Source organism: Urocampus carinirostris, chromosome 11, assembly GCF_059441175.1.
Source record: "Urocampus carinirostris isolate Australia breed hairy pipefish chromosome 11, RoL_Ucar_1.0, whole genome shotgun sequence".
Taxonomy (NCBI): Eukaryota; Metazoa; Chordata; class Actinopteri; order Syngnathiformes; family Syngnathidae; genus Urocampus; species Urocampus carinirostris.
The window spans coordinates 3,357,012-3,501,190 of record NC_142359.1 but is presented as its reverse complement, the minus strand read 5'-3'; the positions used below and the strand labels follow the sequence as shown (position 1 = coordinate 3,501,190).

The 144,179-nt window shown below is 42.0% G+C and overlaps 3 protein-coding genes and 1 pseudogene across 3 annotated transcripts in view; 2 read left to right on the top strand and 2 right to left on the bottom strand.

The window, feature by feature from the left end:
- Positions 1-7,584: 7,584 nt before the first annotated feature.
- On the bottom strand, positions 7,585-14,557 carry gpr185b (G protein-coupled receptor 185 b). The gene is made up of 2 exons (XM_088348355.1): positions 14,462-14,557; positions 7,585-13,525 (listed from the first exon to the last, which is right to left on the bottom strand). The coding sequence occupies exon 2, from the start codon at positions 13,521-13,523 to the stop codon at positions 12,477-12,479; it is 1,047 nt and encodes a 348-aa protein (XP_088204481.1). The 5' UTR covers positions 13,524-13,525; positions 14,462-14,557; the 3' UTR covers positions 7,585-12,476.
- Positions 14,558-25,389: 10,832 nt separating this feature from the next.
- On the top strand, positions 25,390-122,134 carry LOC148356212 (diacylglycerol kinase delta). Its single transcript, XM_088348369.1, is given in 30 exon segments — positions 25,390-25,581; positions 29,891-30,032; positions 30,321-30,425; positions 70,066-70,176; positions 71,746-71,826; positions 72,907-73,011; positions 76,469-76,601; positions 78,405-78,511; positions 79,990-80,115; positions 81,532-81,634; positions 81,711-81,870; positions 81,936-82,044; positions 84,995-85,134; positions 86,718-86,805; positions 88,786-88,877; positions 88,952-89,051; positions 94,916-95,216; positions 95,276-95,380; positions 101,069-101,153; positions 101,223-101,330; positions 104,314-104,410; positions 104,488-104,595; positions 104,677-104,790; positions 104,862-104,996; positions 105,064-105,227; positions 108,503-108,608; positions 112,980-113,069; positions 116,041-116,154; positions 116,230-116,338; positions 117,971-122,134. Coding segments are annotated over 29 exon segments (3,333 nt in total). The 5' UTR covers positions 25,390-25,581; positions 29,891-29,948; the 3' UTR covers positions 118,024-122,134.
- Positions 99,482-99,599, top strand: LOC148356213 (U2 spliceosomal RNA; annotated as a pseudogene).
- A 6,200-nt stretch (positions 122,135-128,334) lies between the features above and the next one.
- The window catches only part of aldh1l2 (aldehyde dehydrogenase 1 family, member L2), a 54,865-nt gene continuing 39,020 nt past the window's right edge, over positions 128,335-144,179 (bottom strand). The window contains exons 15-23 of the mRNA XM_088347075.1: positions 143,493-143,598; positions 140,061-140,148; positions 139,907-140,000; positions 138,222-138,321; positions 137,062-137,160; positions 134,363-134,528; positions 131,717-131,822; positions 130,700-130,899; positions 128,335-130,632 (exon numbers count right to left, since the gene is read on the bottom strand). Coding sequence (XP_088203201.1) covers positions 130,577-130,632; positions 130,700-130,899; positions 131,717-131,822; positions 134,363-134,528; positions 137,062-137,160; positions 138,222-138,321; positions 139,907-140,000; positions 140,061-140,148; positions 143,493-143,598 — 1,015 coding nt within the window. The 3' untranslated portion in view covers positions 128,335-130,576. The remainder of the gene's footprint in view (positions 130,633-130,699; positions 130,900-131,716; positions 131,823-134,362; positions 134,529-137,061; positions 137,161-138,221; positions 138,322-139,906; positions 140,001-140,060; positions 140,149-143,492; positions 143,599-144,179) is intronic.

Genomic DNA, 144,179 nt, shown 5'->3' with positions numbered 1-144,179 from the left:
CAGATGATTCAGTCCAACTGATTACCCCCTTAACATTCCCAAAGCTTGCAAAGACGCAAATAAGTGTCGTAGACACGTGCGGATGCGGTGTCCGTGCGATGTCACTCAAATGCATCGTTTCGAATATCATTCGGAAGGTTAAAGTCTTGGGATTAAAGAAATGCCAACCATTCCTTAGTTTCTATTTTCTTTTTCGCTCGCAACTTTACTGTGCATATGACAATAAACACTTGTCAATTGAGTTGAATTCACTCAACTCATCACAGCAACATCAAGATCGTTCTAAAACAAGATACCGGGAAAATATAAAGCCGCATAGCTCACCTAAGTTCTCTTGCAGCCATCACGTTCAATAATGATACGCAATTATGGTCTTCTTACAACCATGAGTGTCGTAAATCCAGGAGAGTAAAATGTTTACAAATACAGACTAACATGTTTCTTTATGACATAGTTTAGCAAGCTTGCTAAGCTTGCTACGCCATTGCTAAACTCGGCCAATTGCAGGGTTTGTTTTGGCCATCTAGCCAATCCGAGGCTCCGAATAACTTCAGCCAATAGCGATCGATTTAACGGATGATTGACACATCTTTTTCGGCCAATTGCAGGGTTTGTTTTGGCCCTCTAGCCAATCCGAGGCTCCGAATAACTTCAGCCAAAAGCGATCGATGTAACGGATGATTGACACATCTTTTTCGGCCAATTGCAGGGTTTGTTTTGGCGCTCTAGCCCATCCGAGGCTCCAAATAACCTCAGCCAATAGCGATCGATTTGACTGATGATTGACACATCTTTTTCGGCCAATTGCAGGGTTTGTTTCGGCCATCTAGCCAATCCGAGGCTCCGAATAACTTCAGCCAATAGCGATCGATTTAACGGATGATTGACACATCTTTTTCGGCCAATTGCAGGGTTTGTTTTGGCCCTCTAGCCTATCCGAGGCTCCGAATAACTATAGCCAATAGCGATCGATTCAAATGATGATTGACACATTGGTTAGCCAATGAAACGCCGGTATGTAAATCCCAGCATACACCGCGGACGACTCCACGTTCGGGGGAAAATCGAGTCGGCGGCTGTTGCGTAAGTTGCGAGATTGTGATTAAATATTGAGCCATATATAAGGCGCACTGTATTATAAGGCGCATGGTCAGCTTTTGAAAAAAATTAAGACTTTTAGGTGCGCCTTATATTGCGGAAAATACGGATCTTAAATGCAATAGTTGTACGCACTACTTTTCCTTTTCACCTGTAGCAACTTTGCTGCTTGCACTGACTTTCTTCGGAGGCATAATTAGGGGATAAAACACCCGTACGCCGCTCAGCATGGCACCCTAGCGTACGCACTCACGCATTACCGGCGTTCGAACTCCGATTTTTTGACCGAACAGCGAAGCAAGAATTTCTGGAAATTTTGGGTCGGACTCCGATTTGTTGGAACTGAGAGGCGTTCGAAAACCCAGGTTCCACTGTATTTGGCAACATCACTTAGCTCTGTTTTCTTCAACTACGCTGTGAACCCGCTTTGATTTACCGTAGTATCATTTCATTCTTTTTTTTCGGCCGAACTTAAAACATTGTGATTGAAAAACAGACAAATCAGCCACATATAGGCTTCTTTTAAACTGCAAATGTGATAATAGATTGCTGTTCGTAAATGATGACGCACAGTACATGAAAACGGCTAAATATATATATCATTTGTGAATTGAATGGACTGTTGAGTGATTCTATTGGAGCTAAATAGTTTGCTGTTTTCTGGTTTTCCGGGCTCGAGATGAAGTCTGGGAGAGTCTAAGATGATTTCGGTTGATTAAAAGGAATTTGCTGTAAAAAAAAAAAACATGCATGCTACTATAAACAATAAAGGTTGAACTGGATGTCCTAATTCTGCGTATTGTTTTTTTCCCTTCATTTTTATTAAATGGTCCTGAAAAGTACAATGCCAAGTTGTTGTCTCGCTGCTTGGCGGATGAAGCTGTTTGTGAACCAAGTAGAGCGGGGGTGGATGTCAGGAGACCAGAACAGACCAGGAAACCCCGGAGCATTCGTTTCAGTTCTTTATTTAAGGAAGCGTTCAGGGCTTGCGGGAGACGTGATGGACGTCAGACGTCAGCACAGGAGCCGGAGAGATAGCTTCGGATCGAGTGGCCAATCGGAGTGCGGAAGTCAGGCAGGTCGAGTTTACCGGGGCTGGAGAGGAGATCGAAGCGTGGGACGGAAACAGGTCGGATCGGAGGCAGGCAGGAACAGGTAAGCAGAGTTCTGATGAACGGGAAATCAGGAGAGTCACACAGAGTTACAAATGTACACTCTGACGAGGAGGTCTGGGCGCAGCGCGCTTAAGAGCGGAGTGCCAGCCAATCAGAAGGCGCCCACATGATTGCTCCAGGTGATCAGATTTAGTAATCATGACAGTGGAGGCTACTGTATCTCTGTCCAGAGGGAAGGAGGCTGAATAGACAGTGTGCAGGGTGGGTTGCGAGTGAGGCGGGTGGTATAAATGTCTTGCAGTGAGGAGAGAGATACCCCAATTATCCCCTGACAGGACTGCATGTCAACTTGCACCCACCTGCTGATTGCATTATTATTTTACCTAATCTAATCATCCCTCGCCAGTGCTGCAAAATCGGCAAATTAAACAGCACATTTTCCCTTCAGAAATATTATATGTTACTGAGCAGCCATTGTTTTTCAGTTTACCAGAGTGCGTGCATTTACCAACTCACCCAACAGATGGCGACAGTGGGAGGGAGATTTAACGTCGCAATCAGGGTTGGGTAGGGTTACTTTAACTGGATTACTTTTCAATGACTTTTGGATGACTCAAATAACAAATATGCTAATAAAAGAGAAAATAAACTAAATATGAATAAAAGGATGACTCACAACACGTGGTAAGCTTTCTCTCCTGGCTTTGATCTCTTTGATCTCCGGCAAAACGAACATCAAATGCCACAGAAACAAAATGAAAATCAGTCCAAACAGCTTGCCAACATCATTTTTGCCGTTCCTCGTATTCCGTTACTCCCCAAGCCTGCACAAAATTGAGTCATTTCATTCCTATTTAGTTTCTTTTGTCTTTTATTAGCATATTTGGTGTTGGAGTAATCCAAAAGTCATTGAAAGTAATCCAGTCAAAGTAACCCTACCCAACCCTGACCACAATTCAGTCTTCAAGCTTGAAGCTAAAAACTGAAAATACTCTGGAACCAAATTTGAACATTTTACATCATCTTTTCAACAAAAAAACTGGAAAGTAGGAGTTGAAAAAATATTTAATCTCTCGGCTCCGTCGACAGACTCTAATGTTACCTGATGGCTTCTGAATGATCCAATGTTGACTGAAAGATTTTAGATATTTGACAATAAAGGATTTTATACGATTGAATACAAGTTACATTTATTGAGTGCAATGAAGATTTTCACCGAGTAGGCTCTAGTTCAATGACAGGCAGGGTTGGGTAGGGTTACTTTAACTGGATTACTTTCAATGACTTTTGGATGACTCCAAACACAAATATGCTAATAAAAGACAAAAGAAACTAAATAGAAATAAAATAATGACTCACAACACGTGGTAAGCTTTCTCACCTGGTTTTGATCTCTTTGATCTCCGGCAAAACGAACATAAAATGCGACAGAAACAAAATGAAAATCAATCCAAACAGCTTTTTGCTGTTCCATGTATTCCGTTACTCCCCAAGCCTGCACAAAATGGAGTCACTTTATTCATATTTAGTTTATTTTGTCTTTTATTAGCATATTTGCTATTGGAGTAATCCAAAAGTCATTGAAAGTAATCCAGTTAAAGTAACCCTACCCAACCCTGGTCGCAATGTAATTGCTAATTCCCCTGAAACCACACAATGGGGCCACTCGAAATTCCGCCAAACTGGTGAATAAAAGTAACACAACGAATGAACAATCACAATCTTGACTTTTTTTTAATTCATTTTTTTGAACACTTCATTTTTTTTTACATCAGATGTTTCATTTACGATAATAAAATAAACATTTCTCTTTAAGGTTACATTCCACAAACAAGTGCAACATGTGTCCCTCATATAAAGTGCTTTATTTTTTTTTTCATCCTGATGCTCTGAACACATTCACTCACGCAGCAAACATGGATCGCTAAAATAAAATATGTCAATGAAGGCAATACTCGGTTCAAATATTAGCTCTGTTGTGGTTTTTTTTTTTTGATTGATCGAGTATCTGAGAATTGCAATAATGTCCTTGTCCCGGTTGCTTCCGAACACCAATATGTGAATACGGGACACCCCGAATAAACCATAGTGAGCACAGCCTCAATTGCATTCTTATCTACAGTGGGACCTCGGTTATCGCGGTTAATGGGGAGCAAAAGAACCAGCAAAAAGTGAAAATCTGCCAAGTAGCGGCGCACCTTAAAAACAAAAAAAATATATTATTTTTTTTGATATTTTTTTTGTAATTAGTCATTTTTAGACCCGGTTAATAGGGACCAAAACCACCCGCAAAAAGTGAAAATCTGCGAAGTAGCCACGCCCCTTCCAAAAAAAAAAAACCTTTGCAGTACACCCCCCCTGTATACAGTACAATACAGTACACCATATGGAATACAGTTAGAGAGAGAGATTCTTGTTAAATAATCAAACAATAAAACGAAATTGAACTTACCTCTTACAACAAGTACTTTAAACCTCGGATTAGGTTTGCATCCAGGCTGATTTTTTTCGCCCTACAATCGTGGATTCAAATAACCGGTGCATTTTCCATCGGCACCGTGGTCTTATTCTGGGTGTTTACAACCCTTTTGGCATCTTTCGTGAAAGATATTGCAGCAGTTTTGCGGATGTTCTTCTCTTCCTTCTTTATGTACCGTACCGTGCATCATTCAGGCCATATTGTCGGGCTACGCTCGCGTAGCTATTTCCTGCTTTCAACTCGTCCAATAAACTCACTTTTTCGTTAATTGTTAACATCTTTCGCTTTTTCTTCGGTTCGCTAGATGCACCAAGGGATAAAGAGCGTTTGGGAGGCATCACAAAGGGCTTCAAAAAAGGTTTAGACTTAAAAATTCACCACGAGAAAAAAAAGCTAACTAACTCCGAGCTATGGCGAAAAATGATCGGCATTTATATAGCGCTTTTCAAGTCAATGACTTCCCAAAGCTCTTTACAATGTGCTCCACATTTCCCAATAGCGGCCTTGCAGCCATGTAAGGCGCTAACCTGCTTATTGGGGGTATTAGGGGTTCAGTGTCTTACCCAAGGACACTTCGACATGTAGAACGGACGAGCCGGGATTCGAACTGGGATCCCTTGATCCCAAGACGAGCGCTCTACCTCCTGAGCTACTGAGAAGCGTACAGTACTGTATACGGGGTAAGCGTGGTCTACTGTAGCGAATGGGCCAATGGGGAGTCGAGTATTCAGCGAGTGCTGGCCAATGAGCTTGCGTTTATGGCCGTGACGCTTAGCGTAGACGTGCATTTATTTGTGTTTTAAAAATATTGTAAAATGATGCAATTACTCATTCTAATTGAATATTTTGTTTGCAAATTTTGTCAAATAATGTCATTTCTAATTTTAATGTCATATTTTTCATTATTATCTCATCTCATCAGCTGCACCGCTTATCCTCAGTAGGATCGCGGGGGTGCTGGAGCCCATCCCAGCAATCATCGGGCAGTGGGCAGGGGACACCCTGAACTGGTTGCCAGCCAATCGCAGGGCACACAGGGACAGACAACTCGCTCATTCGCACCTAGGGACAATTTGGACCGGCCAATTCACCTGAAATGCATGTTTTTGGAACGTGGGAGGAAACCAGAGTGCCCGGAGGAAACCCACGCAAGCACGGGGAGAACATACAAACTCCTCACAGGAAGTCTGGAGCTGGATTTGAACCCACGCAGGAGGTTCCCATGACATGAACTGTGCCGCACAAGCGCTAACCACTGCGCCGCCGTGCTGCCCCTTCATTGATATTATTTTTTTTATTTTTATTTTTTTTTTAACTATTACAGTCCGCGAAGCTCTGAAGCCGCGAAGCTCTGAAGCCGCGAAGCTCTGAAACCGCGAAGCTCTGAAGCCCCGAACCTAGAAGCGCGAAGTAGCGAGGTCCCACTGTATCCGTTTTTTTGTGAGGCGTAACCAACTTGCCTCCTCCAGGAAAGGGATGGGAACAGGCGTTGTGCGGAAAAGATGCTTTCAGAAATAGATGGGAAGACCAGTTACGATTCAAAGGGACCTTGTCTAAATATCCTACAGTGAACATCAATATAGCTGTGCGTGACAAACTCCTTACTTCCCGAAAAGTGCAAGAAACACCGAGAGACATGTTTGGTCTTACCGAAAAGTACAAATAAGAAAAAGACACCAGCAATATGGACTCTATGGCCTTTTTTTCCTGACACATCATTTGTCCCACTATGAAGAAAACCGAAACAGGATCAACAAAGTACCCAACGCGTCCCTCAGTTTTTGTAACGCAAACAATACAAAAATAGACTTTTCTGAACAGCGTTGCATAAGAAAATAAACACACATAGTCATTGAGATCGGAGCCAACTTGTTGTCCCGTTGTCTGTGTTTACAGCGATATTTTGGGATGCGGATGATTCATTCCGTTTGGCCGTGTGAGTTTAGTTGTTCTACTCCCACCCAGAAGTCATTTTCAGAGTTGGGTAGGGTTACTTGAACTTGATTACCGTATTTTCCGCACTATAAGTTGCACCTAAAAGCCTTTATTTTTTTCAAAAGCTGACCATGCGCCTTATAATACAGTGCGCCTTATTTATGGATCAATATTAAGTCGCAAAGTCTTCCAACTAACTTGCAGCCGCCGACTTGATTTTCCCCCGAACGCCAAGTAGTCCGCGGTGTATGCTGGGATTTATTTACCGGCGTTTCATTGGCTAACCAATGTGTCAATCATCATTTGAACCGATCGCTATTGGCTAAAGTTATTCGGAGGTCAAGGGGCGGATCCTTTGTATCATTTACAGGCTGGCATTGGCTTAAACGGCAAAACAAAGCCTGCAATTGGCCGAAAAAGATGAATGCGTATAGAACGTGGCTGACGACATACAGAAAGCATTTTTTTACTATTTTGTATTTGTAAATATTTTATTCTCCTGGATTTACTAAACTCACGGATATAAGAGGACCACGGCTGCACATTATGATGAACACAGCGACTTCGGTGAGCAACTCCGGCTATATATATTATCCCTGTATCTTGTTTCAGACTGAACTCGATGTTTCTGTGATAAGCGGTGCAGATAATGGATGGAATGGAGTGTCTATTTTTAAATTCAACTCAATTCCAAGTGTTTATTGTCATATGCACAGTAAAGTTGTGAGCGAAAAAGAAAATAGAAACTAAGGAATGGTTGGCATTTCTTGAATCCCAAGACTTTAACCTTCCGAATGATGGAACGATGCATTTGAGTGACATCGTACGGACACTGTTTCCGTACATGTCTGAGACACTTATTTGCTTCTTTGCAAGCTTTCGGAATGTTAAGGAGGTAATACGTTTGACTGAACTATCTGACTGTTTTGTTGACGTTCCCATTGTAGCGCCTTATAATCCGGTGCGCCTTATCTATGGAAGATATAGGACCAAAAACTATTTTTTCGGGGTGCGCCCTATAACCTGGTGCGCCCTATAGTGCGGAAAATACGGTACTTTCAATTACTTTTGGATTACTCCAATACCAAATATGCTAATAAGAGACAAATAAATTAAATATGAATAAAATGATGACTCACAATACGTGGTAAGATTTCTCTCCTGGCTTTGATCTCTTTGATCAAAACGAACATAAAATGCGACAGAAACAAAATGAAAATAAATCCAAACAGCTTGCCAACATCATTTTTGCCGTTCCATGTGTTCCGTTACGCCCCAAGCCTGCACAAAATTGAGTCATTTTATTCATATTTAGTTTCCGTTTCACCGGATGCTAACGTTAGCATAGCGCTAAATCTCCTGCCCGCTGCTTTCAATAAACAGCAGCTTGCACACCCCAACGGAGCTTTATCGTCGACGGCGACTTTAATCGGGCATGTACTCCCAAATCCATTCAATTGTGGACTGAGCAATTCGGAAAAACACTGGACTATGTGTAATGTGTAATGTAGGATCAAACATCAAACATTCCGGTTGTATCCAGCAACTCTGTTTGACCCTCACCCCCCTCATCAACCCCCAGGAGGAAAACAAAGCCTACTTACAACAAAGTCAGTTAGTTCTTTGTTCCTTTATCTCTTTGTTTCCTTATCCTCACTGAAAATGTGGAACTGGAGTCGTCCAATTCCGTTGTCACAGCATATCCCATGTTGTAACAATGACAATAAAGGCATATTCTATTCTATTTCTATTCTATTCTTTTGTCTTTTATTAGCATGTTTGGTATTGGAGTAATCCAAAAGTCATCGAAAGTAATCCAGTTAAAGTAACCCTACCCAACCCTGGTTATTTTTAACACGCTAGTTATTATTCATACATAGCGAGAATAATGAATTCTAATGCAAACATACTCGGGAAATGACGTCTTCGGTCAGGTGTGAGTTGGAATTGCTACGGTGATCTCCTGAAAAGTCTGGGTCTAAGGGGATCTTCTTTATCCTCACCGAAGATTTCATTCTTCACTGCGCTTTCACTTGTACAGTTACACTGAACAATATGCCAGAAGCTTCCACACCTTTACAAAAACTGGTTAAAAAGATGCACAAAAGAGATGCCTGTATAGTGGAAAACTAAAGAGTTGGGGAGAAAAATTAAGATGACTTTTCTGGCACTGAACAGAAATCACACTGGATTGGCTAAACATGACCCAATTTTCCAAAGTTTATATAAGACCTGACCAATGTTCCCTCTAATTTTCCACGGGTGTGAGCGTTCACACAAAGTTGGTCAGCAACGCTTGAAACAACAGTGAGCAACGGCAATCCCAAGTGTGGCAACTAAATCATTATCGAACATGTCCAAAACTTGACATCAAGTTACATTTTGCTGAGTTTCCGGCAATGCAAAATTATTTTTCTCTTTTGAATGAATTGACTCATGTACGACTGCAAAGGTTGTACGGCCTACAAACGTCGTTTGTTTTTACAATTCTTTCACAAGATATCCATTTTTTTTTTTCTGATATATTTTGTTGCATAATACTAACATTTTTGCAGGCTTATTTAGTCGGTTGCAGGATATAAAACTGTACTTAATCACATGTTTTGGTGGAACTAAAATGTTGGCAACAAGATTCACTTGATATCATCGGAAATTATTTGAATGCAACACAAACTTTTTTTTCTTTTTCCGTGTTTTTTTCTACTTTTTTTTAAATTTGTTTAAAAAAAATTAATTATTTTTATTTTTTCCGAGCTGTTACTTTTTTCTTTTTTTCTCTTCCTTTTGTTTCTTTTTTTCTCAGCTTTTCACTAATTTTTCATTTTGTAATTTTTTTTTTCCTATTCCCCCTTCCTTTAAGTCTTTTTGTGCATAATTTTACATAGTATTTGGTCTTATAAGGATGAAAGAAGGCAAAACAACCTGAAGAGCCGTTTAAGACCCGAAAGAGCCGGTTCCTTTTAGTGAGCCGAGCCGAAGAAGCCGGTTCTCGAAAAACTCTACTGACTTTACTCAACTATGGTCTACTTGGACCTTGACTTCATAATACCGCATTTAGAACACAGTGTCAGTGGAACCCGAGTATTTTTACCTTCATGCACTGTAACTTTGACTTAATTCGCTTCTTATTTAGCAATTTCGAGCCTTAATTTTTGTGAGCTGGCTAGATTTTCTTGTGCGCTGAGAATGTGCGGGCAGTGCGCGATTGCGCAGCTTAGAGGGAACATTGGACCTGACCAAATTAAGCCTAAAATCAAGAAGATGTCAAATGCTGGGTGGGTCTTCAATGTAAGCACTAGAAACCTGGTTTTGCTATTGAATCTGATCATCAAAGGAGCATCGTTTTTCTCTTCTATATGAGTGTTGTTAACTTAAAGTGCCAGTGACGTTTGTAAGGTCTCTCATTATGAAGACCGATTGCAAAAGATTTCTAATCTGAAATAATCTTGGATCTCAAATAATCTTAAATTTAGTGCCGTTGTCCATGGGAAGGGACCATGAACATTTTCAATGTGATCTTAAGATGTTGAGTTTGTCATACTTCCATAATTAACTCACCAGTAAGTGGTAAAATGGACTGAATTTATATGGCCAGCTAAATTTGGCAGCTGTCTCCAGTAAAGATAAGTGGTTATTCAGGCTTATTTACCCAGTAAGGTTTAGTCCGTCACAGTGCCTGCAGCCTGTCACACTTAATAGCATCTCTGCTAAGTAAGTCCCATTTGCTATCTTCTTCTGTACTCTAGTTTTGAAAGTAAATTAAGTGAGTCAACCCTCAAAGTGTGCCCTAATTACTAGAATCAGTGGGATAACAAGTCTCTTGCATTTGTTAGCATCGCCAGTTAGTCAAGTTACATATTTGCTAGGATAGCAAATAGTCTTTTTAGTAAGCTAAGTCTGTTGTATTTGTTACAATCAATGTGTGGCCTAATTACTAGAATTGGTGGGATGACTAGTCTCTTGTATTTGTTAGCATCGTCAGTTAGCCAAGTCACATATTTGCTAAGATAGCAAATAGTCTTCTTAGTAAGCTAAGTCTGTTGTATTTGCTAAAATCAATGTGTGCCCTAATTACTAGAATCGGTGGGATAACAAGTCTCTTGTATTTGTTAGCATCGCCAGTTAGTCAAGTTACATATTTGCTAGGATAGCAAATAGTCTTTTTAGTAAGCTAAGTCTGTTGTATTTGTTACAATCAATGTGTGGCCTAATTACTAGAATTGGTGGGATGACTAGTCTCTTGTATTTGTTAGCATCGTCAGTTAGCCAAGTCACATATTTGCTAAGATAGCAAATAGTCTTCTTAGTAAGCTAAGTCTGTTGTATTTGCTAAAATCAATGTGTGCCCTAATTACTAGAATCGGTGGGATAACAAGTCTCTTGTATTTGTTAGCATCGCCAGTTAGTCAAGTTACATATTTGCTAGGATAGCAAATAGTCTTTTTAGTAAGCTAAGTCTGTTGTTTTTGTTACAATCAATGTGTGGCCTAATTACTAGAATCGGTGGGATAACAAGTCCCTTGTATTTGTTAGCATCGTCAGTTAGCCAAGTCACATATTTTCTAGGAGAGCAAGTAGTATTTTTAGTAAGCTAAGTCTGTTGTATTTGCTAAAATCAATGTGTGCCCTAATTACCGGTACTAGAATCGGTGGGATAACAAGTCTCTAGCATTTGTTAGCATCGCAATTTAGCCAAGTCACATATTTGCTAAGATAGCAAATAGTCTTCTTAGTAAGCTAAGTCTGTTGTATTTGCTAAAATCAATGTGTGCCCTTATTACTAGAATCGGTGGGATAACAAGTCCCTTGTATTTGTTAGCATCGTCAGTTAACCAAGTCACATATTTTCTAGGATAGCAAATAGTCTTCTTAGTAAGTTAAGTCTGTCCTTATGTAGTTTTCGGATCAGGGGATGTTGTTATGCTAGTCTCTGCAGACCCTTGTGGCTTTTTGTGATGAAGGACTATACAAATAAGCATGACTTGACGTGTTACTATTTCCAAATATTCAAGTTTGTCGTAATCACTTGAAGTTGAGTAAGTGAAGTTTGCCATATTTGCTGGCATCTTTAGAAAGTCCCTCAAAAGTGATCGCATCTTTTGAAATGGTAAATGGACGAAACATATCGAATTAACAATCGAATTCCATTCAAATAGGTCTTTCATACTTGCTAGCATGTCCAGTGCGAAATGTGTCATATTTCCAGGCATCTCCACTTAAGAAAATATGTCATAATTGCTAACATGTTAAGTAAACTAAGTTTGTCTCTGGCTTTGAATGGTCTCATTATCATTATGGAACAATGAAAGTGTGCAATTAACCAAAGCCTGGCTGCAAGATTATCGTTCTGGCAACCGTGTGTAAAGTGATAAGTGAAAGTTTTTGTTCCGTCTATCATTCTTTCGTGCCACTTTTAGGCATTCGAGTGAAAAACGGTAAGTCATCTCGGATCAAATTTGTCTGGTTCGTTATCCGATTATTGCAAAGGTTCGACGAGACTTACCCACCCTATGTCTTTTTACACAAATCGTCCTAATAAAAGGCGATACCGGCGAAATAACTTGTGAACATCTCGTTATTTCCTCAAAATTGGCTGTTGACAAAAGGAGGTTTGGAGTCATCCTTGAGACTTTCTGAAGGAGAAGAGCTCCTTGTGCCCGTTCCTGGTCCTCACTGGCTGTGACGCTGTCCTTGGTACTGAAGTCAACATGCTTCACGTCACACTATTGCTCTCTCTCGTGGACTTTTCCTTTGGATTTCACGCTTGTTGCTTTCTACCGTAAAAAGTACAAATGTGCTCAAAAGACGGAACTTAATGGAGCTCTCCGATGCAGCCTCTCCACCGTGTTCTAGACGTCACTGGAAGCCCGCGGTCTGAGAGAGAGGTTGGCCGGTACACAGCCACAGCAGGCCAACCACAGTGACTTCTGGATGTCTGGGTTCCGGAAGGCATAAATGAGCGGGTTGATGACGGAGCAGCAGGTGGCCGGCAGCGCCGTGGCATAGGTGTAGATAGTTGGGTAGCTGGAGTCAGCCACGATTGAGTACATGGCGAAGGGCAGCCAGCACGCCCCGAAGGCACACAAAATGGCCGACAGCGTGGAGACGCCTTTGGTGGTGGAAATGGCCACAAACTGGTGCTGCACGGCGATCTGCTGCGCGTGGCGGAACGCGATCTTGCAGATCTGCAGGTAGAGCTGCATCATGAGGCCGAAGATCAGCAGAAACGCCACGGCCAGCGCCACCGCGTTGCTTTTGGTGACCGGCCGGCAGACGCTGCACGCCGACTCGTCCCGCAGGCAGTTCCAGCCGAGCGCAGGCAGCAGTCCCAGAGTCACGCACGACAACCAGATGAAAAGCACCATCACGTAGGTGAAGGTCATGGTCCGCTCGGTGTGGTAGGTCAACGCGTTGTACAGTGACAAGTAACGGTCCACAGTGATGGCCAGGATGTTGAGGATGGAAGCTGAGAAGGCCGAGACCAGCAGCCCCGCTGACAGGAGCCCTGCCGGCTCCGGCGGTCCATCCGCCAGATAGGTAAAGACGAAGTTCAGGATCAGGCCCAGGCCGGCCAGGAGGTCGGCGGCCGCGAGCGAGCCGATCAGGATGAATGTGGGCGCCCTCAGCGTAGGCGTGTAGAAGAGCACGGCGATGACCAGCGCATTCTCGCAGGAGATGAGTGTTCCCGTCACGCACAGCACCACGTCCCACGGGCTCACCTCCAGGACCGACGGCCCAAACTCGGGACTCATCTGCACCGCCGGCTCCACTGAATAGTTAGACGGCTCCTCCGAGAGTCCCCAAGACCATGTCGATGAAGACGTGGACGAGTCCACCGTGTCCAGCGGGGAGGAGGAGTTGAGGCCACCCATGGCTGCCTCCAACGACAGAGTCATGACTAGTGGAGAAGAAAAACAGAAATGGACAGACGCTATTAAAGCTCACACTGGGATCAGCACGTGGAGGGAAACGGTGAAAAACACAGCCAGGCACAGCCTCTCATGGGGTAACCCTAACCCATCTCATCTCATCAGCTACACCGCTTATCCTCAGTAGGGTCGCGGGGGTGCTGGAGCCCATCCCGGCAATCATCGGGCAGTGGGCAGGGGACACCTTGAACTGGTTGCCAGCCCATCGCAGGGCACACGGGGACAGACAACTCACTCGCTCATTCACACCTAGGGACAATTTGGACCGACCAATTCACCTGATATGCATGTCTTTGGAATGTGGGAGGAAACCCACGCAAGCACGGGGAGAACATACAAACTCCTCACAGGAACCCTAACCCGTTCATTAAAATGAACACACCCATGCATCGAATTATATAAGTCACATACCGAAAAAGGCTTAAATCCGACGGTTGCTCATCCTGAGGAAAAAGTCCCGGGCATTATCGAACAAATTCTATTTTTAGAGCGCTGCTAAAATTGGTGCATGACGTTCTAGGGCAGCGATGCCGGAGCTACGCGCATATGAATTTGATAGATTCCACATCATCATCATCGTCCGGAGGTGCCAATGAAGACTCGGATGACGATGTGATGAAGGGAAGAACAACAGAGAGCAATCCAGCTAATTTTAGCTCATTCAACCCAGAAGTATCTGGAGCTCCATTCACAAAAAAGGGAAGAGGAAAAAAATGGCAACACAGCCCCGCCTGCTTCTCCTCCCACTCCGTGTGATTCTGAGAAGGTCACCACGGCTGACAAAGACCACCCCTTTCCTCCTCACCGACCCCGTGAGCTGCGGGAGCACATCACTGCAGTAAAAATACATGTAAAATAAGCTACCTCCAGCGATGGACTTCATGCAAAGAGCAAGAAGAAATCACCTGTCAATCTGCAGCAGAGCGTGAGCGGGAGCACGATGGAGGGGAACGGGGAAGGGGGGCGAGTCACGCTGAAGTGAGAGGAAACGGGGAAGAAAACGACCTGCCCGCTTTCTTGCTGGCTTGCTCTCCAGGAGAGCGGCGATGTCCTTTCCCTCCTTCTTCTCCTGGTTCTCCACCTGCACCACCTTTTCTTCTTCTAAGGCTGCTCCCTCCTTTTTCTAGCATCACGCGCCCGCACGGGCGTTGGGCTCGCACTTTTCGGCGGCTGCCGTCTTCACGTCGCATGCGGTTCCTCCCTCCCCCACACGCGTGACGTCACCAACGTCTCCTACCGAGCCACCGGCGTCATCTTGAATCACGCTAGGCGGGTGGAGGAAAAGCACGATTTTTATGTTAAGGAGGTTCATGATTTAGAAGGTCCCTGGGAAATTCCCCGTCCGAGAATTGTCCCCGCCATCAAACATTGCATCATCGGGCCTGATGACCTGTCTTAAAGGTTACAGGCACCAAATCTAACTTGGATGCAGGGATATTTTCCAAACCTCATCTCATTATCTCATTAGCTGCACCGCTTATCTACAGTAGAGTCGCGGGGGTGCTGGAGCCCATCCCAGCCATCATCGGGCAGTGGGCAGGGGACACCCTCAACTGGTTGCCAGGGACAGACAATTCGCCTGTTCATTCAAACCTAGGGACAATTTGGACCGGCCAATCCTGGAATGCATGTCTTTCGAATGTGGGAGGAAACCGGAGTGCCTGGAGGAAACCCACGCAAGCACGGGGAGAACATACAAACTCCGCACAGAAGGTCCGGTAGCTGGATTTGAACCCACACAGGAGGTTCCCAAGACCTTAGAACTGTGCCGCACACGCGCTAACCACTGCGCCGCCGTGCTGCCCCCTTTTCCAAACCTCATCTCATTATCTTATTAGCTGCACCGCTTATCTACAGTAGGGTCGCGGGGGTACTGGAGCCCATCCCAGCAATCATCGGGCAGTGGGCATGGGACACCCTGAACTGGTTGCAAGCCAATCGCAGGGCACACAGGGACAGACAACTCGCTCGCTCATTCACACCTAGGGACAATTCAGATTGGCCAATTAACCTGGCATACATGTTTTTGGAAAGTGGGAGGAAACCGGAGTGCCCCGAGGAAACCCACGCAAGCACGGGGTGAACACGCAAACTCCACACCGGAGGTTCGATCTCATTACCTCAGAACTGTGCCGCACACGCGCTAACCACTTCGCCGCCGTGCTACCCCTAGTTCCATTATTTATGTGAAATATTCTTACCCTAGTGCAGTGATTACCACATTCACCTAACAAGCGAAGGGTCCCTGGTTCGAGAGATATATTGGCCTGGAGAGGGATGGGCGCCACCAGGCTGTACTTGCCCGAGACACACCACAGGAAATGGTGCCCCTATGGTTAAGGCGTCCAAACCAAACCACTCTTATCAGGACTGTAAAGTGCTTCATGTTATTCTGATGAGTTGATTAAACCTTTGTACTCGAGATACTTTTGCAAGATGTTGTGTCGTTTTTTAGATAGTTAGATAGATGGATAGATAAAGATATAGTAGCATAGATAGATAGATAGATAGATAGATAGATAGATAGATAGATAGATAGATAGATAGATAGATAGATAGATAGATAGATAGATAGATAGATAGATAGATAGATAGATAGATAGATAGATAGATAGATAGATAGATAGATAGATAATAAAGACATAGATAGATAGATAGTGAGAGAGAGAGAGAGGTAAAGCGAGGGAGATAGATAGATGGATAGATAGATGGATAGATAGATAGATAGATAGATAGATAGATAGATAGATAGATAGATAGATAGATAGATAGATAGATAGATAGATAGATAGATAGATGTCTAGATGTCTAGATAGATAGATAGATAGATAGATAGATAGATAGATAGATAGATAGATAGATAGATAGATAGATAGATAGATAGATAGATAGATAGATAGATAGATAGATAGATAGATAGATAAAGATATAGTAGCATAGATAGATGGATAATAAAGAGATAGATAGATAGATAGATAGATAGATAATAAAGACATAGATAGATAGATAGTGAGAGAGAGAGAGAGGTAAAGCGAGGGAGATAGATAGATGGATAGATAGATAGATAGTGAGAGAGAGAGAGAGGTAAAGCGAGGGAGATAGATAGATAGATAGATAGATAGATAGATAGATAGATAGATAGATAGATGTCTAGATGTCTAGATAGATAGATAGATAGATAGATAGATAGATAGATAAAGATATAGTAGCATAGATAGATAGATAATAAAGAGATAGATAGATAGATAGATAATAAAGACATAGATAGATAGATAGTGAGAGAGAGAGAGAGGTAAAGCGAGGGAGATAGATAGATGGATAGATAGATAGATAGTGAGAGAGAGAGAGAGAGGTAAAGCGAGGGAGATGGATAGATGGATAGATAGATAGATAGTGAGAGAGAGAGAGGTAAAGCGAGGGAGATAGATAGATAGATAGATAGATAGATAGATAGATAGATAGATAGATAGATAGATAGATAGATAGATAGATAGATAGATAGATAGATAGATGGATAAAGATATAGTAGCATAGATAGATAGATAGATAGATAGATAGATAGATAGATAGATAGATAGATAGATAGATAGATAGATAGATAGATAGATAGATAGATAGATAGATAGATAGATAGATAGATAGATAGATAGATAGATAGATAGATAGATGTATAGATAGATAGATAGATGTCTAGATAGATAGATAGATAGATACTTTATTTATCCCCGTAGAGAAATTCCCACTTGAAGCAGTATCCTTGTGTTGAAAAATAAAATGATAAAATAAAAGATATAGAATAGAAAAATACCCAATATAACGTTTGCTATAGAGTATTTAAATACTGCTACGGAAAATACACACCGTATTAAGAATAGGGTAATATGCAAATGTGGGGATGGGGTTTATTATGGACTTTTACTCCCCTGGGTGGAGTTAAAGAGCCTCATGGCATGAGGAAGAAATTATTTCCTCAGTCTGTCTGTGGACCAAGTTTCAATACGGAACATTGCTGAGACGTCAAGGTTGTCTGATGAGATAAGGGTGGAAGACCATTGCTGGTAAAGTACTGATATGAAAGGATGCAGCATGTAAATACTTCACTTAAATATGTGGATAAACATAAGCGCGTTTATAACAACTAAATGAGTAATATTATTATTAAAATAATGCTGTGATGATTAAATAATAAACTTAATATATATGGAAAACTCGACAACATACTCAGTGGCCCATTTTAATAATCTAACACCTTCAAAATACTTATTTTTTTTAAATAAATGATCAAGTTTTATCCTGTTGTAATTGGATCTATTAATCCTAGGATTCCTAATGCAGAAGTTTCCATTTGGTTGGAAATCATTTGAATGCAACACAAACTTTTTTCCGTGTTTTTTTTCTAGTTTTTTTTGAATTCCTTTAAAAAAAATCTCATTGTGTTTATTTTTACCAAGCTGTTACTTTTTTCTTTTTGTTCTCTATTTACTTTTTTCCTACATTTCTTTCTTTCCTTTTTTTCTGGCTTTTTTCTAAATTTTTCCTTCTTTTTTTCTCTTCCTTTCGTTTCTTTTTTCCTCAGGTTTTCACTACTTATTCATGTTGGTATTTTTTTCTTTTTTGTTCAATTCCCCCCTTCCTTTAAGTCATTTTGTGCATAATTTTACATAATATTTGGTCATGTTGGGATGAAAGAAGCAAAAACAACCCGAAGAGCCGTTTAAGACCCGAAAGAGCCGGTTCTTTTTAGTGAGAAGAGCCAAAGTAGCCGGTTCTCGACAAACTCTACTAACTTTACTCAACTTCGTTCTACTTCGACTCGACTTCCAAATACCGCATTTAGGACACAGCATCAAGGGAACCCGTGTATTTTTACCCTCAACACTTTGACTTAAGTCGCTTCTTAATTATTAATTTTGAGCCCTGATTTTTGTGAGCTGGCTAGATTTTCTTGCGAGCTGAGAATGTGCTTAGAGGGAACACTGCTTAGAAGCCCAAGTCACTTCGCCGGAATCCAGTAACCAAACACTCCATTATAAGACTGCTGCTTGCTTCATTTTCTATCTTACTCACAGTATTTTCCATATCACATGACGAGAAAGCCAGTCGTTGCCATGGAGGCTCCTGAGGTCCTCAATGGAAGTTGGTGTTGAAGATGCAGATGCTATGATTTGTGTCCATTTGTCCAGTCTTTCCTGCAGTTTTTCTTATTTTCTAGAATCTCAAAGAGGATTTTTTTGTGTTTATACCTCTTCTAAACACGACATACGTTGTATAAGCTAAGGCTCTCACCTGTTGGCTCCATCAATCTCCTGTTGTCATGGTAACCCGTATCCTGACCAGCCCGGCCCACAGCAGCGTCTTTGTTTCCCCGTTGTTGTTATTGACTCGTCCTCTCGGATTCCAAGTTCTGGATTCCAAGTGCTGAAGTGTTGATTGTCTTACTAGGAACCGGGACTCTTCCCTTCCCTCCATTTTCTCACGCACTTGTGGCTAAAATAGTCTGAAGGGGGCGACATGTCTTCCTCATTAGGGCAATCAACTTGTCCTTCTGACCAAAAAGGAGAAGTTGTGACTCCATTCTGTCATGATTGACCCGATTCAGAGAACCTGCGTCTGCTTCATTGGCGCCAACAGCCCGGACAGCTGATTGGTTGATGCACTCTTGTTAAACCCCCGGCTTCCAAGAGGAAGCCGTCAGATCGTTATGCCAACTGTTGCTTCCTGCTCAGTAAGCCCTTACATCCTACTGTTCCTGAGCCTTCACACAAAGTCGGTGAGCAACGCTTGAAACAACAGTGAGCAACGGCAATCCCAAGTGTGGCAACTAAATCATTATCAAACATGTCCAAAACTTGACATCAAGTTACATTTTGCTGAGTTTCCGGCAATGCAAAAAAAACATTTTCTCTTTTGAATGAATGGACTCATGTACGATTGCAAAGGTTGTACAAACGTCATTTGTTTTTAGAACAATTTTTTCACAAGATTCCCATTTCTTTTTTTTCCTGGTATCTTTTGTTGCATAATACTAACATTTTTGGGGTGTTATTTAGTCGGTTGCACGATACACAACTGTATTTAGTCAATTTTTTTTGTGGAAGTACAATGTTGGCAACAAAATTGACTTAGTATAATTGGAAATTGAACGCAACACAAACATTTTCTTCTTTTTCCCTGTTGTTTTTCTTCTTTTTTTTTTATTTCTTTAAAAAAGATCTCATTGTGTTTATTTTTTCCTAACTGTTACTTTTTTTGTTCTCTATTTACTTTTTTTTACTTTATTTCTTTTTTTCTGGCTTTTTCTGAATTTTTCCTTCTTTTTTTTCAGTTTGTTTCTTTTTTTTCTCAGCTTTTCACTACTTTTTCATTTTGCTATTTTTTCTTTTTTGTTCTATTACCTTTTCCTTTAAGTCATTTTGACGTAATTTTACATAATATTTGGTCATATAGGGATGAAAGAAGCAAAAACAACCCGAAGAGCCGTTTAGGACCCGAAGGAGCCGATTCCTTTTAGTGAGCCGAGCCGAAGAAGCCGGTTCTCGAAAAACTCTACTGACTTTACTCAACTTCGTTTTACTTCGACCTTGACTTCAGAATACTGCATCTAGAACACAACGTCAGGGGAACCCGTGTATTTTGACCTTCATGCCCTGTAACTTTGACTTAATTCCCTTCTTAATTAGCAATTTCGAACCCTGATTTTTGTGAGCTGGCTGTTATTTCAGATTAGATGATGATGTCTTTGCCGTCCCTCTGTTCTGTCCAGCTCTGCACCAAAAGAAGAAACCTCCGGAATACTCTCGGAAAATCATCACCTCCTCGCTGCTTGCGTCATCTTTCTGTTGTCAAGGGCAACCATAGGATGGAGTACAATGCAGTCATACTGTCACCTGAGCACAATGTTGGGAGTAACTGGAACGCAGTTACTTTTTCCGGTAACGAGTACTGTAATGCGTTATTAATTTACATTTTGATATTCAAGTCAGGTTAAATGACATTTATTCGTGACGCCTTTAATCACAAGATGTCTCAAAGGACTTCATAGGTTACAGTCAAGGAACAGAACAGGATCAGGACCCAAACGCGTGACGTTTCTCACACAAGCCTTCTATTTTACGGGAAATGGGGAGTCATGCACTTTAGACAACGGTCTGGCGTGGAAAGACAGGAAGTCAGAGACCTAAGAGATCGATTCCAATCGTCCGAGTGGATATCGGACAGATGGGGTCGATGGGGACGGGACGGACAGGATTGATAATAAAACAGGATATCGAAAATAAACAAGACAAACTAGACCGAAGGAAAACTGGAGAGAATAATAAACCGGACAAAAACAGACGGGAACGAAACTGGACACCGATATTAAACAGGACAAAAATAGACGGGAACGAAACTGGAAACCGATATTGAACAGGACAAAAATAAACGGGAACAATACCGGACAGGAAATGCCAACAGGAAACAGGACCGAGTTTAAAACCCACGTCTTGCGGGGCCAAGGTTCATTGACGGACTGACAAACGAAGAGTGAGAGCACTGAGCTTAAAAAGACGGAAAGACAATCTGTCAATGATCCGCAGCTGGCGCCGCACGGGCGGGGCCAATTGGGCGCCATGGCAACCGTGACAGGTTACAATGACACCAACGTCGTCTAGCCTTTGACAGTTCCTCTTTCGCTCACAAAGTAACACGTGACCCTCAAACCGCCAGAAAAAATATAGAACTAAAATACAGAGTTTGAACGAGTTGCGTAATTTCTCCCCACTGATATTCGGATATTCTCCCTACTTTAAGTACTCATATCCAAGCCTTAATAACAACAAAAGAATATAGTACAGAAATCCGGGGTTCAGTTTATATGCGCATATTTGGTTGCGTGTCACCAGTAGCGAATGGTAAGGCAGCGTTTTGGGAGGGGGCGTGGCTTATACAGGAACAATGACATCAGCGAGGCAAACATGAGCACGGAATTGATTGTAAAAGAATACTTATTTCTGTTTTTTTAATTCGTAAAATGATTGATGTAACACACCATGCCTGGAGCAAAAGAAATGGAGAAGAAGATCTTCGAATGGATTGAGGACAAAAGATGGATGGAGTGTCTCTGTCAGGACCAAAACGGAAACAGGACCCAATTGCGTGACGTTTACCACAAGTTTTATTGAAAGCTCTCGGATTTGGACAGTGATCCGAACACAGAAGTGGATCTTCCGCAGCGAGCGATGGCAGCGTCAGGGATGGAAAAACTGGTCGGTAGCCGGGACTGGGAGAGCAGAGCGTGGTCGGGGTCGGAAACGAGTCGTAAGCCAGGACGTGAGAGTAGACGTAGTCGGGGACAAATAGAGGTCGTAAGCCAGGACGGGAGAGCAGACGTGGTCAGGATCAAAACAGGTCGTAGCCGCAGACAGACGGGAGCAAAAACAGGACAGGTGGGAGTCAGGGTCGAAAAACGCTTGCCTAATATACACTGAGGTTCCCAGACGGACTGACAACAGGGGACTGACCGGACTGAGTTCAAATAGTCTGTATTTTTTCTCTCTTTCTCTTTCTTAATGGCTCTTTTTTTCCTTGTATTTGTTCTCTCTTTCTCTTGTTTCTTTCTCTGTCTCTATTTTCTTTTTTCTCTTCTCTCTTTTTCTCTTTCTTTCTTTTTCATCTCTTTGATTGGCAAGTCGGGCCCCCATGAGAGTGGTTTTTACCATGTGGCCCTTGAGCTAAAATAACTTTGACGCCTCTGCTTTAATCGGTATTATCATAATCCAGCACACCAGACAACAAACAACAGTCATTGAGACTGCTTCCAATCATCCACACCAAATTTCCATTAAGTGCCCTGTATAAAATAACCGCACAGACAGCTCCCTTCGTCGGGTCATCATCAATATCATTATCTCCCTGTGTTAGCTGAAACTTCTACGTTGGGGTTCTTTTTTGTGTCAGGTTCTGACAGTTTTGTTTTCTTATTGACCATTTGTTTGTTACTTTATTCCTGACGGACATCATGCTTTTTTTTAGCACCCTAGTATCTGCTCAAGCTTCCCCAATTTGGGTCCACCTGAAATTGTTGAAAGGTATATTACCAATAATAATGGAACATTATTAAAGAAAAATATATACAATTTAAAATATATATTATTCTACTTAATTATAATAGGGTATAATGTTTCACTCTACAATCAACTTTTGACTATTTTAATATTTAACAATTTTAAAGTCAAAAAAGGGGGACCGGCTCCTGATTGGCGGGGAGCCGGCTCCCGTCATTCAGTGTCGGCTCATTCAGCAGTTCCGTTCGCAAACGGCACATCACGACGCTTTTATACATAGCCGCTAGAGGGCGTCTGTACTTGTTGAGGGCATGCAGATCAAATTGAATCGGAAGTCCCACTGAGATAACTGTGTTTGGCCCTAGTGATGGGATTTCCGGCTGTTTTGGGAGAATAGGCTCTTTTGGCTCAGTCAACTCAAAAGATTCGGCTCCTCCCAAACGGCTCCTCAGGTTGTTTTTGTTGCTTTTATCCATATATCACCAATTTTCGTGTAAGCGGTGCATTAAATTACTCTTAAAAAGGCAAAAAAATAAAGCGAAAGAGAGAAACAAATTGAAAAAGAAACAGAAGTAAAATGTAAAAGTGGAAAAGGAGAAAAAAGGAATAATGAGTAAAAAGCGAGGGGTGGGGGGGAGAAAAATAATTTAAAAAATGAAAAACGAGAGGGAAAAAAAAGAGAGTATCTGTTATTTTACTAACCAATAAAAGTGTTTATTTTTTATGCTTAAAGCAACTTTAGAGTCAAGCAACTCAGAATCTCTGATATCATTGACTTTTCAATGCAGCACAAATAAACATTCATCCATGAAAAGCACAGTAACATGAATTACAATTATTTCGGATTTATAAAAAAAATATGAAATGTAAATCCATTTTAACCTTTGTAATATCAGTATTGTTCTAAGCGGCCGGTCTACGTCGAGCGGGGTGACACTTTACATCGACGATAACGGCAACCAGATGATTAAGATGCTGCATCTGAGACATAACAGGAGGTTTCACGTGGGGGAGCAGACCCCTACCCCAAAACCGGCCTGGGAGGAATGGGCGCAGCCAGGGTGTGATTTCCCAATAACCCCGGCGGTTAAGTCAAGTCAACAACACATGAGGGGAAAATTCATATTGACCAATCACAGGAGAAAAAACCTTTCGAAGGGGACCGGCTCCTTCTTGGTAGGGAGCCGGATTCCTGTCGTTCACTTCTAAGAGTCGGCTCTAGAGTCTTGTCGTTCTCAAACGACACAACACGATTGAGATGCAATATTTTCATCGTGGCATGTTTAACACGGATGTGAGACTTGGATACAATTTTACACGATATCATTTCGGGGAAAGCGCTTCTCTCGTGGACATTTTTGTAATAAGTGGCTCACAATCGCTTTGCGTTAACGCGCTCGACAGTTTAACCTCAAAACCGCAACAAGTCTGTGGTTTTCTATTCCGTTCTAGCGATGAGGAATTCCGGCTCTTTTTAGAGAAGCGGCTCTTTCTGCTCGGCTCACTAAAAAGTGTTTTGTGATTCTTATCAAAAATTGTGAATCACGTTGCACTAAACACAACAATAGCCTCTGTTTTTAATAGTTTGATTATACTGTGAACTTTGACTTCATTCAACCACTGATCGTGTTCATATTAAGCAAATGACATAGGTGACACTCAAAATGACCAGGAGGGCGAGAAAGAGAAAACAAGAGAGACAGAGAAAGAGGGAAAGAGAAAAAAGAGGAGAGAGCAAGGGAGAGAAAGAGGAAAAGAGCGATCAAAAGAGATAGTGGACAAAAGAGAAGGAGGAAAAGGGGGGGCGAACAAGAAAGAGAGAAAAAGAGAGAGAACCAAAGAGAGAGAGAGAGAGAGTAAGAGAAAGAAAGGGAGAGAAAGAGAGAAAAACAAAGAGAGGGAGAGAGAAAGAGTAACAGAAAACCAGAAAGTGAGAGACTAATAAGAAAGAAAGAAAAATGGGGAAAGGGAAAGAGTCACTGAAAGAGAGAATGTAAGAAAGAGAAAGACAAAGACAAAGGGAAAGAGAAAGAGAAAGATTGAGAAAAAGTGAAAGAAAAAGAGTGAGTGAAAGGTAGATAAGAGAGAGCGAGAAAGAGAAAAAAGCAAAGGAGAAGGAGAAACAAAAAGATTACGAAAAAGTAGGAAGGGAAAGAGAAGGAGAGAAAGAGAAAGTGAGAGAGAAAAAGTGGGAGATGGAGGAAGTGTTAGATAAAGCAAGAAAGAGGGAGAATTCAGAAGGCAAAAAGAAAGAGAGATGGGGAAAAAGATAATTAGAAAGAGAGAGGGGGAGAGAGAGAGAGAGAGAGTTAAAGTAAAAGATAGAGACAGAAAGGTTGATAAAAGAGAGATAAAAGCGAAAGCTATAGAGAGGGCGAGAGTGAAGAATGGAGAGAGAAAGAGGGAGAGAGAGAGAAAGAGAATCAGAGAAAATGAGAGAATGAATTAGAGAGAGAGAGAAAGAGAAATGGAGATAGAGAGAGAGCCATATTAAGAAAGAGAAAGAAAGAGATAGAGATAGAGAAAGGGGGAGAGAGAAATAAAGAAAGCAAGACAGAAAAATAAACAAATATACAGAGAGAGAAAAGAAAATATGAAGAAGGAAAGAAAGGGAGCAAGAGAGCCAACTCTCGTCGCTCAACCCCAAGAGCCCTCCCACAACGCCGTTTCGTTCTCGAACCTCCCATCCCTGCTCTCTCGCTCCTCTTCCACCTCCGCCCTGCAGCCTCGCTCTCTCTCTCTCTCTCTCTCGTCGTCCTCTATACGTTTCTCCCTTTTTCTCTCTCCCCCTCTCCCTCTCTCTTCCTCCCTCTCTCTCTCACTCTCGTCACCCCCCCCTTCACCCTCCTTTCCTTCCCGATCCGGACTGGTTTTGGGGCTGCGGAGCACAGCGCCAGACCAAGCGGAGGAGGGAGGAGGAGCGGGCCGGGCGGTGACACCTCGGAACCGGCCACCGAGCGCGCTCCGCGGTCCGGCGGAAGGTAAATCAAACGCTTCTTTTCCCCCTCCTTTTTCTCGAAGCGAACGCTCCCGTTCGACTTACGAATTCCTCATCCGTCGTCGGCAATCGAACGCAGTTCTTGGTTGTGCAGGGCGGGATGGGGAAGGGAGCCCTCGCCCGGACCTGCCAGGCGAGCGACATTGCAACCAGCGTCATTTTCCTCCCTCCATCATCATCGTCATCATCATCGATAGCGAATGCACATGTTGACATCTTAAAGGACCAGTGAATCACCAAAAGGAGGAACTTGGCGACACTAGTCAGTAAGGTTTGTGTGCGTGGATGTGTTAGCCAGGGTTACCTACCCGTACACTAACTGGTTACCTGTTAAAAAAAGGAATCGGTTGCAGTAAACCGATGACTTTCCGATACTCCGATCCCAAAAGCTAATAAAAGATCAAATGGAAAAAGTTAACCGGGGTCTTCATCTTTTTTCAAGCAAAGAATGACTTTTTGCTACTTTTTAGCGCAAATAACACCTCGTTTGATTTGCATTTCTAGTATAACGACTTTTCTTATTCTACTTGCTATGTAATTACTGTGTTATTACAGAATTAATTATTGTAAGTGGGAAGAATCAAAGAAAGAAAGAAGGAAGGAAGGAGGGAAGGAAGGGAGGAAGGAAGGAAGGAAGGAAAGAAGGAAGGAAGGAAGAAAGGGGGCGTGTTGGAAGAAGGGAGGAAGGAAGGAGGGATGGAGGCAGTGAAGGATGGGAGGAAGAAAGAAAGAAAGAAAGAAAGAAAGAAAGAAAGCAAGAAAGCAAGAAAGCAAGAAAGCAAGAAGGCAAGAAAGCACGAAAGCAAGAAAGCAAGAAAGCAAGAAAGCACGAAAGCAAGAAAGCAAGCAAGACAGAAAGAAAGAAAGAAAGAAAGAAAGAAAGAAAGCAAGAAAGCAAGAAAGCAAGAAAGCAAGAAAGAAAGAAAGAAAGAAAAAAGAAAGAAAGAAAGAAAAAAAGAAAGAAAGAAAGCAAACAAGCAAGAAAGAAAGAAAGAAAGAAAGAAAGAAAAGGAAAAAACCAAAGAAAGAAAGAAAAAAAAGAAAAGGAAAAAAAGAAAGAAAGAAAGATAAAGAGAAAGTCAAGTCAAGTCATGTTTATCTGTATAGCCCTTAACCACAAAGAGTCTCAAAGGGCTGCACAGAAAGAAAGAAAGAAAGAAAGAAAGAAAGAAAGAAAGAAAGAAAGAAAGAAAGAAAGAAAGAAAGAAAGAGAAAGAAAGAAAGAAAGAAAGAATGAACAAAAGAGCAAGGCTGGGAGGGTGGAAGGAAGAATGAAAGAAAGAAAAAAAAGAAAGAAAGAAAGAAAGAAAGAAAGAAAAAAGAGGGAGGTAGGGAGGTTGGATGGAAGAAAGGAAGGTAGGAAGGAAGGAAGGAAGGAGAGATGGACGGGAGTGAGGAAAGGAGAGAGGGAAGGAAAGAGGGAAGGAGAGAGGTAGGAAGAAGGGGAGGGGAGGTTTGTGTGCGTGGATGTGTTAGCCAGGGTTACTTACCCATACAGTAACTGGTTACCGGTAAAAAAAAGGAATCGGTTGCAGTAAACCGTTGACTTTCGATGACTTTCCGATACTCCGATACCAAAAGCTAATAAAAGATCGAATGTTTTTCAAGCTAAGAATGACTTTTTGCTACTTGTTAGCGCAAATGGCACCTCGTTTGATTTGCATTTCAAGTGTAACGACTTTTCTTATTCTACCTAAAATGTTATTACCGGGTTATTACCGAATTAATTATCGTAAGTAGGAAGAAACAAAGGAAGAAAGAAGGAAGGAAGGGAGAAAGGCAGGGAGTGTGGGAAGAAGGGGGGAAGGAAGGAGGGATGGAGGCGGGGAAGGATGGGAGGAAGGAAGAAAGAAAGAAAGAAAAAAAAGAAAGCAAGCAAGAAAGAAAGAAAGAGAGAAACAAAGGAAGAAAGGAAGAAAGCTAGCAAGCAAGAAAGAAAGAAAGAAAGAAAGAAAGCAAACAAGCAAGCAAGAATGAAAGAAAGAAATCAAGAAAGAAAAAAAGAAAGAAAAGGAAAAAAAAGGAAAGAAAGAAAGAAAGAAAGAAAGAAATCAAGCAAGAAAGAAAGAAATCAAACAAACAAGCAAGCAAGCAGGAAAGAAACAAAGAAAGAAAGAAAGAAGGAAGGAAGGGAGAAAGGCAAGGAGTGTGGGAAGAAGGGAGGAAGGAAGGAGGGATGGAGGCAGGGAAGGATGGGAGGAAGGAAGAAAGAAAGAAAGAAAAAAAAGAAAGCAAGCAAGAAAGAAAGAAAGAGAGAAACAAAGGAAGAAAGGAAGAAAGCAAGCAAGCAAGAAAGAGAGAAAGAAAGAAAGAAAGAAAGCAAACAAGCAAGCAAGAATGAAAGAAAGAAATCAAGAAAGAAAAAAAGAAAGAAAAGGAAAAAAAGGAAAGAAAGAAAGAAAGAAAGAAAGAAAGAAAGAAAGAAAGCAAGCAAGAAAGAAAGAAAGAAAGAAAGATAAAAAGAAAGAAACAAAGAAAGAAAGAAAATTAGGAAAAAAGAAAGAAAGAAAGAAAGAAAGAAAGAGAAAGTCAAGTCAAGTCATGTTTATTTGTATAACCCTTAATCACAAAGAGTCTCAAAGGGCTGCACAGAAAAAAAGAAAGGATGAACAAAAGAGCAAGGCAGGGAGGGTGGAAGGAAAAAAGAAAGAAACAAAAAAGAAAGGAAGAAAGAAAAAAGAGGGAGGTAGGGAGGCTGGAAGGAAGAAAGGAAGGTGGGAGGGGAGGAAGGTAGGAAGGAAGGAAGGAGAGATGGACGGGAGTGGGGGAAGGAGAGAGGTAGGAAGAAGGGGAGGGGAGGGAAGGGAGTGAGGGAGGAAGGAAGAAAGAAATAAAGAAAGAAAAGAAGGAAGAGAGAAAGAAAGAAAGAAAGAAAGAAAGAAAGAAAGAAAGAACGAGAAAGACAATGAAAAAAGAAAGAAGCCAGCAAAAGAGAGATACATAGAGAAAGAGAGGGAGTAAGAGAAAAAAATCGAGTGATATAAACAAAAACAGAGAAATAGAGAGAAGAAGAAAGAGAAAAAGCAATAAAGCTACGATACATTTGAGAAAGCGCTTGACTTTCTCAACACCAAATGGACATATTTCAAACGGCAACTCACTTTTCTCTTGTGCTTCTCTCGGTGTTATATCACAGGCCGTATTCAAACCCCATTGGCGGTCCTGATCCGGCCCGCAGGCCGCATCCTTGACACCTGTGCTCTAATGTTACTGATTGAAAAGACATTCGACACAATTTGTCTATCACCACGTTAAGTTTATGTAACTATGCAAAGTAATCCTTATTTCGACTGAAAGTAACTGTAACAGAATACAAGGATATGCAACTGATGCTGGATGTGTCAGGACCAGAACGGAGACAGGACCCACTTGCGTTATGTTTCTTTTAGTTTTATTGGAGGATAGGAAAGGGTTGCGCCCATGATCCGGGGATCGCTGGAGGCGGGAAGCAGGTCGCTCTGAAAGCGAAAGTGGGAACGGGAAAAAAAACGCGTCAGTAGCCAGGACAGCAGAGCAAAAACGTGGTCAGGATGAAAAGAAAAACGGGTCGAAGCCGGGGGACAGACAAGAGCAAAACAGGTGGGAGTCAGGGTCAAACAAAGCTTGCCTAGAGTAAGCTGAGGTTTGCAGACGGACTGACAACAGGTGGGTTTAAATAGTGACAGGGAGCCAATCAGAGTCCGAGGCACAGGAGGGGGCAGAGGTGCATCACATCGGTAATCATGACAGGATGCTTTCACTCTTCATTTTTCTCTCACTTTTTCTCAATCTTTTTCTTTCTCCTTCTCTTCACTCTTTCTCTTGCTCTTTCTCTTGCTCTTGCTCATTCTTTCTCATTCTCTTTCTCTTTTGCTTTCTCTTTCTCTTTCTCTTTCTCTTTCTCTTTCTCTTTCTCTTTCTCTTTCTCTTTCTGTTTCTCTTTCTCTTGCTCTTCGCTCTTTCTCTTCACTCTTTCTCTTCGCTCTTGCTCTTGCTCGTTCATTCTCATTCTCTTTCTCTTTTGCTTTCTCTTTCTCTTCGCTCTTTCTCTTTCTCTTTCTCTTTCTCTTTCTCTTGCTCTTGCTCTTGCTCTTGCTCTTGCTCTTGCTCTTGCTCTTGCTCTTGCTCTTGCTCTTGCTCTTGCTCTTGCTCTTGCTCTTGCTCTTGCTCTTCGCTCTTTCTCTTCGCTCTTTCTCTTTGCTCTTTCTCTTCGCTCTTGCTCTTGCTCTTTCTCTTGCATTTTCTCTTGCTCTTTCTCTTTCTCTTTCTTTGTCTCTTTCTCTTTCTCACTCTCTTTCTCTCAACCTGCGCAGTTGGTACCAGATCCGGTTTGATCCAGGAGATCCCGCCCAAACCCTCCATCGTTCCCCCATGGCGGCCAAGCTGAACCCCAACATCCTGTATGTGGCCGAGCCCAGCGAGTCAACCCAAACGGACCCCGAGAGGGCCACACTGGTAAGTCCCGCTTGAGACCCACTAAAATACGAATGATGACGGTTGGGGACGAACAAGAACAAACCTTAAAGGCCCAAAAACAGGATTTTCTTAAGGTATACAGGTCTGTAATCCCGGTCCTCAAGGGCCCGGCAGGTCTGAGGTAGTTCTGATTAAACTTTGGCATAGGCACACGTTCAAAATTCTGGCCAATTTAGGATTTTTGGGTGCACCTTATAGTCCGGAAAATACGGTAATATGAGTTCTACTAACAAATACCCCCTCTGGTGGCTTTTTGTGGTACTGCAGGGCGGAGATGCGGGAGACGAGTCTTCGGACAGCGACGGCGAGCAAGAGGAGACGTCGCAAAAACTCATCCGTAAAGTGTCAACGTCGGGACAGATCCGGGCCAAGGTAGGGGCTTTTTGTACCCCGGAGTCACACTACTTCCCATCATTGCTGGGTTTGACTGCGAACTCTTCTCTTACAAAGTATTAATTAGTAAGGTGGCTAACAATTTGCTACACTTATTCATCTGCATCGCTTATCCTCAGTAGGGTCGCGGGGGTGCTGGAGCACATCCCAGCTGTGTTCGGGCAGTGGGCAGGGGACACCCTGAACTGGTTTCCAAACCCACTCAAGCACAGGGAGCATATGCAAACCCTGCACGGGAAAGCTGGTAGCTGGATTCGAACCCAGGCCCTGAGAACCACTGGCCGTGCCGCAAGCTACACTTAGTCGGCCTTAATTTTTACCCATGTTCACGAACAAACTCTATACCAGGGGTCTCAAATTCATTTTACTTGGGGGCCACCTGAACTAGGGTGCGGGTGGGGTAGGGCCACATCTGGTTTTCCACAAAAAATCTCATACTCTCAACATTCTCTCGGGGGCCGGACGAGGAGATCAGAGAGAAAGGAAAAAGAGAGACAGAAGTAAGAGAAAGAGAGGAAGAGAAAAGTAGAGAGGGTGGGACTGAGAAAGGGAGAAAGAGTGAGAGAGAGAGAAAGGTAGAAAGAGAGAGAGAAAAGAGAGAGAGAAAGAAACCGTGAGAAACAAAAGTGATAAAAAGAGAAATAGTGAGAGGGGGGGAAAAAGCGATAGAAAGAAAGAAATCCAAAGAGAAATAGAAAGAGAGGAGAGAAAAAAGGAGAGAAGGGGAGGAAGAGAAACGGAGAAGGCAAAAAAATAAGAGAAAAGAGAGAGAAAAGGAAAAAAGGAAGCGAGAGCAAAATAAGGTAAAAAGACACAAAGAGAGAAAGAGAAAGAGGAAGAAAGAGAAAAAGAGAGACGGGAGAGTGAAAGACGGAAAGAAAAAAATACAAGTACAGCGTTTGAGAGAGGCGCCTGGCTTTGTTATAAACCCGTTTGTATTCACTGAATGCTCCTTTTTTAAATTTAAATTTGGCACTCTTTGTCAGGACCAGAACGGAAACAGGACCCAAGTGCGTTACGTTTCTCCCAAGTTTTATTTAAGGAAAGAGGGAGGGCTGCGTTCCCGCGTTCGCCGGGCCCGGGAAGCAAGTCGCTCTCGCACTCAGATTGTGATCCGAACACGGAAGTGGATCTTCTGTAGCGAGCGATGGCGGTGTCAGGGACGGAAAACGGGTCGGTAGTCGGTCAAGGTGTGGTCGGGGTCGGAAACGAGTCATAAGCCAGAATGGGAGAGCGGACGTAGTTAGGAGTTCGTAAGCCGGGACGGGAGAGCAGACGTGGTGAGGATCAAAACAACCCGTAGCCGGAGACGGACAGGAGCAAAAACGGGACAGGTGGGAGTCAGGGTCGAAAAAGGCTTGCCTAGTATTTACTGAGGTTTGCAGACGGACTGACCATAGGGGACAGACAGGACTGAGTTCAAATACTGACAGGGAGCCAATCAGAACCCGCGACAGTTTGCGCCAAAAGAGCATCAGTAATCATGACACTCTTGGGCTTCCATAATAACACTCTCATTGCAATACACCGGAGCCTCCACAGACTCCTCCGCTATGCCACAAGTGACGGGGGCAACAACAGTGCTAGGAATCAAATGGACTGAACCATTTCAAGCCAGCATTTCCAACACTGCATTTTTCCACATTTTTATACATTATATTTGGGGCATCCCCAAAACCGGGCAGGTTACGCCCATGATTCACACTAGATTTCTACTCTCAATGGTACTGGAGAAACCAGAAAGTTGTCTTTGAAAGTCCTTGAAAGTACTTGAATTTGGCCTTGAAAAGGGTGTACCAACCCTGTCTTCACAAAGCGTTCAAAAGTGCGCCCCCTGGAGGTCTAATACACCTCAAATATGGAATCTCTCTCTAGCTAGCAAAACGCGTCTCCACCTGGCGTGAGCGTTCCTTTAATGTTCTCGGCGTCCTTCGGAGCAGGACGGCTCCGCCCTTCATGGGCGCAGAATCTTGGCAATGAACACTAGGTCGGCGCCACGTTCACCTTGACGCGACCTTGACGTTCAGGACGGAGGAGCTTGATTAATGGACTAGGTCTTATCCTGTCCGAGGGCGAAAGAATAAATAGTGCCTCGTTCCTCTCGGTTCCTTGCTCCGAGTTTGGTTCTGACGAGATCTCAGCTTTAGAAGAGAGTAAAGATTTCTAAGTCAAAAGGGTGACCTACCTGAACCGTGTAGATCCGAGGAGAAAACGAACGATTTGACTATTGAGGTGTTTTCTTAAGGTATTCAGGTCCTTAATCCTGGTCCTCAGAATCCTGAACCTCTGAGATTTTTCTGATTACGCTTCATTTACTGATGATAAATTACCGTACCTACCTGAATCGTGTAGATCCAAGGAGAAAACAGATGATTTTTTCTTCAGGTATTTAGGTCCTTAATCCTGGTCCTCAGAATCCTGAAGATCTGAAGTTTTTCTGATTACGCTTCGTTTAACTGATGATAAATTACCGTATTTCCCAGGCTTGAAAATCTCTCACCTTTAGGAGAAGTTCACCGTTCCGAAGTCAAAAAGGATGACCTACCTGAATCGTGTAGATCCGAGGAGAAAACAAATGTTTTTTTCTTCAGGTATTTAGGTCCTTAATCCTGGTCCTCAGAATCCTGAAGGTCTGAGGTTTTTCTTATTACGCTTCGGCTTAGTTTACTGATGATAAATTACCGTAATTCCCAGGCTTGAAAATCTCTCACCTTTAGGAGAATTTCACTGTTCTGAAGTCAAAATGGATGACCTACCTGAACCGTGTAGATCCGAGGGGAAAACGAATGTTTTGACTATTGAGGTATTTCCTTAAGGTATTCAGGTCCCTCATCCTGGTCCTCAGAATCCTGAAGATCTGAGGTTTTTCTGATTACGCTTTGGCTTAGTTTACTGATCCGTATATTCCAGGCTTGAAAATCTCTCACATTTCTGAAGTCAAAAAGGATGACCTACCTGAATCGTGTAGATCCGAGGAGAAAACAAATGTTTTTTTCTTCAGGTATTTAGGTCCTTAATCCTGGTCCTCAGAATCCTGAAGGTCTGAGGTTTTTCTGATTACGCTTCGGCTTAGTTTACTGACAAACATGGCGACTGCGCATGGATACATGCTTGCGGCTCGTAGCTCTCCAGCTAACCTTCTATTTATTGCTGTTCTCTTGTCTTTTTTGCTTTCACTTTTGGACACATGTGTGGCTAAAACCACTTACAGTAGGGACGAACTTATTCGGTTGGGTGAGCGTCTAAATTTCGACTTTTCGGGCACTTTTTATACCGCTCATGATATACCGAGCGAACTTCAAAGAGACCCGGCTTCGTTGTGGACATCCATCCCTCTTAATAAGCGGCGACGGCGGAGACGCCGTTCGGAAAGGAAACGCGGCTGCCGTGCAGGTAGATGTGTGAAGCGTGTGAAGTCTAAGCAGCAAGATGGACACGAGGATGGACGCGAGGATGTAACTAATTCCACCATTCATTCCTCGCCGGACAACCGAAGCTTTAAACTCAGCGCTCACGAACGGCCACAACGCCGGGAGCTTTTGAAGATCTCGACAAAGACTACAAAGAGTTCAGCTAAGTCAAATGATTCAGCAAAGCTAAAATTTGGTCTTTTGAATGTTAGATCCCTCGCCCCTAAAGCTTTACTTGTAGATAATATTATTCGTGATTATAAACTGAATTGTATGGGTCTTTGTGAAACGTGGTTACGCCCGGATGAGTACTTAGCGCTTAATTATGCTTCTCCCCCAGACTACCAGAGTAGTCATACAGCACGCACGCTGAAAAGGGGTGGTGGTGTTGCGCTAATCTCCGAAAAATCGCTTAAATTTAATCCACGGACCGCTAATAATTACAAAACGTTTGAGGCTCTTGTGACGCGGTCCCCTCAATTGTCAATTGATGTAATAACTATCTATCGTGCTCCTGGGCCATACACAACTTTCTTAGACGAATTCGCTGAACTTTTGTCTGAACTAGTAACCTATGCAGACAAAATTATAATTATGGGAGACTTTAATATTCATATGAATGACCCACACAGTTCACTCACTATTGCGTTTAGTTCTTTACTTGATGGATTTGGTTTTACTCAACTAGTTGATTTGCCAACCCATAAAAATGGGAACACGCTAGACTTGATTCTGACTCGAGGAGTTTTAACCTCAAACATTATGGTGCTACCGTGTACTACCGTTATCTCCGATCATTATTTAGTGACATTTGAGGTGCTAACTAAATGTAGTGTTAAAAAAGCTGAAGGATTTAGCGGACGCAATACAAGCACTGGCACAGTTTCTGAGCTCCTTGAACTCCTTCCTGAAGCAGTTGCGTCCTTTCCTAATTACACTGGCTCGATTGACTCACTCACGAATGAGTTCAATACCACCCTGACTAGTGTGATGGATACCATAGCGCCCTTAAAACTAAAATCACGTCCTAAAAGACGCACACCTTGGTTTACTGATGAAACTAGAACCCTTAAAAAAGAATGCAGGAAATGGGAGAGAAAATGGCGCGCTACCAAGCTTGAGGTTTTCCATCAAACCTGGTGTGATAGCTTGTTAAAGTATAAAGCGGCCCTTGCCTCTGCAAAATCGGCCTACCTTTCGAAGGTGATTGCGTCTCAAAAGAACAACCCCAAAGCCCTTTTTGACACTGTAGCATCGCTTACAAGGCAACAAACTACCGCTGATAGTTCGACACACTCTGCTCAGGACTTAATGGTCTTCTTCACTAAAAAGATTCAATGCAATATCAGCTTCCACTGCTACGCAGACGACACTCAACTATATCTTCCGTTGGAGGAATCTTCCACACTAAACTGTGGAAATTTGGAGGCCTGTCTCACTGAGATAAAAGAGTGGATGTCACTCAATTTCTTGCGTCTTAACCCTGAAAAGACCGAAATGTTAGTCATTGGTCCTTCTAAATGCCGTGACTTCTTCTCAAAAACTGCTGTGAACCTTGACAAATGTCACATCACACAGAGTGACTCAGTTAAAAATTTAGGTGTCATATTTGACCCTGATCTATCATTTGAGATGCATGTAAAGCAAATTACTAGAACTGCCTTCTTCCATCTTCGCAACATTGCTAAAATCCGTTCAATACTGTCTCAGTCTGATGCGGAAACAATAATTCATGCATTTGTTACCTCCCGTCTCGACTACTGTAATGCACTACTTTCCGGTCTCCCGAAGTCCAGAATCAAGTCTCTTCAGCTAGTACAAAATGCCGCAGCGAGGCTTTTAACTAGGACAAAAAAGTACGATCACATAACACCGATTTTGGCTAACCTGCATTGGCTCCCAGTTAGCCAAAGATGTGACTTCAAAGTTCTCTTAGTACTGTACAAAATCATACATGGACTTGCTCCCTCTTATCTTTCAGATCTGATCTGCCGCTATGTCCCGGTCCGAAGCCTGCGATCTGAGAGTGCCGGTCTTCTGGTGATCCCGAGAGCAAAGAAGTCTTCTGCTGGTTCGAGAGCGTTCTCCATCCGGGCACCGGTGCTGTGGAATGCTCTTCCCCCTGAGATCCGATCTGCAACCTCAGTGGAAATGTTTAAATCTAAACTTAAAACTCACCTCTACTCTATTGCATACGAATAACCTACTCCTCTTGTCGGTTGACAATAGTCTGTGTAATATAGTGTAACAATCTGTGAAGCCCTTTGAGACTCTTCGTGATTTAGGGCTATACAAAAATAAATGACTTGACTTGACATGATAAATTACCGTAATTCCCAGGCTTGAAAATCTCTCACCTTTAGGAGAATTTCACTGTTCTGAAGTCAAAATGGATGACCTACCTGAACCGTGTAGATCCGAGGGGAAAACGAATGTTTTGACTATTGAGGTATTTCCTTAAGGTATTCAGGTCCCTCATCCTGGTCCTCAGAATCCTGAAGTTCTGAGGTTTTTCTGATTACGCTTTGGCTTAGTTTACTGATCCGTATATTCCAGGCTTGAAAATCTCTCACATTTAGGAGAATTTCACTGTTCTGAAGTCAAAAAGGATGACCTACCTGAATCGTGTAGATCCGAGGAGAAAACAAATGATTTTTTCTTCAGGTATTTAGGTCCTTAATCCTGGTCTTCAGAATCCTGAAGTTCTGAGGTTTTTCTGATTACGCTTTGGCTTAGTTTACTGATCCGTATATTCCAGGCTTGAAAATCTCTCACATTTAGGAGAATTTTACCGTTCTGAAGTCAAAATGGGTGACCTACCTGAATCGTGTAGATCCGAGGAGAAAACAAATGATTTTTTCTTCAGGTATTTAGGTCCTTAATCCTGGTCCTCAGAATCCTGAAGGTCTGAGGTTTTTCTGATTACGCTTCGGCTTAGTTTACTGATGATAAAATACCGTACCTACCTGAATCGTGTAGATCCAAGGAGAAAACAGATGATTTTTTCTTCAAGGAATTTAGGTCCTTAATCCTGGTCCTCAGAATGCTGAAGATCTGAAGTTTTTCTGACTACGCTTCGTTTAACAGATGATAAATTACCGTATTTCCCAGGCTTGAAAATCTCTCACCTTTACGAGAAGTTCACCGTTCTGAAGTCAAAAAGGATGACTTACCTGAATCGTGTAGATCCGAGGAGAAAACTAATGGTTTTTTCTTCAGGTATTGAAGTCCTTAATCCTGGTCCTCAGAATCCTGAAGTTCTGAGATTTTTCTGATTACGCTTCGTTTACTGATGATAAATTACCGGATTTCCCAGGCTTGAAAATCTCTCACCTTTAGGAGAAGTTCACCATTCTGAAGTCAAAAAGGCTGACTTACCTGAATCGTGTAGATCCGAGGAGAAAACAAATGATTTTTTCTTCAGGTATTTAGGTCCTTAATCCTGGTCCTCAAAATCCTGAAGGTCTGAGGTTTTTCTTATTACGCTTCGGCTTAGTTTACTGATGATAAATTACCGTAATTCCCAGGCTTGAAAATCTCTCACCTTTAGGAGAATTTCACTGTTCTGAAGTCAAAATGGATGACCTACCTGAACCGTGTAGATCCGAGGGGAAAACGAATGTTTTGACTATTGAGGTATTTCCTTAAGGTATTCAGGTCCCTCATCCTGGTCCTCAGAATCCTGAAGATCTGAGGTTTTTCTGATTACGCTTTGGCTTAGTTTACTGATCCGTATATTCCAGGCTTGAAAATCTCTCACATTTCTGAAGTCAAAAAGGATGACCTACCTGAATCGTGTAGATCCGAGGAGAAAACAAATGTTTTTTTCTTCAGGTATTTAGGTCCTTAATCCTGGTCCTCAGAATCCTGAAGGTCTGAGGTTTTTCTGATTACGCTTCGGCTTAGTTTACTGATGACAAAATACCAGCTTTTCCAGACCTTTAGGAGAATCTCACCATTCTGAAGTCAAAAAGGGTGACCTACCTGAATTGTGTAGATCCAAGGAGAAAATGGTTTGAGGAAGTTGAGTAGGATATTGTGAGAACTTTATAGCTCATTGACGAGCAACAACATGATTTACCAACATGATTTATTACTACAGATATACTCCAAAAATACTACCACAGAAATACTACTATCACGGGACGTGGTGGCGTGGAAGGTGACCGGACCAGAACGGAGGCAGGAGGCATGAAGGGAGAACTCAAATGCGTTGACGATCCATAGGTTTTATTTAATAAAATAAAAGTCGCCCAATACTCCGAGGCAAAACAGAACAATACAGAGTTCCTCCGGCACGAACTCAACAGGACAAGGCGTAACAGACTAAAACAGGACAAGGCATAACAGACTAAACAGGACAAGGCATAACAGACCGGGATTGTGAAGAATGAGTATTAATGAACCCGCAACCGCAGAGCCCACCATGCAGCCTTAAATACAGACCCACCATTAGTGGAAATGCTTTCAGCTGTTGCCCAGGGGGCGGGGCAGACTGGTCACCAAGGCGACCGTGACAACTACAACAATCAAAATACAGTAATACTACAAAAACAGTACACACATACTACAAAAATACCACTGCAGAGATACTACAACAAAAAACTAAAGTAATACTACAAAAACAGTACAGGAAAATTACAAATATACTACAAAAATACCCCAGGAATACTACAAAATACAACAAAAATACTACATATACACTACAAAACACTCCTATAGAAAAACACCCTAAATACTTCTGCAGAAATACCACAAAAATACCACTACGATAATAATATAGTAATACAAAAACACTACTACATAAATATCACAACAAAAATACTAATTAAATAAATATTACAAAACTACTACAAAAATTCCACTTTGGAAATACTGTATGAGTACTACAGATATACGACAAAAATACTACCGCAGGAATACTACAACAATACAACTACAGTAATACTAAAAAAACAGTACAGGAATATTACAAAAATACTACAAAAATACCCACAGAAATACTACAAAATACAACAAAAATACTATATATATGCTACAAAAGGAACACTACAAAAATACTACTGAAGAGATACTACAACAATAAAACTACAGTGATACTACAAAAATAGTACAAATATACTCAAAAAATACAACTGCAGAAATACTCCCAACAATTAAACTACAATAATACTACAAAAACAGTACATTAATACTACAAAAATACTATTGAAGAGATACTACAACAATAAAACTACAGTAATACTACAAAAACAGTACAAAAACATTCAAAATATACGACTGCACAAATACTCCCAGCAATAAAACTAGAGTAATTCTATAAACAAAGTACAAGAATACTACAAAAGTACTAAAATGATACAACTACTGCAATTCTACAAAAATAAATATCAAACAAAATGCTTAAAACAGGGACTAATGTTTTTGTTTTGCTAAAATTGTAAATATTTTGAAAGCAATTTGATGAAACTATATATATATATATATATATATATATATATATATATATATATATATATATATATATATATATATATATATATATATATATATATATATATATATATATATATATATATATATATATATCTCATCTCATCTCATCTCATCAGCCGTACCGCTTATCATTATTAGGGTCGCGGGACAAAGAAAGAAAAAGAGAGAAAGGGAGAGAGCGTGAGAAACAAAAGATGAAAACTCGCGAGAGAGGGGGAAAAGAAAGGAAGAGGAAGAAAGAAATCCAAAGATAAATAGAAAGACAGAAGGAGAGAAAAGAGAAAAGAAAGCGCAAAGGGTAGGAAGAGAGAAAGAGAAAAGAGAGAAAAGGAAACTAGGAAGTTAGAGCAAAAGAGGTTAAAAGACACAGAGAGAGAAAGAGACAAGGCAAACAAAGGAAGAGAAAGAGACACAGAGGGAAAAAGACAGAGACAGAGTAGGAGAAAACGGGTGGAAAAGAAAGAAAGAAAGAGAGAAAGAGACAGAGACTGAGCAGGAGAAAACGAGTGGAAAAGAAAGAAAGAAAGAGAGAGAGAGAAAGAGACAGAGTAGGAGAAAACGGGTGGAAAAGAAAGAAAGAGAGAGAGAGAGAGAAAGAGACAGAGTAGGAGAAAATGGGTGGAAAAGAAAGAAAGAAAGAAAGAGACAGAGACAGAGTAGGAGAAAACGGGTGGAAAAGAAAGAAAGAAAGAGAGAAAGAGAGAGAGAAAAAGAGACAGAGACAGAGTAGGAGAAAACGGGTGGAAAAGAAAGAAAGAAAGAGAGAGAGAGAAAGAGACAGAGTAGGAGAAAACGGGTGGAAAAGAAAGAAAGAGAGAGAGAGAGAGAAAGAGACAGAGTAGGAGAAAATGGGTGGAAAAGAAAGAAAGAAAGAAAGAGACAGAGACAGAGTAGGAGAAAACGGGTGGAAAAGAAAGAAAGAAAGAGAGGAAGAGAGAGAGAAAAAGAGACAGAGACAGAGTAGGAGAAAACGGGTGGAAAAGAAAGAAAGAAAGAGAGAAAGAGACAGAGACAGAGTAGGAGAAAACGGGTGGAAAAGAAAGAAAGAAAGAGAGAGAGAGAAAGAGACAGAGTAGGAGAAAACAGGTGGAAAAGAAAGAAAGAAAGAGAGAGAGAGAAAGAGACAGAGTAGGAGAAAACGGGTGGAAAAGAAAGAAAGAAAAAAAGAAAGAAAGAAAGAAAGAAAGAGAGAGACAGAGAGAGAGAGAGTGAGAGAGAGAGCGAGAGAGAGAGAGAGAGAGAGAGAAATACAAGTACGGTGTCTTTGTCAGAGGCACCTGGCTTTGACTCGTTTTTCTCTTGCGCTTCTCTGAGTGTTGTCTCGCGGGCCGGATTCAATCCCTTAGCGGGCCTGATTTGGCCCGCGGGCCGCCTGTTTGACACCTGTGTTATAGAGTGATCTTTGTTTTTCTTTTGTGTGTTTACGTTTTACATTTTACAGTTATTATGTTATTGCTTTATTGTTATTGTTTTGCACGTGTTGTTTTTGCACATTACGAGTGTCACTTTATTGCGATTGCACTAACGTTTCATTTAAAATAACAGTATCAGACGGGTTTTTTTTTTTGCGTGTTGACTAAATGGAGGAAAAGTAAACTGTCATGCCTTGATGTTGTTCAAAGATGTGTCACGAAAATGCTTTACCTCAGAGAAAATAATTAAACGGCTGTTTATTTATTTTGGGAGTGAATGGAGTTGTGGAAAGCTTGTTTGTTAACAATAAAGTTTGACCATTTTGAATGTTTTGTTGACATTCCCTTTAGCGTGGCAACCTCTAGAGGTTGCATAACGTAACTACATTCTCTACTGTAGTCAAGTCAAGTCACATTTATTTACCGTAAATAGCCCTTAATGACAAAAATGTCTCGAAGGACTGCACAGGATTACAATTACAAAATTGCACAATGACCTGATCTTAAACCAGCATGCACTTATAGCGCCTTATAATGGGGTGCGTCTTATGTATGGCAAAAGTTTTAAAATATATCATTCATTGAAGGTGCGCCTTATAACACGGTGCGCCATATAGTGCGGAAAATACGGTATATATATATATATATATATATATATATATATATATATATATATATATATATATATATATATATATATATATATAAAACATGCATTTCAGGTGAATTGGCCGGTCCAAATTGTCCCTAGGTGTGAATGAGCGAATGAGTTGTCTGTCTCTGTGTGCCCTGCGATTGGCTGGCAACCAGTTCAGGGTGTCCCCTGCCCACTGCCCGGAGATGGCTGGGATGGGCTCCAGCCCCCTCCGCGACCCTAATGAGGATAAGCGGTACGGCTGATGAGATGAGATGAGATATATATATATATATATATATATATATATATATATATATATATATATATATATATATATATATATATAAGGAAATATGAGATATAGACGTCTGCATGTAGATTCATTCATAAATAAAACATGAGATGGGCCCAGAATGGGCCCCTGAGCCACATTTTCTAAACCTCATGCGGCCCCTGACTCCAAATAATCCCCCCCCTGGTATAGATTATAAGACCAAATGTTTTGAGGTATGGAGGGGGGTATTGGGAGATTTCCCATCGTAGCAGGAGTACTCTATTTATTCATGTTTTACAGGCATTCGATTTTATCTCAATATCACCCTTTTTTATTCATGGTACCAGAGACAAATGTTAGAGAATGGCTAAAACAGAAAAGCGTCCTGAAAGATGTAAATAAACGCAAAAAAAGGGAAGAAAATGGTGTAACTGGTGATGAATTGGACTTTGTAGGATATTAATTACATATTTGATAAATTTTACGTTGGTATGATGTTTATAGATGTCGATAAATCATCAACACGGTTTGTCTCTTTGAGAGCAAGTGAATTTTATACCAGTAATTCTCTATTTCCTCCACACCCTTCTCACCTTTCTAGCCTCGACCCATTTTCATGCCTGCTCATTAAGATTTGGAACTCGCCCTGTTTTTGTTTTGTAGCGTAGGTGTGTCTTTGGCTTTTGTCCATTTTCTATGCTGCTTATTAGCGACGAGGGCTACAATTAACAACCATTAAACGATTAAGTAAATTCAAGTCAAGTCATGTTTCCCTTAATCACAAGGAGTCTCAAAGGGCTGCACAAACAACAGATTTATGCAAACTACAGAGTGTTATGACACCATCCCTTCATCTAAAACCTACATATGGGCTAGGAAAAACTCAAAAACCTCAGGATGAGTCAAGTCAAGTCCTGTTTTTTTGTATAGCTCTTAATCACAAAGAGTCTCAAAGGGCTGCACAGACCACAGATTTATGCAAGCTACAGACTATTATGACACCATCCCTTGATCTAAAACCTACATGAGGGCAAGGAAACACTTAAAAACCTCAGGATAAGTCAAGTCAAGTCCTGTTTATTTTTGACACCCTGCATCACAAGAAGTCACATAAGGCTGCACAGACCACAGATTATTGCAAACTGCAGACTATTATGACACCATACCCTGATCTAAAACCGACATGAGGGCAAGGAAAAACTCAAAAACCTCAGGATGAGTTGAGTCAAGTCATGTTTATTTGTGACACCCTTAATTACAAGGAGTCTCAAAGGGCTGCACAGACCACAGATTATTGCAAACTACAGACTACTATGAAACCATCCCCTGATCTAAAACCGACATGAGGGCAAGGAAAAAAGTTTGCAATAGTTTGTAGTCTGTCTAGACCTTTGAGACTGTGTGATTAAGGCCCAAACAAACATGACTTGACTTGACTTATCCTGAGGTTTTTGAGTTTTTCCTTGCCCTCATGTCGGTTTTAGATCAGGGGATGGTGTCATAATAGTCTGTAGTTTGCAATAATCTGTGGTCTGTGCAGCCCTTTGAGACTATTTGTGATAAAGGCGTCACAATTAAACATGACTTGACTCATCGTGAGGTTTTTGAGTTTATTTTTGCCCTCATGTAGGTTTTAGATCAGGGGATAATGTCATAATAGTCTGTAGTTTGCAATAATCTGTGGTCTGTGCAGCTCTTTGAGACTTCTTGTGATTAAGGGCCAAACAAATAAACATGACTTGACTTGACTTGACTCACGCAGAGGTTTTTGAGTTTTTCCTTGCCCTCATGTCGGTTTTAGATCAGGGGATGGTGTCATAATAGTCTGTAGTTTGCAATAATCTGTGGTCTGTGCAGCCCTTTAAGACTCTTTGTGATAAAGGGCGTCACAAATAAACGTGAAATGACTGAGGTTTTTGAGTTTTTCCTTGCCCTCATGTGGGTTTTAGATCAGGGGTTGGTGTCATAATAGTCTGTAGTTTGCAATAATCTGTGGTCTCTCCAGCCCTTTGAGACTCTTTGTGATAAAGGGCGTCACAAAAAACATGACTTGACTCGTTCTGAGGTTTTTGAGTTTTTCCCTTGCCCTCATGTCGGTTTTAGATCAGGGGGGATGTCATAATAGTCTGTAGTTTGCAATAATCTGTGGTCTGTGCAGTCCTTTGAGACTCCTTGTGATTAAGGGCAAAACAAATAAACATGACATGACTCAATTCAAATGAGACGTCTGCAAACTTTAGATTTTACTTGGCAAAGCTCCAAAATACCTTTTCTTATGTCAGTTAGGTATAAAGTCTACCTAAACGTTATTTTAAATTCTATTCATTGACAAATTATTCATTTCCATTCACCCACCTGACTTATTTTCTTTCTCAATTCTCCAAGCTAGCTATAAAACTCCCCAAAAATGGGAAACACGCTTTTTTGAAATGTACCATTGGGAAATTAGAGCGCCAAAAACGGGTGAACCCTAGAGAAACACAAAAAGGCAGTGAATTCTATTGCTTTCGTATTTTCTTCATCGTGAAGCAAAAGATAAAAACAACAGCACTTGGTATCAGGTCAACTTAAATTGTTTTCCTTTTCCTGGGATTTGGACAATAATATCTCTAATGGATCATTTCCCTTTTCTATTTTAGGCTACCAAATGGGTTACTTTTCTCCCATTATTAGCACTTTGGTCTTCATATTAAATTAAACTCCATAATTGAAAAACTATATATTATCTAATGCTTGATGTTTTCATTGTTTAAATGTATTCTTATAGAAATGAAATATGATAGAAACATCGAAGCAAGTCGGATTGAATTGAATTTTCTCTATTGTCATTGATATCAGCATTTACCTGGGCTCCCTCGTTCAGCCCCAGCTGCCACTCGATCCCTAATTATTCTTTACAGCTTGTTATTGGGTCGGTCCTCGTGTCAGACCATTTGATAACCAATGTTTTAAGGGGCCTTCAGTGCCTAGAATAGAATAGAATAGAATAGAATAGAATGGAGTAGAATAGAATAGAATGGAATACAACATAATAAAGTAGAATCGAATAAAATAGAATAGAAGAGAATAGACTAGAATAAAATAGAATAGAATAGAATAGAATGTAAAAAAAATGAATGGAATAGAATAGCATGGAAAATAATTAAATAGAATAAAATAGAATAGAATAGGATAGAATGTAAAAAAATTGAATAGAATAGAATAGCATGGAAAATAATTGAATAGAATAGAATCACATGGAAAAGACTGGAATAGAATGTTAATAAAGTAGAATAGAATAGAATAGAATAGAATAGAATAGAATAGATTAGAATAGCATGGAATAGAATGGAATCGAATATAATAAAGTAGAATAGAATAGAATAGAATTGAATGTAAAATAATTCAATAGAATATAATTGAATGTAAAATAATTGAATAGAATATAATAGCTTGGAAAAGACTGGAATAGAATATAATAAAGTAGAATAGATTACGATAAAACCAAATGGAATAAAGTAGAATAAAGTAGAACAAAGTAGAACAAAGTAGAATAAAGTAGAATAGAATAGAATAGAATAGAATAAAATTGATTAGAATAGAATAGAACAAAATGGAATGGAATAGCATAGAATAAAGTAGAACAAAGTAGAATCGAGTAGAATAAAGTATCATAGAATAGAATAAAGTAGAACAAAGTAGAATAGAGTAGAATAAAGTATCATAGAATAGAATAGAATAGAATAGAATAGAATAAAATTGATTAGAATAGAATAGAATAAAATTGATTAGAATAGAATAGAACAAAATGGAATGGAATAGCATAGAATAAAGTAGAACAAAGTAGAATAGAGTAGAATAAAGTATCATAGAATAGAATAGAATAGAATAGAACAAAATGGAATGGAATAGCATAGAATAAAGTAGAACAAAGTAGAATAGAGTAGAATAAAGTATCATAGAATAGAATAGAATAGAATAGAATAAAATAGAATAGAATAGAATAAAATTGATTAGAATAGAATAGAACAAAATGGAATGGATGAGCATAGAATAAAGCAGAATAGAGTAGAATAAAGTATAATAGAATAGAATAGAATAGAATAGAATAGAATTGTCATTATTGTCATTGATATCAAGGAGGTTAGGCGCGGCACTCCAGGGTAAAATACGTATGAAATACTTTGAAGGTAAATAAAATAAAAGATGATCAAGATTTAAGGGAAAAAAAGAATAACTAAAAAACTGAAAGTTCGAATACTAATGTAAAAAGAAGAGTACAATGAAAATAGGTGCGCTAACCTTTAACAGCAGCAATATTAAAAAACACAATAGAATTCACAAGGTATATATTTTCACAGTTTCATGTAATAATATGTTGTATTGCATTGCTACTAGAAGATAGCAGGTCAAAGAGATGGTGGCGTCTTCTAAATGTTGAAGGTTCTGCCGGCAATGTCCTCCGGACCGGGCAGAGGGCAGTCTATGATCTTCTGGGACCTCGCTCTTTTAATACCTTGGCTGTTTTTGGCTCCATACTTTGGCCTCACGTTCACCCAGTAGTATAATTGCCCTGCGTCCAGAGGATCTCGAAGGTGCCGGTCTCAACTGCTCCAAAGAGGGTCCAGAAAACTTTTAGGACATCCTTTCGGTGAAGCAACCAGTATTTTTTGTAATGCAATCAGGGTTGGGTAGGGTTGCTTTAACTTGATTACTTTTAATGACTTTTGGATTACTCCAATACCAAATATGCTAATAAAAGACAAAAGAAACTAAATATGAATAAAATGATGACTCACAACACGTGGTAAGCTGTCTCTCCTGGCTTTGATCTCTTTGATCTCCGGCAAAACTAACATCAAATGCGACCAGGGTTGGGTAGGGTTACTTTAACTGGATTACTTTCAATGACTTTTGGATGACTCCGATACCAAATATGCTAATAAAAGACAAAAGAAACTAAATAGGAATCAAATGATGACTCACAACACATGGTAAGCTTTCTCTCCTGGCTTTGATCTCTTTGATCTCCGGCAAAATGAACCTAAAATGCGACCAGGGTTGGGTAGGGTTACTTTAACTGGATTACTTTCAATGACTTTTGGATGACTCCAATACCAAATATGCTAATAAAAGACAAAAGAAACTAAATAGGAATAAAATGATGACTCACAACACGTGGTAAGCTTTCTCTCCTGGCTTTGATCTCTTTGATCTCCGGCAAAACGAACATAAAATGCGACCAGGGTTGGGTAGGGTTACTTTAACGTGATTACTTTCAATGACTTTTGGATGACTCCAATACCAAATATGCTAATAAAAGAGAAAAGAAACTAAATAGGAATAAAATGATGACTCACAACACGTGGTAAGCTGTCTCTCCTGGCTTTGATCTCTTTGATCTCTGGCAAAACTAACATTAAATGCGACCAGGGTTGGGTAGGGTTACTTTAACTGGATTACTTTCAATGACTTTTGGATAACTCCAATACCAAATGACTTTTGAAATCCTACGTTCTTTTTTGTGTCCCAAACTTCTAAGGGGCTTCCTAAGGATGGAGCTATGTGGCTAGTGCTTTGCAAATGTATTGGCCCCCTTGTGGACTTTTGGACCTATTGCTAGGATTCAGTTGAAACACCAAACCCAATTTGTTAAACATTTTATTTTGTGCTAAAAATGAAAAGTAGGCTAAGATTACAACCACAAATTTTTTGGAGTATGTCTATATGAGGTTTGTGTCACAGACGAGGAATGGAGACGGAACCCAATAGCGTTTGATTTTACTCAGCTTTATTTAGAATTAGTATTTAAAAGTTAAAAAAATGAAGTCGCTTGGACGTTCACTGTAGAAGGAAAAAATACATGCAAATAGAATTAAGTAGAATAATACATTTTCTTATTCAAATTATGATTTCCTTTTCTGCATTACATTATTGTTGGCAATATACTGATTAAAGGGATAACCACAAAACTGTTTTTTTTTCATTTTACCTTTTTATACTTCCTTTTTTTCTTAACTTCTTTATACAACATCATCATTCGTAATATAATGCATCAAAGCAAGTGAGCCGTTGGAGAACCGGCTCTCTTTAACGAGTTGAGCCGAAAAAGCCGGTTCTCTAAAAAGAGACGGACTTCCTTTCACTACATAACTACCACACGAAATCCGAGGCGGCAGACGCATGCGCACAGTAGCATCAAACCGCTCGCTTCGTTTGCAACGAAAAAAACGATACCGAGATAGAGGCTACCGCGGCGAACTGGTTTTACTCGATTGATTTGCCGTTTGGTGATAGTCGGTGTATACCGGATGGTAGCCATCATTGACAAATTTGCGTTTTTCCGTACGGATTTTCTTGTACGTGGTACACGTCTTAAAATGCATCATAAACATACTTTGTACGGCAAAAAGGTACAGGTTGACAGGTACTTTGACTAGGCACTCATTGGCAATCATTGGCTTTCCCAGAGTTGGGTTTTCTTGGCCTCACATTTGTTGGCTTTTATCTAGATCTAGCTTGCTTCTTGCCGCATGTGTGGGTGTAGAATGTAGCCGAAACGGGGACGAGTTATAGGTGCGCGCGTGGGTTGGCGAAAGAAGCGCACACACTATTGTGTGGGATTACAAATCCGTGTGTTTTTTTGGGTCCCGGCTCCCGATTTATGCCCGTGGCTGGATGCGAACGGCGCTACGGTGCTATGGAGGGGTCGATTGGGTGATGGGGGGGTGGATGACAAAGACTGAAGGTGGGTGGCGTTGAAACCAAAACTCGTGTGGAGATTTGAAGTGGCTGTTCAGTGTAAATGGAGGAAGATTGAATTCACTTTGTGTCAGGACCAGAACGGGGACAGAACCCACTTGCGTTACGTTTCTCTCAGTTTTATTGGACAAAAGGAAAGGGTTGCACCCATGATCCGGTGATCGCTGGGCGCGGGAAGCAGGTCGCTCTGAGCGCGGGAGTTGGACTTCCGTGGCGAGCGATGGCGGTGTCGGGAACGGAAAAACGGGTCAGTAGCAGGGACAGGAGAGCAAAAACGTGGTCAGGGTCGGAAACGATTCGAAAGACAGGAAAGGAGAGTAGAAGTGGTGGGGATCAAACAACGGGTCAAAGCCGGAGAACAGACGGGAGCAAAAAACAGGTGGGAGTCAGGGTCAAGGGACTAGAGTAAACTGAGGTTTGCAGATGGACTGACAAAAGGGGACTGATGGGAGTGGGTTTAAAAAGGAACAGAGAGCCAATCAGAGACAGTTTTTTTCTTCCAGGGTGAGTTACATTTAGCATTAAAATCGCACTGTATTTTGCTCCATCCATCTTCCCATCATTTCTAACGATCTTCCCAGCCTCTACTGAAGAAAAGCAACCCCAGAACATGATGCTACCACCACAATGTTTGACATTAGGGATGGTGTTTTCAGGGTTACGTGCAGTGTTACTCCTACACTAAACGTAACAGTTTGCATTCAGCCCAAAAAGTTTAATATTGGTCTCATTTGACCAGAGTACTAGTTTTTCGCAGACGGACTGACAAAAGGGGACCGATGAGAGTGGGTTTAAATAGGGACAGAGAGCCAATCAGAGACAGTTTTTTCCATAGCGAAATCGCACTGTATTTTGCTCCATCCATCTTCCCATCATTTCTAACGATCTTCCCAGCCCCTACTGAAGAAAAGCAACCCCAGAACATGATGCTACCACCACAATGTTTGACATTAGGGATGGTGTTTTCAGGGTTACGTGCAGTGTTACTCCTACGCTAAACGTAACAGTTTGCATTCAGCCCAAAAAGTTTAATATTGGTCTCATTTGACCAGAGTACTAGTTTTTTGCAGACGGACTGACAAAAGGGGACCGATGGGAGTGGGTTTAAATAGGGACAGAGAGCCAATCAGAGACAGTTTTTTCCTTAGCGAAATCGCACTGTATTTCGCTCCATCCATCTTGCCATCATTTCTAATGATCTTCCAGCCCCTACTGAAGAAAAACAACCCCAGAACATGATGCTGCCACCACAATAATTGACATTAGGGATGGTGTTTTCAGGGTTACGTGCAGTGTTACTCCTACGCTAAACGTAACAGTTTGCATTCAGCCCAAAAAGTTTAATATTGGTCTCATTTGACCAGAGTACTAGTTTTTTGCAGACGGACTGACAAAAGGGGACAGATGAGAGTGGATTTAAATAGTGACAGGGAGCCAATAAGAATCCGAGGCAGTTGGCGCCAAAGGAGCGGGCACGGGTGCATCACATCATGACAGATTGACCATGTTCAAAGGCAGCCTTATGCCATAATTAGAATTAGAATTGTCTTTATTTTCATTGATTGCAAAGAGAAAAGACATGACACTCCTGGATAAACAGCTAATATAGATTGAAAAGAGAAAAAAAAGAGAAAAATAATTTCAATATAAGCTGGGAAACATACTTACAAGCCGGCCCTAAGTTGTAACGATAATTAGCAGCAACAAAATTCCCTAATAAGTCATTAATTGTGCCATATAACTGTCAAGATATACACTACCGTTAAAAAGTTTGGGTTCACCTGGGCAAAAGTGTGTTTTCCATAAAAGGATCCGTTTTTTATTCAATCAGATGGGTTGAGAAATAAACCGATAGTATTGTCAAGAGATTGAGAAGGTTGCTTTCCTCAAAGAATGGGGCATAGTGTATATTTTCTAGTCTTCACTTGTTTAGGGTGGGGAGGAACCTGTCTATGGGTCTGTTAGTCCTTGTTTTGACCCTGTAGGACCCATAAAATATCATATAATGCCAAATCAGGCCCGCTAAGGGATTGAATCCGGCCCGCCAGACAACACTCAGAGAAGCGCAAGAGAAAAACAAGCTGCAGGTTGAAATATGTCAACTTGATGTTGCCAAAGCCAGGTGCCTCTCACAAAGACTCTGCACTTGTATTTATTCTCTCTCTCTCTCTCTCTCTCTCTCTCTCTCTCTCTCTCTCTCTCTCTCTCTCTCTCTCTCTCTCTCTCTCTCTCTCTCTCTCTCTCTCTCTTTTTCCACCCCTTTTGCCACTCTGTCTCTGTCTCTTTCACTCTGTGTCTGTCTTTTTGTCTTCCTTTGTTGCTCTTCGTCTCTTTCTCTCTCTCTCTCTGTGTCTTTTAACCTCTTTTGCTCTAACTTCCTTTTTTCCTTTTCTCTCTTTTCTCTTTCTCTCTTCCTACCCTTTGTGCTTTCTTTTCTCTTTTCTCTCCTTCTGTCTTTCTATTTCTCTTCGGATTTATTTCTTCCTCTGCCTTTCTTTCCCCCTCTCTCACGACTTCTCTTGTTTCTCACGCTCTCTCTCTCTCGCTCTCTCGCTCTCTCTCTCTCTCTCTTTCTTTCTTTCTTTCTTTCTTTCTTTCTTTGTCCCGCCCTCTCTCCTTTTCCCTCTCTCTTTCTCTTATTTCTTTATCTCTCTTTTTCCTTCTCTTTAATCTACTAGTTTGGCCCCCGACAGAATGTTTGTTCTATCGTGTGGCCCCCGAGTTAAAATGAGTTTGACACCCCTGATATAATGTATTCCAGCCCGACATGAATTACAAAGTATGTCAAAAAGAGTAGTCTCTAGGTCATTTTATCAAAATTTATAATTTTTTTAAATAATAACAAACCAAATGCTATCTCCGGCCACTGAAAAACCGTGTTTGTATGCAGTGGTGAGTTGGTTCAGGTGTAGAACTGCAATCACTCAACCGTTAAAATAAACCAGTTAACACATTCTATGCCAAACAAAAATATATTTTTTCCCATTGGTTGTGTAGAGCAAATAAGCCCTGCACAAAAATGACCCTCACCTTCTTTGTGTCGAATAACTCGCTTTGGAATGGATGGAACGGCAGCGTCCCCTTTTGGACGGTTCCCGAACGTACCAATTAACCATGTACCATAATAAAATAAGATAACGGGAAGTTTTGAATGTAATTAAAAAATCCAAAGCTATGTCTTAATGAAATAATGTCCTCACCGTACGTGATTTTGTCGATTGGAGGGACATTCTAGGGTACAGAACATTATGCAAATCTCTCACTTCTTTGGCTTTCTAACAAGTTTAGCAATTTTAAACACCATCACCCGATACTGCGAGTATCAGATTTCCAAGACCACGCCCATGGAGGCATGATCTAGTCGAGCGTCACCGGTCCATATAAAAAGAGTTGTCTGAGCGATAGCCAAGTTCTATAACTACTACCTGGCTGACTGCTTGGGTGTTGGCCACGTGGCGTGAGACCAAATCTTTCCGCAACAACAAGTAAGAGGATGGTTTCAGATTTAACTCTATGTTTGCTGGTTCATGGGAATGAGCGTGTTTTTTCTGTACAAGGGAATCTCCCACAAATCGTCTAGCATTATAGCGGAAACTTTCTTTTGTGCTCGTAACTTCCATACTGTCGGTAGTCGAAAACTCCCATAATCTCCGGCGCCTTTCCCGCCCCCTTTTTTCCCCATTATTAATTATCTGTGTTAATAAATTGTGTGTCCTATTTCTATCGGTTCTAGTTCATTTAATCCATTTTCTTGGGATTAATAACTCAATAACGGGCGGCAGTAGCTCAGGAGGTAGAGCGCTCGTCTTGGGATCAAGGGATCCCAGTTCGAATCCCGGCTTGTCCGTGTTACATGTCGAAGTGTCCTTGGGTAAGACGCTGAACCCCTAATACCCCCAATAAGCAGGTTAGCGTCTTACATGGCTGCAATACAAGACCGCTATTGGGAAATGTGAAGCACACTGTAAAACGCTTTGGGAAGTCATTGACTTGAAAAGTGCTATATAAATGGAGATCATTTCATTTCATTTCATATCAGAAGTCAAAGAACTCAAAGTAAAAACGTAAGTTAATTGTTTTTATCAGTGTAGGAAATTAGAGCATCTTTCAGAGGGAAAAAAAGATTTATGGTGGAGCACAAGCAACACCGAGTGGCAAATTTGTTTACTGATTGGAGTAAAGAATCATATCGTTTCAATCCTAACGATTTTCAAAATTAAAGCTTGAAAAAATCCCTACAGTGGTGAAAAATTGTGTTTAAAATTGATCCCTTGTCTTTCATGATTATAATATTAGGGAAGGGTACTGAATGATAAAGCATAATATAGAAAAACTAGGTCCCATAGTGAGTAATACTCTTATTTTTTTGCAATCTTATTTTGCTTTTTAACCGACATTACTGTCAATTTGCTCACATTTGCGGTCAAATTAGTCGCAGCGTAATCAAAAAAACGTTTTAGTCGCCTTGATGACTTTTTTCACCCAACCTTTTTGCTCCAGCTTGTCTTGTCCTCTTTCTGTACACCATGTCCTTTAATGTGTCCCTCTCTTCTCCTTCCATCTCTTTTCATTCTCTCCTCGCGTCCCCTTGTGTCAATCTCACTTTTCCCTTTTTGGTCCCGCCCTGACGTTTCTCCTCCCTGAAGACCTCAACCTGCACCGGGCCATTAATGAAAGAGCACGCCCGAGTGAGACAAAAATAAGGCTAATGAGCTATCTTCAGCGGCAGTGTCAAAGTCGTGGCACTGGATTTGAAAAAGGAGCTAATGGCAGGCCAAGAACGAGCTTTCTTGCGCTTTTGCGTTCAGAAACCGTGAAGTTTTCGCTTTGTGTTATCGCTGATGAGCGTAACTCTGTCATGATTGCTGATTCGGGTCACCTGCGACTGCCCCGTTGGCGCCAACAGCCCTGGTCGCTGATTGGCTCCTTGACTCTTATTAAACCCCCGCCTCCCAAGAGGAAGCTGTCAGACTGTCTGCGAACCTATGCTTTCAGCTAGGCAAGCTTTGTACTATCTGACATTCTGCCCTGTTTTCTCCTGCATGACACCTGTTGCCGACCTGTTTCTGGACCCATTTCTGCCTTGCTCCCTTGTCCCGGCCATCGACCCGTTTTGCCCTGTTTGCTGCCTGATACCTGTTGCCGACCTCTTTTCTGGACTCGTTACTGCCGTTGCTCCTCTGTCCCGGCCATCGACCTGTTTTCCCGCTGTCTACGACTACTCTAGCTCGACACGGAAGTCCCATCTGCTACCCGTGACCGAAGATCTCGTTTGCCCGCGTCCTAGACGCATCATTTTTGCTGGGGACGCATTGTGTCAAATCAACGTGCGTCCCCAGGACGCAACTTTTTTGACACTAAATTGTCATTATTACCCGATTACTTTTTTTTTTTTTTTAAAGATTTACCGCACTCCAAACTTTTCGTCAGGCAGATCCGCCATTGTTGTTTTGGTCGCGCGCCGATCTCGGCAAACGAGATGACGTCATTGTTTTGGCGGTTGTCGAGTGAAAGAGAAGTATGCCTCCGAAAAAACAATTGGTATTAGGTGCAAATCAACAAAAAATTGGTAATTTCTTCAGTGTCGGTAATAAGTCGAAACATAATACAGAAAGTGGTAACAACGGCAATAATTCCGGCACGAAAAAAACGGCGGAAAAATTCTTCAGAAGACCGCGAAGGCAAGGAAAACACGTGTTTTGAAGCGAAGGATTCGACGAAAGATAAACAAAAGAATACTCCTAGCAAGAAAAGGAAATTTCTGCCAAATTGGACTCGATTATATTCCTGGTTACGCTATGATGATAAAAGAGGCTACATGTTCTGTGATGCGTGCACCCAGCGTGACAAAAAAACTGGATTGCATAAATCGTTTCACAATACGAACTTTCAGAAAAGCACATTGGATCGGCACAACGACAATGAAAACCACAAATTAGCTATGGAAATTCCGTTGCTGCAATTGGACCTTGAGAAGGCATTACAACTGTGGCGGGACAGCTAACCACGAAGAATATATGAACTGAAAAATCGGAAGTGATTAAAACTGCTTGAATACATAGACTAATATTTCAGCAATATAATTTTGAATAATGTACAATATTTTTGTGAACTGAAAAATCTGAAGTGATAACTGCTTTGTATTACCAATGAAGTGTGATGATTAAAACTGAATGAATATATAGATTTATATATTTGTCGCCGATTTACAATTTCAACCTCGATAACACTACATTTTGGGGACTCATAGATCTCTGTTGGGACCCGTAGATTTTTAAGCATGCGAGTCCCCGGGAGCCATCACTTTTCACAGCTAAAATGAACACTATTGGGTCCTGTCTCCGTTTCTGGCTTGTGAGAAACTCCGACTTGTGTTTTTGTAACCGTGCGAACGATTGTGATCAATAACGGGCTTCGGGTATGCGTGCATGTATCGATCTGTTTCCATCTCCTGTGTGATACCTAATAGGGACTGACAGCACAACTTTGGACATGCACTCTTTGTTTGTAATATGAGCTACTGCACACGTCGAGCTGTTGTCATCTACTATCGGTCAAATTCCTCCAGTTGTATTCGTCTTACTGTAATATTTACCATCATGATGGCAGTGTTCATTTGACCTGTGAAAAGTGATGGGTCCCGGGGACTCGCATGCTCAAAAATCTATGGGTCCTAACAGAGATCTATGGCTCCCCAAAATTTAGTGTGCTCCATGCCCTTACAAACTGTCGTGTTTTCCCTTACAAAATACAAAATAATCTTATTTTTCAAACGTGTTTTGTCATGTACCGTATTTTCCGCACTATAAGGCGCACCGGGTTATAGGGCGCACCCCGAAAAAATAGTTTTTGGTCCTATTTTTGACATACATAAGGCGCACCGGATTATAAGGCGCTACAATAGGAACGTGGACAAAACAGTCAGATGGTTCAGTCCAACTTATTACCCCCTTAACATTCCCAAAGCTTGCAAAGAAGGAAATAAACACGTGCAGATGCCGTGTCCGTACGATGTCACTCAAATGCATCGTTCCATCATTCGGAAGGTTAAAGTCTTGGGATTCAAGAAATGCCAACCATTCCTTAGTTTCTATTTTCGCTCGCAAGTTTACTTTGCATATGACAATAAACACTTGGAATTGAGTTTAATTCAAAAATAGACACTCCATTCCATCCATTATCTGCACCGCTTATCACAGAAACATAGAGTTCAGTCTGAAACAAGATACAGGGATAATATATAGCCGGAGTAGCTCACCAAAGTCGTTGTGTTCATAATAATGTGCAGCCAATGTCTTCTTATATCCGTGAGTGTAGTAAATCCAGGAGAATAAAATATTTACAAATACAAAATAGTAAAAAAAAATGCTTTCTGTATGCCGTCAGCCACGTGCTATACACATTCATCTTTTTCGGCCAATTGCAGGCTTTGTTTTGCCGTTTAAGCCAATGCCAGCCTGTAAATGATAAAAAGGATCCGCCCCTTGACCTTCAAATAACTTTAGCCAATAGTGATCGATTCAACTGATGGTTGACGCATCTTTTTTGGCCAATTGCAGGCTTTGTTTTGCCGTTCAAGCCAATGCCAGCCTGTAAATGATATAAAGGATCCGCCCCTTGACCTCCGAATAACTTTAGCCAATAGTGATCGATTCAAATGATGATTGACACATTGGTTAGCCAATGAAACACCGCTAAATAAATCCCAGCAAACACCGCGGACTACTTGGCGTTCGGGGGAAATTCTAGTTGGCGGCTGCTAGTTAGTCTAAGACTTTGCGACTTAATGTTGATCCATAAATAAGGCGCACTGTATTATAGGGCGCATGGTCAGCTTTTGAAAAAATTAAAGGCTTTTAGGTGCGCCTTATAGTGCGGAAAATACGGTAGTTTAACATGTTATATTGTACATGTTCTCCCTTATATATATTGTTAATGAACATTTTGTTCTGAGACACGGAGTTGCTCGACATGAATGAAGTTTATTATCAAAAAAGTTCAAAAATGAAGTCGCTTGGACGTACACTGTAGAAGGAAAAAATACATGCAAATAGAATTAAGTAGAATAATAGATTTTCTTATTCAAATTATAATTCACTTTCTGCATTAAATTATTGTTGGTAATATACTGATTAAAAGGGATCACTACCGGGGCGGCAGTAGCTCAGGCGGTAGAGCGCTCGTCTTGGGATCAAGGGATCCCAGTTCGAATCCCGGCTTGTTCGTGTTACATGTCGAAGTGTCCTTGGGTAAGACACTGAACCCCTAATGCCTCCAATAAGCAGGTTAGTGCCTTACATGGCTGCACGGCCGCTATTGGGAAATGTGAAGCACACTGTAAAGCGCTTTGCGAAGTCATTGACTTGAAAAGCGCTCTATAAACGCAGATCATTTCATTTCATTTCACCACAAACCTGTTTTTTTTTCATTTTCTCCTTTTATACTTCCTTTTTTTCTTAACTTCTTTATGCAACATCATCGTTCATAATATGATGCATCAAAGCAAGTGAGCCGTTGGAGAGCCGGCTCTTTAATGAGTTGAGCCGAAAAAGCCGGTTCTCTAAAAAGAGACGGACTACACAACTCGAACTCGAGATCGGCTTGCAGACGAAAATTCGAACCGCGAGACCAAAACAACAATGGCGGATCTGCCTGACGGAAAGTTTGGAGTGCGGTAAATCTTTGTTAAAAAACGATAATGACAATTTTGCGTGAAAAAAGTTGCGTCCCGGTACGTTAGATTGACACAATGCGTCCCCATAAAAAAAAATGCGTCTAGGACGCAGGGACGCGGGCAAACGAGAATGTTTCTGTACGTTTTGTTTTCGCTGCAAACAATGCATCACCAGGGAAACAGTTTGAAGTGTGTTTTGGGCATTTGATGACTGTACCTAGGGTGAGGACCAAAATGGACCTATGGTGAAGCAGCAATCAGCCACTTTGGTCCCCTTCAATGGAACAGTCTACCAAAGAGCATCGGGTCCTTGATATTTTTAAGAGGAGGTTCAAGACCCACTTTTGAAATATGGCTTTTGACTGATCTTAGTTTAAATTCTATATTTTTACCGCAGCACATTTTACTTTTTATTTCACATATTGTTCTTCAGTTGGTTTTATTGATATTTTTACATTTCAGTGTTTGTAATAATCTGTGGTCTGTGCAGCCCTTAGAGACTCTTTGTGATTAGAGGCGTCACAAATAAACATGACTTGACTTGAGGTTTATGAGTTTTTCCTTGCCCTCATGTCGGTTTTAGATCAGGGGAGGGTGTCATAATAGTCTGTGGTTTGCAATAATTTGTGGTCTGTGCAGCCCTTTGAGACTCCTTGTGATTAAGGGCGTCACGAATAAACTTGACTTGACTTAACTTGACTCATCGTGAGGTTTTTGAGTTTTTCCTTGCCCTCATGTCGGTTTTAGATCAGGGGGGGTGTCATAATAGTCTGTAGTTTGCAATATTCTGTGGTCTGTGCAGCTCTTTGAGACTCCTGGTAATCAAGGGGTGTCACAAATAAACATGATTTGACTTGACTTGTCTCATTCTGAGGTTTTTGAGTTTTTCCTTGCCCTCAAGTCGGTGTTAGATCAGGGGGGATGTCATAATAGTCTGTAGTTTGCAATAATCTGTGTTCTGTGCTGCCCTTTGAGACTCTTTGTGATTAGGGGCGTCACAAATAAACTTGACTTGACTTAACTTGACTCATCTTGAGGTTTTTGAGTTTTTCCTTGCCCTCATGTCGGTTTTAGATCGGGGGGGTGTCACAATAGTCTGTAGTTTGCAATAATCTGTGGTCTGTGCAGCCCTTTAAAACTCATTGGGTTTAAGGGCGTCACAAATAAACATGACTTGACTTGACTTATCCTGAGGTTTTTGAGTTTTTCTTTGCCCTCATGTCGGTTTTAGATCAGGGGATGGTGTCATAATAGTCTGTGGTTTGCAATAATCTGTAGTCTGTGCAGCCCTTTGAGACTCCTTATGAATAAGGGCCTCACAAATAAACTTGACTTTCCTTGACTTGACTTTGATTTGATCAGGGGCGGTATGGCGCATGGTTGGTTAGCGCGCAGCCCCACGATGCTGAGGTTCAGAGTTCAAGTCCAGCTACCACAGCCTCCCCGTGTAGAGTTTGCATGCTCTCCCCGTGTCTGCATGGGTTTCCTCCGGGCACTCCGGTTTCCTCCCATATTCCCAAAAAAACCTATCCATGTCAGTTTAATTGGCCGGTCCAAATTCGAGCTAGTGAGTTGACTGTCCCTGTGTGCCCTGCGACTGGCTGGCAACCAGTTCAGGGTGTCCCCTGCCCACTGCCCCAAGGATAACTGGGATGGGCTCCAGCACCCCCGTGACCCTACTGAAGATAAGCGGTGCAGATAATAGATGGATGGATGATTTTGTCATCCCAGTAGTTTTCACAGTAGTCCTTGAGGGTCACAGCTCTCTGGTGAAAATAGAAGGTTCAAATCTAGCAACGTGCATTACGCAAAGAGGTTTTTTTTATTTCTTTCCAAATTTGGCTAACCGGGCCGATACATGCGCAAATCCCTTGCAGTCAAAAAGCGGTCACATCCCTCCACGCGGGGCCTCGGCTCATTAAATATTCGCAGCGAGGCAGGTAATGGCTTTTGACAGAACCGACTCAAATTACTGATGGAGCCTTTAATCCCATGACCCGGCTAGACTGTGAATGTGAGTTTTATCAGCTAAACTGCTGCGGTCAAAAAGGAGATTATTAGCCGGTGCTCCTTTCCTGGAATAACCTATAGTCTGAGAGGGCTTTAACTTGATTACTTTCAATTACTTTTGGATTACTCCAATACCAAGTATGCTAATTAAAGACAAAAGAAAGTAAATATGAATAAAATGACTCCATTTTGTGCAGGCTTGGGGAGTAACGGAATACATGGAACGGCAAAAATGATGTTGGCAAGCTGTTTGGATTGATTTTCATTTTGTTTCTGACTTGACTTATGTTCGTTTTGCCGGAGATCAAAGCCAGGAGAGAAAGCTTACCACGTGTTGTGAGTCACCATTTGATGTCAAGGGACCGGACCAGATCGGAGGCAGGAGGCAGGAAGGAAGAACTCATTCGCGTTAACGATCAGATACTTTTATTAAGGAAATAAAAGTCGTCCAACACTCAGGGACAAAACAAAACAAAAACAGGCTTAGAGGCAAACAGGAACTTAGACTAGGAATACTTACAAAACAGGCTTTTACACAGAACGGGCAAACACAGGATTCCACAAGTCAAACAGAACAGATTAATGCAGAACAGAAAATGCAATGAACCAGCAACCTGCAATACCCACAACCCACCCTTAAGAAGCCCACACGCAAATTAGACGATCTGCTCCAGCCGGTGCCCAGGGGGCGGGGCCAGCTGGTCGCCACGGCGACCATGCTGGACACGACATTTGATTCTTATTTAGTTTCTTTTGTCTTTTATTAGCATATTTGGTATTGGAGTCATCCAAAAGTCATTACTCCAATGCCAAATATGCTAATAAAAGACAAAAGAAACTAAATATGAATAAAATGACTCAATTTCGTGCAGGCTTGGGGAGTAACGGAATACATGGAACGGCAAAAATGATGTTGGCAAGCTGTTGGGATTTATTTTCATTTTGTTTCTGTCGCATTTTATGTTCGTTTTGCCGGAGATCAAAGAGATCAAAGCCAGGAGAGAAAGCTTACCACGTGTTGTGAGTCATCCTTTTATTTATTTTTTTTACTTCTATTAGCATATTTGGGTTCTAAATTCTGTTTACTGCCCTGGTTCGTGACAATGGGAGTCAGGGTCAAAAAGACGCTTGCCTGGAGTAAACTGAGGTTTGCAGACGGACTGACAAAAGCGGACCGATAGGAGTGGGTTTAAATAGGGACAGAGAGCCAATCAGAGTCCAAGGCAGTTTGCTTTTTCTCTTAAAAGTCTTCATTGCTTGTTTACCATGGAGTGCCCTGTCTAATTTCATTAAATACAATGTTTCACGGGCAGCACTGCGGCACAGTGGTTAGCGGTGATCGCTGGACGCGGGAAGCAGGTCTCTCTGAACGCGGAAGTGGATCTTCCGTGGCGAGCGATGGCGGTGTCGGGAATGGAAAAACGGGTCAGTAGCCGGGACAGGAGAGCAAAAACATGGTTGGGGTCGTAAGCGAGTCGTAAGCCAGGAAAGGAGAATAGACATGGTCGGGGCAAAAAAGATGTCGAAAGCGGGAGAGGAGACGTGGTCAGGATCAAAAAACGGGTCGAAGCCGGGGAATAGACGGGAGCAAAAACAGGTGGGATCGATACCGGATACTGGAGCAGTTCTAAGGTCTTGGGAACCTCCTGTGTGGGTTCAAATCCAGCTACTGGATTTTCTTTGCAGAGTTTGTATGTTCTCCCCGTGCTTGCGTGGGTTTCCTCCGGGCACTCCGGTTTCCTCCCACATTCCAAAAACATGCATTTCAGGTGGATTGGCCGGTCCAAATTGTCCCTAGGTGTGAATGAGTGTCTGTCCCTGTGTGCCCTGCGATTGGCTGGCAACCAGTCCAGAGTGTCCCCTGCCCACTGCCCGATGATTGCTGGGATGGGCTCCAGCACCCCCGCGACCCTACTGAGGATAAGCGGAGCAGCTAATGAGATGAGATGAGACAATGTTTCACAAAATTGAAATCGAACACAATTCAATTCAATGAATAGTAACACACTAATCATATCACGACACAAGAGAGGAAACGCCACTCATCACTTTTTTTTCTTTTCCTGTCTGTGCGTGCGTGGGATTATACAGCGGCCCACCAGAAGCAGATTTTGTCCGTATGCTCCCGCGACCGCCCCCGTCGCTCTCCCTCCTCGTCATCGGGATGAGATTACGAGTCCTTTCATGCACAAACCAGCCAGGCAGACTCCCAAAAAAGGGGATGATAGTACGGATTTACACTAACAGTAAAAACATGCGTCTAAACTCGAGTGCGCATGGCTAGCGAGCGAACACACACTCATGTGTTTCTTTTCCTGTACGAGTCATGTGTGCAGTGTGTTAGAGCGTCTATAAATAAATGCATGGGGGTGCATGAGACAGGATGTGGTCGCCTTTGTGCAAAGTCCTCCCACGCCTTCTTCTAAACGCGCGTTTGTGCTAGCCACCGGAGCTACGTGTTGGCGTCCGATGCGAGGGCGGGTTTATTTTGAAGCTCTTCCAAATGAGTTTGGCTCTTTCTGTGTCCGACCCTCCCTACTCGTATGATGGGCGAGAGACACAACCCCCCCCTGTCGCATCCAGGCCTGGCACAGCTTGAAAAACACGACACAGTGAGTGTGAAAAGGTCACAGGGTGCCGGCATCTGGGACTTATGAATAAGAAGCTACTGAAACAGATACTGGTAATACATATTAGAGATTTTTCATGCAGTGCTTATTTTACCTGTGAAAAGTGATGGGTCCCGGGGACTCGCATGCTCAAAAATCTATGGGTCCCAACCAGGGTTGGGTAGGGTTACTTTAACTGGATTACTTTCAATGACTTTTGGATGACTCCAATACCAAATATGCTAATAAAAGACAAAATAAACTAAATATGAATAAAATGATGACTCACAACACATGGTAAGCTTTCTCTCCTGGCTTTGATCTCTTTGATCTCCGGCAAAACGAACATAAAATGCGACCAGGATTGGGTAGGGTTACTTTAACTGGATTACTTTCAATGACTTTTGGATGACTCCAATACCAAATATGCTAATAAAAGACAAAAGAAACTCAACATGAATAAAATGATGACTCACAACACATGGTAAGCTTTCTCTCCTGGCTTTGATCTCTTTGATCTCCGGCAAAACGAACATCAAATGCGACAGAAACGAAATGAAAATCAATCCAAACAGCTTGCCAACATCATTTTTGCCGTTCCATGTATTCTGTTACTCCCCAAGCCTGCACAAAATGGAGTCATTTTATTCATTCATTCATTAGCCGTACCGTTTATCCTCATTAGGGTCGCGGGGGGGCTGGAGCCCATCCCAGCCATCTCCAGGCAGTGGGCAAGGGACACCCTGAACTGGTTGCCAGCCAATTGCAGGGCACACAGGGAAACGGACAACTCATTCGCTCATTCACACCTAGGGACAATTTGGACCGGCCAATCAACATGACATGCATGTTTTTGGAATGTGGGAGGAAACCGGAGTGCCCGGAGGAAACCCACGCAAGCACGGGGAGAACATACAAACTCCGCACAGGAAGTCTGGCGCTGGATTTGAACCCACGACAGGTTCCCATGACATGAACTTTGCCGCACACGCGCTAACCACTGCGCTGCCGTGCTGCCCATTTTATTCATATTTAGTTTCTTTTGTCTTTTATTAGCATATTTGGTATTGGAGTAATCCAAAAGTCATTGAAAGTAATCCAGTTCAAGTAACCCTACCCAACCCTGGTCCCAACAGAGATCTATGGGTCCCCAAAATTTTGTGTGCACCATGCCCTTACAAACTGTCGTATTTTCCCTTACAAAATACAAAAAAATGTTTTTTTTTTCAAAACATGTTTGTTTATGTAGTTTAACATGTTATATTCTACATGCATTTCGTTATATCATATATATCATTCATTAACATTTTGTTGTGAGATACCGAGTTGCCCGACATGAATGAGGTTTATTATAAAAAAAGTTCAAAAATGAAGTCGCTTGGACGTTCACTGTAGAAGGAAAAAATACATGCAAATAGAATTAAGTAGAATAATAGTTTTTCTTTCTGCATTAAATTATTGTTGGTAATATACTGATTAAAGGGATAACCACAACCCTTTTTTTTCTCCTTTCATACTTCCTTTTTTCTTAACTTCTTTATACAACATCATCATTCCTAATATAATGCATCAAAGCAAGTGAGCTGTTGGAGAGCCGGCTCTTTAATGAGTTGAGCCGAAAAAGCCGGTTCTCTAAAAAGAGCCGGACTTTCACCACACAACTTGAACTCGGAATCGGCGTGCAGACGAAAACTCGAACCGCGAGACCAAAACAACAATGGCGCATCTGCCTCACGAAAAGTTTGGAGTGCGGTAAATCTTTGTTAAAAAATGATGAATACAATTATGGCTCGGGCAGCACGGCGGCGCAGTGGTTAGTGCTTGTGCAGCACAGTTCATGTCTCGGGAACCTGTCGTGGGTTCAAATCCAGCTCCAGACTTCCTGTGCGGAGTTTGTATGTTCTCCCCGTGCTTGCGTGGGTTTCCTCCGGGCACTCCGGTTTCCTCCCACGTTCCAAAAACATGCATTTCAGGTGGATTGGCCGGTCTAAATGTGAATGAGCGAATGAGCTGTCTGTCCCTGTGTGCCCTGCGACTGGCTGGCAACCAGTTCAGGGTGTTCTCTGCCCACTGCCCGGAGATGCCTGGGATGGGCTTCAGCCCCCCCGTGACCCTAATGAGGATAAGCGGTATGGCTAATGAGATGAGATGGGATGAGACAATTATGACTCACAACACGTGGTAAGCTTTCTCTCCTGGCTTTGATCTCTTTGATCTCGAGCAAAACTAACATACAATACGACAGAAACAAAATGAAAATAAATCCAAACCGCTTGCCGACATCATTTTTGCCGTTCCATGTGTTCCGTTACTCCCCAAGCCTGCACAAAATTGAGTCATTTTATTCATATTTAGTTTCTTTTGTCTATTTTTAGCATATTTGGTATTGGAGTAATCCAAAAGTCATTGAAAGTAATCAAGTTCAAGTAACCCTACCCAACCCTGTATATATATATATATATATATATATTCCAAATAAGTCTTCATTCAAGCACGACCGTCCGAGATCAATAAAAAAGGGAAAGTCGGTGTTTCTTTTAGAGTTAGTGGCAAAGTAAGCAGCCGTCTTCCAGCTTGTAAAAAATATTTTTCAACCAGGCCGAAAACTCCACGCACACGCATGCACTCTCATGCAAACACGTGTGCATATGTCTGAGAGTGTGTATTCAGGTAGGAGCAAGTCTATTTCCTCGTGGCTATAAATATAACCCGCCGTACCTGTGTAACCGGCACTGATAGTAAACACATGTCGTCACCGGAAGTGGGCGTGGCCTCCAGAACACCTGAGGGAGGGTGTTGCCAACTTCCAAGGTGTGCTGAGCAGGAAGTGTTTTTTCGGTGTGTAGAGTAAGTTGTGCCGGCTGGATTGATCTGAGTAAATTCCGTTCGATATATTTGAGTTACCTGCGCTTTTGGGTTGTTTATTCTCCTTGCGGTGCTGATAAAAACCGGGAAAAAGGAGTTATCCCGCCGGGGTCCATGCCACGTGTCGTCTGCCGATGCCGGCTCTATGCTCAGAGATAGGCTGCTGCTTGGCTCCCTTCTGGTTCGGAGGCAATGGGCGAAGGCTCAGCGAGGACGAGCAGCTGAGACAAAAGGACCGACTGGAAGACAGTTGGCCAAGGGATAACCGAACGGTTGAAGAGGTCAGTGTTAATATAAGAAAGAAGATTTGGACTCTGGCCTCTATGGCTGTCAGTGGTGGTCAGTGTTGGGAGTATTGGAAGTACTTTTCTCTGTAACAAGTACTGTACATGGTTGACTTGACTTATGTTAGTTTTGCCAGAGATCAAAGCCAGGAGAGAAAGCTTACCACATGTTGTGAGTCTTTTATTAGCATATTTGGTATTGGAGTAATCCAAAAGTCATTGAAAGTAATCAAGTTAAAGTAACCCTACCCAACCCTGTTTATAATCTATCTATCTATCTATCTATCTATCTATCTATCTATCTATCTATCTATCTATCTATCTATCTATCTATCTATCTATCTATCTATCTATATCTTTATAATCAGAGTTGGGTAGGATTACTTTAACTGGATTACTTTCAATGACTTTTGGATGACTCCAATACCAAATATGCTAATAAAAGACAAAAGAAACTCAATAAGAATAAAATGACTAAATTTTGTGCAGGCTTGGGGAGTAACGGAATACATGGAATTGCAAGAATGATGTTGGCAAGCGGTTTGGATTTATTTTCATTTGGTTTCTGTCGCATTTTATGTTCGTTTTGCAGGAGATCAAAGAGATCAAAGCCAGGAGAGAAAGCTTACCACGTGTTCTGAGTCATAATTCATATTTAGTTTATTTTGTCTTTTGTTAGCATATTTGGTATTGGAGTAATCCAAAAGTAATTGAAAGTAATCCAGTTAAAGTAACCCTACCCAACCCTGTCCCTACCATACATACTCAAATCTAAACTGTATGTCATGGTTGCTGATCCAGGGCACCTGTGACTGCCCGATTGGCGCCAACAGCCCTGAGCGCCGATTGGTTCAAAGACTCTTTTTAAACCCCCGGCTTCCAAGAGGCAGCCGTCAGACCGTTTGCAAACCTATGCTCCCAGCTAGGCAAGCCCCCTACCTTCCGACATTTTCCTGCCCTGTTTTCTCCTGCCTGATACCTGTTGCCAACCTGTTTCTGGACCCTTTTCTGCCCTGCTCTTCCATCCCGACCATCGACCTGTTTTGCCCTGTTTCCTGCCTGATACCTGTTGCCGACCTCCTTTCTGGACTCGATACCGCCCTTGCTCTCCTGTCCCGGCTATCGACCAGTATCCCCGCTGCCTACGATTATCCTCGCTCGACACGGAAGTGCCACTTCCGCGTTCCTGCCACCTGCTTCCTGTGTCCGTCGATCATCTGATCGTGGAAGCAAGCATTACTCTCTCTATTAATAAACCTGAGTAAACGAACGCTATTGGGTCCTGTCTCTGTTTCTGGCTTGTGACACCGTAACGTAAAATACTGAAAACAGGAAGTCATCTGAAATCTACAAAATGAATTGTGTGTCTCCAGTAGCGAATGATAGGCAGCATGTGGGGAGGGGGCGTGGTTTATACAGGAACAACACCAGGAAACCAATAGGGCAATAGTAAGAACAGGGTAGACGGTAAACGTGTTTTAGATGTTGGGCTCATGATTTGTAAGACTGTGTTTGAATCTTTGAGTGGTTTGTGTCAGGACCAGAACGAAGACATGACCCACTTGAGTGTGTTTCTCTTAGTTTTATTTGGAAGAAGGGAAAGGATACTACACACGATCCGTAGATCGCTGGTCGCGGGGAGCAGTTTGCTCAGACGCAGAAGTGGTTTTTCCATGGCGAGCGATGGCAGTGTCGAGAGCGGAAGAAACAGATCAGTAGCCGGGACAGGGGAGCAAAAATCGTGGTCGAGATCAGAAAAGGGGTCAGAGCTGGGAAACAGACGGGAATCAGAACAGGAGAGAGTCAGGGTCGAAAGGCTTGCCTAGCATAAGCTGAGGTTCGCAGACGGACTGACAACCGGTGACGGGAAGACGGGGGTATAAAAAGTGACAGGGAGTCAGTCAGCGTCCGAGGCAGTTGGCGCCAAAGGAGCAGGCTCAGGTGCCTCGCATCAGTAATCATGACAGTTTGAAGCCTATGGACAAAATGGATACAGAGTGTCTCGGTTTGCAAGCTCTCAAGATTACGCACTGCTTCCATGGATAGGTTGGTGTATAAGTTTTGTTCTATTTCTTTTATTATGTAGGTATTTCTAAATAGTGTTTGGTTGGTTAGTTACTTTCAGAGTAACGCACTACTTTTGGGTGTCAGTGATTCGGAGGGGGGGGGGGGGGGGGTTCACAATATTTACTTTGACCCTTTATGTCTTCTATGGAGGTGTCACTCGCACACTTTGGACTTCAGTGTGGGCGGGTGCTGTGTCAGACCAAAGACCAAAAGATCATAAAGCGGAATTCCGAAAGATAATCTCCGCACCTCAACTTCAACTACTTGACACTCAGGGTTGGGTAGGGTTACTTGAACTGGATTACTTTCAATGACTTTTGGATTACTCCAATACCAAATACGCTAATAAAAGACAAAAAAAAACTAAATATGAATCAAATGATGACTCACAACACGTGGTAAGCTTTCTCTCCTGGCTTTGATCTTGTCATGAAACGAACCAGGAAGCAGGAAGTCGGAACTCATGTGCGTAGACGATCCGTCACTTTAATTAGGAAATAAAAGTTGTCCAACACACAAACGGACCAAGTACAAAACAAAACGGGTTCAAAGGTAATCAAAATTACAAACTAGGCATTACTCGGAACCAACAGGCATGAACAGGTTTTCCTCGAGGTTAAGCAATGGTCTGGCCACGGGCAGTCCCAAAAGGAGCGTTTAAGTACTCCACAAACAATCAGTTCAATGCGTCTCAGCCGGTGTCAAGGGGCGGGGCTGGCTGGATGCCATGACAACCGTGCAGGACATGACAGATCTCTTTGATCTCCAACAAAACGAACATAAAATGCGACGGAAACAAAATGAAAATAAATCCAAGCAGCTTGCCAACATCATTTTTGCCGTTCCGTGTATTCCGTTACTCCCTAAGCCTGCACAAAATGGAGTCATTTTATTCATATTTAGTTTCTTTTGTCTTTTATTAGCATATTTGGTATTGGAGTAATCCAAAAGTCATTGAAAGTAATCAAGTTAAAGTAACCCTACCCAACCCTGACCACAATTCATTCTTCAAGTTGAAGCTAAAAACTGAAAATACTTTGACACCAAATTTGAACATTTTGCATCGTCTTTACAACAAAAAAACTGAAAAGTAGGTGTTGAAAAAATATTTAGTCTCTCGGATCCGTCGACAGACTCTAATGTTACCTGATGGCTTCTTCATGATCCAATGTTGACCGAAAGATTTTAGATATTTGACTATAAAGGATTTTATACAATGGAATACAAGTTACATTTATTGAGTGCAATGAAGATTTTCACAGAGTAGGCTATAGTTCAATGACAGGCAGGGTTGGGTAGGGTTACTTTAACTGGATTACTTTCAATTACTTTTGGATGACTCCAATACCAAATATGCTAATGAAAGACAAAAGAAACTAAATATGAATGAAATGATGACTCACAACACGTGGTAAGCTTTCTCTCCTGGCTTTGATCTCTTTGATCTCCGGCAAAACGAACATCAAATGCCACAGAAACAAAATGAAAATCAATCCAAACAGCTTGTTGCCATTCCATGTATTCCGTTACTCCCCGCGCCTGCACACAATTTAGTCATTTTATTCCTATTTAGTTTATTTTGTCTTTTACTAGCATATTTGGTATTGGAGTAATCCAAAAGTCATTGAAAGTAATCAAATTAAAGTAACCCTACCCAACTCTGGTTATGACACAAGGTTTTAGAGAATACTACCTTAATTGTGCAATAATAGATCAATCAATAAACGTCACTTACCATAATCATCAAAACATTATATGCGCAGGGAATCGAACCCGGGTCACGGCGGTGAGAGAGCTGACACCCCCTGGATCAGCAGCTAATTTTATTTCATCATCACACTCATTTTACTCACGGTGCCAGAAACAAATGTTAGAGAATGGAGGAAACAGAAAGATATGAAAAAACGCTAAGTCAAAATAATTATCTAAAATATCAAAGAGTAGTTTCCCTCGTCGTGCTTTATTGCATTTATTGTTATTTTTCAGTTTACTCCATTCTCTAACATCTGTTTCTGGCACGGTGAGTCAAAATTGTGTGATGATGAGATCCAATCCAATGTGTGCTAACTGTATCCCTAGTGGGTTTCAGCCTTCTCACTGCTACGACCCGGGTTCGATTCCCAGTGCAGAAAATGTTTGGTGACATGTCAATGATGAGGGTTGGGTAGGGTTACTTTAACTAGATTACTTTCAATGACTTTTGGATTACTCCACTACCAAATATGCTAATAAAAGACAAAAGAAAGTAAATAGGAATAAAATGATGACTCACAACACGTGGTAAGCTTTCTCTGCTGGCTTTGATCTCTTTGATCTCCAGCAAAACTAACATCAAATGCGACCAGGGTTGGGTAGGGTTACTTGAACTGGATTACTTTCAATGACTTTTGGATTACTCCACTACCAAATATGCTCATAAAAGACAAAAGAAAGTAAATAGGAATAAAATGATGACTCACAACACGTGGTAAGCTTTCTCTCCTGGCTTTGATCTCTTTGATCTCCAGCAAAACGAACATAAAATGCGACCAGGGTTGGGTAGGGTTACTTGAACTGGATTACTTTCAATGACTTTTGGATGACTCCAATACCAAATATGCTAATAAAAGACAAAAGAAACTAAATATTAAAAAAATGATGACTCACAACACGTGGTAAGCTTTCTCTCCTGGCTTTGATCTCTTTGATCTCCGGCAAAACGAACATAATATGCGACAGAAACAAAATGAAAATAAATCCAAACAGCTTGCCAACATCATTTTTGCCGTTCCATGTATTCCGTTACTCCCCAAGCCTGCACAAAATGGAGTCATTTTATTTTTTTAGCATATTTGGTATTAGAGTCATCCAAAAGTGATTGAAAGTAATCCAGTTACAGTAACCCTACACAACCCTGTTGACACTTTATGAGTGACAGTACTCTTGGACCTGAAACCCGTCCTCCAATTTCCGACCTAGTACCCAAGAACCGCATACAAACACCAAAAGCCGCCTCTGCTATCCGTGTTTGCCGAGTAACCCGACACAGAAACGAAATTTGCCGCGTCGGCTCGCTAAAGACAAACAAACACAATAGAGCGCTTTGCTAGCTTAGGTTCCAAATCACTCATGTGTGTTCTCTTCTTTGGTACTGTTTGCAGAAAAGCGTGAAAGAGGGAATACTCTTAAAGCAGACGAGCTCCTTCCAAAGATGGAAACGCCGCTACTTCAAACTTCGAGGGAGGACGCTCTACTATGCCAAAGACTGTAAGGTACGGTTGCGTCATCTATCAGTTACGCAAGGGTAACAAACAGTCATTTTCCTTACGGGTCTGCACGGCGGCGCAGTGGTTAGCGCTTGTGCGGCACAGTTCATGTCATGGGAACCTGTCGTGGGTTCAAATCCAGCTCCAGACTTCCTGTGCGGAGTTTGTATGTTCTCCCCGTGCTTGCGTGGGTTTCCTCCGGGCACTCCGGTTTCCTCCCACATTCCAAAAACATGCATTTCAGGTGAATTGGCCGGTCTAAATTGTCCCTAGGTGTGAATGAGCGAGCGAGTGAGTTGTCTGTCCCCGTGTGCCCTGCGATTGGCTGGCAACCAGTTCAGGGTGTCCCCTGCCCACTGCCTGGAGATGGCTGGGATGGGCTCCAGCCCCCCGCGACCCTAATGAGGATAAGCGGTACGGCTAATGAGATGAGGTGAGATGAGACAAACTTTTTCCTCTTTTTCCCTGTTTTCTTCTCATCTCATCTCATCTCATTAGCTGCACCGCTTATCCTCAGTAGGGTCACGGGGGTGCTGGAGCCCATCTCAGCAATCATCGGGCAGTGGGCAGGGGACACCCTGAACTGGTTGCCAGCCAATCACAGGGCACACGGGGACAGACAACTCATTCGCTCATTCACACCTAGGGACAATTTGGACCGGCCAATTCACCTGAAATGCATGTTTTTGGAATGTGGGAGGAAACCGGAGTGCCCGGAGGAAACCCACGCAAGCACGGGGAGAACATACAAACTCCGCACAGGAAGTCTGGAGCTGGATTCGAACCCACGTAGGAAGTTGCAGTAGTGGTTGGCACACATGTTTTCATCATGTTTTTCTGCACGAGTGCACTGCATTAAAGAGAGGATGACTGGGGCCGTGTATCATGAGATTTTGGGGAACAACCCCCTTCCCTAAGTCAGAACATTGAAGATGGGTCTTGGTTGGGTCTTCCAACACGACAAGGACCCAAAGCACACAGCCAGGAAAACCAAGGAGTGGCTCCGTTAGAAGCATATCATAGTTCTAGCATGGCCCAGCCAGTCTCCAGACTTGAACCCAATCCAAAATCTTCCCATGACTTGAACTGTGCCGCACATGCGCTAACCACTGCGCCGCCATGCTGCCCTGTTTTTTTCTATATTTTTTTAATTCCTTTAAAAAAAATCTCGTATTTATTTTTTCCTAGCTGTTACTTTTTTCCTTGCTTTTTTGTTCTCTATTACCTTTTTTCCTTTATTTGTTTCTTTTTCATTTTTTCTGAATTTTTCCTGCTCTATTTTCTCCTTTCCTATCCTTTTGTTTCTTTTTTTCTCAGCTTTTCACTACTTTCATTTTGGTATTTTTTCTTTTTTGTTCTATTTCCCCCTTTCCTTTAAGTCATTTTGTGCATTATTTTATATAATATTTGTTCACGTTGGGATTAAAGAAGCAAAAACAACCTGAAGAGCCGTTTGGGACCCGAAAGAGCTGGTTCTTTTTAGTGAGCCGAAGAAGCCGGTTCTCAAAAAACTCTACTGACTTTACTCAACTTCTTACTCAACTTAGTTTTCTTTTCTTCTTTTTATTCTTTTAGTCTCTTATATTCGATGAAGTGGACTTGTCCGATGCCAGTGTGGCCGAAACCGGAACCAAGAACGTCAACAACAGTTTTACAGTGAGTAAACAGACACCCCAGTACATTTACGGTGGCTTGCGAAACTATTTGGCCCCCTTGAACTTTGTGAGCTTTTGCCATGTTTCAGACTTCAAAGATCAAGATATAAAACTGTCATTTCTTGTAAAGAATCAGCAATAAGTTGGACACAATCATGAAGTGGAACACACTTTATTGGATATTTTAAACTTTTTTTAACCAAATAAAAAACTTGGGTGTGTGTATGATTCAGCCCCATTGGGTTAATACTTTGTAGCGCCACCTTTTGCTGTGATGACAGCTGCAAGTCGCTTGGGGTATGTCTCTATCAGTTTGCACATCGGGAAACTGATATTTTGGCCCATTCCTCCTTGCAAAACAGCTCGAGCTCAGTGAGGTTGGACGGAACAGCAGTTTTCAGTTCTTTTCACAAATTCTCAATTGGATTGAGGTCTGGACTTTGACTTGGTCATTCTAACACCTTGATATGTTTTTTTGGTGGACCATTCCATTGTAGCTTTTGCTTTATGTTTTGGATCATTGTCTTGTTGGAGGACAAATCTCCGTCCCAGTCTCGGGTTTTTACATCAGGTTTTCTTCCAGAATGGTCCTGTATTTGGCTCCATCCATCTTCCCATCGATTCTAACCATATTCCCTGTCTCTGCTGAAGAAAAGCAGGCCCAAACCATGATACTGCCACCACCATGTTTGACTGTTGGGATGGTGTGTTGAGGGTGAGAAGCTGTGCTGCTTTTACGCCAAACATAACATCATTTAGATCAACAATGGAACATTCAGAGATCCTCACTGAACTTCTAGACAGAGTTTGCTGCACTGAAAGTAAAGGGGCTGAATTATTTTGCACACCCACTTTTTCGTTTTTTATTTGTTAAAAATGTTTAAGATATCCAATAAAATGTGTTCCACTTCACGATTGTGTCCCACTTATTGTTGATTCTTCACAAAAAATTACAGTTTTATAGCTTTTATTTTGAAGTCTGAAATGTTGCAAAAGGTGACAAACTACAAGGGGGCCGAATAGTTTCGCAAGCCACTGTATCAACCAAAAGCTGGAGTTGTTAACTAATCATCTTTGTCAGGTTATCACTCCTTACCGCAAATTGATGCTGTGTGCGGAGAACAGGAAGGAAATGGAAGACTGGATTGGAGCCCTCAGATCTGTCCAGAAGTGGGAAAACTATGAGGTGAGTGGTGAAGTAAACAACCACTTAAAAACTTCAGTCTGGAACGGAGACGGGACCCAATAGCGTTCGTTTTACTCAATTTTATTGAGAAGGAGAACAGGAATTGCATCCACGATCGGATGATCGTCGGTCCCGGGTACCATTTCGCTGGAACGCGGAAGTGGCACTTCCGTGTCGAGCGAAGATAGTCGTTGACAGCGAGAAAAAACAGGTCGATGGCCGGGGCGGAGGAGCAAAGCCGTAAACGGGTCCAGAAAAGAGGTCAGCAACGGGAATCAGACAGAAAACAGGGCAGGATAGAGTCGGAGGGTCACAAAAGCTTGCCGAGCTGGGAGCATAGGTTCGCAGACGATCTGACGGGTTCTTTCAGGAAGACTAGATTGGGATATGAACACCGGGTCTGGGTTTCCCAAATATTTCACGACCCATCATTTTTATTGCTACCCTGGGTATCATCGAGTATTTTATTAGCCCATAGGGCTACAGGTACAAGCAGGGGATCCAAATGCGCTTTATTAAGGGATCGGGGAAGTCAGGGCGAGAGGAAAAAGACAGCGATCTGGTGCTCGCTGGGCAGGAGGAGCGGGAAGCCCTCGTGAACAAAGCGTGGTCGGAGATCGGAACAGGTTGGGCAGCCGGGAGGGGAGAACGGAGCGTGGTCGGAGATCGGACCAAGTAGGGCAGCTGGGACGAGCGGGAAGTCAGGGATCAATTCAGGAAACGGAATCGGGCAGGATATGGGTAGCCGGGACAGGAGAACGGAGCATGGATTGGGGATCGATACAGGAAACAGAATCAGGATACGGGTAGCCGGGACAGGAGAACGGAGCTTGGATAGGGGATTGATACGGGAAACAGAATCAGGATACGGGTAGCCGGGACAGGAGAACGGAGCATGGATCGGGGATCGATACAGGAAACAGAATCAGGATACGGGTAGCCGGGACAGGAAAACGGAGCTTGGATCGGGGATCGAAACAGGAAACAGAATCAGGATACGGGTAGCCGGTACAGGAGAAAGGAGTTTGGATCAGGGATCGATATAGGAAACAGAATACGGGTAGCCGGGACAGGTAAAAGGAGCTTGGATCGGGGATCGATACAGGAAACAGAATCAGGCTACGGGTAGCCGGAATAGGAGAACGGAGCTTGGATCGGGGATTGATACAGGAAACAGAATCAGGATACGGGTAGCCGGGACAGGAGAACGGAGCATGGATCGGGGATCGATACAGGAAACAGAATCAGGATACGGGAAGCCAGGACAGGAGAACGGAGCTTGGATCGTGGATCGATACAGGAAACAGAATCAGGATACGGGTAGCCGGGACAGGAGAACGGAGCTTGGATCAGGGATCGATACAGGAAACAGAATCAGGATACGGGTAGCCGGGATAGGAGAACGGAGCATGGATCGGGGATCAATACAGAAAACAGAATCAGGATACGGGTAGCCAGGACAGGAAAACGGAGCTTGGATCGGGGATCGAAACAGGAAACAGAATCAGGATACGGGTAGCCGGGACAGGAGAAAGGAGTTTGGATCAGGGATCGATATAGGAAACAGAATACGGGTAGCCGGGACAGGTAAAAGGAGCTTGGATCGGGGATCGATACAGGAAACAGAATCAGGCTACGGGTAGCCGGAATAGGAGAACGGAGCTTGGATCGGGGATTGATACAGGAAACAGAATCAGGATACGGGTAGCCGGGACAGGAGAACGGAGCATGGATCGGGGATCGATACAGGAAACAGAATCAGGATACGGGAAGCCAGGACAGGAGAACGGAGCTTGGATCGTGGATCGATACAGGAAACAGAATCAGGATACGGGTAGCCGGGACAGGAGAACGGAGCTTGGATCAGGGATCGATACAGGAAACAGAATCAGGATACGGGTAGCCGGGATAGGAGAACGGAGCATGGATCGGGGATCAATACAGAAAACAGAATCAGGATACGGGTAGCCAGGACAGGAGAACGGAGCTTGGATCGGGGATCGATACAGGAAACAGAATCAGGATACGGGAAGCCAGGACAGGAGAAAAGAGCTTGGATCGTGGATCGATACAGGAAACAGAATCAGGATACGGGTAGCCAGGACAGGAAAACCGAGCTTGGATCGGGGATCGAAACAGGAAACAGGATCAGGATACGGGTAGCCGGGACAGGAGAACGGAGCTTGGATCGGGGATCGATACAGGAAACAGAATCAGGATACGGGGAGCCGGGACAGGAGAACGGAGCTTGGATCAGGGATCGTTACAGGAAACAGAATCAGGATACGGGTAGCCGGGATAGGAGAACAGAGCTTGGATCAGGGATTGATACAGGAAACAGAATCAGGACACAGGTAGCCGGGACAGTAGAAGGGAGCATGGATCGGGGATCAATACAGAAAACAGAATCAGAATACGGGTAGCCAGGACAGGAGAACGGAGCTTGGATCGGGGATTCGAAACAGGTTGGGATCCAGAGTCAAAAGTGCCTGCCTAACATGCGCTGAGGTTCGCAGACGGACTGACAAGGAGTAAATGAGAATGACGTGTTTAGATAGAAGGAGAACTAATTAGGAAACGAGTGGCAACTGGGGCTGAACGAGGGAGCGCTGGTTAGGGCAATTGGCTAATCATGACAGAATGTAGCAGACGTTCTATGGAATTAGTAGTTATCTGCCAGTTTTGATTGAGGATCCATGATATACTGTAAACATCCTATTTACTTATTGTTTCTGTCTAAAACTAGTTTTACAAATGGAAATATTTTAACCGGACCAAAATCAGATTAAAAAAAAGATTTAAAAAAAAAGACTTGTTTAAAATTTACTCGAATTCATGTGGGATTTTTTTGTGCTATTTGTTTCAACGGTGCTTTTTTGTTGACTTGTGTCATGATTACTCCTTTGCTCCTTTGCTCCAACTGCCTTGGACGCTGATTTTCATACCCCGTCTTCCTGTCACCAGTTGTCAGTCCGTCTGCGAACCTCAGCTCACCTTAGGCAAGCCTTTCAACCCTGACACTCTCCTGTTCTGATTCCCGTCTGTTTACCGGCTCCCACCCATTTTCTGAACTTGACTTCGATTTTTGCTCCCCCGTCCCGCCCACAGATCTGTTTTTATTCCCGCTCTCGACACTGCCTTTGCTCGTCCTGCGGATCGTGTGTACTATCCTTTCCCTTCTTCCAAATAAAACTAAGAGAAACGCACGCAAGTGGGTCCTGTCTTCCTGGTCCTGACAACTTGGTCTTAAATTTGATTTCAAAAGGCACTTGAAAAGTCTTAAAAAATCTTGAATTTAACGTTTCTCAGAGTTCGGCATTTGCTATTCATAGTCTAAAAACCACCTTTCACTTTGTTGAGGATAACATTGCCCGGTTCGTTTCCCTGGAATAAAGAAATACATGCATGTTCTACAAAAGGTATGCAAAAAATGAGCTTTTGCTTTCTTTCTCTGCAGACCAGCCAGTTCAACATGGAGCATTTTTCAGGTATGCACAACTGGTATGCCTGCTCCCACGCTCGACCTACCTTCTGCAACGTCTGCAGGGAGGCTCTTCCGGGTGTCACCTCACACGGCCTTTCCTGCGAAGGTATATGAAATGAAATGAAATGATCTGAATTTATATAGCGCTTTTCAAGTCAAGACTTCCCAAAGCGCTTTACACTGTGCTTCACATTTCCCAATAGCGGCCGTGCAGCCATGTAAGGCGCTAACCAGCTTATTGGGGGCATTAGGGGTTCAGTGTCCTACCCAAGGACACTTCGACATGTAACACGGAGGAGCCGGGATTCGAACTGTGATCTCTTGATCCCAAGACGAGCGCTCTACCTCCTGAGCCACTGCCGCCCATCAAGTCAAGACTTTCCAAAGCGCTTTACAGTGTGCTTCACATTTCCCAATAGCGGCCGTGCAGCCATGTAAGGCGCTAACCGGCTTATTGAGGGTATTAGGGGTTCAGTGTCTTACCCAAGGACACTTCGACATGTAACACGTAGGAGCCGGGATTCAAACTGCGATCTCTTGATCCCAAGACGAGCGCTCTACCTCCTGAGCCACTGCCGCCCATCAAGTCAAGACTTTCCAAAGCGCTTTTCAGTGTTCTTCACATTTCCCAATAGCGGCCGTGCAGCCATGTAAAGCGCTAACCTGCTTATTGCGGGTATTAGGGGTTCAGTGTCCTACCCAAGGACACTTCGACATGTAAGGCAAGGCAAGGCAAGTTTATTTGTATAGCACAATTCATACACAAGGCAATTCAAAGTGCTTCACAGAAATGGCAGACAGGTTAAAAACACACAATAAAAGACATTGAGAATTTAAAATGTGGTTTTTAAAATGCATGAAAACCACAGATAAAAATAATAAAATCAATGAATTCAAATAAGGTAAAAGTGAAGAGTGCAGATAGAACCCTTTCAGTTGTATGCAGAGTTGAACAGAGCTGTTTTCAGAGTAGACGCCTGTCTGACGTCAACAGTAAGACTATTCCAGAGTCTAGCTGCCTGGAACTGAAACGCAGCTTCACCCTGGGTAGTCCTGGCTCTGGGCACCAGCAGAAAACCTGTCCCTGAGGTTCTCAGGGTCCGAGATGGTTCATATGGGACCAACATGTCACAGATGTACTTTGGTGCTAGACCATGAAGAGACTTGTACACCAGCAGAGCTGTTTTGAAGTCTATTCTCTGAGCGACAGGAAGCCAGTGCAGAGACCTGAGCACAGGACTAATATGGTCGTACTTCCTGGTTCTAGTCAGGATCCGAGCAGCAGCGTTCTGGATGTTCTGCAGCTGTCTTACAGCTCGTTTAGAAAGTCCAGTCAGAAGGCCGTTACAGTAGGCTAACCTGCTAGAGATAAATGCATGGATAAGTTTCTCTAAGTCTGGTTTAGACAGTAAACCTTTGATTCTGGCAATGTTTTTGAGATGGTTCTGATGATGTTATGGATTTCATGTGGCTGTTAAAGTTTAGGACTGAGTCCATGAGATTTCTAACCTGATTTTTAGCTATTAAACTAAGTGATTCCAGATGACTGATGACACTTTCTCTGGGTTGTTGTGGGCTAAAGACAATGACTTCAGTCTTGTCTGAGTTTAGTTGGAGAGAGTCAGACACAGTGATCTGTTGGAGGCAGTGACAGAGTGAGTTCTCGGACCCATGTTCTCCTGCTGTCAGCGAGATGTAAATCTGAGTGTCATCTGCATAGTTATGGTAGGACACGTCATTACTGTGTATTAACTGACCCAGGGGCAGCATGTAAAAATTGAACAAGAGGAGCCTCAGAACTGAAATCTCATCATGCCAAGACGAGCGCTCTACCTCCTGAGCCACTGCCGCCCCCTGTTGGCTCGTTTTACTGAAGTGACCATGTTTTTTCTTGCTTTCTTCCCCAAAGTCTGCAAATTCAAAGCTCACAAGCGCTGCGCCGTTCGCTCCACCAACAACTGCAAGTGGACCACCCTGGTCTCCATCGGCAACGACATCATCGAAGATGAGGACGGGGTGCGTTTAGTTGATTTCTCGACCAGGGTTGGGTAGGGTTACTTTAACTTGATTACTTTCAATGACTTTTGGATGACTCCGATACCAAATATGCTAATAAAAGACAAAAGAATCTAAATATGAACAAAGTGACTAAATTTTGTGCAGGCTTGGGGAGTTACGGAATACATGGAACGGCAAAAATGATGTCGGCAAGCTGTTTGGATTTACTTTCATTTTGTTTCTGTCGCATTTGCTGTTCGTTTTGCCGGAGATCAAAGAGATCTGTCATGTCCTGCACGGTTGTCATGGCATCCAGCTAGCCCCGCCCCTTGACACCGGCTGAGACGCATTGAACTGATTGTTTATGGAGTACTTAAACGCTCAAAGCCAGGAGATAAAGCTTACCACGTGTTGTGAGTCATCATTTGATTCATATTTAGTTTCTTTTGTCTTTTATTAGCATATTTGGTATTGGAGTAATTCAAAAGTCATTGAAAGTAATCCAGTTAAAGTAACTCTACCCAACCCTGATCATTAACATGTCATTTTCTGCACTGGGAATCGAACCCGGGTCGTAGCAGTGAGAAGGCTGAAACCCAACGACCACTAGGGATACAGCTAGCATACATTGGATTGGATCTTATCATCACACAATTTTGACTCACCGTGCCAGAAACGGATGTTAGAGAATGGAGTAAACTGAAAATAAAAATAAATAAATAAGAGCAATAAAGCACGACGAGGGAAACTACTCTTTGATGTTTTAGATAATTATTTTGACTCAGCGTTTTTTCTTATCTTTCTGTTTCCTCCATTCTCTATCATTTGTTTCTGGCACCGTGAGTAAAATGAGTGTGATGATGGAATAAAATTAGCTGCTGATCCAGGGGTGTCAGCTCTCTCACCGCCGTGACCCGGGTTCGATTCCCTGCGCATACAATGTTTTGATGATTATGGTAAGTGACGTTTATTGATTGATCTATTATTGCACAATTAAGGTAGTTTTCTGTAAAACCTTGTGTCATAACCAGGGTTGGGTAGGGTTACTTTAACTGGATTACTTTCAATGACTTTTGGATGACTCCAATACCAAATATGCTAATAAAAGACAAAAGAAACTCAATATGAATAAAATGACTCAATTTTGTGCAGGCTTGGGGAGTAACGGAATACATGGAACGGCAAAAATGATGTTGGCAAGCTGTTTGGATTGATTTTCATTTTGTTTCTGTCGCATTTTATGTTCCTTTTGCTGGAGATCAAAGAGATCAAAGCCAGGAGAGAAAGCTTACCACGTGTTGTGAGTCATCATTTTATGCATATTGAGTTTCTTTTGTCTTTTATTAGCATATTTGGTATTGGAGTCATCCAAAAGTCATTGAAAGTAATCCAGTTCAAGTAACCCTACCCAACCCTGTTGTCGACTATGTTTCGAAACGGATCGTGGCAGTAAAAGAGCAAAAATGCAACGACGGTGGTTGAATCTGTTTCCCTAGGTGTCCATGCCCCACCAGTGGCTGGAAGGCAACCTGCCCGTCAGCGCCAAGTGCATGGTGTGCGACAAAAACTGCGGCAGCGTTCGGCGACTCCAGGACTGGCGCTGCCTCTGGTGCAAGGCCATTGTAAGAGACACTTGAGGTTACATCAGTGTTTGAAATAACTTGATGATTTTTCTATTTTGAATGAATTGACTCATGTACGATTGCAAAGGTTGTACGACCTACAAACGTCGTTTGTTCTTACAATTCTTTCACAAGATATCCATTTCTTTTTATTTCCTGATATATTTTGTCGCATAATATTAACATTTTAGGGGGCTTATTTAGTCGGTTGTAAGATACAGAACTGTACTCAATCATATTTTTGAGTGGAAGCACAATGTTGGCAACAAGATTCACTTGATATCATTGGAAATTATTTGAATGCAACACAAACTTTTTTCCGTGTTTATTTTCAAGTTTTTTTTTAATTCCTTTCAAAAAAATAATCATTGTGTTTATGTTTTACGAGCTGTTACTTTTTTCATTTTGTTCTCTATTTACTTTTTTCCTACATTTCTTTCTTTTCTTTTTTTCTGGCTTTTTTTCTAAATGTGTCCTTCTTTCTTTTTCTTCCTTTTGTTTCTTTTTTTCTCAGCTTTTCACTACTTTTTCATTTTGGTATTTTTTTCTTTTTAGTTGTGATTGCTGCAGCAAGGCACAACTACATTGCCAAGTGCTGTAAGCACAGGGCAAAGTAGTTGTGCCTGCTATTATAAGATTGACTTGATATCATTGGAAATTATTTGAATGCAACACAAACTTTTTCTTCTTTTTTCTGTGTTTTTTTCTACTTTTTTTAAAATTCCTTTAAAAAAAAATCTCATTGTGTATATTTTTTCCGAGCTTGTACTTTTTTCCTACATTTCTTTCTTTTCTTTTTTCTGGCTTTTTTTTTTAATTTTTGCTTCTTTTTTTCTTTTCCTTTTGTTTCTTTTTTCTCAGCTTTTCACTACTTTTTCATTTTGGTATTTTTTTCTTTTTTGTTCCATTCCTCCCTTCCTTTAAGTCATTTTGTGCATAATTTTACATCATATTTGGTCATGTTGGGATTAGAGAAGCAAAAACAACCCGAAGAGCCGTTTGGGACCCGAAAGAGCCGGTTCCTTTTAGTGAGCCGAGCCGAAGAAGCCGGTTTTCGACAAATTCTACTAACCTTACTCAACTTCGTTCTACTTCGACTCGACTTAAAAATACCGCATTTAGGACAGAACGTCGGGGGAACCCGTGTATTTTAACCTTCATGCACTGTAACTTTGACTTAAGTCGCTTCTTAATTAGTAATTTTGAGCTCTCATTTTTGTGCGCTGGCTAGATTTTCTTGCGCGCTGAGAATGTGCGAGCAACTTAGAGGGAACACTGGTGCTGACACTGATCCTCACACTTGTATAAGTGCACTTAAAAAATACGCCGCTATTTGTGGATAGTGAAGTGTCATTGTTGCATGTGTGGAGGTTGCACTGCTTTTCTCATGTCCATGTTTTTGTGTCCGTTCGCCAGGTCCACAGCAGCTGCAAAGATCAAATGGGAAAAGTGTGTCCCTTGGGTCAGTGTAGAGTGTCTATTATCCCTCCTACAGCACTTAACAGCATCGACTCTGATGGTAAAAGGCCTCTCCCACACTCACCCACAATTCCTTCCGGCCTACGTTTTTCCTTAAACATCATGTTCCACGTCAGGCTTCTGGAAGGCCACGTCGGCATCCTGTTCCAGTCCTCTTCTGGTCCTGGTCAACTCCAAAAGTGGGGATAACCAGGGAGTCAAGTTCTTGCGCAAGTTCAAGCAGCTCCTCAACCCGGCCCAAGTCTTCGATCTGATGAACGGGGGGCCAGAACTCGGGTAGGGTGGACCCGGCTCCCGGAGATGAACCGTTTTTGTTCACCTGGCTTTGTTGTATGTTCCAGCCTGAGACTCTTTCAGAAGTTTGTGACCTTCCGTATCTTGGTGTGTGGAGGAGATGGCAGTGTGGGCTGGGTGCTTTCGGAGCTGGACAAACTCAACCTCCACAAGCAGGTGAGAGTTGACATCTGCTCTTGCCATGAGGCTCTTTAACTCCACCCGGGGGAGTAAAAGCCCACATTAAACCCCACCCCCACATTTGCATATTACCCTATTCTTATTACAGTGTGTATTTTCCACAGCACTATTTAAATACTCGATAGCAACACGTTATATTGGGTATTTTTGTATACTATATCTTTATTTTATTATTGTATTTTTCAACACAAGGATACTGCTGGAAGTGTGAAATTCCCTACGGGGATGAATCAAGTATCTATCTATCTATCTCTATCCATCTATCTCTATCTATTGCTGTCTATCCCTATCTATCTATCTATCTATATCTATCTCTCTATCTCTATATCTTTATCTATCTCTATCTATCTCTATCTATCTATCTCTATCTCTATAATTCTCTATCTCTATCTATATCTATCTCTATCTATCTATCTACCTATCTCTATCTTTCTCTATCTATCTATCTATCTCTATCTATCCCTCTATCTCTATCTATCTAACGCTATCTCTATCCATCTCTCTATCTCTATCTTTATCTATCTCTATCTATCTAACGCTATCTCTATCCATCTCTCTATCTCTATGTCTTTATCTATCTCTCTATCTATCTCTCTATCTCTATCTAGCTCTATCTATCGCTCTTTCTCTATCTATCTCTATCCATCTATCTCTATATATCCCTCTATCTCTATCTATCTATCTCTATCCATCTAATTATCTATCTCTATCTCCATCTATCTATCTCTATCTATCCCTCTATCTCTATATCTATCTCTATCTATCTCTCTATATCTTTATCTATCTCTATCTATCTAATGCTATCTCTATCTATCTCTCTATATCTTTATCTATCTCTCTATCTCTATCTATCTCTACCTATCTCTCTATCTCTATCCAGCTCTATCTATCTCTATATCTCTCTATTTCTATCTATCTCTATATCTATTTCTATATCTATCTATCTATCTATCTATATTCGTGCAAAGCCTTTTTTATTAGTTTCTGGCCTTTGTAAGTCATCCTATCAAGAGAGAACATAAAAATACTCAATTTAGCTTAGCACAAGATGGTAACTGTGTCAAGAACCCCCTTGAAGTTATACGGAAGCAAGGTGCAAGAATGCAGAGAACCTTTGCTCTTTGGTGCTTCAGTTATCGCTGGTTCACTCCTTTTAGGAAAAAAAATGTGAAAAAAAAGATTGAATAAAAAAATCAACAAAAACAACAACGGATGCTTCACGCACCACTTAAGAATGTTTTGCGCAGCCAAGATTTAAGACAGTCGCCTTTGTCTTCAGACTTGTCGATGCTGATTGGCCATCATTGCGTCTTTTATACTGTACTGTGACCGGACACCTGCTCTGCGCTTCCTCTACATCTCGCTGAGACGAGTTTGTGTACCGTTCCTTTTGGCATGCTGACTAAATGATGCATCTCTTTCTTGCGCTCTCTCTTTTTTGCTTGCTTGCTTGCTGTAGGGCTTTAATCAAGGTCCCCCCCCCCCCCCCCCCCCCCCCCCCCCCCCCCCAAAAAAAAATGAGACTAATTCAATATACATCCTGATTTTCATTTGTTGTCTTTCTTACTTTCTTTCTCTTTTTTTCTTTCTTTCTTTTTTCTTTCTCTCTCAGTCCTGCCCCCTGTTGGGAATTAAATATCAAAATGTATCGTTTACCAAATTGTTCGAATGAGTTATCTGACTCCATTAACCAAACACAACCTACATTCACCAACCAATGCGCGCTCGTTTCTTGATGGAAAAGATAAACAAGTATAGCCGACATTTTCACACGGGGGCAGATTTATTTTCCCTAAAAATTTAACTAGGTGTACTCCATCAAAAATGGCGGAATTAGTCGGATCAGTGTCGTTGGAGTCCCTGGGAAACCCTCTCTTCAAATTCTCTCGCCTCTCCTCTCGGCCCACGTCTTTCCGCAAGATAGTGTCCCGGCTCCTCCCATGGGCGTGCCAAGGAAGCACCACGTGGGCTCCACCAAAACAGCAGAGCGTTTTTCAAAACATTGCCTGCCGTCCTCTGTCATCAGCCTTTTTGCATCGTCGGATGTGCTGATTATCTTATCAGCCTTACGTCCCGTTCCCGCCATTCCAGTAAACAATACAGTATTCTCCACTAGGTTGCACTGACCTCGCACCACAGCAGTGAATATCTCTTATCTCATCTCATCTCATCAGCTGCACCGCTTATCCTCAGTAGGGTCACGGGGGTGCTGGAGCCCATCCCAGCAATCATCAGGCAGTGGGCAGGGGACACCCTGAACTGCTTGCCAGCCAATCGCAGGGCACACTGGGACAGACAACTGGCTCGCTCATTCACACCTAGGGACAATTTGGACCGGCCAATCCACCTGAAATGCATGTTTTTGGAATGTGGGAGGAAACCGGAGTGCCCGGAGGAAACCCACGCAAGCACGGGGAGAACATGCAAACTCCGCACAGTAAGTCCGGTAGCTGGATTTGAACCCACGCAGAAAGTTCCCAAGACCTTAGAACTGTGCCGCACACGCGCTAACCACTGCGCCGCCGTGCCAGTGAATATCTTTTGCATTAAATGTAATTTGTATTCGATCGTACAAAATCCTTTATAGCCTAATGTATAAAATCCTTCACCCCCAAAAAACATTGGCTAATTTAAAATACGTCCTAGGTTTCAATTTTCTCTCTCTCTCTCTCTCTCTCTCTCTCTCTCTCTCTCTCTCTCTCTCTCTCTCTCTCTCTCTCTCTCTCTCTCTCTCTCTCTCTCTCTCTCTCTCTGTGTCTGTGTCTGTGTCTGTGTCTGTGTCTGTGTCTGTGTCTGTGTACAGAAAATTGTATTTTATTCTGGCAGTGTTCAGTCAGTGTTCCTTGGTGGGCCTGATCCAGATTCATGTTTGACCCCCCTGCAGGTCTCAACAACTTAATCCTTTTCTTTTTTTCTTTGTTTTTAGTGTCAGTTGGGTGTACTGCCACTGGGCACCGGGAACGACCTTGCCCGAGTTCTAGGTTGGGGTGGTCTCTGTGACGACGATGCCCAACTTCTGCAGATCTTAGAGAAACTGGAAAGGGCCACCACCAAAATGCTGGATCGGTAAGCCTTGGGGTGGTAGCATAAAACAATGATTGTATTTTCTGAACTATAAGGCGCACCCCAAAAAAAAAAAAATGCCAATGGTGAGAGCAACAAACCTAACCACCAGACTGCTAAGGACACATTTGATGCAACAGGAATCGAACCCGGATTTCAGCAGGGAAAGCGCTGGATCCTGCCGACTAGACCACTAGGGATACAGACGACACATAAAAAAAGCATTGGGTCTTATCTAATTTTGCCACTATTTTTAGCACCAGATTTGTTAAAGAAACGAGAAAATCGATTTACAATTTTGCTCCACTTTTTTTCAGCTCAAACTAAACATTGTAAGGGACAAACATTTTTAATCGGTGCCAACATTTTTGACTAGGACCGAAACACTCCCTTACAATGCCTTTCCCTTCTTATAGTTTGAACGGCTGAATTATTTCCCACAATGCCTTTATCTTCATTCGGTTCTGAACGACTGAATTACTTCCCACAATGCCTTTCATTTCAATCAGGTCAGAATCTCGCGTTGCTTTGTCAAGAGTTTGCGTTATTTCATTGGCTCTCAACCTTTGGTGTACCACGGACCCGATTGCTGTCTGCCCAATGATAAAATCAACAATTTGGTAATGTAATTACAATGATGTAAAACTTAATGCCTTTTCTTATGTAGTCTGTGTCTCTAAAGTCTAGTGCAGCGGTTCTTAACTAGTGTGTCAGGCCAAAAATTGAGTGGCAGACAGGTTTTTAGTGGGTCGCGGGCTTTTGCCTTGAAAATAATGTTAAGATAAATGCTAAAATGCAAAATAAAAATTTAATAGATAAAAAAAATACTTATTTTAGACCCTTAACTTGGTATTTCATCTTGTTGACAATTTCTTTTAGTCGCGTCGAGTAATTTAGATGGGTGCAGTTGAGAACTACTGGTATAGTAAAAAGGAGATGTGATCCGGGTTCGATTCCCTGTTGCATACAATGTAATGCAATCGTGATTAGTGATACATTTTGACTGGTCAATTAATGCAGAAATACAGCACTTTTGTGCAATTCAGCCCTAACTGAAGTTTGATGCACCTTATAGTCTGGTGCGCCTTATAATGTGGTCTGTCTTATAGTGTGAAAAATAGGGTAATTCTACTCGTTCTTGATCTTTCCATAATTTGCATTTATGAGACTACAGGCGGGCAGCACGGCGGGGCAGTGGTTAGCGCATGTGCGGCACGGTTCATGTCTAGGGAACCACCTGCGTGGGTTCAAATCCAGCTCCAGACTTTCCTGTGCGGAGTTTGTATGTTCTCCCCGTGCTTGCGTGGGTTTCTTCCGGGCACTCCGGTTTCCTCCCACATTCCAAAAACATGCATTTCAGGTGGATTGGCCGGTCCAAATTGTCCCTAGGTGCGAATGAGTTGTCTGTCCCTGTGTGCCCTGCGATTGGCTGGCAACCAGTTCAGGGTGTCCCCTGCCCACTGCCCGATGATTACTGGGATGGGCTCCAGCACCCCCGCGACCCTACTGAGGATAAGCGGTGTAGCTAATTAGATGAGATGAGACTACAGGCAACTGGACTTTTTTTTTGTCCCCTTGTTTGTCAGGTGGAGTGTGATGACCTACGAGGTTCCACCCAATTCAAAACGCGCAACATCGGCAAAGGAAGATGACACGCTCGACCCGCAAATGCAGGTGGGTCTATTGATCTCTAATAGCAGCGTGGCCCGGACCCTACAGTGCCCCCTTGCTGAATTCTGTGGGTTCTTCACACAAAGACAACCAAAGGAAATACAAAATACAGTAGGGCTTTAGCGAACCACTGTCAAAGCCATTATCTACAAAGGGAGAAAACTGGGAACAGTGGCAAACTTTCACTGTTCGACCTACTAAGGTTACTCCAAGAGTGTGTCGAAAACTCATCCAGGAGGTTACAAGAGAACCTTGTAAAACATCCAAAGAACTGTAGGCCTTACTGGCCTCGGTTAAGGTCAGTGTTCATGACTCCAGTAAAAAAACTGGCCTAGAATCCCATCCATGGGAGAGTTCCCAGGCGAAAACCACTGTTGTCACAGAGGAACTTTTACAGGATTGGTCGACCTACTGAGGTTACTCCAAGAGTGTGACGAAAACTCATCCAGGAAGTTACAAGAGAACCTTGTAAAACATCCAAAGAACTGCAGGCCTTACTGGCCTCGGTTAAGGTCAGTGTTCATGACTCCAGTAAAAAAACTGGCCAAAAACCGCATCCATGGGAGAGTTCCCAGGCAAAAACCACTGTTGTCACAGAGGAACGCAAGGAGTCGTCACACATTTCCCAAAATCATCTTGATTATCCTCAAGACCTTTGGAGCAACCTTCAGTGGACTGATGAGTCAAAATTTAACTACAGTGGAACCTCGGTTTTCGAACGCCTCTCAGTTCGGACAAATCGGTGTTCGACCAAAAATTTCGAGAAATTCTTACTTCGCTGTTCGGTCAAAAAATCGGAGTTCGAACGCCGGTACGCTAGGGTGCGATGCTGAGCGGCGTACGGGTGTTTTAGCCCCTAATTATGCCTCCGAAGAAGGTCGGTGCAAGCGGGACAGGTGAAAAAAGACAAGTTGTTCGTCCAACTATTGCCTTTAAGAAAGACATAATAGCTAAATATGAAAGAGGTGTACGAATTTCCGATCTTGCTAGCGAATACAGCACGGCTAAATCTACTATCAGTACGATAGTAAAGAATAAGGAGGCTGTGAAATCCAGTGATGCGGCTAAGGAAGTTAGCGCTATAAGCAAGCAACTGCCGCAAGTTTTGGAAGAGGTTGAAAAACTTTTGATGATTTTTCTCTCCCCACCGTCCACCACAAAGGTAAGAAATCCTATTCGTAATCCTTTTTTTATTTTTACACGTTCATGTTAGCGTAATCTTTTGTACGGAAGATTACGATAACGCGAAGGTACGATTAGCCTGGGTTAGCTTCGTGTTTATGTTCATGGTAAACATTCAGGGTGTTGGAACGGATTAAAACGATTTTACATTACTTTTAATGGGTAGAACGATTTCGGTGATGGAACAAATCGGTTTTCGAACAGGGTTCTGGAACGGATTATGGTCGAGAACCGAGGTTCCACTGTATTTGAACATCTGGCATAAAAATGGCACAGCATTTGACAAAAAGAACATGATGCAAACAGTAAAGCATGGCGGTGGCAGTGTCATAGTCCAGATCTGCTTTGCTGCCTCAAGACCAGGACAACTAGCTGCTGCTGACGGAAAAATGAATCCTGGTGTTTACCAGAAGATCCAGAAGGGGAACGTCTGACTTTCAGTTGGTACGATCAAACTCAAGCGCTCTTGGATCACGCAGCAGGACAACGATCCAAAACACACCAGCAAGTCCGCCACTGAATGGCTAAAATTAAGGTTCTAAGGTGGCCAAGTCAAGTCCAATTGAGATGCTGTAGTGTGACCTTAAATTGGCAGTTTATGCTAGAAAACCCTAAAATATGGCAAATTCTGCAAAGAAGAGTGGGCCAAAATTCCTCCACAGCGTTGTGAAATACTTACTAATTATAGTAAACGTTTGATTTCTGCTATTGCTTCCAATTGTGGCCCAATTTGCTATAATCAGGATGGGGGGAATCATTTTCACATTTCTGAAAAACTCATACAGTGTGCCTTTTTTCCAGGTTCACTTCACTCAGTACGCCAACTCGGTGGCGTCTCACCTGGCCAAAATATTGGATTCCGACAGACCCAGTGATGTCATTTCCTCGGCAAAGTGTGTTCCCAATGAAACAGCTTGTACTTTTGGCATCTCGTGAGCACTAACCCTCATCCCTCTTCCCTCGACAGGTTCTTGTGGGGGACGGTGAACGAATTTGTGGCAGAGGTAAGCAAGGCTTTCGAGAGAGCCACGGAAAACAAGGAGGAAGCGGATGCTATGGCCAAGAAGGTAAGTCATGACTACCGTAAATTCCGGACTATAGAGCGCACCTGATCATAAGCCGCACTCACCACATTTTAAGGGGAAAACCGATTTTGTCCAAACACAAGCCACACTTGTATATAAGCCGCATGCACCCACATAAATCAAACACGAGGTTAATCCAAGCCAAACTTCAAGTCCTGCGACTGAAACTAAATGTCCTTCATTGAAGCACACAGTCCAAAAATCACAGCCGCCAAAATGAACGCAAATTGATATAGGTACTTAAAATTTGTTGCAGACCTGCAGATTCTGGGTGCCCGTTGATAGTAATCCAAGGAAAAAAAGTGTATATTTCCAAAAGTAAGGGTGGGAAAAATATATATCCATTATTGTCCGCCGTGTCCACAAACACTCACCTTTACCGGTCCCCACTTTCCCATCAGCGTTGGCGTTTGCTCCGCCCCCTCTTTTTTAATCTGCTCGTGCAGAATAAGTGTCTCAAATAAATACAAATAAATACATTACAAAAATATACAGTTGCAAATACATATTACACATATTTACAAAGAAAGACGGTACATCGAGAGAGTTTTCAAAGCTTTAATAATAATAATATAATTTTCATCCTTGGCAGCACGGCGGCGCAGTGGTTAGCGCTTGTGCGGCACAGTTTATGTCATGGGAACCTGTCGTGGGTTCAAATCCAGCTCCAGACTTCCTGTGAGGAGTTTGTATGTTCTCCCCGTGCTTGCGTGGGTTTCCTCCGGGCACTCCGGTTTCCTCCCACGTTCCAAAAACATGCATTTCAGGTGAATTGACTGGTCCAAATTGTCCCTAGGTGTGAATGAGCGAATGGGTTGTCTGTCCCTGTGTGCCCTGCGATTGGCTGGCAACCAGTTCAGGGTGTCCCCTGCCCACTGCCCGGAGATGGCTGGGATGGGCTCCAACCCCCCGCGACCCTAATGAGGATAAGCGGTACGGCTGATGAGATGAGATGAGATGAGATTTTCATCCTAAACCGTGCCTTTGGGAGGTAGCTTCACGCTACTAGAAAAGACGCTCGCCTACCTGCTATTTAGTCTGTTAAGGACATAAAATCCATCATCGTACAGATCGCGGTGGACCATACGCTTCTTCCTTCTTGGTAAAGGCATCTTAATTGTCTTTTACAATATCGGAAAGAAATATTATCATGATGTCGTTGTTCCACGCTCTCTTACATCAGTACACCACAATAATATGCCCATTTGCTTCTAACATAGTGGCTGCGTCATGAGCCTTGTTTTGTGCAATTTGTATGACGAGGGTAAGTATATGCTCATAAGTTGTGATCTTCCTCGGCACATATACTCCACCGGTCTAAATCTTACCTCTCATACTCGAGCAAGCCGCGGGGTTGAAAATTTGGGAAAAAAGTAGCGGCTTATAGTCCGGAATTTACGGTATTTCAAATTAGATCAATTGTGTTTACACTTTATTCGCACCACTGACTTTATTTTCAAAATGACTCCGATAAGTTTGCTGCTATTGGACAAGTCTTAGGGATAATCAAGATGATTTTTGGCAAATGTGAGACAACTACCTGAGTTGTTTTGTGACAACAGTGTTTTTCGCCAGTGAACACTCCGTGGATTTAATTTTGGGCCATTTTTTATAGTGGATTCCTTAACACTGTATCAATCAATTAGTGAGGCCTGCAGTTCCTTGGAGTAACATTTGTTGGTCAACCACTTTTGGAAATGTTTGCCACTGTTCCCAGGTTTCTCCATTAGTGGATAATGGCTCTGACAGTGGTTCGCTGGAGCCCTACAGTCTTGAAAATGGCTTTGTGACATTTTCCAGACTGATAGATTTCAATCACCTTCTTTCTAATATCTAGAATTTCTTTGGATCGTGTCAATTATGTTCTTGAGATTTTGTACCTTACTTCATTTTGTCTGAGCTTGGTCTGAGTGATATTTATTATCTGAGAGCGCTTCTCCTAGTACTCCTTGCAAGTTCAAAATCCATTGATATCTTCTCGCCTTGTTTTAGGTGTCTACTAATGTTTAAACTTAATATACTCACTTGGGGGCAGCACGGCGGCGCAGTGGTTAGTGCTTGTGCGGCACAGTTCATGTCATGGGAACCTCCTGCGTGGGTTCAAATCCAGCTCCAGACTTCCTGTGCGGAGTTTGTATGTTCTCCCCGTGCTTGCGTGGGTTTCCTCCGGGCACTCCGGTTTCCTCCCACATTCCAAAAACATGCATTTTAGGTGAACTGGCCGGTCCAAATTGTCCCTAGGTGTGAGGAATGAGTTGTCTGTCCCCGTGTGCCCTGCGATTGGCCGGCAACCAGTTCAGGGTGTCCCCTGCCCACTGCCCGGAGATGGCTGGGATGGGCTCCAGCCCCCCCGCGACCCTAATGAGGATAAGCGGTACGGCTAATGAGATGAGATGAGAGAAACTCACTTGGCTTTTGTTCTGAAATCGTTGTAATAAAAACATGTATATTTCATTTTTATACTGTTAACATTTGTACTACAGTATAGTTATTTAATTGTGAAAGGGTTCTATTAATTAATGATCGTGAAATTACCAAGCAAAAAGTATCGGTATCAATCAATACTACCCTATTGTAACTGCGGTGTACCCGTCCCACCAAGGATCCACATTCCGGCTGGACTGGATGATGAGGCTTTTATTACAGTTGCTGCAATGAGCAACACAACATACACACACACCATGTGGTTAGCACCTCCGCTGGTTCTCAACATCGTTAGCAGCGCGCTGGAGACTGCTCTAAACGTATCAAATAGTTTTCTTTTCAGTTGAGATACAATACAGTTCAGAAAATCAACCATCACAATCATTTTTACATACATTTTAACAAGATATTTTTAACAAGTGATCGTATAGTGGTTCTAACTTTTACAATGAATTCAACTCGACATATTTTTTCAATCTGAATTTTAACCAACATCATCCTTTTTATATAATTGTGAAAACAGAAATAATTACAACTAGACAATTCCCGCGGCAATTGGAAGAGTTGTGATTGATCTGGAAGATGATCCCGTCATGTATATATAACCCCGGTTGTTAGCATTATGAGTTAGCATAAAATTTTTAACCCAGAGAGACTTTTCTGTCATTTTTTTAGTTGGTTCTGTGGGGGATTACGCCCCCCACCCCCCACCCTGGTACTGGCAAGTTCATTTCGGATGGGCCCATAATCCTTAACAACAAAGATATGCCTTGTGGCGGTCCAAAATTCAAATTCATGGTAAAAACATAGTAATAACACTGTTATTACACTTTAAAAACTTTTAAAATATACATGTTTAAATAGAATGGGCCGTTCGATAGGAGTTAGCCCATCTGGAATCCATTGAGCCCATTAATTTTGCTAATTCGTTAGCATGTGGCCATTAGCATAATTTTTTAGCATGAAGCAGTTAGCATTTAGCCATTAGCATCACTTTTTAGCATGTATCTGTTAGCATAACTCATTAAGACGAGGCCATTAGAATAATTTGTAAATATGAAGTCGTTAAAATATAGCCATTACCAAATTTTTTAGCATGAAGCAGTTAGCATTTAGCTGTTAGCATCACTTTTTAGCATGTATCCAGTAGCATAACTCATCAACATGAGGCCATTAGCATAAATTGTAAATATGAATTCGTCAAAATATAGCACTTACAGCACTTGGCAATGTAGTCGTGCCTCGCTGAAGGAATCACAACTAATAACGAGTGTAAAAACGGGAACAATTGACCTGCTTTGAGCGACACAACATACACACACACCATGTGGTTAGCACCTCCGCCGGTTCTCAAAATCTATAAGGGAAATTAACATTTCAGTCGAGTACGACAAAACTAACATAAATGGCGACGGAAACGAAACGAAAATAAATCCAAACAGCTTGACAACATCGATTGCATTACTGTGTATGTTGCAAGATTTGTCAGTTGTGGTTTTAATATTGTCGAATAACTTTTTGCGGAGTACCCAAAAATTGTGGCTTACCGTTAGCAGCGCGCTGGAGACTGCTAACAATATCCGCTTTCCGGTCATAAAATCAGAGGCTAAACCTAACCTTACCCCATACCAGCTGGTGGCGCTGTTGGACTCGTCATTGCAGAACACATATACACAACTATACAAACATATTTCAGCAGGAATTTCAACAAAACAAAAGGTAATATTACACCCGTTACACTATGACTACTTGCAGGGTTGGGTAGGGTTACTTTAACTTGATTACTTTTGGATTATTCCAATACCAAATATGCTAATAAAAGACAAAATAAACTAAATATGAATAAAATGATGACTCACAACACGTGGTAAGCTTTCTCTCCTGGCTTTGATGTCTTTGATCTCCGGCAAAACTAACATAAAATGCCACAGAAAGAAAATGAAAATAAATCCATGTTTGCCCTTCCATGTCTTCCGTTACTCCCCAAGCCTGCAAAAAAATTGTCATTTTATTCATATTTAGTTTCTTTTGTCTTTTATTAGCATATTTGGTATTGGAGTAATCCAAAAGTAATTGAAAGTAATCAAGTTAAAGTAACCCTACCCAACCCTGATTGGATTAGATTGATATAAAAATTCCCAGTATTACCCAACCTTAGTAAATGAGTACAATTCTGAACGTTACAAATATTCTTATCCCACTTTCCCTTGATGGTCCTCTCTATCTATCTATCTATCTATCTATCTATCTATCTATCTATCTATCTATCTATCTACCATGGTCATATCCCTCAAGAGGGGTGGCCGACAGCAAGACAAACACATACAATAACAAAGAAAATAAAAAAGGTAAAGAATAGCAAAAAAACACACCCAAACATTTTTGGACCATGGCCAACCCAATTGCCCAAACACCCAAACAAGTTAGGCACCTGGGCACCCAAGTCGGTCATGCTTTCGTCCCTCCAGATGAAACGGGACACCAGAAAGCGGCCATGTCACTCGGGTCAGGGTGACACAACACACTCTTTTGTTCAATGGCAGGGCCCGACAGCTTTCGCTGGTTTACCCCTGCCACATCATACAGGTGCCCTGCCCATCCCTTAGAACACGCCCAAACATCCCACTATCCTTTTCCGACACCTCTCCACTCATTCCCATTACCATCAAGAGCTCTAGCTTCCACTATATTTAGACCTCTTTCCTGCAGTGCACTCATAACACCATCCATCCACGTCAATGGCGCCCTTCCTCTCGGTCTCCTTCCATTGATTCCTGCTCTGTAGATCCCCTTCAACATTGGCTCCTCATCCATCCTCTCCATGTGTCCAAACCAACCGAGTACGCTCTTATCAACACGCTTGCTCAGTTCCACAACTACTCCAGTCTCATCTCATCTCAATTCATTAGCTGCACCGTTTATCCTCAGTAGTGTTGCTGGAGCCCATCCCAGCAATCATCGGGCAGTGGGCAGGGGACACCCTGAACTGGTTGCCAGCCAATCGCAGGGCAGACAGAGACAGACAATTGGCTCGCTCATTCCCACCTAGGGACAATTTGGACCGGCCAATCCACCTGAAATGCATGTCTTTGGAATGTGGGAGGAAAGCGGAGTGCCCGGAGGAAACCCACGCAAGCACGGGGAGAACATACAAACTCCGCACGGGAAGTCCCGTAGCTGGATTTGAACCCACACAGGAGGTTCCCAAGACCTTAGAACTGTGCCGCACACGCGCTAAGCACTGCGCCGCCGTGCTGCCCTACTCCAGTTCTGTCTCTCACAATTTAATTTCTCAATTTATCCAATCTTGTCACTCCCAACATAGTCCTCAAACACTTCATCTCAAAAACATTCAATTTCCTTCTTAAATCATACTGACGCTAAAAAAACTAACTAAAGGCTATCCCTTTTCTTTCTAACAGTGTGCTTTGCTTTACGAGAAGTTAGATTCCCTGGTCAAAGCCTTAAACGAGGAAGCTGAAGCGCAGGTAACTAGCAAAAAATTCCCTTTGTCAAAGGCGAAAACCCACGAACATCAATTCCTATTATAGATCGTGCCAGCGGGTTCCATGTCCAGCCCGGAAGTCGGTGGCTCGGGCACGGAAAAAGATGGAAAGGACGCATCTTCTGACGGCTTAACGTGCCGTTCCAGGGAGCAGCTGATGCTGAGGGCCAACAGTCTGAAAAAGGCGCTAAGGCAGATCATCGAACAGGCCGAGAAAGGTAAACGAAGTCTTCTGTGTCTCCAGGGGAGATCTTCTCACTGGTACTGTTTTTTGCAGTGGTGGATGAACAGAACCGACACACTCAAGTCCATAAGATGCCGTCGCCTTCTTCCAATAATCCAGACAACGGCGAAGAAGTCAAGGAGGCAGAGATGCGCACATGTAAATCCAAATTTATCAGTTTCCAGTTTCCACAAATGACGTGTTCTGGTTTGCCTGCGTCCATTTTTGCAACTTTTTTGACACCAAATTGTCATTATTATCCGATTACTTTTTTTTTCAAACAAAGATTTACCGCACTCCAAACTTCTCGTCAGGCAGATCCGCCATTGTTGTTTTGGTCTCGCACCGATCTGGGCAAACGAGATCTCGTTCTTCGAGATGACGTCATTGTTTTGGTGGTTGTCGAGTGAAAGAGAAGTATGCCTCCGTAAAAACAGTCGGTATTAGGTGCAAATCAACAAAAAAAATCGGTCATTTCTTCAGTATCGGTAATAAGTCGAAACATAATACAGAAAGTGGTAACAACGGCAATCATTTTGGCACGAAAAAACAACGGAGAAATTCTTCAGAAAACCGCGAAGGCAAGGAAAACACGAAAGCAAGTGTAAGACACTGAACCCCTAATACCCCCAATAATCATTTCATTTCATTGAAAATTTAAAATGTGGTAAAATGCATGAAAACCACAGATAAAACATAATAAAATCAATGAATTAAAATAAAGTAAAATGTGAATTGTGAATTTCCCTTTGGGGATGAATAAAGTATCTATCTATTAGAGGTAAGATTTATGGCCCGAGCCCGAACCCGAACCCGAACCCGAGGCAATTTCGGGCCGGGTCGGGCCCTGAAATGTCAGTCATACGGTCGGGTCGGGTCGGGTTCGGTCCTGCTTTTTTTTTTTTTTTTTTTTTTTTTTTTTTTTTTAAATTAATTAATAATGTGTTAAATGTTCATTAAAAATATATACTTAAACTATGTATGGATACTAGACCAAGGAATACTTGTTATAAAATAAATAATTTGGATAAAACGGAGAAGGAGCTGTAATCGCTATTTTTCCGACTCCTATGGAAATTCCTCCCCCCCTCCGATTTTAAATGAAAAAAACAACAATTTGTTTACACCGCAGGATCCAATGCAACCAGGGTTTCATTCACAATAAAAAAGACATTACATACGGATATTATAGTAAATCAAATAAATATTATTTGTGTACAATTAGTTGTGATTGCGGAAATCATAGCGTACAGTGACGTTGGTGACTTTTCCATCCGCGTTAAAAAACGCATTTTGTAAAATACGATCGCGCTTTATTGTTTAAATAAACACGATCTCCCAATGATTATAATTAGCTCGCTTTATTTTGTTTTAAAGCGTATTATATAGAATACGATCGCTTTTGTCGGAAGCGTACATTGACGTTGGTGAGATTTTCATCCGCGTTAAAAAACGCAATTTGTAGAATACGATCACGCTTTATTGTTTAAATAAACGCATTATATAGACTAGGATCTCCCAATGATTATAATTAGCTCGCTTTATTGTTTTAATAAGCGTTTTATATAGAATACGATCGGGGGGGGGGGGGGGGTGGATTTGCATAGGAGTCGGCACAACACGTCAACATCCCCTCTCAATGTAAGTGCTGCGCTAAAATCTTAAAGGCGTACTACTACTGCTGCTGTGGATTATGGCCCAATGATCAAGTCGTCAAAATGACGGACGCCTTTAAATGTTTTCGCTACCTCAAAAAAAAAAAACGTCAATGACAGATTGCAGTGCAGACACAGAAATATAAAAGATGTAAATGTTTATACAGTTTTATTTAACTTAGGCCTAGATGTTGTAACAAAAGGCAGAGTTTAATTTGTTATCATAAATCACCCCTCCTTATAAATAAAATATGTAATTTCGGGCCCCCTCGGGCCGGGCCAGCAAATCCAGTTAATTAGTCGGGCCGGGTCCGGGTCGGGTTTAATACCCCTCGGGCCTGCGTCGGGTTCGGGTGCTTTTTTTGGGCCCGATCTTACCTCTACTATCTATCTATCTAAAAGTGAAGAGTGCAGGGAGAGTTAACTGTGTCTTTGTGTTTGCTGTTTACTTTCCACCGCTAACCGTTTCACCGGATGCTAACGTTAGCATAGCGCTAAATCTCCTGCCCGCTGCTATCAATAAACAGCAGCTTGCACACCCCAACGGAGCTTTATCGTCGACGGCGACTTTAATCGGGCATGTTTATGGACTGTACTCCCAAATCCATTCAATTGTGGACTGAGCAATTCGGAAAAACACTGGACTATGCGTAATGTAAGATCAAACATTCCGGTTGTATCCGGCAACTCTGTTTGACCCTCACCCCCCCTCATCAACCCCCCGGAGGAAAACAAAGCCTACTTACAACAAAGTCAGTTAGTTCTTTGTTCCTTTGTCTCTTTGTTTCCTTATCCTCAATGTAAATGTGGAACTGGAGTCGTCCAATTTCGTTGTCACAGCATATCCCGTGTTGTAACAATGACAATAAAGGCATATTCTATTCTAGAACCCTTTTAGTTGTATGCACAGTTGAACAGAGCCGTTTTCAGCCTGGACTTAAAACACTGTCAGAGTAGACAGTGGACCAGGAATGTTTCTTTCTGGTGATTGCGTAAATCAGATGGGTCCAAACTACTACGTGTAGTTTTGAGGAGGCACAGTCAAATGTAAATCAAGCTAGTTGTATTTTTATTAATAGCACTCTAGTGAATTCAGATTTGAACACTTTGAACGGTTTCAAGGTCCAGAATTGTTAACATCGCATTAATGATTTACAAAGTTACTGCTTTCAAAATCGTTCACCTCGTTACAAATTGCTCTTATTCAAGTTCTGAATGCGATGACGTTTTTCTCAGATTTGTCATAGGTGGAGGAAGCAGACAGGGTTGGGTAGGGTTACTTTAACTGGATTACTTTCAATGACTTTTGGATTACTCCAATACCAAATATGCTAATAAAAGACAAAAGAAACTCAATAGGGATAAAATGATGACTCACAACACGTGGTAAGCTTTCTCTCCTGGCTTTGATCTCTTTGATCTCCGGCAAAACAAACATAAAATGCGACCAGGGTTGGGTAGGGTTACTTTAACTTGATTACTTTCAATGACTTTTGGATGACTCCAATACCGAATATGCTAATAAAAGACAAAAGAAACTAAATATGAATACAAGTATGACTCACAACACATGGCAAGCTTTCTCTCCTGGCTTTGATCTCTTTGATCTCCGGCAAAACGAACATAAAATGCGACCAGGGTTGGGTAGGGTTACTTTAACTGGATTACTTTCAATTACTTTTGGATTACGCCAATACCAAATATGCAAATAAAAGACAAACGAAAGTAAATATGAATAAAATGATGACTCACAACACGTGGTAAGCTTTCTCTCCTGGCTTTGATCTCTTTGATCCCCGGCAAAACGAACATAAAATGCGACCAGGGTTGGGTAGAGTTACTTTAACTGGATTACGTTCAATTACATTTGGATTACTCCAATACCAAATATGCTAATACAAGACAAAAGAAACTCAATATGAATAAAATGATGACTCACAACACGTGGTAAGCTTTCTCTCTCTCTTTGATCTCTTTGATCTCCGGCAAAACGAACATAAAATGCGACAGAAACAAAATGAAAATAAATCCAAACATCATTTTTGCCGTTCCATGTATTCCGTTACTCCCCAAGCCTGCACAAAATTTTGTCCTTTTATTCATATTGAGTTTCTTTTGTCTTTTATTAGCATATTTGGTATTGGAGTCATCCAAAAGTCATTGAAAGTAATCCAGTTACAGTAACCCTGCCCAACCCTGGAAGCAAGTACTGTCATTTTTCATCAAGGCTACTTTTCAATCTCAAGTAACTCTTGAAGTATCACCAAGTAACCCAAGGGGTACTAGTACACCCGCAGGCTAAATGTATAATCATCTCATCTCATCTCCTTAGCTGCATCGCTTATCCTCAGTAGGGTCGCGGGGTGCTGGAGCCCATCCCAGCAATCATCGGGCAGTGGGCAGGGGACACCCTGAACTGGTTGCCAGCCAATCGCAGGGCATAAATGTATAATGTATCCTTAAAAAACTCCCAAATGTCTAAAGAGACTCGTCACTATATTAACTATTCACGGGTTTTACAAGGAGCAAGAAATCATTGAAAATGCTTGAGTTACGTTTTGTAAATAAGGGTTGAAAGTGCTTGAATTAAGAAAATAAAAGCCGGATATGTGGTTCTGGATTTAAGTTTTATTTTTGCAATCGGTAGATGGAATAAGAGCTTGCTCTGTCCACTCCACGCATTGGCCCGGTATTGCAGTGCCTCCGGGAACGGTGCATTCGCACTGATCGCTGCATGGCTCTGTGGCTAGGACCTTGACTCGGCCTCTTGGCTGGGAGCAAGTGTCTCGGTCCCTTGGCTTTGTAGCGTATTATGATTTGACCGATAACGGATAATGGATAATTGATAAAGAATATAGAACAATAAACCTTACAAAATCCCCCCCCCCCCCCACCCCGCTTGAATTGCGGGTGAAGTGCTTGTAAATGCTTGAAACTGTTGCCATGTTTCTCAACAAATCTGCTTAAAAACAACACCAACACTGTTCTCTGATGGCTTCGCTTTGCCGTTGCATTTATTCTTCCCCTGTGACTAACAGCAGCTGCCACTCGTTTGAATGGCATTGTTTAATGAAGCGTCGTCGCCCCCTACAGGCCGAGCCCAAAAGGACAGCTGCATGCAACAGCAAAACAAGTCAAGTCATGTTTATTTGTGACACCCTTAATCACAATGAGTCAAAGGGCCGCACAAATCAAAGACTTTTGCAAACTAAAAAACTATTATGACACCATCCCCTGATCTAAAACCTACATGAGGGCAAATAATACACATATTATCAATATAAAATATAGGTTATTCATCTGCTATAGAGTAGAAGTTTGTTTTAAGCTGAAAAGAAGGGGGCCAAGTACTGAACCCTGCGGAACACCACGGGTAACACTAAAGGGCTCAGATGTCATTTCACCATATTTGACACGGTGCGTCCTATCTGAGAGCTAGGATCTGATCCATAAGAGGACGGTTCCTGAGAGACCAATCCATTTTTCCATCTGTTCTCGTAAAATATTATGGTCCACAGTGTCAAAAGCAGCACTAAGGCAGCAAGAGTGATGAAGCACCGGTGTCCATTACCAGGGCACTATGAAATAGAATAGAATAGAATAGAATAGAATAGAATATACCTTTATTGTCATTGTTACAACATGGGTTAAATATATTGTGACAACGAAATTGGACGTGGCACTCCAGGTCCACATTTTACAGTGAGGATAAAGAAAACAAAGATGTTTGTACTGTCCTTGTTGCATAGGCTTTGTTTTCCTCCGGAGGGGGGGTGTATGAGGGGGTGAGGGTCAGACAGATATGGCCGGATCCAACTAGATGTTTGATCTTACTGTACACACGGTCCAGTGTTTACTAATGTTTAATGTTTACTAATGCAAGGATTACGTATCAATTATGGACATTTTTTATGGGACAAGCTAATAATTAAAGTAGCGCTTTTTAGTGGTAAGTTGTAGTAGGAAGAACTTCCTGCAACACCTATATGGTGATACATTTTTTGACTTACTCGCAGATATATTTGATTCACACCGAATTTATTTTTTTAATGGTACTGGACAAATGTATAAATTGGCTTTTCGAAATCCTTGAAAACTTCTTGATTTTGGCCATAAAAAGGTGAACAGACCTTATATTAAGATAAAGAGTCAAACCAGTGTTTGTTTTGCTTACCCAAGCTTCTTCTTCCAGGTGATAAAAGTTTAAGTCCGTCTTCGCTCATCGTCCAGGAGAAACCAGCAAGCCTCCAGGCGGTAAACTTCAACGAAGAGTCTGTGTAAGTATCCATCAAGCAGTTTTACACTGGACTGGCTGGACTCCTCACTGAATCTATACTCTCCTGCAGGCAATGCTGGGAAAAGTGTGTGATGAACAACTACTTTGGCATCGGTCTGGACGCCAAGATCTCCCTGGAGTTTAACAACATCCGAGATGAGAATCCTAAAAAGTGCAGGTAGACTCAAAAGGAGCCGAAGAGATGGCACTGAAGATGTGTCCTATGTAGATGCTATCAGGCGGAGGCAGGAAGCGGTACTGGACTAGTTCTAGGTTTGATGAGAGGTAGAACGAATAGAGGAAACATCCATCCATTGTCTTCCGCTTATCCGAGGTCGGGTCGCGGGGGCAGCAGCGTTAAAAGGGAAGCCCAGACGTCCCTATCCCCAGCCACCTCCTCCAGCTCATCCGACGGGACCCCGAGGCGTTCCCAAGCCAGCCGAGAGACGTAGTCTCTCCAACGTGTCCTGGGCCGCCCCCGGGGCCTCCTGCCGGAGGGACATGCCCGGAACACCTCCCGTGGGAGGCGTCCAGGAGGCATCCTTATTAGATGCCCGAGCCACCTCAACTGGCTCCTCTCAACGCGGAGGAGCAGTGCCTCTACACAGAGTCCCTCCCGGATGACTGAGCTTCTCACCTTATCTCTAAGGGAGAACCCAGCCACCCTGCGGAGGAAACTCATTTCGGCCACTTGTATCTGGAATCGTGTTCTTTTGGTCATGACCCAAAGTTCATGACCATCGGTGAGGGTAGGAACGTAGATCGACCGGTAGATCGAGAGCTTTGCCTTTCTGCTCAGCTCCCTCTTCACCAGTACGGACCGGTACAGGGTCCGAATGACGGCAGACGCTGCACCGACCCGTCTGTCAATCTCCCGTTCCATCCTACCCTCACTCGTGAACAAGACCCCAAGATACTTGAACTCCTCCACTTGGGGCAAGACCTCCTCCCCGACCCGGAGGGAGCATACCACCCTTTTCCGACTGAGAACCATGGCCTCGGACTTGGAGGTGCTGATCCTCATCCTCCAGAACGAATAGAGGAAACACCAGAATCAAAATAAATTAGAGCAAAATCCGGCAATTTAATAAACAATAAACAAGACAATAGACCATGAACATAAAATAAGGCAAAAGAGAACATATTTGGTTTAAGGTGTTTGGTGTCAGGACCAGAAGAGAAACAGGACTCAATGGCGGAACGTTTACCACAAGATTTATCGAAGGAAAGCGGAAGGGCTGCGAACACGGAAGTGGATCTTCCGTAGCGAGCGATGACGGTGTCAGGGACTGAAAAACTGGTCGGTACCCCGGACTGGGAGAGCACAGCGTGGTCAGGGTCGGAAACGAGTCGTAAGCCAGGACGAGAGAGTACATGTAGTCGGGATCAAAAATGGGTCGTAAGCCAGGACGAGAGAGCAGAAGTGGTTGGGATCAAAACAGGTCGTACCCGGAGACAGACGGGAGCAAAAACGGGACAGGCGGGAGTCAGGGTCGAAGAAGGCTTGCCTTGTATAAACAGAGGTTCGCAGACGGACTGACCCCAGGGGATTGACAGGACTGGATTTAAATAGTGACAGGGAGCCAATCAGAGCCCGCAGCGGTTGGTGCCAAATGAGCGGGCATGACGGTTGGATTATACTTGGTTTAGTAACACTTTTCTCTCTTTAAGTTTAATGACCGGTTATCTAAGTCTAATTTCAGATGATAAACCTATCATTCCTCAGAAAATCTGATTTTTATGCGCACCGATAGGATTTCAACTTAATTCTGTTTACGTGTCACAATTTAAGGTCGCACATAATGTATTTCAAATTTCAATGTATAAACAAAGAAAACACACTTTAGATGTTCTCCAAAATTGGAAATCCAAAATCCATGGGTATGTGCTATAAGCACACCTTGGACAGCCCTCCACAGTCAACACCAAAGAAATAATCCAATTCCTCCCGCATCCTTGATGTGAAGCTCTACGATGATTAAGATCCTTGATGTGGAGCTCTATGATGAGACAGATTGGATTCTTACATCACCAATATTTCCAATGGTCCAAGGAATCAAGAAATTTTCCACGAAGGGAAAAAACTTCAACTCGTCTAGATCGGGTTTTCTGTCCTTTGTGAATCACACTGTCGCCGGGTGGAGTCAAAACAAATTTTCTACTGCATTATTATTTACGGAAATTCTGTAAATAAAAATAAATCATTTCCTCTGGCGGATCCCTTATCCACCAAGGTCCCATGATCACCACTTCCTGTGGTGTGTCTTGAGCAAGTACAGCCTGTCACGAACCACGAACGGACACAGGACCCAATCGCGCTCGTTTTCTCAGTTTTTATTAATAAAGAGGGAGGGTTTGCTTCCACGATCTGATGGCTGACAGACAAGAGGAGGAGCAGGAGATGCGAAAGTGGCACTTCCGTGGCTAGCGAGGAGGATCGAAGACAGGCGGGAATTACAAGTCGCTGGCGGGGACTGGAGAGCAAAGGCGGTGTCAAGTTTGGAAACGAGGTCGGCAACAGGAGGCAGGCAGGTAACGGGGCAAAACAGATCAGGTAACAGGCAGACAGAACGGGGTTAAGTCAGGACTGGAAACAGGTTGGCAACGAAGATCAGGGCAGGCACAGAGTCGGACGTAAGGGCTTACTGAGCTGGTGGCAACAGTTCGCATAGCGATCTGACGGCTTCCTCTTGGAAGCCGGGGGTTTAAAAAGAGAGCTTCAGCCAATCAGCTGTCCAGGCTGTTGGCGCCAATTAAGCAGTCGCAGGTGCTCTGAATCGGTAATCATGACACAGCCTTATTTTTTCATTAAGGATAAAAAGGAAAAGCCTGATCCCCTGTTTCCATCACCCTGACCCATTCAATCAATCTACCTATATTGTCCACACTGTCATATATAGTTGTAATTCTGCTGTTTTTGTAATGTGCCGCCTGTTATCTACCCCGGTAGAGTCAGTGGAAGTGAATTTCCCTAAGGGAACCAATAAATTAATTTAAATCTAATCTAAAATGCGATCAAAGATTTCTTTAAAATAGTTTCTATTGGCAGTGTGCCTTGAGATATAGTGTGTAATAGCTCCAGAAGGGTTGAGAAACACTTCTTTAGAAACGTTTCCACTTAAATGTTACATCATACAAATGTGCATACTGATACCCTACAGCAGTCGCACGAAGAACATGATGTGGTACGGAGTTCTGGGGACCAAAGAGCTGGTCCAGAAGACCTACAAAAACCTGGACCAGAGGGTTCAGCTCGAGGTTGGGAGCATCCCTCGCACACAGATAGAAGCCAAAATTCTAAGTTTGTTTTCTATAATGAAATCTTCTCTTTTTAGTGCGACGGCGTTGCCATTCCTCTTCCGATCCTCCAAGGCTTGGCGGTGCTCAACATTCCCAGCTATGCAGGTGGCATCAACTTTTGGGGAGGAACCAAGGAAGACAATGTGAGCACGTCAGGGAGTGCGCTATCCAAAACAGACGGACATCTTCAGCAGGAACTCACTATCTTACTATTCTCCATCCAGAACTTTGGAGCTCCGTCATTTGACGACAAGAAGCTGGAAGTTGTGGCCGTGTTTGGTAGTATGCAGATGGCCATGTCCAGAGTCATCAACTTGCAGCACCACAGGATTGCCCAGGTTCCACGCAGGAATTCATGATCCTCAAAATCCATCTATAGTCTTTGGCTTATGTTGTTTTTCGTGCTCAGTGCCGCCAAGTGAAGATCACCATCCTGGGGGAGGAAGGTGTCCCCGTGCAAGTGGACGGCGAGGCCTGGATCCAGCCGCCTGGTATCGTCAAAATCCTTCACAAGAACCGAGCCCAAATGCTGACCAGGGACAGGGTATGTGGTCGAGGACTGCGCGTCCCGTGCTGAACTGCCCAACTATTGAAACACAAACTGTTTCCAGGCGTTTGAGAGCACGCTCAAGTCGTGGGAGGACAAACTGAAAATTGATAGCGACCGCGCCAACAGACCTCGCCTCAATTCGCAGCAGTCCATGGAGTATCTGACGGAGGAGGAGTGCGCCCAGGTGCAGCAGCTGGGCATCGTGGCTGACATCCTCATCAACGAGTTAGTTTTTCGGTGTCTTTTCTGTTGAATCCCGGTATCTATCGTCCATCCATCCATCCATCCAGACGTCTATCTCTCTATCTAGGTGTCTATCTGTCTATCTAGACGTCTATCTATCTATCAATCAAAACATCTATCAATCTATCTAGAGGTTTATATTTCTGGCTAGACATCAGCCTATTTAGCTAGACGTCTGTCCATCTAGACGTCTATCTCTCTATCTAGGTATCTATCTGTCCATCTAGACGTCTATCTATCTATCAATCCAAACATCTATCAATCTATCTAGAGGTTTATCTTTCTAGCTAGACATCAGCCTATTTAGCTAGACGTCCGTCTATCTAGACGCCTATCTATCTAGACGTCTATCTATTTAGACCTCTGTCTATCTAGACGTCTATCTCTCTAGACACCTAGATACCTAGGCATCTAGATATCTTGACATTTATCGAGCGACTTCAACATTTATCTAGACGTCTGTCTAGATACCTAGACATCTAGATATCTTGACATTTATCGAGCTCCTTCAACATTATCTAGACGTCTGTCTAGATACCTAGACATCTAGATATCTTGACATTTATCGAGCTATCCCAATATTTATCTATCTATTAATCTATCTAGACAACTATCTATCTAGACATATAGAATCTTGACATCAAGAAATCTGGATATATTGACAATTATCAAACTTTCTCAAAATTATCTAGACATCTAGCTATCTATCTATCGAACTGGACATTTTTCTATCTTGCTGGCTATTTATCTATCTAGACATTTATCTATCTATCCAGACATCTATCTATCTTCCTAGCTATTTATCTATCCAGACATCTATCTATCTAGACGTCTATCTATTTAGACCTCTGTCTATCTAGACGTCTAGTTCTCTAGACAGCTAGATACCTAGGCATCTAGATATCTTGACATTTATCGAGCGACTTCAACATTTATCTCGACATCTATCTAGATACATAGACATCTAGATATCTTTACATTTATCGAGCTATCCCAACATTTATCTATCTATTTATCTATCTAGGCAACTATCTATCCAGAAATCTAAAATCTTGACATCAAGACATCTAGATATCTTGACAACTATCAAACTATCTCAAAATTATCTAGACATCTATCTATCTATCTAGACATCTAGCTTCCTAGCTATTTATCTATCCAGACATCTATCTATCTAGACGTCTATCTATTTAGACTTCTGTCTATCTAGACATCCATCCATCTAGACACCTAGAACCTAGGCATCTGGATATCTTGACAATGATCGAGCGTCTTCAACATTTATCTAGACATCTATCTAGATACCTGGACGTCTAGATATCTTGACATTTATCGAGCTACTTCAACATCTATCTAGACCTCTATCTAGATACCTAGACATCTTGACATTTATCGAGCTATCCCAATATTTATCCATCTGTTTATCTATCTAGACAACTATCTATTTAGATATCTAGAATCTTGACATCAAGACATTTAGATATCTTGACAATTATCAAACTATTTCAAAATCACCTAGACATCTATCTATCTATCTATCTACACATCTATATACCTAGCTATTTATCTATCTAGACATCTATCTAGATATCTATCTATCTAGACATCTAGATATCCTCATATCTAGGTATCTTGACATTTAATGAGCTATCTCAAATTTATCTAGACATCTATTTACCTATCTATCAATGATTAAATTCGCTGATACCGATATTCGTCAAATTCCCAAATATCAGCCCTGATATTCGGTCGAAACCCGTTCTAGACATCTATCTATCTATCTAGACCAGGGGTAGGGAACCTATGGCTCGGGAGCCATATACGGCTCTTTTCATGAGTACATATGGCTCCGAAATAAAATGTAACGATTGCACATCTCTCTGTGGCGTTCCAAAGTCAAGTGATTTCATCCCAATTTTGGTCCATATAAAGCCGAAGCAACTTCATGCAGAAGTTCGATTAGAAACCATTTCAACTGATAAATAAAAACTGAATTGGTGAGCAGTACAAGTGGGCGGATCCCTGCACACAGCGCAAGGCACTTCCTTCTTCTCTCTCGCTCAGTGCAATCTACACCCAAAGTGAATATGACGATATGCTTATCGTTTGCAGAGATTTGTGACATTTTTACAAAAGAACTTTGCATGCACACTGTTTTGAAACCTTTATTAAGGACACATTTCATGGAAAAAAATGGCCTCAACATTCATAACTGAAGGTGGAAGACAAATTGTAAATGGCATATTTCCATTGATTTGAGACACAGGGATTTGACATTATTATAATTTCATACCAGCTCGGTGGCCTTGGGGGTATGGCGCCCGCCCCGAGACTTGGAGGTTGTGGTTCAAGCCTCAGCCGAGTCATACCTAAGACTTATACATTGGTACCAGTTGCCTCCCTGCTTGGCGTTCAGCATTAGGGGTTGGAATTGGGGGGTTTGGTCACCTAATGACTCCCAACACCTCAGTTGGGTTGAGCAAGGGGGCTGGGAATCCCCTCCTCTGATTCAATTTCCCAAAAAGAGTCAGAAATGACTCTAGCCACCTCCCACTAGGGGGATATGGCTGTGATATATATATATATATATATATATATATACAGTTCATGTCATGGGAACCTCCTGCGTGGGTTCAAATCCAGCTCCAGACTTCCTGTGCGGAGTTTGTGTGTTCTCCCCGTGCTTGCGTGGGTTTCCTCCGGGCACTCCGGTTTCCTCCCACGTTCCAAAAAACATGCATTTCAGGTGAATTGGCCGGTCCAAATTGTCCCTAGGTGTGAATGAACGAATGAGTTGTCTGTCCGCGTGTGCCCTGCGATTGGCTGGCAACCAGTTGAGGGTGTCCCCTGCCCACTGCCCGGAGATGGCTGGGATGGGCTCCAGCCCCCCCCGTGACCCTAATGAGGATAAGCGGTATGGCTGATGAGATGAGAGATGAGATATATATATATATATCATTTCATACATTCGATTAAATCATCAAATGACACACAGTGAAATCAAATGTGCTGAAGAATTAGCGTTTGTCTAGAAAGCGTGTTTGGCAGTTTTTTTCAATTTGGTCTGAAAATATATGATGTGGCTCTCTCTTTGATTTCTTTTTAAAACATTTTTTTGCTTTTATGGCTCTTCGGGTCTAAAAGGTTCCTGACCTCTGATCTACTACTCTAGTTTTCGGTTTCAGGACGAGCAACATCTAGTGGTCAAATATGACACAAAGTCCCTTTCATTTCTATCATCTACTCTCTCACTACAGGATCCGCAATACGGCTAAGACGCACAAACTCGTGGAGCAGGAGCTGGCGCATGCTGTCAACGCTAGCGCCATGGTACTGACTGAGGCCAAGCTGTCCAACCCTGAGGTAGGCGGATGCATCCAGACGGGGCAACAGATGGCCTGTCGGACCCACGCTACGCTCCTTTGTACACCCAGTAACATGTCAACTAGGGCTGCAACAAATAGTCGGCGTTGTCGACAATGCCCCCTGTCATTTTCCTTACGGGTCTGAGCGTTCACACAAAGTCGGTGAGCGACGCTTGAAACAACAGTGAGCAACCATAATCCCAAGTGTGGCAAGATAACTCATTATCAAACATGTCCAAAACTTGACATCAAGTTACATTTTGCTGAGTTTCCGGCAATGCAAAATGATTTTTCTCTTTTGAATGAATTGACTCATGTACTATTTCAAAGGTTGTTCGGCCTACAAACGTCGTTTGTTCTTACAATTCTTTCACAAGATATCCATTTCTTTTTATTTCCTGATATATTTTGTTGCATAATATTAACATTTTTGGGGGCTTATTGAGTTGGTTGTAAGATACAGAACTGTACTTAATCATATTTTTGAGTGGAAGCACAATGTTGGCAACAAGATTCTTCTTTTTTCCGTGTTTTTTTCTACTTTTTTGTTACTTTTTTCTTTTTGTTCTCTGTTTACTTTTTTCCTACATTTCTGTCTTTTTTTTCTGGCTTTTTTTCTAAATTGTTCCTTCTTTTTTTCTCTTCCTTTTGTTTCTTTTTTTCTCAGCTTTTCACTACTTTTTCATTTTGGTATTTTTTTCTTTTTTGTTCTATTTCCTCCCCTTCCTTTAAGTCATTTTGTGCATAGTTTTACATTATATTTGGTCATGTTGGGATTAAAGAAGCAAAAACTACCTGAAGAGCCGTTTAGGACCCGAAAGAGCCGGTTCCTTTTAGTGAGCCGAGCCGAAGAAGCCGGTTCTCGAAAAACTGACTTTACCCAACTACGTTCTACTTGAACCTTGACTTCAACATACCGCATTTAGAACACAGCGTGAGGGGAACCCGTGAATTTTTACCTTCATGCACTGTAACTTTGACTTAATTGGCTTCTTAATTAGCAATATCAAGCCCTGATTTTTTTGTGAGCTAGCTAGAATTTCTTGTGAGAATTTTTTTAAAGGAATTTAAAAAAAAGTAGAAAAAGAAAACACGGAAAAAAGAAGAAAAAGTTTGTGTTGCATTCAAATAATTTCCAATGATATCAAGTGAATCTTGTTGCCAACATTGTACTTCCACTAAAAATGTGATTAAGTACAGTTCTGTATCTTACAAGCGACTCAATAAGACCCCAAAAATGTGAATATTATGCGACAAAATATATCAGGAAATAAAAAGAAATGGATTTCTTGTGAAAGACGTTTGTAGGCCGTACAACCTTTGCAATCGTACATGAGTCAATTCACTCAAAAGAGAAAAAGAATTTTGCATTGCCGGAAACTCAGCAAAATGTAACTTGATGTCAAGTTTTGGACATGTTTGATAATGATTTAGTTGCCACACTTGGGATTACGGTTGCTCACTGTTGTTTCAAGCGTTGCTCGCCGACTTTGTGTGAACGCTCAGACCCGGGAAAAATTACAGGGAACATTGATTGCGAGTCTGACTCGCCTCGGTAAGATTCAAGTAGCATTCAAGCCAATACAGTTTTAAAGACATACATTGTACATTTTATACTCTATAAACGAGAGCTTGAGTGTTATGCTAGACTGTTTTTGACAAACGTATTTGAAATCAAATGCATGAAGTCCGAAGAACAAACGTCACTACTTGTTAAAACCGTTTGACTTCCAACTGTTGAGAATCTTGAAGTAATTTCAATACAGACTTGGCAGTTGACCACTGAATGTATCGTATTTTCCACACTATAGGGCGCACCAGGTTATAGGGCGCACCCCCAAAAAATAGTTTTTGGTCCTATATTTTCCATACATAAGGCGCACCGGATTATAAGGCGCTACAATGGGAACGTCGACAAAACAGTCAGATGATTCAGTCCAACTGATTACCCCCTTAACATTCCCAAAGCTTGCAAAGAAGCAAATACGTGTCGTACGATGTCACTCAAATGCATCGTTCCAAATATCATTCGGAAGGTTAAAGTCTTGGGATTCAAGAAATGCCAACCATTCCTTAGTTTCTATTTTCTTTTTCGCTCGCAACTTTACTGTGCATATGACAATAAACACTTGGAATTGAGTTTAATTTAAAAAAAGACCCATCACAGAAACATCGAGATCACTCTGAAACAAGATACTGGGAAAATATATAGCCGGAGTAGCTGACCGAAGTCGTTGCGTTCAATAATAATGTGCAACCATGGTCCTCTTATATATGTGAGTGTAGTAAATCCAGGAGAGTAAAATATTCACAAATACAGAATAGTAAAACATGTTTTCCCAATGCCGTAGACAACCAAACTTGATATTCACATTCATCTTTTTCAGCCAATTGCAGGCTTTGTTTCGCCCCTTTAGCCTATGCGAGCCTGTAAATGATAAAAAGGATCCGCCCCCTTTACCTCCGAATAACTTTAGCCAATAGTGATCGATTCAAATGATGATTGACACATTGGTTAGCCAATGAAACGCCGGTAAATAAATCCCAGCATACACCGCGGTCTACTTCGCGTTCGGGGGGAAATCTAGTCGGCGGCTGCTTGCCTTTGTTGTGAGACTTTGCGACTTCATATTGATCGATATATAAGGCGCACTGTATTATAAGGCGCATGGTCAGTTTTTGAAAAAAAATAAAGGCTTTTAGGTGCGCCTTATAGTGCGGAAAATACGGTACTCCACACTTCCACACAGGAAGTCTGGAGCTGGATTTGAACCCACGACAGGTTCCCATGACATGAACTGTGCCGCACAAGCGCTAACCACTGCGCCGCCGTGCTGCCCCCCCTTGTTACTTGATTTTGATATTCTATTTGCTTGTCCCTGAAAAATAGACGGTTTATTTATGGATGTATGTCTTTACTGAATGAGCACTGTGCCTTAATGTTTTTTTTTTATTTAATTTTTGTGCAAAACTGCAGTACAATTAATGAAATATATTTTTTCATCGTACCAATTTATTTTGTGTTTATTATTACAGTGGAAACTCGGTTCTCGACCATAATCCGTTCCAGAACCCTGTTCGAAAACCGATTTGTTCGATCACCGAAATCATTTTTCCCATTAAAAATAATGTAAATCGTTTTAATCCGTTCCAACGCCCTGAATGTTTACCTTGAATGTTTAACGTAAACATAAAGCTAACCCAGGCTAATCGTATGTCCGCGTTATCGTAATCTTCCGTACGAAAGATTACGCTAACATGAACGTGTAAAAATAAAAAAATCAGGTCGTTTACAAGTTATTTAGCACCCGGGTCCCCACAACAAGTGGTGAGCGGTTCATTGGAAAGGGGGCTCCGTTCCAACACCCTGAAAGTTGGGCTCCGTTCCAACACTCACATAAAGCTAACCCAGGCTAATCGTACGTCCGCGTTATCGTAATCTTCCGTACGAAAGATTAAGCTTACATTAACGTGTACAAATAAAAGAATAAAGAAAATAATTATGGATAGGATTTCTTACCTTTGTGGTGGTCAGCAGAAGGCGCAGGTGGACCGCCGTTGCTTGCTTATAGCACTCACTCCCTTAGCCACATCACTAGATTTCACAGCCTACTTATTCTTTTGTGTCATACTGATCGTAGATTTAGCCATGCTGTATTCCCTAGCAAGATCAGACACTCGCACACCTCCTTCATATTTTGCTATTATTTCTTCCTTAAATGCAATAGTTGTACGCACTACTCTTCTTTTTTCACCTGTAGCAACTTTGCTGCTGGCACTGACTTTCTTCTGAGGCATAATAAGGGGCTAAAACACCCGTACGCCGCTCAGCATCGCACCCTAGCATACGCGCTCACGCATTACCGGCGTTCGAACTCCGATTTTTTGACCGAACAGCGAAGCAAGAATTTCTCGAAATTTTCTGTCGGACTCCGATTTGTTCGAAGTGAGAGGCGTTCGAAAACAGAGTTTCCACTCTATTTGCAAAATGATCCTATCAACATCATGCTATATGTAAGAAAAAAGCCAGCAGGGCGGCGCAGTGGTTAGCGCTTCTGCGGCACAGTTCAAATCCAGCTCCAGACTTCCTGTGCGGAGTTTGTATGTTCTCCCCGTGCCTGCGTGAGTTTCCTCCTGGCACTCCGGTTTCCTCCCACAATCCAAAAACATGCATTTCAGGTGAATTGGCCGGTCCAAATTGTCCCTAGGTGTGAATGAGCGAGTGAGTTGTCTGCGATTGGCTGGCAACCAGTTCACCCACTGCCCGATGATTGCTGGGATGGGCTCCAGCACCCCCGCGACCCTACTGAGGATAAGCGGTGTGGCTAATGAGATGAGATGAGATGAGCAGTGTGTCGTTTCTTTTCAGTTTCTGAGTCGCAGTACGGCCGTGGAAATTGTCAACAGCAGCAAAGTTCTGCAGGCGGAGACGACGATGCTTCTGGACGGGAAACATTTGGTGAGCTTATAGCTTGGACAGAACAAAACATGAAAGTCAGATGACACAGGAAACATTGTCAGTGTCATGAAGACAAAACCAGGATATGTATTTTAGGCACGCAAGTGAGTTCTAACTGTATAAATACATGAGCAAAGGAAATACAGGATTTGTTGGAACACTAGTTAGCTCTAACTGAACAAAACATGAAAGTCAGATGACACAGGAAACATTGTCAGTGTCATGAGGACAAAGCCAGGATATGTATTTTAGGCACGCAAGTGAGTTCTAACTGTATAAATACATGAACAAAGGAAATGCAAGGTTTCTTGGAACACTAGTTGGCTCTAACTGAACAAAACATGAAAGTACATCAATGTAAGGCACACAAGTGAGTTGTAACTGTATAAATACACGAGCAAAGGAAATGCGGGGTTTGTTGGAACACTAGTTGGCTCTAACTGAACAAAACATGAAAGTACGTCAATGTAAGGCACACAAGTGAGTTGTAACTGTATAAATACACGAGCAAAGGAAATGCGGGGTTTGTTGGAACACGAGTTAGCTCACACTGAACAAAACATGAAAGTACGTCAATGTAAGGCACCAAGTGAGTTGTAACTGTATAAATACATGAACAAAGGAAATGCGGGGTTTGTTGGAACACTAGTTTGCTCTAACTGAAAAAAACATGAAAGTACATCAATGCAAGGCACACAAGTGAGTTCTAACTGTATAAATACATGAACAAAGGAAATGCGGGGTTTGTTGGAACACGAGTTAGCTCACACTGAACAAAACATGAAAGTACGTCAATGTAAGGCACCAAGTGAGTTGTAACTGTATAAATACATGAACAAAGGAAATGCGGGGTTTGTTGGAACACGAGTTAGCTCACACTGAACAAAACATGAAAGTACGTCAATGTAAGGCACCAAGTGAGTTGTAACTGTATAAATACACGAGCAAAGGAAATGCGGGGTTTGTTGGAACACGAGTTAGCTCACACTGAACAAAACATGAAAGTACGTCAATGTAAGGCACCAAGTGAGTTGTAACTGTATAAATACATGAACAAAGGAAATGCGGGGTTTGTTGGAACACGAGTTAGCTCACACTGAACAAAACATGAAAGTACGTCAATGTAAGGCACCAAGTGAGTTGTAACTGTATAAATACATGAACAAAGGAAATGCGGGGTTTGTTGGAACACGAGTTAGCTCACACTGAACAAAACATGAAAGTACGTCAATGTAAGGCACCAAGTGAGTTGTAACTGTATAAATACACGAGCAAAGGAAATGCGGGGTTTGTTGGAACACGAGTTAGCTCACACTGAACAAAACATGAAAGTACGTCAATGTAAGGCACCAAGTGAGTTGTAACTGTATAAATACACGAGCAAAGGAAATGCGGGGTTTGTTGGAACACGAGTTAGCTCACACTGAACAAAACATGAAAGTACGTCAATGTAAGGCACCAAGTGAGTTGTAACTGTATAAATACACGAGCAAAGGAAATGCGGGGTTTGTTGGAACACGAGTTAGCTCACACTGAACAAAACATGAAAGTACGTCAATGTAAGGCACCAAGTGAGTTGTAACTGTATAAATACACGAGCAAAGGAAATGCGGGATTTGTTGGATCACCAGTTAGCTCTAACTGAACAAAACATGAAAGTACGTCAATGTAAGGCACACAAGTGAGTTCTAACTGTATAAATACACGAGCAAAGGAAATGCGGGATTTGTTGGATCACCAGTTAGCTCTAACTGAACAAAACATGAAAGTACGTCAATGTAAGGCACACAAGTGAGTTCTAACTGTATAAATACATGAGCAAAGGAAATGCGGGGTTTCTTGAAACAATAGTTAGCTCTAACTGAACAAAACATGAAAGTACATCAATGTAAGGCACACAGGTGAGTTCTAACTGTATAAATACATGAGCAAAGGAAATGCGGGGTTTGTTGGAACATTAGCTAGCTCTACCTGAACAAAACATGAAAGTACGTCAATGTAGGCTATGTGCTAACACGTGGTTAAAAAAACCAGAGTGCCAAGATAACAAACCATAACTCCCTTGTTCTAAATGAACAAAACATGAACGAATGCAATGCAGGATTTGTTGCATTACTAACTCTAACTGAACAAAACATTAAAAAGTAGTCAATGCAGGATATGTGCTCACGCGTGGAATTAAAAAAACAAGAGTTCCAAGGCGACACCTTTAAAACAATTTTCGGGACACCGACCAAACTGCGAGGCGTTGCTGAGAGAAGCAAAAGAAAAAAAACGAGCCACTTGTCGTCAAACAACGACCTGTAGATTCAAATACATCCACTGGATGTCGCCGAAGCCTGGCGACACTCCAAACGACCCACTGTAATTGTACATGCTGAAAACTATATTTTTCATTGCACTCATGGCCAGTGTTCCCTCTAAGCTGCGCACGTGCGCAATTGCGCACTGCTCACACATTCTCAGCACACAAGAAAATCTAGCCTGCTCACAAAAATCAGGGCTCCAAATTACTCATTAAGATGCGACTTAAGTCAAAGTTACAGTGCATGAAGGTCAAAATACACGGGTTCCTCTGACGCTGTGCCCTAAATGCGGTATTTTGAAGTCGAGTCGAAGTAGAACGAAGTTGAGTAAAGTTAGTAGAGTTTGTTGAGAACCGGCTTTTTCGGCTCGGCTCACTAAAAGGAACCGGCTCTTTCGGGTCCCAAACGGCTCTTCGGGTTGCTTCTTTAATCCCAGCATGACCAAATATGATGTAAAATTATGCACAAAATGACTTAAAGGAAGAGGGGAATAGAACAAAAAAAGAAAAATATACCAAAAGGAAAAAGTAGTGAAAAGCTGAGAAAGAATGAATCAAAAGGAAGCGAAAAAAAGAAGGAAAAAATGAGAAAAAAGCCTACCCTACCCTACCCTAGTCTAACTGAACAAAACATGAAAGTCAAACAATGTCTCTTTTTTTTGGAAGTCGGAGTCCCCTGAGGAGGCGGAGCTTCGCCTAACCCTGAACAGGCTGAGTGCTGAGCTCCACAAGCTGGTGGACATCCACTGGATCTGTCCCATGATGCATTGCGCCGAGGGGGTAAAAAATGGCGGCACGTCGCGGGGTAGGGTGCCCTGCAGGTATGGTGATACCTGCGTCTGTCTCGGCACGCAGGATTCGGCACGAATCGGCACTAAAGGCAACATCAAGCTCAAGATCATGCCCAAGGTCAAGAGGGAGAAGGACAAGCTCCACAAGCAGAAGTCCAACAGCTCACTCTCAGGTAGAGAAACGCCTCTCCATTTTTTTTTTTTATTATTATTATTGTTGTTGTTGCTGTAGACCGGGGGGTGTCAGCTCAGGGGCCACATGGTAGAAATAAACACTCACCTGGGGGCCGGAGTAGTAAATGAGAAAAAGAGAAAGAAGGAAGAGAAAGGGAAAGACGATAAGAGAAAATAAGAGGGACAGAGTGAGAGACAGAAAGAGAAAGAAAGATGAGAAAAAGTGAGTGAAGAAATGGATAGAAAGAGGCAGAGAATGAGAGAAAGATAGAAAGAGAGAAGAGAAAGAGAAGGACAGAGATGGAAAAGGAGTAAAAGACAATGGAAGTTGAGAGAGAGAACAGAGAGAGTAAGAGAGAGAAAGAAACAGAAACAGAGGAGCAGAAAGAGAAAGGGAAAAAGAAAGAAGGAAAAAGAGAGAAAGAACGTAAGAGAAAATAAGTAAGAGTGAGATATGAAGAGAAAGAGAGAAGAGAAAAAGTCAGAGAAGAGAGGGATAGAAAAAGGCAGGGAAAGAGAAACTGAGGAAAAAAAGAGAAAAAGAGGCAGAGAACATCAGAGGGAAAGAGTAAGAAAGGAGAAAAGAAAGAAATCGTGAAAAGAGAGAGAGACAGAAACAGATAAAAAAGAGAGAAAGAGAGAGGCAAAGTAATAGAAAGGCACATAAAAGACAAAGAGAGGCAGAAAGAAAAAGAAGTCAAGAGAGAGAAGGAAAAAAAAGAACGGTATACAAATAGAGACAAGGGAGAGAAAAAAAATACGGATAAAGACAGAGAAAAAGTGAAAGAATGAAGCAAAGAGAGAGAAAAGGAGAGTGAGAGAGAAAAAGAAAGAGAAACAAGTGAAAAAAGGAGACAAAAGAAGGAGGGAAAGAGAGTGCAAAAGAGAAAGGGACAGAATAAATGATGAAGAGAGAGAGAGAAGAGTAGAAAAAATGAAAGTGAAAAAAAGAGTGAGGAGAGAAAGAAGAGACAAAAGAGAAAGAGAGACAAAGAGAGAGAGCAAGAGACAAGATACAAACAGAAATACAAATAGAAAGCAAGATAAAATGAGAGAGAGAGAAGAACAAGAGATTGAGAAAGAAGGAAAAAATGAGGGGCCCCATTTTTGACACCCCTGGCATAGACAATCAGTGTCCCGCTGTGTGTTCAATTCAACTTTTGAGATTCGGACTGAATAATCGGACGAAGGAACAAAAGCTGAATTCTATTATGGACTTTTATATCATGAATGAACAGAATATTCTGGTCTTATCAACTTGACAAAGTCCTCTTTAAACAAGCCTCAGAAAAATTACCAAACATTGTTTTGATAAAAAGGGGCGCGGTTTGAAGACAATAAAACTATATAACTTATAACCCGGAGCGCATTATAGAAAATACAGTGGAACCTCGCTTCTCGACCATAATCGGTTCCAGAACCCTGTTGGAAAACCCATTTGTTCCATCACCGAAATCGTTTTTCCCATTAAAAATAATGTAAATCGTTTTAATCCGTTCCAACACCCTGAATGTTTACCTCGAATCATAAAGCTAACCCAGGCTAAAACCGAGGTTCCACTGTAGGAGAATTATCGGGAATCCTGTGACTGGACGCCGTGTTTCTGATTGTTTGTGTCCGTTATACTTCAGGAACAGTGGACGTGAAGTGCACGGCAGCTGAAGCCGACCCTGCGGGAAACTGAGGACCTTTCGGGGACCCCTCCCCTCCACTGCCCAACTTAGAGCCATAGAGGAAAACAGTTTTTCGCGTTTTCTTCTTCTGTACATTGGATTTGAACAGGAGTCCGTTAGCCTGCGCTACCAAAGGACTGTACGACCAACAGGGTTGGGTAGAATTACTTTAACTGGATTACTTTCAATGACTTTTGGATTACTCCAATACCAAATATGCTAATAAAAGACAAAAGAAACTAAATATGAATAAAATGACGAAATTTTGTGCAGGCTTTATGTTCGTTTTGCCGGAGATCAAAGAGATCAAAGCCAGGAGAGAAAGCTTACCACGTGTTGTGAGTCGTCATTTGATCCAAAAGTCATTGAAATTAATCCAGTTAAAGTAACCCTACCCAACCCTGATCATTGACATGTCGCCAAACATTTTCTGCACTGGGAATCGAACCCGGGTCGTAGCAGTGAGAAGGCTGAAACCCAACGACCACTAGGGATACAGTTAGCATACATTGGATTGGATCTCATGATCACACAATTTTGACTCACCGTGCCAGAAACGGATGTTAGAGAATGGAGTAAACCGAAAAATAAAAAGCACGACGAGGAAAACTACTCTTTGATGTTTTAGATAATTATTTTGACTTTTTTCATATCTTTCCGTTTCCTCCATTCTCTAACATTTGTTTCTGGCACCGTGAGTAAAATGAGTGTGATGATGAAATAAAATTAGCCGCTGGTCCGGGGGTGTCAGCTCTCTCACCGCCGTGATCCGGGTTCGATTCCCTGCGCATACAATGTTTTGATGATTATGGTGAGTGACGTTTATTGATTGATCTATTATTGCACAATTAAGGTAGTATTCTCTAAAACCTTGTGTCATAACCAGGGTTGGGTAAGGTTACTTTAACTGGATTACTTTCAATGACTTTTGGATTACTCCAATACCAAAAATGCTAATAAAAGACAAAAGAAACTCAATAGGAATAAAATGACTCAATTTTGTGCAGGCTTTATGTTAGTTTTGCCGGAAATCAAAGAGATCAAAGCCAGGAGAGAAAGCTTACCACGTGTTGTGAGTCATCATTTTGTTCATATTGAGTTTCTTTTGTCTTTTATTAGCATATTTGGTATTGGAGTCATCCAAAAGTCATTGAAAGTAATCCAATTAAAGTAACCCTACCCAACCCTGACGACCAATGTGTGCATGACCAGTGCGGCCATCTTTTCCGGACCCTCCTGGGATCGAAGTGAGGCCTTTTTCTACCCATGCGCGTTCAAACTTTACAGCAGGGGTCGGGAACCTATTTAACTCAAAGAGCCATGAAAATATTTCGATTTTTTTTTTTTTTACTCCCCAGGCAAAAGCAATATTTTCACTTATTGAAGTTGGACGATTAAAAAAAACTATGAAATAATAGTAATACCAGAGCCCGTGTCCGTATCCACCATCATTTTTTTCATGACTAATTTCAAAATAAGAGTCATTTTGTAAAAATCTCACAAAATACCACAAACAATAAGTATATAAATGTGTTTAGGGAAGATTGGTTATGTGTGCAGGGATCCACCCACCCCAACTGCTGGCGTTTTCAGATGTTTACAGTTTGTTCTGGGGGTTTTTATCATAACATTTCTCAACAGTGGATACACATTCTTTAAAGGGCTTCCAAATGCAGTATTTTAGACATACAAACAAAACGCGGTCTGTTGGTGTGATACCGTGGCTGTACACTGTAGTTATATATTTTGGACTGAACCATGAGTCCAGAGCTTCGCTTCGACTTGGCATAAACCAGGTATTCGCAAACTCCGGGCTAGGGGCCAGTTACTGCCTATGATTAAATTTTTACTGGCCCGCGGCATCTGTTATAAAATAAATACTGTGTTGACCGCAGTATAAAATTAATTTGTACAAAAAAATATCACCATTTCCCTGGATGATGGCAATAGCCCTTTGGCAAAGTGGCCTAAGCTTTCTATTAGAATTTCAGCCCACCTGATTCCCGTCAGGATGACTGTAAACAAAAAAAGGAAAGTTGACTGTGAGGGCTGCCACAGAATTTTCTCACCGATATCCCAAAAGACTGTGGCTGATTTCAAAGAATATCAAGAGGCATCGCCAGACGAAACATGCTAACTGGTAACAAATTCTGTGAAAAGGTCAAGCAACTGGAAGCTAATGTTGACCGCAGTATAAAATTAATTTGTACAAAAAAATATCACCATTTCCCTGGATGATGGCAATAGCCCTTTGGCAAAGTGGCCTAAGCTTTCTATTAGAATTTCAGCCCACCTGATTCCCGTCAGGATGACTGTAAACAAAAAAAGGAAAGTTGACTGTGAGGGCTGCCACAGAATTTTCTCACCGATATCCCAAAAGACTGTGGCTGATTTCAAAGAATATCAAGAGGCATCGCCAGACGAAACATGCTAACTGGTAACAAATTCTGTGAAAAGGTCAAGCAACTGGAGGCTAATGTTGAACGCAGTATAAAATTAATTTGTACAAAAAAATATCACCATTTCCCTGGATGATGGCAATAGCCCTTTGGCAAAGTGGCCTAAGCTTTCTATTAGAATTTCAGCCCACCTGATTCCCGTCAGGATGACTGTAAACAAAAAAAGGAAAGTTGACTGTGAGGGCTGCCACAGAATTTTCTCACCGATATCCCAAAAGACTGTGGCTGATTTCAAAGAATATCAAGAGGCATCGCCAGACAAAACATGCTAACTGGTAACAAATTCTGTGAAAAGGTCAAGCAACTGGAGGCTAATGTTGAACGCAGTATAAAATTAATTTGTACAAAAAAATATCACCATTTCCCTGGATGATGGCAATAGCCCTTTGGCAAAGTGGCCTAAGCTTTCTATTAGAATTTTAGCCCACCTGATTCCCGTTATGACGACTTTGAACAAAAAAGGAAAGTTGACTGTGAGGGCCGCCACTTCCAGCACAAGTGGAAATTGGAGAATTTTCTCACCGATATCCCAAGAGACTGTGGCTGATTTCAAAGAATATCAAGAGGCATCGCCAGACAAAACATGCTAACTGGTAACACATTCTGTGAAAAGGTGAAGCAACTGGAAGCTGTTTTAACAGCACGGCAGCGCTTTTTCACGATACCCTGCGAGTCAAATGAAAATGCTACAAAGGCCAAGTACCGCAAACCTTTCAAGTAGGGGGAATTTATTGAAGACGGGTGGATATTCGGCCCTCTCACATTTCCAGTTTACCAAATCTGGTCCACTTTCGGAAAAGTTTGGACACCCCTTTCATAAACTAAGACCATGGCTCTCATTTTATATCCGACCCAGACGTGCTCATGAAAAGAGCCACCCCTGGCTCGCGAGCCACACGTTCCCCACCCCTGCTCTACGGGTTAAGGTTCAAAAAGAAAAACCTAAATGAATGTATTTTGTGTGAGCTGTGAATAACTACTGATAATAATCCTAATATTAATGTGCACATCCAAGATCGTCAAGTGGCACCTAAGTTTCCTTTGCTTGTCGTGGCCTCAGCAGGTACTCAAGAAGTCACGGAACCGGGTGACTCAAAAAAAAAAAAAAAAAAAGGAAAAAAAAGCTGATTGTAGACGCGTGAGCCTTCGCTTCGCCAGTGGTTCCGAAATCTTGTGGCTTTGCTGCCTTCCGGTGCTCAAAAATTCAATTCGGGGAATGAATTTGACGTGTGCGCCCCTTTAAGAAATGTATATGAACGCGAAACAGTGGTACCTCTTCATACAATCTTTGAATTCCATCCCAGGTATGAATTGCTCGTTTGTTGAGTGAATGTTCTCCATAAGGAATAATGAAAAACGAATTAATCCGTTTCCGTCCACCCAAAAGCATCTAAGTGAATCCTAAATAGTTCTGAAATACATCTTCCTGATCCCTCAAAACACATTCAAATAGTAATCTCATCTCATTAGCTGCACCGCTTATCCTCAGTAAGGTCGCGGGGGTGCTGGAGCCCATCCCAGCAATCATCGGGCAGTGGGCAGGGGACACCCTGAACTGGTTGCCAGCCAATCGCAGGGCACACAGGGACAGACAACTCGCTCATTCACACCTAGGGACAATTTGGACCGGCCAATCCACCTGAAATGCATGCCCGGAGGAAACCCATGCAAACACGGGGAGAACATACAAACTCCGCACAGGAAGAGAATTGAATTGAATTGTGTTCAATTTCAATTTTGTGAAACATTGTCTCATCTCATTAGCTGCACCGCTTATCCTCAGTAGGGTCGCGGGGGTGCTGGAGCCCATCCCAGCAATCATCGGGCAGTGGACAATCGGACACCCTGAACTGGTTGCCAGCCAATCGCAGGGCACACAGGGACAGACACTCATTCACACCTAGGGACAATTTGGACCGGCCAATCCACCTGAAATGCATGTCTTTGCAATGTGGGAGGGACCCGAGTGCCCGGAGGAAACCCACGCAAACACGGGGAGAACATACAAACTCCGCACAGGATGTCCGGTAGCTGGATTTGAACCCACACAGGAGCTTCCCAAGACCTTAGAACTGTGCCGCACACGCGCTAACCACTGCGTCGCCGTGCTGCCCCATTCAAATAGTAATTCAACAAAATTCATACAGTAATAAGAGAAGAGAATATTCACAATGGTAATAACATAGTAATAACACTGTTACACTAAAAACCTTTAAAATGTACATGTTCAAACAGAATGAGCCATTCTCAGTCCACGTGTTGAATGGATGAAGTACAGTCCTTAAACATGCCCGATTAAAGTCGCCGGCGACGATAAAAGCTCCGTCGGGTGTGCAAGCTGCAATTTATTGATAGCAGCGGGCAGGAGATTTAGCGCTATGCTAATGTTAGCAATGATAATGATACGTAAGCATTTAACTTAAAATTAAAGTTACAGTAACTTTTAATGAACATACACACAGCCATAAAAATTACAGCACACGATTGTTTTCTATTTGTTTTGTTTGCCTGTAGTAGTTTGCAGGTGTAAACTGTAACTAACCAATGCTGGCAGTGAACAGTCCCTAGTGGTAGCCTCTGGGACTGCTCGTAACTTGGATTTTCCAAAATTCTCGTGTTTTTAGGTGCTCGTGAAATGAAAGGAAATGATCTGCATTTATATAGCGCTTTTCAAGTCAATAACTCCCATTTCAGCCATGTAAGACGCTAACCTGCTTATTGGGGGTATTAGGGGTTCAGTGTCTTACCCAAGGACACTTTGACATGTACCACGGACAAGCCGGGATTCGAACTGGGATCCCTTGATCCTAAGACGAGCGCTCGACCTCCTGACCCACTGCACTCAATAAATGTAACTTGTATTCAATCGTATAAAATCCTTTATAGGAAATGAAATGAAAATTATCTGCATTTATATAGCGCTTTTCAAGTCAATGACTTCCCAAAGCGCTTTACAATGTGCTCCACATTTCCCAATAGTGGCCTTGTATTGCGGCCATGTAAGACGCTAACCGGCTTATTGGGGGTGTTAGGGGTTCAGTGTCTTACCCAAGGACACTTCGACATGTAACACGGACAAGCCGGGATTCGAACTGGGATCCCAGCTACTGCCGCCCCCAAATCGCTCGTATGAAGAAGTACCACTGGATTTCGTTTCCTATCACAAACCGTTGTGGCGCCCTCTTGTGTTTGGGAGGTTTGGCTGCAACCCGATCTTTTTGTGCGCCGCCGCCTTTTCGCCTCTGGAGGCTTTTTGTGGTGTCGTGCCAAGACATGCGCGGAAAAACACACCAGGCCAGTGTGTAAGTGCGTTGATTTTTGTGCGTTGATTTCAAGTTTACTCTGTCTTGCCTTGCACTTTAAGATTCGCGGGGGGGGGGGGGGGGGAAATATGCATGGCGTGTTTGTAAAAATAAATCGAAAAGTAAGATTATTTATGATTAAGTGTTAAGGAAACACAGACGCGCGCATGGTGGTCCGTGAGATGTGCTCCGTGTCCGCCGGTCCAAAGTGTAACCATGGCAACTGAAGTTGGACGGCAAAATGGAAGTGGACTCGTCATCACTCACTGATACTTGTGGACTTTTTTGGGGATTGTATCATCAACTTGTGTTGACTATACGATGCAACGTGACTTTTGGTCTTGAAACAAGAGCTTATGCATATTTAATTTTATAAATGATTGTTCTAATGTAATTTATTGGATGGGACGGGTGTTCCCCTCAATGCTGATGTGTGTGGGAGAGAGCGTATGTGTGTGCGCAATGCCAATAATGTCGTGTGCTGTAACAAAAACGAGCTTTGGAGATTAAAATGACTTAATGGTGTGTGAAAATAATTGAATGTTATTATTGAGATAAAGAAAATGCTTCCCAAACTATCAGTTTTACTCAAAATCACTAAATTCAAAGAAATTTTCCTCCAAAGTGTTGGGGTGAAAGACGCGCGGTTTCCTCCCTCCACCTCCTTAAAATGACTTAAAGGTGTGTGAAAATAACTTGTCCACCCGGGTAAATTGATGTTATTATTGAGATAAAGAAAATGCTTCCCAAACTATCAGTTCAACTCAAAATCACTAAATTCAAAGAAATTTTCCTCCAAAGTGTTGGTGAAAGACGCGCGGTTTCCTCCCTCCACCTCCTTAAAATGAATTAATGGTGTGAGAAAATAACGTGTCCACCCGGGTAAATTGATGTTATTATTGAGATAAAGAAAATGCTTCCCAAACTATCAGTTTAACTAAAAATAACTAAATTCAAAGAAATTTTCCTCCACAGTGTTGGGGTGAAAGACGTGCGGTTTCCTCCCTCCACCTCCTTAAAATGACTTAATGGTGTGTGAAAATAACGTGTCCACCTGGGTATATTGATGTTATTATTGAGATAAAGAAAATGCCTCCCAAACTATCAGTTTAACTCAAAATCACTAAATTCAAAGAAATTTTCCTCCACAGTGTTGGGGTGAAAGACGCGCGGTTTCCTCCCTCCACCTCCTTAAAATGACTTGATGGTGTGTGAAAATAACGTGTCCACCCAGGTAAATTGATGTTATTATTGAGATAAAGAAAATGCTTCCCAAACTATCAGTTCAACTCAAAATCACTAAATTCAAAGAAATTTTCCTCCAAAGTGTTGGTGAAAGACGCGCGGTTTCCTCCCTCCACCTCCTTAAAATGAATTAATGGTGTGAGAAAATAACGTGTCCACCCGGGTAAATTGATGTTATTATTGAGATAAAGAAAATGCTTCCCAAACTATCAGTTTAACTAAAAATAACTAAATTCAAAGAAATTTTCCTCCACAGTGTTGGGGTGAAAGACGCGCGGTTTCCTCCCTCCACCTCCTTAAAATGACTTAATGGTGTGTGAAAATAACGTGTCCACCTGGGTATATTGATGTTATTATTGAGATAAAGAAAATGCCTCCCAAACTATCAGTTTAACTCAAAATCACTAAATTCAAAGAAATTTTTCTCCAAAGTGTTGGGGTGAAAGATGCGCGGTTTCCTCCCTCCACCTCCTTAAAATGACTTTATGGTGTGTGAAAATAACGTGTCCACCAGGAGAAATTGATGTTGTTGACCCAAGATCGATTCCCATCTGATTAGAGGTAAGATCTGTCATTAAGTTGGGCTGGTAAGGCTTCTATCTCGACATTTTTCCCCCCCTTCGTGGAGCATACACTTACTTACTTCTATTCAAGTAATTGAGATAAAGAAAATGCTTCCCAAACTATCAGTTTAACCCAAAATCACTAAATTCAAAGAAATTTTCCTCCACAGTGTTGGGGTGAAAGACGCGCGGCTTCCTCCCTCCACCTCCCTCACCTCAGAGGTCATTTCTGCTTAGCTTACAAGTTTTAAAAACTTTCTTTCTGCTTTTTGGCCAAATATTTCACTATTTGCAGCTGGTAATCTGCAGAATTTCATTTTCTTTTCAGTGCCATTTTGCTTAGTTTCAGGGACAAACTATTCCTTTAGGCGCTGCACTTGCCCTGCACAATTGATTTAAAGGACTCGGCCTCAAGTAAACCCCAAGCTGCGTAGGTCAGCTAAAACGAACAGTTCGTCGCGTAGTACGCAAGGCCCGTAATAAAGCTTCCTATTTCAGATTCAGATCTACTTTATTGTCATTCTAGTACACGTGTATACAGAACAAAATGTCGATACATCTGACCCGCACAGTTTCCTTGAATGTACAGATATAAGTAAAAGTTGTAGGCAGCGCTTCTGGCCAACGTCCTGAATGGAGGGAAGTGTAGTCCCGATTATTTTCTCTGCTGTCCTCGTTACCCTCCTCACACTACCCCAGTCGGTAGCGCTGCAGCCTCCACACCACACAGAGATACAGCTGGTCAGGATACTCTCTATGGTGCCCCTGTAGAATGTGATGAGGGAGGGTGGGGGCAGGTGGGCTCTCCTCATCCTCCGCAGGAAGTACAGGCGCTGCTGTGCCCTCTTAACCAGTGATGCAGTGTTCACGGACCAGGTGAGTTTGTTTGTAATGTGCACCCCTAGGAACTTGATACTGCTGACAACCTCCACAGCCTTGTTGTTGATGCAAAGTGGGGCATGGTTGGGCTGGTTTTTCCTAAAGTCGACAATGATCTCTTTAGTTTTGTCAACATTCAGGACCAGGCTGTTGTCCCTCCTCTCTGTAGGCCAGGTCGTTGTCGTCCCTGATGAGGCCCACCACTGTTGTGTCGTCAGCATACTTCACGATGTGGTTTGTGGCGGACCTAGGGACGCAGTCGTGTGTCATCAAGGTGAACAGCAAGGGGCTCAGGACACAGCCTTGGGGGGAGCCCGTGCTGAGGTAGATGACATCTGAGATGTTCTGACCTATCCGCACTGATTGGGGTCTGTCACTGAGGAAGTCCAGCAGCCAGTTCCGCAGGGGGGTGTTGAAACCCAGGAGTCTCATTTTGTCTACCAGATGTTGAGGGATGATGGTGTTGAATGCTGAACTGAAGTCCAGGAACAGCATCCGCACATGGGTGTTCTTCTCCTCTAGGTGTGTCAGGCTCAGGTGAAGCCTTTACTTTGGAACCAATTTAAAGCTTCAGGTTTATTTCGGGCTTGCTTACCAAATCTAGTTAATCCATCAGGTTTGGGCAGGTTCGGGTTTATATACTCGTGACTCGGGTCGGGCTGAATCTTTTAGGCCCGATCTTATCTAACCAACCAATCATCTATTCAATCATCTATCCAACCAACCGATCATCTATCCAATCAAATCCAATCATCTATCCAACCAACCAATCACAACCAACCAACCAACCAATCATCTGTCCAATTGACCTGGTCCAATCACAACCAACCAACCAACCAATCATCTGTCCAATTGACCTGATCCAATCACATCCGATCATCTATACAACCAATCATCTGTCCAATTGACCTCGTCCAATCACAACCAACCAACCAATCATCTGTCCAATTGACCTGGTCCAATCACAACCAACCAACCATCTGTCGAATTGACCTGGTCCAATCACATCCAACCAACCAATCATCTATCCAATTGACCTGGTCCAATCACATCCAACCAACCATCTATCCAATTGACCTGGTCCAATCACAACAAACCAACCATCTATCCAATTGACCTGGTCCAATCACAAACAAACAACCAACCATCTGTCCAATTGACCTGGTCCAATCACAACCAACCAAACAACCATCTGTCCAATTGACCTGGTCCAATCACAACCAACCAATCATCTATCCAATTGACCTGGTCCAATCACAACCAACCAACCATCTGTCCAATTGACCTGGTCCAATCACAACCAACCAACCAACCATCTATCCAATTGACCTGGTCCAATCACAACAAACCAACCAACCATCTGTCCAATTGACCTGGTCCAATCACAACCAACCAATCATCTATCCAATTGACCTGGTCCAATAACAACCAACCAACCAACCAACCAAGCTGCGTAGGTCAGCTGAAACGCACAGTTCGTCGCGTAGTACGCAAGGCCCAGAATAAAGCTTCCTATTTACTTTGGAAACAAACTAAAGCTTCATGTTTATTTCGGGCTCGTTTACCAAATCAAGTTAATCCGTCGGGTTTGGGCGGGTTCGGGTTTATATACTCGTGACGCGGGTCGGGTCGGGCTGAATCTTTTAGGCCTGATCTTATCCAACGCCATGTTTTTGGAATGTGAGATGAAACCCGAGCGCCCTGAGGTATCCCACGTGAGCACAGGGAGAACATGCAAACTCCACACAAGAAGGTTTGATGCCATGACCTCAGAACTGTGTCACACACGCTCCCACTGTGGAAAACAGTTTTTGATATTTCAGGACGTGACCATCTTATCAAAAAACAACAAAAACAGCATCAAACAACAGAAATTCCACTCCAATCTCTTGATTTATTTTGCGTTGAAATCTTTCTCATTAAACGTGATAATCTACCCGGTAACAGGAGCCAACAGAATTGTCTGAAAAATGATGATTAAACCACATTGTTCAAACATATTTAGCATATCATGAAAAATAGATATCTTGTCTCACTGCTGGATGATTTCTTATCGTTTACATTTCCCATTATTCTCATTGAAATGTTCCTTTTCTTCATTACTATTTCTCCCTCGTACTAATACTTCAAAAAAGTGCAGTTCATCGATAAAATTAAAAATAGACTAGTTTTGAGGTTGCTTTTAATAAAAACTGCAAAAAAAGAGCTACCAGTGGAACAAGCACATTTTAAAAAGAAATATGATGATTTCTACTTTTTTATTAACTGGATTTCTTTAGGGAGGGTCATTTTTCTCTCCCATCATTTTCCGAGTGATAAAAGTGCAGTTTGTTTATTCTGGGTAAGAAAGTAATACTAGTATCCCCAATTTGTATCAATAGTCAACCAACAGGTAACTATTAATTTATTACCCAAGTGAACATAAAATAGTTTTTCAAAAAATCCTTTTGTACATTAACATTTGTCAAAACCTGAATGAACCTCGGCTTATTTTCTTTCTATTATCACCCGGTTGAATGAATAAATCAGACGTTTTTCTGTCTTGGAACAATTAATTGGTTATCAAATTATATCGATTACTTTGGTGTAATCAGAGTAAGTACAAGTTCTTTTTCAACTGTCTGTTCTACTAAAAAACAGGGTTGGGTAGGGTTACTTTAACTGGATTACTTTCAATGACTTTTGGATTACTCCAATACCAAATATGCTAATAAAAGCCAAAAGAAACTAAATAGGAAATGTAACTTGTATTCAATCGTATTAAATCCTTTATAGTCAAATGTCTAAAATCCTTCAGTCAACATTGGATCATTCAGAAGTCATCGGGTAACATTAGAGTCTGTCAACTGAGCCGAGAGACTAGGTATTTTTGCAACACCTACTTTCCAGTTTTTTCGTTGAAAAGACGCTGTAAAATGTTCAAATTTGGTGTCAGAGTATTTTCAGTTTTTAGCTTCAAGCTTGAAGACTGAATTGTGGTCAGAGTTGGGTAGGGTTACTTTAACTGGATTACTTTCAATGACTTTTGGATTACTCCAATACCAAATATGCTAATAAAAGACAAAAGAAACGAAATATGAATCAAATGATGACTCACAACACGTGGTAAGCTTTCTCTCCTGGCTTTGCTCTCCGGCAAAACAAACATAAAATGCGACAGAAAGAAAATGAAAATAAATCCAAACAGCTTGCCAACATGGCAGCACGGCGGCGCAGTGGTTAGCGCTTGTGCGGCACAGTTCATGTCATGGGAACCTCCTGCGTGGGTTCAAATCCAGCTCCAGACTTCCTGTGCGGAGTTTGTATGTTCTCCCCGTGCTTGCGTGGGTTTCCTCCGGGCACTCCGGTTTCCTCCCACGTTCCAAAAACATGCATTTCAGGTGAATTGGCCGGTCCAAATTGTCCCTAGGTGTGAATGAGCGAATGAGTTGTCTGTCCCTGTGTGCCCTGCGATTGGCTGGCAACCAGTTCAGGGTGTCCCCTGCCCACTGCCCGGAGATGGCTGGGATGGGCTCAAGCCCCCCCGCGACCCTAATGAGGATAAGCGGTACGGCTAATGAGATGAGATGAGCTTGCTAACATCATTTTTGCCGTTCCATGTGTTCCGTTACTCCCCAAGCCTGCACAAGATTCAGTAATTGTATTCATATTGAGTTTCTTTTGTCTTTTATTAGCATATTTGGTATTGGAGTAATCCAAAAGTCATTGAAAGTAATCCAGTTCAAGTAACCCTACCCAACCCTGGTAAAAATACATCGTTTTTGAAGATCATCGTGAGGACTTTTCTGGTCCAAACTTCATAATTGGAACTACTCTGAGCACCGTTTCCTCTACTGGATGTGTACGATAGTTCTACTACTTAAATACACACTCCCGTATATTGCACGTAATGTACTTTGTACATTGAAGCACTTGCCAAAATTAACCACAGTGTGGTTTGGATTCACACTCCAATATTTCCTTTTTCTTTCCCCTGACGAATAAAACTGTCATTCCCGTATCGCTACCAAGCAGAGGACCCAAGTAATCAGATTACAATGAAGCCATCCTGAATTGTGTTCGCTGTCCCTTTGAAACTTTGAGTTCATTTCCATGATGTTGTGCTTGACATAAGTCTCAATATTCCACCGTCACAGCTTTGGTCTTGAGGTATTCCATCAAGGCGTCCTCTCCTGTGAAGCAAAAAACCCATGGTACCACACGGAAACGGTGAATTTGGATCGGTCGATGGTAATTTACCGAGGTCTTTCCCGAATCCGGACTGCTTGAACCCTCCGAAAGGTGAGGCCACGTCGGTCTTGTTGTAAGTGTTGACGAACACGGTCCCGGCTTGCAGGTTTTCACTCACGTACATGGCTTTGTTGATGTCCCGGGTGAAGACGCCTGAAGCTAATCCGTATTCCGTGTCATTGGCTCGCTGTAGCACGCCGTCCACGTCTCTGAAATTGGTGAATGAAGCATATATAACAGACATTTTCTTGAACGTTTGATCAGTTCCCATGACATATTTGACCCCCATCTGTCCTTTCAAACACATGTGAAGAAAATTACTAGAACCGCTTTCTTCCATCTTCGCAACATTGCTAATATTCGTCCTATAATGTCTCAGTCGGATGCGGAGATTATAATTAACGCGTTTGCACTACTCTCCGGTCTCCCGAAGTCCAGAATCAAGAGTCTTCAGCTGGTACACAATGCTGCAGTGAGGCTATTAACTAGGACAAAAAAGTCCGATCACATCACGCCGATTTTGGCTAACCTGCATTGGCTCCCTGTTAACCTAAGATGTGATTTCAAGGTTCTCATAGTATTATACAAAATCATACATGGACCTGGACTGGTTCCCTCATATCTTTCAGATCTGATTTCCCCCTATGTTCCGGTCCGAAGCCTTCGTTCTGAGAGCGCCGGTCTTCTGGTGATCCCAAGAGCCAAGAAGAAATCCACTTCTACTCAATAGCATATGAATAACCTATACTTTTCTTGGACAATATCTCTGTATTATTTGTGATTGCAACATCCTTTGCTGTTTGGTAATCCTGGAAGGGGGATGCCACATGTGCGGTCCCTTCTCAAGGTTTCTTCATTTTCCTCATGTTGAGGTTTTTGAGTTTTTCCTTGCCCTCATGTTGGTTCCAGATCAGGGGATGGTGTCATAATAGTCTGAAAAAATAGTCTGTGTAATAACCTGTGAAGCCCTTTGAGACTCTTTGTGATTAAGGGCGTCACAAATAAAAATGACTTGACTTGACTAACCCGTCTTTAAATTTGGACACCACCATGATGGGGCCAAAGGATTCCTCTTTGGCGATGAACATGTGGTCCTCCACGTCGGTGAACACGGTGGGCTCCATAAAGAAACCTGTCATGAAAATATTTGAAACTGATCATTCCATACACCTTTACAAAGTACTTTTAATATGCATTTTAAGACGTGTACGACGTACAAGAAAAACTGTACGGAAAAACGCAAATTTATCAACGATGGGTACCATCCGGTATACACAATCGAGTTCGCCGCGGTAGCCTCTATCTCGGTATGGTTCTTTTTCCATTGCAAACGAAGAGAGCGGTTTGATGCTACTGTGCGCATGCGTCTGCCGCCTCAGATTTCATGTGGTAGTTATGTAGTGAAAGGAAGTCACAACAAAAACAAATCTTTTCCAATATAAGTGTAGCAGGAGGTTCTTCCCACTAGAATTTACCGTTGGGATACGCTACCTTCAATTTTCGCTAGGAACCTAATAAATGGTTGTGAAACGGGTATAACAAGCGCTGGAATTAAGAAGTTCTGTTTAGGTTTAAAGAATATTCAGCGCAGAATTGATAAACGGAACAAAGTTGTTTGATTCACAAATTCAAATGGCCGAGAATCACTTTTATACTAGGAGGGCGAAACTTGAGAGGTAGTCAAAAACTCCCTACTTTACACGGCGCCTTTTCATGATTTCTTAATTTCCACGAGCTGAGGTTTGAGTTTTTCCTTGCCCTCATGTCAGTTTTAGATCAGGGGATAATGTCATAACGGTCTGTGCAGCCCTTCGAGACTTCTTGAGATTAAGGGCATCACAAATAAATATGACTTGCCTTAATACATAATCCTTGAACTAATAAACATTTCATGGTTCCCTATTTTCCACACTTCACAATGCCATACAAACTCATGCCACCTGCCATTAATTACAAGGGAAGAGCCACCTGAGAGCAGTGTAATTCTTAAGCAGACTTGTTGAGAAACATGGCAACAATTTCAAGCATTTACAAGTATTTAACCCCAAAGTACAAGCTAATCTTTAAAAACGCATTAACATTCAAGCGTTTTCAAGGATTTCAAGCACCCCTATGAGTCCCACGCATAATACGACCTTTGCCTCAAAAAGTTTGGGAAAAAAAGAAAAAAAACAAGTACCTAATCAGCATTTTTTTATGGTGTAAATCAATGTTCCCTGTAATTTTCCTTACGGGTCTGAGCGTTCACACAAAGTCGGTGAGCAACGCTTGAAACAACAGTGAGCAACAGCAATCCCAAGTCTGGCAACTAATCCATTATCAAACATGTCCAAAACTTGACATCATGTTACATTTTGCTGAGTTTTCGGAAATGCAAAATATTTTTGCATTATTAATGTATTATTGCAAAGGTTTTACGACCTACAAACGTCATTTGTTTTTACAAAAATTCTTGCACAAGATTTCAATTGCTTTAATCACAAAAATGTCTCAAAGTGTCATGTCCTGCACAGTTGTCTTGGCGCCCAGCTGGCCCCGCCCCTTGACACCGGCTGAGACGCATTGGACTGATTGCTTTTGGAGTACTTAAACGCTCCTTTTGGAACATTTTTTTCACTTTTGAATGAATTGACTCATGTACCATTGCAAAGGTTGCAGGGTCTACAAACGTCTTTGACAAGATTTCCATTTCTTTTTTTTCCTGGTATCTTTTGTCACATAATACTAACATTTTTGGGGGCTTATTGAGTCGGTTGCACGATACACAATTGTATTTAATCACATTTTTTAGTGGAAGTACTATATTGGCAACAAGATTGACTTGGTATCATTGGAAATTATTTGAATGCACCACAAACTTTTTCTCCTTTTTCCCTGTTTTTTTCCATTTTTTTTAATTCCTTTAAAAATATCTCATTGTGTTTGTTTTTTCCTAGCTGTTACTTTTTTCTTTTTTGTTCCTCTATTTACTTTTTTCCTTTGTTTATTTCTTTTATTTTTTTTCTGGCTCTTTTTCTGAATTTTCCCTTCTTTTTGCTTCTTTTTTTCTCAGCTTTTCACTACTTTTTCATTTTGGTATTTTTTTCTTTTTTGTTCTATTCCTCCCTTCCTTTAAGTCATTTTGTGCACAATTTTACATAATATTTGGTCGTGTAGGGATGAAAGAAGCAAAAACAACCTGAAGAGCCGTTTGGGACCCGAAGGAGCCGGTTCTTTTTAGTGAGCCGAGCCAAAGAAGCCGGTTCTCGAAAACACACTACTAACTTTGTTCTACTTCGACCTTGACTTCCAAATACCGCATTTAGAACACAACATCAGGGGAACCCGTGTATTTTGACCTTCATGCACTGTAACTTTGACTTAATCGGCTTCTTAATGAGCAATTTCGAGCCCTGATTTTTGTGCGCTGGCTCGATTTTCTTGCGCGCTGAGAATGTGCGGGCAGTGCGCGATTGCGCACGCGCGCAGCTTAGAGGGAACACTGGCCATGGGTGCAATGAAAAATATAGTTTTCAGCATGTACAATTACAGTGGGTCGTTCGGCGACATCCAGTGGATGTATTTGAAACTACACGTCGTTGTTTGACGACAAGTGGCTCTTTTTTTTTTCTCTTATGCTTCTCTCAGCAACGCCTCGCAGTTTGGTTAGTGTGAATTCCTATTTGGCCTTACCGGGTCGGTCCACTTGTTTGCCGCCATACACTAGCGTGGCCCCTTCCTTGATTCCAACTTCGCAGTACTCCAGCAGCTTGTCCAAGTGGGCTTTGTGATTCTGAGGGCCGTGATCAGTGGAGCGATCTAGTGGGTCGCCAATCTTCATCTTTCTTAACTCCTCTACCTTATGAATGCAATGGAATGTTAAACTATGTTGCCAATGAAGCATTGCTATTCTTTACCTATTACCCTAAAAACACCAATTTGGATAGAAAGTTCAAAGTGCGCCTTATAATAGTTCTAAGCGGGGGAAATGCATAGATACGTGTGTGTTATGACCAGGGTTGCGTAGGGTTACTTTAACTGGATTACTTTCAATGACTTTTGGATGACTCCAATACCAAATATGCTAATAAAAGACAAAAGAAACTCAATATGAATAAAATGATGACTCACAACACGTGGTAAGCTTTCTCTCCTGGCTTTGATCTCTTTGATCTCCATCAAAACGACCATAAAATACGACCAGGGTTGGGTAGGGTTACTTTAACTGGATTACTTTCAATGACTTTTGGATGACTCCAATACCAAATATGCTCATAAAAGACAAAATAAACTTATCAGGAATAAAATGATGACTCACAACACGTGGTAAGCTTTCTCGCTTGGCTTTGATCTCTTTGATCTCCGGCAAAACTAACTTAAAATGCGACCAGGGTTGGGTAGGGTTACTGTAACTGGATTACTTTCAATGACTTTTGGATGACTCCAATACCAAATATGCTCATAAAAGACAAAAGAAACTCAATATGAATAAAATGATGACTCACAACACGTAGTAAGCTTTCTCTCCTGGCTTTGATCTCTTTGATCTCCGGCAAAACTAACATAAAATGCGACCAGGGTTGGGTAGGGTTACTTTAACTGGATTACTTTCAATGACTTTTGCATTACTCCAATACCAAATATGCTAATAAAAGACAAAAGAACCTAAATATGAATAAAATGATGACTCACAACACGTGGTAAGCTTTCTCTCCTGGCTTTGATCTCTTTGATCTCCGGCAAAACTAACATAAAATACGACCAGGGTTGGGTAGGGTTACGTTAACTGGATTACTTTCAAATGACTCAAATACCAAATATGCTAATAAATGACAAAATAAACTAAATATGAATAAAATGATGACGCACAACACGTGGTAAGCTATCTCTGCTGGCTTTGATCTCTTAGATATCCAGCAAAACTAACATAAAATGCGACAGAAAGAAAATGAAAATAAATCCAAACAGCTTGCCAACATCATTTTTGCCGTTCCATGTATTCCGTTACTCCCCAAGCCTGCACAAAATGGAGTCATTTTATTCCTATTTAGTTTCTTTGGTCTTTTATTAGCATATTTGGTATTGGAGTCATCCAAAAGTAATTGAAAGTAATTAAGTTAAAGTAACCCTACCTAACCCTGGTTATGAGGTTTTAGAGAATACTACCTTAATTGTGCAATAATAGCTCAATCAATAAACGTCACTTACCATAATCATCAAAACATTGTATGCGCAGGGAATCGAACCCGGGTCACGGCGGTGAAAGAGCTGACACCCCCGGACCAACAACTAATTTTATTTCATCATCACACTCATTTTACTCACATTGCCAGAAACAAATGTTAGAGAATGGAGGACACAAAAAGATATGAAAAAACGCAAAGTCGAACTAATGATCTAAAACATCAAAGAGTAGTTTTCCTCGTCGTGCTTTTTATTTTTCGGTTTACTCCATTCTCTAACATCCGTTTCTGGCACGGTGAGTCAAAATTGTGTGATCATGAGATCCAATCCAATGTATGCTAACTGTATCCCTAGTGATCGTTGGGTTTCGGCCTTCTCACTGGTACGACCCGGGTTCGATTCCCAGTGTGTTTGTCGACATGTCAATGATTGTACTCATTCATACAGGTCCTTCTAAAAATTTAGCATATTATGATAAAGACTTGTCATTTTCCAAAGTATAATGATAAAAATGAATCATATATTTTAGCTTCATTGCACACCAACTACAATATTTCAGGTCTTTTATTGTTTTACGATGAATGATTTTGGCATACAGCTCATGAAAACCCAAAATTCCCATCTCCAAAAATGAGCATTTTTACCAAAATGATCAATATTAGAACCATAAAAGGCTTGACGTACTTCTGTTGTGTGTCATTGATAGGTTGGTGGTTTTGGTTGTAAAATTTCTCAGAATTCACGAATATAACTTGTTTTTATATTCCTAAATAAAAAAACACACACACACACTCACATGAAGTAACGGTTCAATAATCAGTCTAATTGCATCTCTTGTACGTTTATCAGTTTTGTACTCTTTTATTTTGAAGTTGCATTTCCGGTGTGTTTATCTGTTTCCTGTGTGACTAAAGTTAACTAGACACACGGGGGCGCGCAGTGTGGCCGGGAGCCCAGCCGGGGCGAGTGGTGTTTGGGCCATCACCAATGCTAATACATTTTATTTACCTTAATGCTTGTTTTGTTTTTTTTTGTTTAATTCTGCCAACATAGAGTTCATATAAGTTTTAACTTGATCAGTAATGAATCGAAAAAGTATAAAATTCTTGTGCTTATCAGTACATTACAGAAAATCAAAGAAGACCTGACAAAAAGGTATTTTTGGAGGTTGCAGGAGGAAGACCCCAACAAGGGGCTGTCCGACTCACCACCCGGCTGATGAATTCATCATGAATGGACTCTTCCACAAAAAGGCGTCCCGCCGCAATGCAGTTTTCCCCTTTGTTGAAATACACGGAGCTCATACCCTTTAAAGGAGAAGAGAACATTATTTTTAGGGATATTCTCAGAACCAATGGTTATTCATCACGAGAAATTGGGATTAGCACTGAAGGATTTTATACATTTGATTATAAAGGATTTTATACGATTGAATACAAGTTATATTTATCGAGTGCAGTCGCTCAGGAGGTAGAGCGCTCGTCTTGGGATCAAGGGATCCCAGTTCCAATCCCGGCTCGTCCGTGTTACATGTCGAAGTGTCCTTGAAAGAAAGAAAGAAAGAAAGAAAGAGAGAGAGAAACAGAAAGAGAAAGAAAAAGGAGAGGAAAAGAGTGAGAAAGCAAAAAAAGAGAACGGTACAGGGAAGAGAGAGAAAACAAATGGAGAGAGAAAAATACAGAAAAATAGAGATATACAGGAAAGAGAAAGACAATAAGAGAGAAAAAAGATAGAGAAAAGAGAGCAAAATAGAGAGATTGAGAGAAAATCAAAGAGTGAAAGAAAGAATAAGAGACTCGGAGAATTAGTGAAGAGATACAGAAAAGAGTGACGCCATGAAAGAGGGAAAACAGAGAAATAAAAAAGGGAGAGAAAAAGAGAGAGAGAGAGGGGGGGGGAAGTAAAAAGAGAACTGAAGAAAAGAGAGTGAAAAAGACAGGAAACAAACTGCTGGAAAGAGCATGACGTCACTCGCCACCATTCCCACCAACCCATTCCTCCTAGCTAATGTGTTCCGCCCCGAACATATAAAGCAAGTACAAAAAAAGGGCACGCGAAAGAGAGAAAAAAAAAAGAAAGTGATAAAAAAGAAAAAAGGTGACAGAGCAAGAAAGAGAGAAAAGGGAAAGGAAATAAAAAGAAAATTGAAGAAAAAGAGTAAAACAGGGGAAAAAAAGAGGAAAAAACACTGCAGCTCTCTCCACCATTCCCACCACCCCGACTCCTCCTACCTAATGTGTTCCACCCTGAACAACTTTGCTAAAAGTACTTAAAAAGCAGATCGGCGCAGTGGAAAACCAAGCATAAGGCCTCTTTGAACTCAGCTCAGCCTCTAAACGAGCCATTCCACGGTAGAAAATTCTCTTACCATTCGAACGGCCTTGTCCATGTCGCAGTCATGGAAAATGATGAGAGGCGATTTCCCTCCCAGCTCCAGAGAAACTTTCTTGAGATTACTCAGTGCGCAGCTGCAAGAGTAGCACAACAACAAGCATTTTCAAATCAAGCGCCCCCAACATCTCTATCTTTTCCAATTCTCTTAGTCTCTTATTCCTATTTTTCTCTATCTTTGTTCTCTCTTATTGTCTTTCTCTCTCTCCTGTATTTCTCTATTTTTCGGTTTCCCTTTGTTTTCTCTCTCTTCTCTGTACTTTTCTCTTTTTTTCCTTTGTCTTTTTCTCTCTTTTTTCTTTCTCCCTTTCTCTCTTTCTTTCTTTCTTTCTTGCACTCCTTTTTTCACTTTTTGATTCTCTCTCTCTATTTTTCTTTTCTCTAGCTTTGTTCTCTCTTATTGTCTTTCTCTCTCCTGTATTTCTCTATTTTTCTGTTTCTCTCTCCCTTTGTTTTCTCTCTCTTCTCTGTACCTTTCTCTTTTTTTCCTTTTGCACTCTTTTTCTCTCTCTTTCTCTCTCTCTCTCTCTCTTTCTTTCTTTCACTCTTTCCTTCTTTCTTTCTTGCACTCCTTTTTTCACTCTTTGAGTCTCTCTCCATCTCTCTATCTTTGTTCTCTCTCATTGTCTTTCTCTCTCCTGTATTTCTCTATTTTTCGGTTTCCCTCCCTTTGTTTTCTCTCTTCTCTGTACCTTTCTTTTTTTTTTCGTTCTCACTCTTTCTCTCTATTTCTCTTTCTTTCTTTCTTTCTTTCTTTCTTGCACTCATTTTTTCACTTTTTGATTATCTCTCCATCTCTCTATTTTTCTTTTCTCTATCTTTGTTCTCTCTTATTGTCTTTCTCTCTCCTGTATTTCTCTATTTTTCTGTTTCCCTCCCTTTGTTTTCTCTCTTCTCTGTACCTTTCTCTTTTTTTCCTTTCTCACTCTTTTTCTTTCTATTTCTCTCTCTTTCTTTCTTTTTCTTTCTTTCACTCTTTGAGTCTCTCTCCATCTTTGTTCTCTCTCATTGTCTTTCTCTCTCCTGTATTTCTCTATTTTTCCGTTTCCCTCCCTTTGTTTTCTCTCTCTTCTATGTACCATTCTCTTTTTTTCCTTTCTTTCTTTCACTCCTTCCTTCTTTCTTTCTTGCACTCATTTTTTTACTCTTTGATTCGCTCTCCATCCCTCTATTTTTCTTTTCTCTATCTTTGTTCTCTCTTATCGTCTTTCTCTCTCCTGTATTTCTCTATTTTTCTGTTTCCCTCTCTTTGTTTTTTCTCTTCTCTGTACCTTTCTCTTTTTTTTCTTTCTCACTCTTTTTCTCTCTATTTCTCTCTCTTTCTTTCTTACCCTCCTTTTTCACTCTTTGATTCTCTCTCCATCCCTCTATTTTTCTTTTCTCTATCTTTGTTCTCTTATTGTCTTTCTCTCTCCTGTATTTCTCTATTTTTCTGTTTCCCCTTCCTTTGTTTTCTCTTTTCTCTGTACCTTTCTCTTTTTTTCCTGTCTCACTCTCGTTCTCTGTTTTTCTTTCTCTTTCTCTCTTTCTTTCTTTCACTCTTTCCTTCTTTCTTTCTTGCACTCTTTGTTTTTGTCTTTATCTCTTTTCTTTGTCTTTTTTCTTTTTCTCGCTCTCTCTCACTTTTTCTACTTTTCATTGATCTCTTTCACAAAGACACACCTTTTCATGATTTGCTTGCCAATCGGGGTCGAACCGGTAAAGCCCAGCTTCCGGATATCCGGGTGGTCAGCCAAACGTTGTCCCACCATGCCCCCTAGAGGAGAAAAATTCCTTAGATCCTGAGAAATATCAAATTTTCCGGAGTTCCTCTTACCCGAGCCGGGTAAGATGTTGACGACTCCTTTCGGGATTCCTGCTTTTGCTGCCAACTCGGCGAATTTCAACGCGGTGAGCGGCGTTACCTGCGTATACCAGATGATGAGGAGATACCGGTGACGTTCTCAACTGGTGATAATGGATTTGGCCCCTTCCTGATGTCTGTGTTTTCGGTATATGTATCACTCACGAAAAGGTTTCAGATAATGGAATCGGTTTTAATATCACTCAGACGAGACGAGGGATAACCGAAATCAAACATTTACAAGAGTAATGAGTCTTTGATAACGCTGTGGAGGGATTTTGGCCCATTCCTCTTTGCAAAATGGTTTCAAATGATTAAAGGGATAACCACATTTTCTCATTTTATTCTTCCTTTTTTTCTTAACTTCTTTATACATCATAATTTGTAATATAATGCATCAAAGCAAAGCAGCACGGCGGCGCTGCGGTTAGCGCGTGTGAGTTCATGGGTTCAAATCCAGCTACCAACCTTCCTGTGCGGAGTTTGCAGGTTCTCCCTGTCCTTGCGTGGGTTTCTTCCGGTTTCCTCCCACATTCCAAAAACATGCATGTCAGGTTAATTGGCCGGTCCAAATTGTCCCTAGGTGTGAATGGGCGAGCGAATTGTCTGTCCCTGTGTGCCCTGCGACTGGCTGGCAACCAGTTCAGGGTGTCCCTTGCCCACTGCCCGGAGATGGCTGGGATGGGCTCCAGCACCCCCGCGACCCTATTGAGGATAGGCGGTACAGATAATGAATGGATGGATGGATGCATCAAAGCAAGTGAGCCGTTGGAGAGCCGGCTCTTTTTCATGAGTTGAGCCGAAAAAGCCGGTTCACTAAAATGAGACGGACTTCCTTTCACTACACAACTACCACGGAATGATGCATGATGGGACATCCCCAGGCGGCAGACGCATGCGCACAGTTGCATCAAACCGCTTGCTTTGTTTGCAAGGAAAAAAACGATACCGAGATAGAGGCTACCGCGGCGAACACGTTTGACTCGATTGATTTGCCGTTTGGTGATCGTCGGTGTATACCGGATGGTACCAATAATTGCCAAATTTGCGTTTTTCCGTACGGATTTTCTTGTACGTCCTACACGTCTGTGGAACTGCTGGTATAAGGTCACACCACAGCATCTCAATTTGATTTAAAACTGGACTATGGCCACTCCAGATCCTCCTGAAGGTGGACTCTCTGTTTCTGATCGTTGTCCTGCTGCATTATCCAAAAGAGCTCCAGTTTGAGGGCACCAAGTAATGGCCGGACGTTCTCCTTCAAGATCTCATCTCATCTCATATCATTAGCTACACCGCTTATCCTCAGTAGGGTCGCGGGGGTGCTGGAGCCCATCCCAGTAATCATCGGGCAGTGGGCAGGGGACACCCTGAACTGGTTGCCAGCCAATCGCAAGGCACACAGGGACAGACAACTCACTCGCTCATTCACACCTAGGGACAATTTCAGGCCAACTCCCCTGAAATGCATGTTTTTGGAATATGGGAGGAAACTGGAGTGCCCAGAGGAAACCCACGCAAGCACGGGGAGAACATACAAACTCCGCACAGGAAGTCTGGAGCTGGATTTGAACCCACGCAAGAGGTTCCCAAGACATGAACTGTGCCGCACATGCGCTAACCACTGCGCCGCCGTGCTGCCCTCCTTCAAGATCTTCGGGTAAATACCAGAATTCATTAGTCTGTCAACCACAGCTAATCGTCCTGGTCCTGAGGCAGCAAAGCGACCCCAGACCGTCACACTGCCACCATAATGCTTTACTGTTAGCATCATCTTCGTTTTGTTGACTCCTGTGCCATTTTACGCCAGATCCAGATCACTCCACAGAAGGTTTCATCAAAAGCTTTGAGGATAATCAAGATGCTTTTTGGCAAATGTGAGACGACTCTTGGTGATCTTTAGCAACAGCACTTTTGGACGGTTGAGTCATGAACACTGAATTTACCTGAGGCTTGCAGTTCCTTGCATCTTTTTCAAGGAACTTTTATAAACGCTTGGAGAAATCTTAGTTGGTTGACCACTCCTGGGAAGGTGTTGCCACTGTTCCCAGTTTACCCAATTTGTGGATAATGGCTCTGACAGTGGTTCTCTGGAACCCTACAGATAGGAGATGGCTCTGTGACCATTTACGGACTGATAGAAGTCAATCACTTTTTTTCTTATTCCTTCTGGAAATTGATAGTACAGTTTAAATTTAGGTGATTTCCTGATTCAACACCGGGGGTGTCAATCAATTTTGGGTGTGGCTTATAGAATTGAACCTAGCTGTGATTGGTCCAGGTTCATGATCTGAAACCTTTGTGAGAGATCAATTCGCCAAAAACACAGAAATCAGAAAGGGGGCAAATTCTTGTTCACGAAACTATATACCGTATTTTCCGCACTACAAGGCGCACCTAAAAGTCTTAATTTTTTTCAAAAGCTGACCATGCGCCTTATCATACAGTGCGCCTTATATATGGATCAATATTAAGTCGCAAAGCAACTAAGGCAAGCAGCCTGTTGAAGATAAGACCAATTTGTTGGATCGTCTCGTACGTGTTCAAAGAAATGCAGGAATCAAAATGACATAAGAGGGAGTTCTTTTTATTGATACACAATTTCAACAACAGACTCAGCGAATCAAAGATATGCGTGTGTCTTTATAGTTTTCAACATAGCACGTGTACCCGGTTTGGCCCCGTCCCTTTTCACGCCTGAAGGCGTAGATGCCCAGGGTTCCGTCCTTATTTGGAAGTGTTTTTAAGTTTATGCCAGTTTATGTCACCTTGCCCTTTGCCGTTATCTGTTGTCCTCCCTTAAGGAGGATTGTTTATACTAATTCGTCCACCGAGACCTTCCCGAGATGTCAACAACCTTTCTCCCAACTGTAAGCAAGTCTTTCTACATTTCTTTCTAAATGTATGCAAATCTATTCTACAAATGCAAGTTTATTTTCTACAACACTCCGGCTATATATTTTCCCAGTATCTTGTTTCAGAGTGATATCGATGTTTCTGTGATGGGTCTTTTTTTAAATGTGCACGGTAAAGTTGCGAGCGAAAAAGAAAATAGAAACTAAGGAATGGTTGGCATTTCTTGAATCCCAAGACTTTAACCTTCCGAATGATATTTGGAATGATGCATTTGAGTGACATCGTACAGACACGGTTTCCGTATATGTCTGAGACACGTATTTGCTCCTTTGCAAGCTTTCGGATTGTTAAGGGGGTAAGAAGTCGGACTGAACTATCTGACTGTTTCGTCCACGTTCCCATTGTAGCGCCTTATAATCCGGTGCGCCTTATGTATGGAAAATATAGGACCAAAAACTATTTTTTGGGGGTGCTCCCTATAACCCGGTGCGCCCTATAGTGCGGAAAATTCGGTAATTGGAATAAAGAGATAATGTCGCTTCTGATTACCTGTGCCGGTTTAAGAACAAGCGTGTTACCAGCAGCAAGACAGGCGGCGCTCTTCCATGCCAGCATCATGAGGGGGTAGTTCCAAGGGATGACAATAGCACAAACACTGACATGGGGGAAAAATGATAAAGCGAATGTTATTGATTATAAGAGAGGGTTGTATAGCAAAGTATTTTGAATGAATGAAAACTTTATTCGAACATTAAAATAATAACAATAACTCAACAACAAAATAATATAATATATTAATATGTTCGAAAAGGGGTAGTAAGAAGCAAATTATATACACCACAGGTGTCAAACAGGCGGCCCGCGGGCCAGATCAGGCCCGCTAAGGGATTGAATCCGGCCCGCGAGACAACAATCAGAGAAGCGCAAGAGAAAAACAAGCTGCAGGTTGAAATGTGTCAAAGCAGGTGTCTCTCACAAAGACACTGTACTTGTATTTATTTCTCTCTCTTTCTCTCTCTTTCTTTTCCACCCCTTTCCTCCCACTCTGTCTCTTTCACTCTCTGTGTCTCTCTTTTACTCTTCCTTTGTTGCTCTTTGTCTCTTTCTCTCTCTCTGTCTTTTAACCTCTTTTGCTCTAACTTCATTTTTTCCTTTTCTCTTCATACCCTTTGCGGGTTTCTTTTCTCTTTTCTCTCCTTCTGGCTTTCTATTTCTCTTTGGATTTCTTTCTTCCTC

Coding starts and splice junctions, on each gene's coding strand:
- gpr185b (XM_088348355.1), bottom strand. CDS start 13,523: ATGACTCTGTCGTTGGAGGCAGCCATGGGTGGCCTCAACTCCTCCTCC.